The following is a 122420-nucleotide window of genomic DNA, read 5'->3' on the forward strand; positions in this document are numbered from 1 at the left end:
GTTATTCATTGATAAATTTATTAATAAAATCTCATATGTACTCTATTTTAAGCAAGTAATATATGAAATGGGAAAGTCTTGGGAAAAAAAAAGTTGGTCCATTAATAAGATTATCATTATTGCCAATGTGGATATTCCGGGTACAAGCTATCATTGGATCGCAAAGAGCTGGCTTTAACCTAACGGTAAAAAAAATTATATTAGAATGCCAGCGATATAATTTCTATAGCTATATAGAGACAGTCCCAACACACCCTCTTTGCCCCGTCTCTGAACTCATACGCCGTCGCGCGGCTAATCTTGATCGCTCAACTAGTCTGACTGGTGGATCAGAGTTTCTATCGGGAATGAGACACTGGAGAATTGAGCGTCGTCAATTATGCAGCAACACGAGTAGAAAGCGAGATTCATATGGAAACATGTGATCATGATTTTCCTTTTCTTATCGAAATCTCTCTTTGTTGGTCCTTTTCTATCCTAGTATCGATTCAAACAAAATATTTTAATTTCGAATATGTGCTTTTAAAGCACAATTTCGTTGTTTGAGATTGAGATTGCCTAATCTTAAATTTCCTATTTAAATACCTTTTCCTCTCTAAATTTACTTTACTTTCCCATGTGGAACTTATTTTGTACAACCATTACCAAACCAACCAACTCATATGTCACGTATTTTGTTTTGTATTTTTCGTTATTTACATATTCATTATATAACTAAGTCATCTTATATAATGTTGCAGTATGGAAATGTGAGATGGATGGCCATGCCGCAAGTTGTACTATAATTATTGGAATTAATTATATTTTGGTCCCGTAAACTACATCATTTTTAACGAACCTCTGTCATAAATATTTTTTCTATTTTTTTGTTCTTCAAACCTATAGTTTTGGTATTTTCGCTCTTTCGGTCAATTTATTTGTAAGAAAAAAAAAAGTTAGTTAGATAGGCACTCGTCGCGTGAGTCTTAAAATGAGGGAAATTATCAAAATTTCTTTGTGTATCCTATATCCAATTTTATTTATTTGATTAAAATAAAAATAAAAATAAAAGAAGTAAACGTTGTTTTTCTTCTTTCATTTGTCTTGAACTCCGATCACCAAACCCTGCCACCGCCAAACTTCCACTTGTTTTAGTACAGAAACCAGATAGGAAACCACCAAATCCAGGATGATACAAAGTTACAAACAATGTTGTTAACAATTAATTGCATAAAAACATTATGCTAAACACATTTTCCCTAAATATAAATCCCCTGATCGCATGTCATCTGGGCCAGGTCTCACGCGAGAGAATCCTCTTATCCTAGTTCTCCTCTCTTGATCCAAAATGAGCCTAATGGGCAGTCTTCGAGCTATCTGGGCCGAACTTCTTTACAGAGGCCCAATATTACATTTTATTTGAGGAACAACATCCATATTAGTTTTATGGGATAATTCCAGAGGCATAATATTACATATTGTTGGAGGAACAAATCCATATTAGTTCTACGTGATAATTCTATTCGAGGGAAAAAAAAAATCCAAATTAGTTTTAGAACAAAATCCAATATTACATTTTATTTGAGGAACAAAATCCATATTAGTTTTATGGCATAATTCCAGAGGCATAATATTACATATTGTTGGAGGAACAAATCCATATTAGTTCTACGTGATAATTCTATTTGAGGGGAAAAAAAATCCAAATTAGTTTTAGAACAAAATCCAATATTACATTTTATTTGAGGAACAAAATCCATATTAGTTTTATGGCATAATTCCAGAGGCATAATATTACATATTATTGAAGGAACAAAATCCATATTAGTTCTATGGTATAATTCTAAAACTATGACGATTTATAAAAAAAAAAATCGATCAAAAATTTATTAATTGTTTATATTTTTAAACAATGAATATATATTGACAACTTGTCAATTAATAATTGTGTTTATTGATAAATTTAGTTATAATTTTTTACTAAATGCACTTAATAGATTTTGGTAAAAAAAATTAGAAATAGTTAATAGTTTTATAAATGATCCCTAACTCTATCCATATTTTTAATGATTTTGACATTTTTTTTTAATTATTTTTCCCTTTCTTCCATTTATAAGATTTGAAATATTTTCGTATTTCTTTATAATATAATTTTAAAATAAAAACATGAAAATAGATATTAATATTTTTACATCTGAACCCGAGAAAATGTAAAGGTTTGAGGAAACCTAATGAGTAGATGATTGGCTTATGCCAAGAAAATAGTGTCCTTCCCACTTGGAATTTTAGATGAATCCCAAGTCCCAAAGTGCCAGTCTTTCTCAATCCTCAAGTTCTTCAACTACGCAATCTCCCCTATCTGGCTATCTCTACACCTCCAACGATTCAAGAGCCTACTTCATTGCAAATTTGACCCTAAAAAGCCACCTGTCATTATTTTATTTTACATAAGCTTTGCGACTTTATCGTCACATTTATGATTCAAGTTCTATTCATTCAAACTTTGATATAGAAAGATATGAAAGGTATAAAGAAAGTAAATAATTATGTTCTTAACTTTTACCATATGGTTGGGAAAAAAATCAACTAGAATGGATTTTTTTTTTTTTTTTTTTTTTTTTTTTGTGGTTTGTCACAAGTTGCTTAAATGTCCGTTGTCAAAACGATTTTTTTTTTTTTAATGATGAGAGACTTATTTTTTTCTTTTTGAAGAAAATATTTAATAAACTCTTTATATCTCAAGAGAAATGGGTGGGGAAGAGACTCAAGCTATGCCTTTGCAACTTTAAGCATCGATTGTCTATGACTATGAGTTGAGTTTAAAACTTTTAAACTCATATCTAATATCTATTGCAATTTGAATGCCCTAGCTAGTTTCAATTTGCATGCCCTAGCTTGGGCCAAAGCGAAAAAGAGATAAATAAATAGTGGAAATTATATGTGGTAGTGAGATTTTGAAACTTACCACAAGATTAGCGTCTAAAGTTTGATCGCGAGAATAATAATTTAAGTTATAAACAATCAAATTTGTTTATGCTTATCGATTTATTTGAAAAAAATTATTTAATATTGTGGGCTCCAATTAACTTTGTTTATTGTTTACAATATCTAGAAAATAGTTCCAAATCACTTGACCGCGTCGAGATTGTCTCGAGCTCTAAGAAGGTTCAGGTCAAGGATTATTTTGATTGCACGAGAGAAGAGATTGCCCTACCAGCTAACTCTCCTTAATGTATGGGCGGCTACCGGGGATCCATTGTAGTTGGTTCGTGACTAGGTTGGTACGGGTGAATTTCCATCAAGCCTAAGTTATCTGGTTCTGGCCTAAGGGATCGGCCTTGGGTTAGTAATGTTCTATTTGGGAAAAAAAAACTATTTTGAAAGGATTTAAAACAACTATTATTTTTATTAATATTGCTCTTTGAGATATTGGCTATGTTTGGCTTAGTTTATTAAGCTTGGTTTTAGCTTTTTCTAAAAGCCCAAACGTTTTAAAGTGTTTGATAAAAATAGTTTTTAGTAAAAGTTGAAAAAGTGTTTTTTGCAAAATATATAGAAGAAAATTGAAAAAATAGATTTTCGTAAATTTTGAGAAAAGTAGTTTTTTCAAAAGCTGAATCTAAAAACACTTTTTTTTTAAAGCAAAACTATGACAAACAGTGCCATTAATTGTTGTGGCAAATAAATAAGAGATAAGAGAAGGGTCATGTCGAGACACATTGTTTTGATGTAATGCATCATACATAAGTACTTGTTTTAGGTTCTCTTAAAAATATATAGTGCTTCTATTACGAATTAATGCCTAGACAAGTTCCATTTGCCAGCTTTTGCCCTTGGCGAGTTAGGTCCACGCCTAAAGCCCCAAAATTTTTTAAAAAAATAATAAAGACTAAAAAAGCCCCATTTCATAATATCGGAGGTCCATAATTTGATTGGACACGTAAATATTGGCCGATTTTTTCATAAATGTAATTTTTTTAAGAGATCTAATTCTTAAATTTTTCCAAAGACCTCCAATTGTGTTGGGCCGGCTCTGATCTTCCCTTGCATGAATAATCGAGAAAGTACTACATTCACTCCATACCGTCAAGCACTATTTGAATGCCATACCATCAAGGTAGCTTAGATTAAAAAGAAAATAAATATATACAATGAAAAATCATATATGTGTATAGTCTGCAACAAGAAGGCGAACCTGTTTAAATTGTATACTAGTATCCAGGCACGAAGCCAGCTCTAATTGAGGGGGGGCTTTAGCCCCCCCTCAAATTTTTTTTTTTTTGTATTTTTTACCCACTTTTCATTTTTTTTACAATTTTTTACCCTTAAAATTTACAAATTAGCTCCCCCTGATTTTTTTTTTACAAATTAGCCCCCTTAAATGGAAATCCTGGCTTCGTCCCTGCTAGTATCCCTTCTTTAGGAAAATCGCAATATTTTGGGAGTTTATAAAATGCTATCAAATATCATATATTGCTTGTCTTCAACATATTAACTCAATGTGCTACCTAGCTTTCCATTTTCAATTAAAATGCTTGGCCGAATATCCTAGATCGTCATTCGACAGCTTCTTTATGACATTTATATTAACAACGAAAAAAAATATGACTTTTACAGGATTTTATTATAATGGCTTCTAAATTCAAGATATTCTAAGAACTCGTACATATTTAGGTTGCCAAAAATGCTTTAAAAGCCTCAACTTTGGGTCCATTACCTAAAATATGGAAATTCTCAACCTCGTTTCAGTTGATAAGGATATCTATAACTTAACTCATAGACTAGATAATTTTTTTAGAAGCAGGGTATACCTATTGTCAAAATTAGGGTTTCTATAATAAATCACTAAAGCAGTTTACCTTTAAATCTACAAACGCGTTTTTATTTTTTAATTTGTCAACGGAACAAAGCTTTTATGTGAATAAATTTATTGTCGACGAATGTAGCTTTCATAATTTACTCAAGTTTATGAATTTAAACGTGTCTTTTCATTGATCTGTGAGATTCTGAAAGTTACAGTCATAATAATAAAACAGTGGTAATTGTTATCCTAAACATAAAATAAGATAAAAAAAAATGAAATTAATGCTACATCAGCTCAGCGTGTATCCATAAATCACATGTAAACCTGACATATATTTTTCTAAATTCGTAATCTACTGATCCCTTCATAAATATTTTAAGCTGAAGTAGCTACATCATTCGAGAGATTATATAACATACTCAAGATTTAAGTATCTGGTTAGTACAAGACCTAGATATATAATATGCAATATGATATGTGTCATTAATTTATTTATTTCTAGTCCGTTCGACACAAGTGTTCCATTAATTTATATTGATCAGTGAGCCATCTTCTTCAGTTTTGTTCTCATTTTAGCGTTGGTATGACGTTTATGTAAACTCTATTTTACATCTAAAAAGTTCCTAATAAATTTATATTTATTCATATTCACTAATTTAATCAAACGACAAAGGATAAGGATAATGTATCCGACTATCTATCTTCATAGGCAAACGAAATGGTTTAAGAATTTCATTAGCTAACTCAACTCAATAATGTATCATAATATCATAATTAGATTCGCTATTGTTCTAATTATAAAAATAGAGCATATCTTTTCAATTTAGACCAGAATTTTAGTTCACTGCAATCCATCATCTTTTTTATTTTCAACTCTACTGTTAACTCATTTTATCTATCTCATTTTGTCTCCCTTTCTCTTCTAAATGTCCAATAATAACATTGAAAAAAATTAACTACAAAGTGATATATTTCGTTTCAGGTTTTCAAATATGTCGCATGTTAAAAATTAAAATATATTAAAGTCATCAGAATGCATGGTAAAAAATCGCAAATAAATTAATAATTACGATGGGATTAGATCATTTGAGTCCATAGCCTATAATATGCAAATTCTCAGCCTCCTTTATGTTATAATTTGTAATTGTAGTAGATGTAAGGATATATAATTTAAAGCACATAATATATATGATTTTAGAAGCAATGCATTTCTATTTGTCAAAATTATGATTTCTGAATAACTAAAGAAGTTCAAATTTACAAACGCATTTTCATTTTTCTCAATTCCGTCAAAAGCGTCTTTGGACGAGTATATTGAAGTGGGAAAGTCCCACATTGGTTGTGTGTGTGAATGAGCGTGTGCTTATATATTGGTTGGGACCCTCCACTTAATACCAATTGGTTTTGAGTTGGATTTCCACAAGAGTAAATTTTCAATTATCTATGACGACCATTACAATTTATGAAAATATGTTTTACTTTTTAATGTTGCTTGATTCTATGTTTAATATAAATAAAGAAATAATTAACGGCAAAGACCTTGAACCAACACTCCCAAATATTTTTTAGGCTGAAAATGAATCGGATGGCAATGGTTGATGAGTGGTGAAATAAAAGTAAAAACTAAAATTTTAATTTAACTCGTACCGCAACAAGAGGTGTGTGTGTGCGCGCGCGTGAGAGAGAGAGGTTATTTGTACAATGGAGAAGAAGAAGTAAAAACCTCGCGCAAATGAATAAGAATTTACAATATGCTGGATCATATTTACAATGTTTAAGTTTTCAACCTTTCAACAAAAAAAAAAAAAAAAAAAGTTTGTTCATTGTTACACTCGACCATCATAGTTTGCGTGACATATTTTCTGTCACCTCGCCTGGACATATCTTGCAGTGTGATAAGTTGAAAGAAAAAAAGGTTTGTAAAGAAATCGAGTTAGAATCCAACTTTATATCATTGAAAGTTTGAAACAAAAGAAAGTAAAAACGATTAAAAGTTCCAGGTGCAGAACTGTAAAAGTATTATTAATAAAAAAAAATGTTCTTCTCTCTTTTTCTGTCGGTAAAAGTTATTACTATTCTAGATAGTAAAAAAAAGTTAATTGAAAATATGTGACCGTTAAATGGCAAAATACTTTTACAAAGTAAGGACTAAGGAGAACCTGTGATCATTTAACTTATAGGTATATACAAGACATTGTCGGACAAAAAAATATAACTTGTAGAGGAAGCACTATAATTCATTATAATTATAAAAATAGATAAATACTCCATTATATTTATAAATAAATAAAACATATAAGCGCTTAAGCATAATAGTCCCTAGCTAATAGCTCAAAAATTTGAATAACAAGCTTAATTATCTTGTCACTTAGCACGCAAATCAAGCTTTCAATATAAAAAAACAAAAACAAACAAACAAAAAACCAATAACATTAATTATAATAGACAAACTCATACGAGAAATGGAGATACAACACCCTCAAATCAATATTAGTTTCTCTCTTTATAATTAATTTGTCTGTAAATAGAGACAACTTCGACAATTTTTTTCATTGTGTTTTATATATATTTTGCTCGACCCTCAGTGTTACAATTGTCGTTACATTTCATTTTTATAGAAAATTACAATTAGTTTTCTCACGCCATTCACAAGAATGAAATTGTTGGCCACTCTAAACACATTCTGGCGTTCACACGAATGAAATTATTGGCCACTCTTAGAATATGATAAACCATTGATAGGAGAAGTGTGAAAAGATGACAAAAGGACTAAAACAACATGATTAAGATGATAATAAAATGTGTGGTCTAATAATAAAAATAAAGCAGCAATGGATTGTTTTGATTTATCGTCTAAACAAATCATTCATTCATTGACGGCGGCATTTTTAGGGAAGAAAATTGAGACTGCCCACTTTGTTTTCTTTATAGCTTTCTTTATTATTGTTTTAAAATCGATAATATTTTTAACTTCTTAGCGTTTCTTTGGTTGGCTTTTTAGTTTCTTATTAGACATACGAGTTTCAGATAACATTTAGACACGTGGTGGCAAAACAAGGACTTGTCACGGCGTTATGACGAGATCCGTAAAGATCCAAGGAAGTTTTTTACGACCGATGTCTCCGATGATGCAATATACTAAGCTCATATTCATTCTTACAGCTTGAAATTTGGGTATTAGTTGCAAAAAAAAAAAAAAAAAAAAAAAAAGCAAGAATATCCAAAATTTTACGTTTGGCTACCCATTTTCTTTTCAGCGGGTGGAATACTTACTGTTTAATTTCAGTTCTAAGGTTATTAATAACGTGTTAAAGTTAACGGAATGCCACTTGTCATGTTGTGAGTGGGGTTTTTTTTTTTAACAAAATACCATTTATATTTGTTTTTAAAACAAAGAAAACTTGGTTTCGATTTTAAAAAAATTATAAACATTTCAAGTAAAAAAGCTATAAAAATAAATAAATAATCGGGCTAGAAATTGAATTTTGAAAATTTATAATTAGTTTTCTAATTTATTATAAGCTATATAGAAGTAAATAAGAGTAGAAATTTTGTTATTTTAAAATCAGAACCATGTTTTTTATTTAAAAACAATTATAAATGGTATTTTTTTTATCATAATATAAATGGTATTTTGTAAATAAATAAATAATAACCCTCAGATACAAGTTTTTTTTTATCATAATATAAATGGTATTTTGTGACCTTATTAAGTCCCCGATTGATTCGCTTTTCATTAACATAAATGCGGGTTGTTATCTGTTTCTTGTTCTTTCCTTGGCAGCTATTCCAGAAAAAAAAAAAAAAACCTCTCATTTCGTGACACGTAGCATTTCGTTAACTTTAATGGAACTAAAAGTAAACCATATCTATTTTACCCATCGAAAAAAAAAAAAGAATAGGTAGCTAAGTGTATTTAGTGTAAAACTTTAGGTATTTTTGTCGTCATTTCCTAAAAAAAATATATCATTTGTCGTAAACATAGCACAACCAAGAACGAAAAAAAATCGTATGTTGTAATTCATTATTGTGGTTTCTTGTTTTTCTTTTGCTATAAATAGTGATAAAGTAAAAAAGAGTTTTGGGTTCCCATTCATTATGCAAAACCAATGAGCATTAAAATTGTTTTGTTACTTGATTTTGACGTCGCCAAGTCACTTCTCGATGGTATTCAGTTATATCGAGGGCTATGAGTCACTTCCGTCAGAACCGCTTGGACTAAAAAAACAAGAAAACGGGGGTTATTGGGGTGCAGAGGTTTTCCACCGATGCGTGATCCGTTGCTCAACATCAGTTTAAGTGTCAATGTGAGGGAGAGAGTCCTCGTTCTTGTCTTTGAACTTTAAGTGGTGTTGATTTAGAGATAATGAATTGATAATTGTGCAAAGTTTTTCCTTAATTAAGAACGACTCATCTCCAAATAGTGAAATGAGAGGTATTTATAGAGGGTTGTGTGTGTTGGATCATTGGTACGAAGACGATGGGTCAACCTGATTGGAAAAGTGGGTTCGGGCGGATAAGCCTCTTCGTTTGGGGAACATGGCGAGATAATTCATCCGTCGAGGGGTCATTGGTAGGAAGATCCTCTGATTTTGACTTTTGGCAGAGTAATCCTCTGGTTTTGAGGTATTGGTAGAGCAATCTTTTGGTTTTGAGATTTTGGCAGAGCAATCCATAAAACTTGATGTTTTGGCGGAGTAATCCTCTGATTTCAAAATTTTGGCAGGGAAATCTTCTGGTTTTAAAATTTTGACCGAGCAATCCTTTGGTTTTGGAATTTTGGCGAAATAATCATCTGATTTTGAAATTTTGGCGAAGCAAGCCACTCGTCGGGAGGCCTTTGTAATATGACCCTCTGGTTTGGAGACCTTGGTGAGACAATCAGCTCATCAAGAAGCTTCTGGCAGGACGACCTTCTAGTTTGAAGACCTTGGCAAAGCAATCTGCTTGTCGAGAGGCGCCTTTGGCAAGACGATCCTCTGGTTTGGAGACTTTGACGAGGCAATCCACTTGTCAGGAAGCTTTTGAAGAGACGACCCTCTAGTTTGGAGACTTTGGCGTCGCGATCTGCTTGCTAAAAGCGTCTCGTGTTGTCTTTTTGTTTTTAAATTGTCATTTTAACTTTGTGAAAATGATGTATAATAATACTGTGGGAGCTTTTATAGTCAATTATTTTCATTTACACTGTTCATGTTGTTGTATATTGGTTCCCTAGAGAGAAACCAAAATAATATTGTTGTTTTAGCTAGAACTATATCGAAGTTAAAAAGTTTTGTTTTTCTATCTTACGGATCGGATAAATATCATGGACAATAACCTAATTACTTGCACGTTATTTTTGTTTCCACTTGCAACAATTCTTATAGCTGCTATTTTTATTTTCCTGTGACTTTTCAATAAACAAAAGAGATGAACGTACTATAAATTCTTTGATCAAATCAAAGAGACCAAGATGTAAATTGAAGGATAGCAATGGTCCAGCTGGTAAACAAATCAAATCAAATAGACAAGAATAGAGGGAGGGAAAACATAGTATTGTATAAAGTTTCTTCCTAGGCCACCAACTCTTGGTCTGTGCTACTTAATCACTTGAGAGGACTGACAGAAAGATTCATACACGCATATATATATAGTTATATACTATTACTATGATGTGTCAATAGATTTTGTAAGTGCCAATAGATTTTATAATGACACTACAGTATTTGTGCCAAGTTGACCTTGTAATAATGAGTACTTGAAGTGGTCGACAATAACCACCACCACCAGTGACCACATTTCCAAATCTTTAGCCCATCTTGCAATTATTATATTTTTCATCGATTAATTTTGAGAAAATATCATATATATTTCATGTGTTTAATCGGTTGAGATTATTTTCGCAATTTTTAAACATATTACATGTACATCTATTCAGATTACTATTTATAGCATGTTTATGCCATAAATTCATTTATATATCAAATACATTTCTTTAACTAAAATTTTATTGACTTTTCACTTATTTAAAATGTAAAATGTCCATAATACTTTAAAGGAGATCACTTATTTATTTTTCATTTTATTAAGAAAATAAAAAAATATAAATGAATACCTGCCACTTTATTATTAACAAGGATTATTACTAAATAATGACATCTTCAATAGTTTTGGAGCATCCAATATGTTCAAATTAATCTAAAACTATGACTTATCATTTGGTGTAACAACTCTTTTACCATTTTTCTTTCCCGTCACCATATCTCTCTCTTCTTCTCTAAAACTATTCATCTTCTTCTTTAATTCTTTGCTCAACAAAAAATGACAGACGAAATTCTAATACAAAATTCAAACCTAAAAGTAAATCCACAACGAGTTGCAGTTAACGCCGATGCCGACTCTGTGAGCGGAACGACTCTGTGAGTAGCATGTTATGTTCATGAACCCCAGTGACAATTGCTCCTCCGACGTCTCCGCAATCAGCTGCTCCATTGAAAGTTTGGAAGAAGCAAGTTTTAGGTGCAAGAACTTGTTCGACGTTGGAGATCAAGTTTGGAAGAAGCAATAAATGATTATGTGAAGATAAAAAATGATAAGAAATGTGCTTGTTCGTTCCCCACCACAGCCACAATGAAGATTGGGTACACCAGCCCTCACGAGTCCCAGATTCCGTGAAGATTTATTGATATTAATGTCAATAAAGTGCATAATTTATTGACATAAATATCAATAAATTTGAATACGCGAATTATTGAAACACTCAAATTCTAAATTATTTTTTAAAGATTATGGGAATTTATTTGAAGATTTATTGACATCGATAAAGTTTATTGACAACAATGTCAATAAAATCTTCAAATGTCAATAAATCTTCAAAGAATTTCCCAATATCATTTGAAAATTTATTGACATTCTTATCAATAAAAAAACAAAATATCAAAAAATCTTCAAATGAATTTCCAGATTTTGTAAATAATTTTTTTTAATCAAAAGTTCGAAAAAACAAGCAGTTTAAACTTCACACACCAAACGAAAATGATCTTTATTTGTACTTTTGTGACCATTAAGCAAAAAAAACAAAAGTAAATACAAAAGAAAAATAAAAAGATATAGCATTAAGGGTATTTTTGTACAAACACATATAAAAAGTCATACTTTTTTTTATTAATTTTGATTTATTGAATTTTGATCATAAAGTATTGAGAAAGTCATAGTTTATAAATAATCCTTTATTCTCATGGATAGTGTATATATATATATATATACATACTAGAGTAGAGGTGAAAGAAAGTCATATCAACACAAACTCATTTTAGATATTTCTTTCTTCTTCTTTTGACAAAGCCCACAAAACTCCAAGCTCATCATAAAATGAATGAGATTTATTTTTCATTTTTATAAAATGAAAATTATTTTTCATTTTTATAAAATGAAAATTATATGGAGATTTTTTTTTTTATAAAATGAAAATAAGTAAAAGACCTGAATAATGGTAATATGGGCTTTTTTATATTTTTGTAATGATAAAGTAAACTAAAAATCATGATAAAAGTTATATTTGATTCAATAAAACTTTTTAGAGTATAAACATACTATAAATAGTAACATGAACGGATACATGTGATCTTTCTAAAAGTTGTGGGAATAATCACAACATGGGATACATTTGTTATTTATTCATTTTTTATTTTCCTAAACTAATTAATATATAGTTTATTGATTTTTTAACTAAATTTTTTGCATAAAAAACTTAATCATACTATTCAAATTGCATAATTTATTAGATCTACTTAATATGAATATTATGACTAACTAAGTCACATAAAAGATTGTAATTTCATTATAGTAAATATTTTAAGAATACTAAAATAAATATATAAAATTAAAGAAAATCAAACATAAATTTATTGTGTTGCAACGTTGATCTCGATTCGCATTCGCGATGCGAGATACTCGAGCCCTCCAGCAATGTTGGCACGAGCGGGGGTGCGAGACAATTTTTAATTGTTTTATAGTTTTTGTGTCGGCTAATGATATAATTTTTTAGTTGTTGGTTCGAGTTCTATATGATGAAATTTTAATCATTTAATTTAATTTCCAAATATACTTTTATGCTTAGATATTACCAGGCTGAAATATTTGTAGGTTTCGTAGTTCTCGATTGATCAAATTCACTCGTCAAAGAACCCATTTAATGATGGGGAAAGAATAAGAAATGGCCGATGTAACTAATATTTACATCTTACTGAGAATTAAAAACATTAGAAATTAGAATCTTATTTAGGGAATGTTGGACATATAATCACTTTAGACCCGCTACATTAATAAGTATCTAATAATAAAAAGATATAACTCGTATTAAGACAAGACGCATGCACTGACTATGTAAAATATAGGCATGACTTTGACTATTTTCAAAATATTTGAATAATTAAAGTATAATTGTAAATGAGGATAACTATTTGATACATTTTCTTTCTTTATTTATTATAATATTTATTTTGAAAGGAAGTAAAAATCGGGAAGTTTTGTTTGCCAATGAAAAGTTAAAATTGATTAATCTGTAAAATAAACTTATTTTTTTAATTAGAGTTGGCTCTTTGTCACATGGAATGGTGTTTTGTCTCCGTCAAATTCCCTCCACCATTGTTTTCTTTTTCCTTTTTTTTTATTTTTTCTTATTTTGACTACGCCCTTGTTTGTCCAAGACTACACATGTGGGCCCTTAAAGAGCAACCCTTTTATTCATAGTCGAAAGATGAAGGGCCCAAAGTGGACCCAGCGACCGCCCAAAAAGAACGGACTGTAATTGTCTAGGAAAACACTTTTTATTTACACTGCCGTTTCTTTCACCTTTTTTCCCTTGCACATTTTCATCTCCATTTCCATGGTCTTGCTTTAGTAATCGTTCCCCTCGCACATACACAATTATAATTAGTACTTCCTCGAGAGATATATATGTATTTATAAGATAAGCAGAAAATATCAAGTATTTTTTTTTGGAAATAAGTTAATTGAAAATATAAAGTATACTGTTAATGCCATAAATTAATAGTCGTTACACTTAAAAATTCTACAATATAATATGGGCGGTGTAGCAAAATAGGCAAAATTAAATTATGAAATTTATTTTTACTTTTAGGGAAATAGCCAACAAGTTTATGTGGCAATAATTAAGATCTGATTTGCCATTATTCATTAACAAATTCGTCATTTTTTTTTTACTTTTTTTCCTACATTTTTTTACATAAAAACTTCAAAAAACCACATCTATCTCATATGAACTCGAAATTGAGTGATTCTAAATCTTACGGATTCGTGACACCGAGATTTTCAAAAATATATCCATTGTGTTTGATGAAAAATCATGTTTAATAACATAGATGTAGAAAAATCACGTTACTACCTTAAATATGGAAATAGCTTGAATTTTTTGAAATTATCGACATGAATATAAATTTTCATCAAACACAATGGGTCTATTTTTGAAGATCTCGACGTCACAAATTCATAGGATCTGAAATCAATTAATTTCGAGTTCGTATGAGAAAGATGCGAATTTTTGAAATTTTGATGCAAAAAAATTATTTGAAAAAAATAAGAGAGAGAAAGTGACGAATTTATTAATAAATAAAGGTAAATCAAATCTTAATTACTGTCACATAAGCCATTTGTCTATATCCCTAAAATTTGTCAAACATAAACTAAATCTAAAATCACATATTTAAAGTGGTCTATTTAATTACAAATCTCGTATAATATACTATTAATGCCATTCAATAACGTTGCAACTTGCAATTATCCAAATCACTTAAGACTTCCAGTCACGGATACCGAATATCTACAATTTAATAGTTTGATATGATGATAAACATGTGACGTGAGTGGACTATCATATTTTAAAGGAAAAATTTTCGGTATAGTAAAGATATATTCGGATAGTTAATATCGATGTAAATATTTATATAACTACTATGACATATGGTATGTAACTGATGATATAATGAAATCTCATGGTATTTTAAATATTGTAGTCCACAAAAACATCGGCCGAACCGAACGGCGAGGATTTGATTTCGGCGTTCCCAATGAGAATGATATATTGAGGACTGATGACGTCACGAAGACGTCGACGCGCCGTAATTCGACGTGTAATGACAACAGAGCCGGTCCCACGAGTCTCAAAGTTCATGTCCCCGAACTCGGCGGGAGGGGAAAGTGGGACACGTGGACGTTCACGACATGATGCTGTCACGTTAGCCCAATTTGGACGCAGCAGCCGAATTGATGCCACGTCATTCGGTCGCAGCTGCAAGGAAAAAATACAGAAACGGACGAGAGAGGAGCCAGAAATTGGAAAGATGGGGAAGAAAAACTAGTATACTATAAATCTAAGTCTAGTGGGCAATCACTCGACTACTAGTGTCCTATCATCATTCACATTTTATTTTTATTTTTGGGGTTTGTTGGCTCAGAAATCATTTTCCTCTTCCTAAACTTTTGACCGATTTGGATATTATTTCAAAAATAATAATTTCACATTTTACAATTTTTTTTTACTGAATAAACTTTGCTTTCGCTGCTTAGCAACTTGCATAATTCCAGTCAAAAGTTTATTTGATCAATATGCATATAATAACATGACAAAATAGCTCATATTTCATATAGGATGATAGTTTTTAAATATAACCAAGTAATGACCATAAAAGGACGATTTTTAAAATAAATCAAATTGTTTATAGTACTTGATTGCGTATTAAACTATTTTGAGTTTGTGGTTATATGTTGTTTTTTCATTAATGATAATAGATCATAATGATAATTGTTGTGAAATTAAAAAAAAAACTTGAATAAATGTAATTGAACTGAATCAAAGTTTGGTTATTACATTCTTACTTAGAACTATAATTTTTAAATATATATATATATATATATATATATATATATATATATATGTGTGTGTGTGTGTGTGATACGAAAATGTATTAAAAAATAAAAATTATAAGAATTGAGATTTTGACACAAATATAATTAAATCCATGTAACTTTATCAAAATTGACAAAAACTCAAAATTCGATACTTTATTACTAAAAAATTTGTGAAATAACTGTAATTTTATTTATAATTTTGTAACATATCGATCACGAAAATACACAATTTTATAGTAGTTCTATCACGAAAGCAAGTGTTTCGTAAACATTTTAAAATGTTGTGACAAATGTGTCACAAAATAATATTGTTGTACGAAAAATAAATATATTTTCCGATTGTCGTAATAGAATTATCAAATTTTAAGTTTTATTCGATTTTGATAGAGTGGCATGAATTTAGTAATCTTGTTGACGTAACCGCCGAACACGTGTTTTCGGGCGGTTACTATTTGAAATTTGATGTGGACATATTTTAGCAAAAGTTTAGAGGAAGGTGACTTCTAAGCAGCTTCTCTTTTTTTCGAAGTTTCGCTCGATATGGTTTATTCTTATTTTATGAACGGGTGACTCATAATTTCATTTGTCCCTCGGGCCTATTTGACTCGGGCTAAATGCTGAATTTATGTTGTTCTCAGTACTTTATTAGCTCGATACTTCAGTAACTCGGTACCTCAATAGTTCGGTATTTCCGACATAATTAAGCACGTACTTCTGCAAATTTTGGGAGTAACACATGTTAAAGCTTAAATGGTATTTGTTTTCATTTGTGCTCTCGAACTCATATACTTTCTCACACCATTTGAGAGGGTAAATGAACTTACAAATGAGATAGTCGCTTCTGCTATTGTAATTTATACTTTAAATGTCTAATATAAATTATAAGGTAAAATTAAATATTTGAAAACAAATAGATTTATTATCAATTGAATACCTGATAGAACCAAATTAAATACACAATCCCCTTTCAAACAAAAAAAAATCCATAAATACACAATCCCCAAATTTTCGGTACATGAATGATATATCAAGAACAATTTATTTCTCATGTATCACTGCTCCACTTCAAAATGAATTTTACTTTGTGTAATCAGAAAGACCACTTGAAAAAACTAAAATAATTACATTTGGTGTTTCTGTTTCCATTTAATAGTTGATAACGCAATCCCAATTGATAATTACATTAAAGTTCAGGGCCGTGACAAATATATTTAGTTCCCCTTTCTTCAAATACATTCGCATTCACTCCCAAATCACTCTCTCCCTCTTCTCTCTCTGTCTTCTTCCTTCTCACTCAAACACTCTCTCTCTCTATAGCAAACTAAATACCGAATTCGCGTTTCTCTCTGTAACAGAAACCTTGGCCTCAGTCCATGTACGTGTTCTCTTCCTCCAAAACTCTCACTCCGACTCTTCCGATTTGATTCAGAGGAAGAAATAGGAGTAAAGATTTCTGATTTGGATTTGGCTTTGTTTGCAGATATCGCCGGCGAGTGTTGGCCGGAGAATGGCGTACACGTGTGCAGACAGTGGAAACCTAATGGCCATAGCTCAGCAAGTGATAAAGCAGAAGCAACAACAAGAGCAACAGCAAGAACACCATATTCACAATCACCACCAGCAACACCCACAGCCGAGCCACCAGCTCATCAACCAAACCCTCACCGGCCTCGGCCCATTCTCCGTCGCTCCCTGGGCCGGCGTTGGACCCGCCATGGGCTTCGGCCTTGCTGGCCCGGCCTTCCAAGACCCGCTCTTCTCCGGCGGCTCCGAGCCGGCTTTCCATTTCCCCCACCACAACCTCGACCCTAACTCCACCGGCTTCAGGTTCGGCGATTTCGGCGCCGCGCCGGGCGGCGAGTTCGACTCGGACGAGTGGATGGATAGCATCATGGGAGGCACAGCTGGCGACTCAACGGATAGTTCCAACATCCCCTCCGGTTGCGACACGTGGCAGTCCCAGCCGCACCAGGCCAATGCCGACTTCTCTGCTCTATACGGCGCCGATCTGTTTCCCTCCTCCCGAGTCCTCTTCGCCGATTCTCAGAAAATCCCTAACCCTAACCCTAGCCCCAACCCGGTGGAGGTCTCCGCGCCGTGGGTCTCGCCGCCGCTATCTCCGGCGAAAATCACGACCAGCTCGCCGGCGGAGATCGAGTCCTCGCCGCCGATTCTGAGGGCGCTGGTAGACTGCGCGAGGCTGGCCGAGTCGGACCCGGACCGGGCGGTGAAATCGCTGATCCGAATCAGAGAGTCGTCGGCGTCGGAGAGAGGCGATCCGATCGAGAGAGTGGCGTTCCACTTCTCCGAGGCTCTCTACACCAGACTCTCTCCGCCGCCTCCGCCGCTGCCGGAGAAACAACGCGACGAAGTTCCGGTGACGGAGGACCTAACGCTTCCATACAAGGCCCTGAACGACGCGTGTCCGTACTCGAAATTCGCTCACCTGACCGCGAACCAGGCGATCCTGGAAGCCACGGCGACGGCGAAAAAGATCCACATAGTCGACTTCGGAATCGTCCATGGAGTCCAATGGGCGGCTCTGCTTCAAGCCCTGGCGACCAGGCCCACCGGAAAGCCCGAAAAGATCCGAATCACCGGAATCCCCGCCCAAACCCTCGGAAAATCACCGGCCAAATTCCTAACCGCAACAGCGAACCGCCTCGCGGACTTCGCGAAGCTCCTCGACCTCGACTTCGAGTTCGACCCCATCCTCGACCCCATCGCCGAGCTGGCCGAGTCGAGCTTTCGCACAAATGACGACGAGGTCCTCGCCGTGAACTTCATGCTCCAGCTCTACAACCTCCTCGACGACACGGCGGGCCCGGCCCAGAAAGCCCTGCGCTTGGCCCGATCGCTCGGCCCGACCATAGTGACGCTCGGAGAATACGAGGCGGGCCTCAACGGGCTGGGCTTCGTCGAGCGGTTCGCCGCCGCGGTGAGGTACTACACGGCGGTGTTCGAGTCGCTGGAGCCGAACTTGGGCCGCGATTCGGAGGATCGGGTTCGGGTCGAGAGGCTTCTGTTTGGGCCGCGGATCGCGGCGGCAGTGAGGCCCGACGGGACGAGGATGGAAGGGAGAGAGAAGTGGAAGGAGATGATGGAGAGCTCGGGTTTTGAGCCGGTTAAGCTCAGCCATTACTCGGTCAGCCAGGCAAAGATCTTGCTGTGGAACTACAATTACAGCTCGCTGTTTTCGCTGCTCGAGTCGAACCCGGGGTTTTTGTCTCTGGCTTGGAAAGAGACTCCTCTCTTGACCGTCTCTTCGTGGCGGTGATTATCGGTACCAGTGGATTGGATTCTCTCCAGGTCTATTTTTTTTATTTTTAATCTCTGGTTTAGGAAGGAATTATGATGATGGTGTCTGTTTACAGTGTTTTCATGTGGTGATAGGAGGTTTGTTTTGGTTGGGATGTTCGTAGTTCTTAGTCTTTTTTTTCAATTTTTTTAAGTTATATTATAGTGTCCATTTTTTTGAAGTTTTTTTCTCCCTTCTTGTTGGGGCTTCTTTACAGGTTTGAGTTCTTTGAATTTGAAGTATCACTAATTGTAGAGGTATAAGAATATCAAAGGGAAAAAGCAAGAAAAAAATAATTAAGAAGTGCAAAAAATTTCATCCCTTTTGGTGTGTCATAGTGTGTAGTGTGTGATTTTTTGTATGTAAATTTGAGTCTGAGCTTTGGGTTTAGTTTTTATGATTGTACGACCTTTTATATGTAATTAACTGCTATGATTTAGTTTTTACAATGTGGATTTCGGTAATTCCATCTGAGATATTTTTACTGAAATGACTTTGTGACATGAGTTATACGTTATTGTGTAGAAATCTTCAAAGGTTCCATTCTTAGTAATCAATAGAGACCAGTTACGCACCGCCCAGGTGGTGTGACTTGTGAGTTTATTGATCACCCGTACAATCCTTTTCATTTTTTCTGTTTAAGTTTTGTAAGCTATAAATATGTGTAATGGCAACTATGGAAGGTGGAATTGCATTTCACTAAAAAAAGAAAAAGTGGAGTTGCAGTTCTTGCCTACTTTAACTACTCATACAGGAAATTAAGATGGTAGAATATATATATACACGTACATATATGTATACATATAATAATATTTATACACACCAAGGAAAAAAATGCCGTTTTCGCTGCCGTTTCGAGCCCTCCTGATTTACGGAAAATCGTCATGTCGATGGAAAATCGAACGGAAAAATTATGGAAAAAGGTAAGTGAAATGCCGTTTTTGATGAAAAACCGACGTGCCGACGAAAAACCGAAAGTAAATGATGTGGCGAAATAAATACATATATATATATATATATATATATATTTTAAATGTAGTTCAAATTTAAAACACTTCAAACTAAATGTCTAATTTTAAACTCAAACTAAAATAATCAAACAAACGTAACTAATATATATATATATGAAAAAAAAAATCAAGACATTATTTTTCTTATATATATATACATACATATAAAGATGTTTTAAAAAATAATATATATATATATATATATATATATATATATATATATATTGTTTAATATTGGGCTCTCACGTATTATAATGGAGCATTTTTTTTTTTTTGAAAATGGACCTCATAAAACCTCTCCGTCAAACCCCGGAGGGAGAGACGGGCGAGGAAAGAGAACCCCTTGCATCAATAGATACTCGACACTCGTCGAGAAAAGCTCTCCGCACAGGACGCGGAGACTCCCCAAGATTACAAAAACCGGACTCCATAGAAAAATTGGCCCATTGACCTAACTCATGAGCCAAACGATTGTTCTTTCCACTAGTCCACCCAAAACGAACATCAACAAACCATTTAGACAACTCAAGAATATCTAAGAATAATGGCAACAGATTCCAAACCGGTTGAATAATGGAGCATTTTCAAATAATATATATTATATAAAGAAACTGAAAAGAAAAAAAAAAGTACATGTCAGACTCTCGGTTGCTCTTTTTCTTATTAAACAAAAAGCTATTTGTTTTTCCTCTCTCGTCTGCGTTCTCCATTCTCCATTCTCTCTTCTTTGTTTTTTCCCAGTTCAGAGTTCACGCCCACAAAAACTCACACCCAAAATCTCTGACATTTTTTTTCCCTTTTCTCCGAACTTTCGTCGACTTCCACGGAAAAATGGAGGGTTTTATACTCCAAGTGCAGCGAAAATGACCGGTCGTTTGTCATCGAAACGACATGTCGTTTCGCCGAATTTCCACCGAAAAAAACGGCGAAACGAGCTTCAGGCGTGTCGTCGGCCGCTGACTCTCCGGCAACGAATTTTGGGCCGACTTTCTAGGAATTTCGGTGACACTTTATTCCTTGATACATACACACTAGCATGATAACCGCGCTTTGCTGCTCTGGTTTACAAAGAATTATATTAAAATAATATTCGTATGATATTAAAACTGTTGTAGTTTATTATACATACATATTTGTTATTATATTGATATGGAAAAGATTTGTGAAGATGATAGGCTATTGGAAGGAAACGGAAATATTATTTCCGTTAGTGTCTTTCGGAACTCTACGGAAGTGGTATTTTCGTTAGGTAACTTTTTACCTTCTCAATATTGACGTGAATGTTAACGAAAATGGTATTTTCGTTAGTCATAATGGAAATAGAAATTTTCGATAATGATAAAGCAATATATTTTTGGGCCTTTGATTCAGTACGGTTGCTTGATCTAATGGTTCATATTAAAAAAAAAAATTAAAAATATTAAAGAATCGGAAGGTGTCGGAGTCACCTGACCCACTTTCACTTCCGTCAGTTATCGGAAATCGCCTTGCCAATTTTTGTGGCTCACAGAAGACTGTACTTTCCGTTAGGCACACCAAGCCATTCGACACGCTTCCTTTCGTTGACTTCCGTGCCGAATGCCAGGATGAGTTGGGATAGTATGTGTTTTATAATGGACATAAAGGCGAAACTACTTTAGGTCTAGGGGGTCCAATGCCCCCTTTAACTCTTGAAAATCACAATTTTGACCCTAAATTTTATTATAAATTTTATAATTTTAGTTTAAATTTACATAATTCTTTTATAAATTTTCCCTTCTTGAATTTTATTTTTCAAATTTTTCCACCATCATTGGAATTTCTAGTTCTGCCACGGGACACACACACATAGATAGATGTATGGTATCTTAATATTTGAGAGAGAAAGAAAAATTGTGCAGTAAATTAAAGGCTTTAGAAGAGGATAGCTATCAGTGAGTTTCATTTTTTTTTACCAACGCATTTGCTTCACATATGGTGCACCACACAAGCATGAAAATCTAATTTGATTAGATATTCTTGTGAACATTAAATCTTGATCCTTATTTATAATACATAGGTAGATAAATAGAGAACTATTTTAGGCTTTTTTAGGTAAATGATCCATGATCTATACTATTTGTTTGTAGCATTTGTCTTTTAAATAAAGTAATTATATAAGACATCTCATATGAAACTTTTAAAATTAGTTGTATAAACATAAGTAAGTAATTGGATTTTTGATAGAACAAAAATCATATTTGAAATTTTCAGTACTCAATTGTCTCTTATTATCTAATCGATATACGGTAAATCAATGATTAATGATAAGATGACCATTCGTATTACTTCATCTACCTTCCGTTACGAAGTATTTTTATGAAACAAACGATTCATCTCTTTCGATTGCGAGCTTCCAATTTATCGATTTGTAATCGCACACGAACAAACCTGCTTTCGATAACCTTGTATGGTTTTCGGTTCTTTCCTCTCCTCTTTGTTTATTTGACACCTCTCAATTGAGGCTTGTTAGGTCTTTCTCTTGCTTAGACACCGTGTGTTCTCTTTTTTCAACCCCTTTTATCTAGCATCTTTAGTATCGCTCGTTCAAGCCCTCTAGTCGAAGATCATTTGGCTAATCCAGCTATAAACTTTGCAACCAAAACGATCAATGTTATCGTATTTGAGGATGTGGCAAATAGTGAATCTTAGACTCCATGCATAATTTTATAATTAGAAAAATTAATCAAATGTCATTTGCCCTCTAGTAACATCTTCCTTATCGGGTCTATAAATTTTTTTAACTATAAATAAACCGAACAAAATTTGAAAAAAATATACATCTAGCATAAGATCGAATTTTCTTGGTTTTGCTTGTAATTGTAAACAAGTTATTAAGTTTGTTAATTACATTTGATAATTGTCCAATACTTAATTTATTTTAAAAAAATTAATACTTTATAAATCGACTAAAATGGAACAACATCAATAGTTTGAGAGCTACATTGCCATAAAAAATAATCATAGTAATCAGAATGTCACTCGTAAAATAGTCCACGGCCTATCCCACAAAAGTCCTAATTTTGTTTATCCATGAATCATGATGTTAACCATCTCTCTTACTACCAAATTCTCTCTGGTCCTTTCCTTCACTTTCCATGACTGTTGCTTGAAAAGAAAAGAAAAGAAAAAGGGAAAGAGAACCAGGCTGGTGCTTATTTATTTATGTATAATTTCCCAACTATCTGTAGATGAAAGAAGAGCCAAAGGGACATGGTAGAGAAAGTAGTACTAGACAACGAAGGAGTGGTCACTCTGAACAATGCTCAACTGTGCTTTGAGGTCCGAGTGATTGTGACTATTCAGTTGTCGTTTGTTCAGAGATAACGTTTCAAGCGTTTTGGAAATTTGATAGTGTTGCCAAAGCCTCTTCTCAGTCGGTCCCATAATGCCCACTTTTGTGGGTTCTTTCCCAACGTCACTCTTCTTCGCTAATCTTATTAAGAAACCAAATTGACCACTTATTGGACCTTACGTTTATGGGCGATCAATGTACGTAACATACGTTTCTTTAATGGCTGATATTCATAAATAAAATTACAGGCCCGGAGAGTAAAAGTCAGGTTTCAGGTCCAATTAAGTTTGAGGTCCTCCTCCTGCCCAATATCTGCTCCATCATAAAAGTTTATATTTGGAATTTGTTTTTTGCAGTTTTATATTTTTTATATTTTCTTTTTGTTTTCTATTATTATTAGTTGGGAGAGTTTTTTTTTTTTAAGTAATATTATTGGTCAAGATTACATGATATATTAGCATAGCAGTGCAATCGCATGTGGTACTATTAACAAAGATTACATGCTTTAGGATAAATCCAACCTCTCAAACAAAGTATGTGTGAGATTATCACTAGACCAAACTAATTTCCACTATTATTTGAGAGAGTTACACAAATACTTCATCGGAAGACAGTGATTCCAATAATATTTCATATTTTCAAAGATTACATAATATATTAGCATAGCAGTGCAATCTCACGTGGCACTATTAACAAAGATTACATGCTTTAGGATAAATCCGACATTTCAAACGAGGTATGTGTGAGATTACCACTAGACCAAGCTAACTTCCACTATTATTTGAGAGAGTTACACAAATACTTCATCGGAAGACAGTGATTCCAATAATATTTCATATTTTCAAACTTTTGATAAACACCTTAATTTTAATTTTCAAACTATTAATACCTAAATTTAAATGAATATATAAACATTTACAATAATAAAAAAAAAAACGAAATGAAACTTTAAAAAATTAGTCAAATAAATCTTTAAACAACAAAGAAAATAATGTAAAAATACTGAATTTTTGAGTGATAACGCCATTTTTAAACAGAATTTTGATCCTTTCACATTTCACTCTCTTTAAGTTAAATATGTGACACATTATCGTATGTGATAATACTAACAAACAAAAATAAACTAAAATATATGACAAGTAATCCATGAGGTCTTAAGGTGATGTTTGGTACGTAACTCAAAAAGAGTTTTCCACTTTTTGAGTGAAAAAAATAGGGAAAAAAAGTGGAAAGCAGTGTTTGGTTACAATATTCGGGAAAACTTTTTAAAATTTTTTTGAATTGTTTTGAAAACCGGGTGAAGGAAATTGAAAACAGGTTGGAGGTGTTTTCCGAAATTTTTTTCACTTTTTTGTCGCGTGTAGTACCTATCCTCTGTCATTATTGTCGAGCAACAGAAAAAAAAAAAAAAAAAAAAAACGCAGAAGAGAGAGAGAAGAGAGAGCGAGCGAGAGCGAGAGCTAGAGGAAACGAAAAACGCAGAAGAGAGAGGGAAGAGAGAGCGAGCGAGAGCGAGAGAGCAGATCAGCGAGCGAGAGCGAGAGAGCAGATCAGCGAGCGAGAGCGAGAGAAAAAGAAAAACGCAGAAGAGAGAGAGAAGAGAGAGCGAGCGAGAGCGAGAGCTAGAGCGAGAGAGTAGATCTGAGGAATTTGAGAGCAGATCTGAGAGAGCGAGAGCGAGAGCGAGAGCGAGAGCGAGCGAGAGAGAGAGAGAGAGAGAGAGAGAGAGAGAGAGAGAGAGAGAGAGAGTCGCCGGAGAGTCGTCGGTGTGTCTTCTCGGTCTTCTTCTCCGGTCGTTCTTTGGTCTCTGCAATTTGGTGAGTCTTTTGTCTTCGTTCTCGGTATTGTTATTTAGTCAATTTTCTTCGTTTTCGGCTGCATGTTTTGTAGAAACCAACAGAAGGATTTATGTTTTATTCTCGTTTCTTTTTTTTTTCGGGTTTGTTGTAGATCAATTTAGGGTTGCACGGTTGCTGTGGATTCGCCGAGGCTTTCGTGGATCTGCTGAATCGGTGAGTGGATTTCAAATTTTTTTTGTTCATGTTGTCGTAGCTGTGATGTATTGTTTGAGTAAACTGTGTTTAGGTAATAGAGCTGATTGGGTTGGGCTGTTGTTTTGTTCTGTTGTTAGTTCGGCTGTGGCTATGATTTGCTTTGTGATATGTAAGCGTGCTAGAATAAAGACTAATCGAAAGTGAAACCCAAAATTGGGGATTTGTGTTCTTGAATCTGAGAGCTAGGGCCTTGGGTGTTTGTATGAGCTTGACTTTGTGTTTGGTTACTGAGAAACTGGAGACAAGTTTGGTCGGGGTGTGTTTGAGAATTAAAAATAATTTGCAGACTTCCTTATTTGTCGTGAAACATAGCCTGAATTATTCTTTGTAGATTTTTGTTGCAAGTAATCACATGCTTACTTTAAATGTAATTTATTTATCATGTACGATCCGAATGAAATCCCAAAAACGCATGTTTTGAAATTGGTTGTCTATGTTCTGATTTCATGTTTGGTTTGATATGCACATGAATTGTTGGTCTGAAGTATTTTCAGTGTGACGTTGTGTATTTTTCTGATAGGTAGGTAGTGAATTTTTTTTTCGTCTTTTGTTATACTATGTTTATATGGTTCAGTTCTGTGAGAAATGGGTGACGGCGCTCATTGGCCGGACGCGGCTTTGGCTAAGTTCATTGACCTTTGTCATGAAGAAGTCCAACGCCGCATGGGACCAGCTCAATTTGACAAACGTTCTTGGATGAAAATTGAGCTGGAAATGGTCGGTACGTTTGGTAACGCCTATAAGGTTGATAAATTGAAGCAAAAGTGGCATCGACTTAAAACTACTACTAAGATCTTCCAAGGACTTACGGAAGCCACTGGTTTTGGATGGGATACGGACACGAATACAGTGACTGCCGATGACGAAGTTTGGGATACGTATATACAGGTATGTTTCTTTTTTTTTGTGTATTTAGTTTATATTTGTATTTATTTGTTTTATATCTGTGTCTTTAAGAATCAGTCGGTGTGTAATATTGTTTGAAATTGTGTGAATTAGATATAGGTATGATTTTTGGATTTGTTGCTCGAATTAGGAGAGGCTATGATGAATTTGGGAATTGGTGAGGTTTGGTTTGGAAATACATTTGGCTGTGTGACTTGTTTTGGCCGTGTGACCTGTTTTGGCCGTGTGACCTGTTTTGGCCGTGTGTTATTTGGCCGTGTGACCTGTTTTGGCCGTGTGACCTGTTTTGGCTGTGTGATTCATTTTGACTGTTTTGTGATAATAATTCTGAGCCTCAACAACTGAGATGGTTGATTTGATAAAAATTCTGAGCCTCAAAAACTGAGATGGTTGATTTGATAATAATTCATGTTGTCTTGTTAGCCCCGTGTGACCTGTTTTGGCCGTGTGTTATTTGGCCGTGTGACCTGTTTTGGCCGTGTGTTATTTGGCCGTGTGTTATTTGGCCGTGTGACCTGTTTTGGCCGTGTGACCTGTTTTGGCCGTGTGACCTGTTTTGGCCGAGTGACCTGTTTTGGCCGTGTGACCTGTTTTGGCCGTGTGTTATTTGGCCGTGTGTTATTTGGCCGTGTGACCTGTTTTGGCCGTGTGACCTGTTTTGGCCGTGTGACCTGTTTTGGCCGTGTGTTATTTGGCCGTGTGACCTGTTTTGGCCGTGTGACCTGTTTTGGCTGTGTGATTCATTTTGATTGTTTTGTGATAATAATTCTGATTGCTTGCTTTTAATTATTTGCAGAAATATCCAGATTCAAAACGGTTCAAGAAAAAGGGATTGCCGCACTACGACAAACTGAAGGAAATATTCGCTGGTAAGTCCGCAACCGGTGCGTTAGCGATGGGACCAAGCCAGGTAGCCGCCATCAGCCAGGCTGCAATAAGCGCTCGGGAAAAGAATCCGTGCGTATCGGCTGCGGGAAGTGCGCGTGATGGGGAAGAGGGAGGGGGCTCATCTGATGAAGCCCGGGAGGTCGAGAAACAAACGGAGAAAAAATCTACGGCACGCAAGAGGAAATCCTCGAGTAGCAGTAAAACCAGGTGGGAAGAGGCAGTTGAATCCCAAAATGAAACTGAGCGCTTCACAAGTCAGCAGTTGATTTCTTTTATGGCAGAGAAAGAAGCACGGAGAGCGTCTAGTCAGGCGGACTCGATTACTTCAGACAACGAGCTTCTGAAACTGTGTGGAGCTAAGGTTACAAGTTTTCGAGATTCGCTTACGCTGAGACAATACAGCGGATTCATGATGGATCTCGTGAATAAGAAGGACTTGCGCGTACTTTTCATGTCACTCCCGGACGACGCGGTGTTACCGTTTGTGCAAGGCATGATCTATGATTAAGTTTTATTTGCGTTTACTTCTACTTCGGATAGAGTTCTATTTACGTTGAGTTTTATTTACGATTGAGTTTTATTTACGTTGAGTTTTATTTACGTTGAGTTTTATTTCGGATTGAGTTTTATTTACGTTGAGTGTGTTTTATGTGAAATGAGTTATGTGGATTGTGTTTTACGTGGATTGTGTTTTATGTGGAATGTGTTATTTCGGATTGAGTTTTATTTACGTTGCGTGTGTTTTTAGAAGTCTCTCTTTAAAAAGTGGTCAATAATTCTTTCATATTGCTTTGCAAAATGCCAAGGGGAGGAGCAAATTTTGATTAGCCCTAGTTAGCTAGTTTCATAATGCGTAGTGTCGTTTACTTTTCTATTTTTAAGTATTGGAGAACTAGTGCTCGCCACAATAATGCGTAGTGTCGTTTACTTTTCTATTTTTAAGACGTATTTTCTAGGTTTATGAACGGGAAAAATAAATAAAAAATGTGGAAATTGAGTAACTCACTAATGAAAGCTATTTTGTTGCGTAACTTCAGTTTATTTTGTAGGGTCATTATTTCTAAAACCATGGATTCAGATAGTGACCAACAGCTTGGGGTAGACGCCATGTTTCGTCGTCACAGACGGCGGCGTGAACAAATAAGGCGGGAACGAGATGCCGAAGAAGCACGGAGAATTGAACGCCAACCCCGGCGAACGACCACGGAAAGTGGAAGTGAGTACGTGTATGCTATGTTAAGTAATCCCAACGGAGCGCCCTTGTTTGAGATGTGTCGCATGTCCAAGGACCCATTCATAGCAATCGTTGGATTGATTCGGCAATTCCTCCCGCCCGGTCACATATCAGCAGAAGAGTCTTTCATGATGTTCATGAATGTTCTCGCACATTCGGACCGGAATAGAGTCGTTCAAGACCGATTCAATCACTCTGGTGAGACCGTCAGCAGACATTTTGGATATGTCCTTGATGCCATAACTCATTTGACACCCAACGTCATAAAGCATCCCGGTTATACAACCACACCCCCGGAGATTGTCAACAACCCAAAATACTGGCCATGGTTTAAAGTAAGTTTAATGAATTTATTTTATCTCTAACGTAAGTTATATTAATTATCAAACTAAGTTTTGTTCTAATATTTTATAAAGGATTGCATCGGCGCTATTGACGGTACTCATATTGCTGTCATCGTCCCCGCTGCGCAACAACAGAATTATCGAGGACGGAAAAGAATATGTACGACGAATGTCATGGCTGCTTGTACATTTGACATGCGATTTACGTACGTAAATGCCGGATGGGAAGGTTCAGCGTCCGATTCACGAATACTACGTGAGGTATTACTGTCTAACGATCCATCTTTTTTAATACCACAAGGACGACAGTACTACGTAGTGGATAGTGGATATCCTAATGAGCCAGGTTTTTTGGGACCGTATCGCACCGTACGATACCACCTATCCGAGTTCAGACAGGACAGGCAAATGCGTAGACCCCAAGAACTTTTTAATTACAGGCACTCGTCTTTACGGAACGTGATAGAGAGATGTTTTGGCGTCGTAAAAGCTCGGTTCCCTATTTTAAAGAATATGTCACGTTATCCGTTAGAAAAACAAATTAAGATAATTATGGCATGCTTTGTATTGCATAATTTAATAAAAATGCACACAAACGACGACCCTTTGTTTACAACATGGAATCAAGATGATCCTCCGGAGGACATTGAAGGCCAAAGTTCTGAAGGAGTCGGAGGTGAAGGTGCGTCAGAATATGGTGGACCGTCGTACATAAGCGCAACTACACAAGCTCGACGTGCACATTCGGTGTCTAGAGATGTTATTGCTGATGCTATGTGGGATGAATATGTACAATGATTTCATATTTATGATGACCAAAAAAATTTTGTATTCAATCTAAACAATAATGTCATCTTTATATTTTGTATAGTTAAATTTATGTTTAAAAAAAAAAATTTAGTTAAGAAATTGTTTCCATGTACCAAACAGTTTCCACTTTTCATTTTTTCAAAAAAAAAGAGAAAAGTGTACCAAACAGTTTTTCCAGTTTTTTCAATTTCTCAAAAACAAAAATGAAAACTGTACCAAACAGCTTTTTGAAAACAACTACAAAACAGTTTTTCAATACAACTACAAAAATTAGAAAACAGAAAACAAAAAACTTTTTGAGTTAACTACCAAACACTACCTAAGTCATTGCCTAACTATTGAGTTAGCTCTTTTGCTAAGACTACGGCCTAAACTATTTACATATTTCTAAACAGATCATAATTGTTAGTTTTTTTGTGCTTGGTCACGGAGCACCTAGGGACACCAAATTCGAGATCAATTATGAGCAATCAAAATAGAACAAAATAAAAAATTTGTTATGTTTTTTAAGGCATTGAAATTATATACGGATACTATTCACAAAATTGGAATTAATTAAAACATAATATTCCATTCCAGTTTCACAATTCAAACTAAAAAAAATCAATCCATTAAGGATCGGAATTTCAATTCACTCAGAACAGAATTCCCGTTCTAACCGAATACATAAAATTATATGTGAACTACCTGAATGGGATTTTGGTTATTATAGTCAATTAAATGGAAACAAAATTTTTTGTTTCAATGGAAACTCTGCGTTATGTATATCATTTTTAATTTTTTAATATCAGGCGTTTCCATTTTCGGGTTATAGATTAAAAAAGAAAATACAAATTACTCTATTCAGAAACCAGACTTCGGAATTGGATTCAATTAAAAAAAAAAAAATTGAAATCGAAAAGACTTGGATATTAAAAAGTTTTAAGTTAAGCTATATAATATCCAATATAAATAAGAAAGATTTCGATAATATATATATATATATATATATATATATATAAATAAGAAAGATAAGAGTTGTGTATATCAGTTTAGTGTGTCAGGTCAACCTGGCTTAACGAAATTATCGGCCTTCCAATAAGCCGATAAGGACGGCTTAATGGCATAACGGAAATTTTCCTTCCGTTAAGCCATTAAGCCGTTTCCGTTTCTTATTGGAAGCCATTATTCCGTTAAGCCAATAAGCCGTTCTGATTTCAATTAAAATGTAAAATCAAGATGACTAAAATGTTACGTTTTTAATAAAAAGGGTTAATATGCAAACTAAATTTTATCTTTACATACGAACTATATAATGAAAATATTTTCGAGACGTTTTTGTTTTAAGTAAGAAACGTGGACGGAACCACGAGAACCTCGACGAGATCTTCGGTGAGATGATGACTCGCCAGACATTTTGGTACATAAATTATATTTTAGAAATTATATTATATTAAACTATATAGAAAATTTAATTTAGAAACTATATTATATAAATTACATAGAGCTTGATGAGATTGTAGAGAGAATTTGTTGGATGATGTTGTGAGAAATTGGATTGAAATGAGTTATATTTATCGAGAAAAGGATGAAAGTGTAACAAAATTAAGAAATCCGTGTATAAACAGTAAAATAACGGCCATTTTTTTGTGACTATTGATGAAAAAACGGTAATAAAATCAATGGTCGAGATTAAAACGCCACCAACGGTCAAATACCACCAACGGCTCTCACGGAATCCGCGGAAGCCGACTTTCCGTGTAAACGGCTCCGCGGAAGCCGAATTTCCGTATAAGCGGAAGCCGCATTGCCGCTAAGCCGTCTCACGTGCGGAAGGAAGGACGGAAGCCGCTAAGCCGTCTCCAACAAACCAGGTTGAGTGTCAGGTTCTAACCGGCTCGATAAGGTCAAAATGGGAACTAGGCTTTTAATTTTCTCTTTTTTTCGTCGATGGGTTTAACGGTTCGATTTGGTCGACGTCACCAAAAAATTTCAGATGGGCGGTTGTTTTTTTATAGACTTTAGGAATAAGAGAGTTAATAGAAATAATGTTGTGTGCTGAAACTGCAATAATAATAATAATAATAATAATAATAGAAGCTAAATTGTCAGGCCGACAATGATATTTCAGAGCTCTGGCTCTCATTTGGCTTTGCTTGTTGAACTGTAAATGAAATCTAGTGTCCAAAAATTAACAAGACGTGTGACTGAGTACATTAAACTGTACGTCAATTTTAATGCGAAACCAAAAAGAAAAGGAAATGAGATCGCCAGTTCACCATACATATTACATACTTGTGTTCTTTATTTTAATTTTAAAATCGCAACGTCATGCTGAGATTCCGTGCAGATTTAGCATCTTGTCGTTTTTTCTTTCATATTTCAATATAATTTTGACGTTCATTCTGTCGGCATTATATTTAAAATTTGGACAAAGCTCATAAATAGTTCACGCGGTACCAATCTGAATTTTTATAAATAATTAAATAAATAAAGAAAACAGATCAACTTTTAGACCATCTTCAATGGTGATGCATTTTGCATCAACATTTAGAGATTTCACTCCAATCATGATTTATAATTTGATGCATTCTCTATATTTGCATCTTATTTCAATAGTGGTGATCCAAATATAGATCACCACTATTCATAGATGTATAAACTTTTTTTAATACCAAAATTTTTAATAATTCTATTATTGACCCTATTTGAATTTGTAGTTACAATTTTGTCCCTTATGTATGTATTTTAATAAAAATATTTAAATTATTAAATATATAGTCTAAAATACTTCAATTTAAATACAACTTACACAATAACAAAAAAGTACTACAATTAACCCACAATACTACATAGACAATTGAAATAAATATAACAAAGACATTAGAAAAAATAAATAACTAAAAAAAAACCTACTACATTCAATTAATAAATGTAATGATTTGGTTTATGTACTTTCTTATCAATTAATAAATTGACATGTTTGATATAATAGATCCAAATTTTATTTCATGTGTTTTTATACATAAAATTAAATCACATATATAAAATTGGTGATATGAAAAGAAAAATTATTTTGGACAAATTTGTTAAATATAAAAGTATTATAGGTTTAAAACTGTAATTTTAATAAAATTCAAGTGGGAAAGAATATACCCAGAATATTCTTTAAAGAGAAGTAAAATAGAGATGGGTTGGAGTGAAAAACACTGTTCACTGATGCAAAGATGCATTTTAGATCAAAATTTTATATCATGGTTTGAGATGCTCTTAGCTGATCAAGTTAGAGGTAACCGGAGCCAATCTACGCATCGGACGGTATCAGCACGACCGTATCCGGCAACGTAGATTTCCGATTGAAGATGGAAGGAAAATTTCTGAGGCTATTGGGACGGCATTCCGTGCTATTGGAACTCGGATTTCCGTTATCCGAATTAGAGCTTAACGAAAATAAAAGCTTCCGTCAGCTTAACCAGTCGTAAATGGCAGATGATATATTGGTCGTTGGATTTTACATCCAACGGCCCATATTTAAAAAAAAAAAAATCAAACCTCTGCAGGAAATTCCAGCGTTCCGTTGTCTGCCGTGGATCCCCAACTTCGCTTCCGCCGATCCATGGAAATCAAGTCGCCTCTTCCGTGCCACACGGAACTCGGATTTCCGTCAGGTCCTCTAGCAGTCTCGGAAGCCCGTCCTTCCGGGTTTGTGCCGTCCGAATGCGCATGATGAAACCGGAGTATTTTTTTTGTTTTGAAAAATTGTACAAAATAGCCATTTGAATTAGCAAAATAGTAAAGGTTTCAATTTTTCATCAAAGTAGTCAAATTTATGTTTTAAAAAAAAAATTTGACAGCGAAGATTAATTTTTTTTTTAAGATTATTATAAGTAATTTATTACTTTCAAAAAAATTAATTTTGGGTTCAAAATCTTTTTTGAAACCAATTTGCTGTATATTTTGTCTATTTCACTAAATTAAGACAAACATTGACTATTTTGCAAATTCATAATTTAAATTGGCTATTTAGTTACATTATTATTTTTTTAATCATTAGATTAATGCATCCAACTAAAAATTGCTTATTAGGCTTTGGTGAATTAGGAAACAAATAATTTTTTTTCGTAAACTCGCAGCTAAACAACCTGGTTAACATTTCACTAATTGGCTTTATAGTATACAAATGTTTCTAATTCAGTCCTTAATATTTATACCTTGAGTTTTAAAAGACATATAGCCCTCCGGTCTAGTCCAGTCTCAAATCGGACGTTAAATGGAATTAGACTATTAAAATGCTCTGAAAATTTTTATGGTGGATGAAAAAAAAAAACTAGAATAAACTGCCAGTGACCGATCCAATCCTATCCATAGCTCATTACAAAATAACCAGATATAAAAGCTAAAAAAAACAATATTATCTGAAGTCTTAAATATAAAGATCCTAAGTCCTGACAACTAACATATACAACTCAAACTTTATTAAATTCAATATATGGTATTTAATCTAAGTGCGTTGAGTTTATTAATCTTTAGCATGTTGATATTAATAGTACGGGTAATTGAACTTTTGATGTCTTATATAGATCACCTTGTTAAATTTAAAAATCTTATAAAAATGGTCTAGAGCCGCACTAATTTGAGTGGTCCAAAACAATTTCATGAAATCACTATAGATTTAAACTCTTGCGGATAACTGATTAGATTTTCGCTCAATCTTATCCTCTAAGAACTTTAAGAAACATTGCGGAGAAATGATCTCAACTAATAACAATTTTGATATTTTTTACCAAAATAATAACAATTATATTTTTAAACACTTTGACTAATAACTATACATATGAAAATATACAGTTATTATAAACGGTAAACTTATAAGTCTACAATTAATAACAATTATAGATATATAAATCTACAATCACTAATAATATTGTCCAAAAACATAATTGTTATTATTTTTGTCAAAATTATCAAAATTGCTATCATTGAGACTATTTACCAACACTACGACAAAGTAAGAGAGTTTATCTATGTTTAAAATAAATTAAAAATAAAAAGTCATTGCCATCAATTGGGCGTGAGCAAATCGCTCTTGTCACGCATGGGCTTGAGGCCCAATATGAAGGAAAACTTGATATTTGCATTCGCCTCGGTGTCGTGCGACGATAAAGAAGAAACTAATTACTTAGTGGGATACAAATTTATTTTTTTTAATAAAATCAATAAATAACGATAGAAAGTTTTCATTCGTAAATAGCTACATTTTTTCACTGTAAAAATCTATTTTCTTAATATTTATGTTTTTTTTGCTTTATTACTGTTTACGATATCATTTAGCTGTTTTATAATGTTTATCATTTCATTTAAAAATAAAGGTGGTTTCCAATTTTGATTTGAAAACATTGATAGTTGTAGAAGTCGCCAGTTTTAAACTAGATATTAAAAAAAATAGATAGGGAAAGCCTAGTTTTTTATTTATTCAAGTGGAGGCATAATATGATGAGCATTAGTCATCGTCACCAAAACTTTTTTTCTAAGTCACCACCCACTTAGTTAGTCATTTATTGGATAAAAAAAAGTTAGGCTATAAGTCGTTTATACAGGAGGGGTTGATAACATCAGTTTTGTAGTCAGAATTGCGTTTTGAGTTTTTTTGCCTACTAAATTTGGGCGCGCGAAATGGAAGGCACCGAAAATTTTAGCCATGTTTGGTATATAAGTGTATGAGAAAAGTTGTAATTGTTTTATTAATCAACCTTCCTTATATATACAGAGTACATGGTAACTAACCAGTAGAGAGATATATGAAAATACATCAGTAATTATCTCAAGCACTACGTTAGTGGTGAGAAATACAAGGAAGACCAATTCAAAATAAAGGACTAAGTAATACTAGACGTTATTCTTATCATTCCCCCGCAACTTGATCGGCCGTCGGGAAAGATCAAGCTTGGAGACTAGTGTGTTAAAGCGAGGTCGAAGTAGCGGTTTTGTCAAAACATCAGCAAGCTGATCGCCGGTGGAGACGAAGGAAACCCGTAGTGTGCCACGTTGTACTTGTTCACGGACAAAGTGGTATGCCAAAGCGATGTGTTTCATCCGAGAGTGAAATACAGGATTGGAACTTAAGCTCGTTGCCCCCAAATTATCACAGTACACCACTGGGACCGAGTTTGGCTTATGGCCAAGCTCATCAAACAGATTTAGAACCCACATGAGCTCTGCTGCCGTATCCGCCAATGCTTTATATTCAGCCTCGGTAGAAGACCGAGCAACCGACCGTTGTTTTCTTGAACTCCATGAAATTGGCGCACCACCAAGGTATAACAGATAACCAGTTGTTGAAACATAGTCGTCTTTGTCGCCTGCCCAGTCGGCGTCGGAGTAGGCATGAAGCCCAAGGGGCGTTGAGGCAGAGATGTTGATACCATGATGAATTGTACCAGCTAGGTAGCGTAGGAGTCGCTTCAACGCATGCCAATGAGATGTTGCTGGCTGCTGCATAAACTGCGACAGCTTATTGACGGAAAATGCAATATCGGGTCGCGTGAGGCCGAGGTACTGCAGGCTGCCGACAAGGGTACGATAGTCTGCGGGTGAAGGAAGTGCCTCACCACCATCACGGACCAATGGAGAAGTGGAAGACATGGGCGTGGATACAGGTTTGGCATCCTCCATGCCGGCCTTGAGTAAGATATCTTGAATGTATTTACGCTGACTGAGAAAGATACCATTAGCTGTTGCGTGCACCTCGACGCCAAGAAAATAACTTAGATTACCAAGGTCTTTGAGCGAGAACTTGGTAGCAAGGAGTTTAATTAACCGCTCGACCGCAAGTGGCTCGTTTCCTGTGATAATAATATCATCGACATAGACTAACAAGTAGAGAGTTAGTTGTCCACGGCGAAAAATAAATAAAGAAGTGTCTGCCACCGAGTTGGAAAAGCCAAGAGTTATGAGAAACCCCCGAAGTTCGTTGTACCAAGCGCGCGGAGCCTGCTTGAGGCCATAGATTGCTTTCTTGAGTTTGCACACGTGAGACGGGAAGTCCGAGTGTACAAAGCCAGGGGGCTGAGACATGTAAACTTCTTCGTGGAGAGTACCTTGGAGGAAAGCGTTGTTGATGTCGAGTTGCTTCAAGGACCAGCCGTGATGAACCGCCAAAGTTAAGACAATTCGAACCGTCACGGGCTTGACGACGGGACTGAATGTTTCAGTGTAATCCCAGCCCGGTCGCTGATGAAAGCCCTTGGCGACAAGTCTCGCCTTGTAGCGATCAATCGAGCCATCGGGAAGGTGCTTGACCCGAAAAACCCATTTGCAGCCGATGAGGTTGTGATGTGGAGAAGAAGGAACAAGATCCCATGTGTGATTAGATTGCAAGGCATCGTACTCTTGTTGCATGGCAGCGCGCCATTCCGGAGCCTTGAGAGCTTGGGGTATGGTGCGGGGTTCCAAAGAAGGGGTGGCGATCGCTGCAAGGTTGAATTTGGTGATGGGTTTGACGATGTTGTTTTTCGACCGGGTGATGATACCGCGGTCAGTGGGTGGGGCGGGCAGTGGTGGTGGTTTATGTGTTGGGAGATAATTATGGGAAGGACGGGATGTGGTGGTTGGGACGGGCAGCCGTGGTATTGATGTGGCAGAGGGAGTGGGCGCAGTCAGGGCTAAAGGAGTCGTGTTTGTGGGTTGTGTTCTGTTTGGTGAGGAAGTGGGAATGGGAGATGACGTAGTCGAGGTGGCGAGAGTAGGAGTTGAGGATAAATTGGAGGAGGGTGCAGGGATGGTGGGCCTATGTAGAGGCTGAAGAATAGGTACACGAAGATCAGCCACGCCCGGATCAGCAGGTAGTTGTGACGCTTGCGTGGCCAAGGAGCGAAATGGATACTCATTCTCCATAAATCGAACATGGCGAGAAACGTAAATTCGATTCGTCTTCGGGTCCAAGCATTGGTAGGCGTGTTGATCAGCCGCGTATCCTACAAAAACACACATGATAGACTTCGGAGCAAGTTTATGATTAGTATACGGTTTTAGCCAAGGAAAGCATAAACACCCAAAACTCTTAAGCTTTTGAAAATTCGGGTTGATGTTCAATAATTTAGAAAAAGGAGACTCAAATTGGAGGATGGGCGTAGGGAGACGATTTATGAGGTAAACCGCAGTAGTCATGGCATGAGGCCAATAGCTTAGCGGGATACCAGAGTAGGTGAGTAAGGAGAGGCCGGTTTCAACAATGTGTCGATTACGGCGTTCGGAGATGCCGTTGTGTTCGGGTGTATGAGGAGGGGTTGTGTAGTGACTAATACCATGAGAGCTGAGAAAGGGACGAAGCGCTACATATTCACCGCCATTGTCAGTGTAAAAAATTTTGATTTTGCGGTTGAAGAATGTTTCAACAAGATTTTTGTATTTAATAAAAACAGACTGTGTATCAGACTTGCGTTTCAGCGGATAAAGCCAAGTATATCTAGTATAATGATCAACAAAAATGCAATAATAACGAAGACCATCATGAGATAAAACAGGAGAAGTCCACACATCAGAGAAAATAATTTCTAAAGGATAATGAGATTGAAGACTTGAGTCATGAAACGGAAGCTTGTGACTTTTGTTTATTTGACAAGAAGTACAATCTGATTGCAGATAATTGGAATTTCCTAAAGAAAAACGTTGTTGGATAAATTTAAAGGTGGAAGAGGATGGATGGCCGAGTTTATTATGCCAAGTTGCTGAGGGTGATAAATGAAGAGTGTGAGCAGATGGATGAGAAGATGGCCAGATGTAAACCCCATTGACACAAGGACCCTTAAGGATTGTTTGCCCCGTTTTGATTTCCTTCACAAGAAAAGAGTCATGTAAGAACACAATTGCATATTTTTGGTGTTTTGTAAACTGAGAAACAGAGATAATATTTTTGCTCATAGATGGCACACGTAGAACATCAGAGAATGAAAAATCATCAAGCTTAAGAGTTCCAGAGTGAGAAATGCTTAAACCTGAACCGTTACCCATAAACAGCTCGTCAGGACCAGTGTACGGAGAATGGAGGGCCAGATTGTTGAGGTCGTGTGTGACATGGTGGGTCGCACCGCTGTCAACTAGCCAGCTATGATCAGATGGGTTGGTGGCCAAGGCGTGGGCTTGCGGAGGAGACGGCTGAACAGGAAAACGGGCAGAGTTCGGGACTGAGATTGATGGATGTTGGTGCCGAAATGTAGGACACTGAGTCAAAACATGACCTACATTTTTGCACCACTGACACCGACCTTTGAAGGGCATCATTGATGCGGATGGCGGACCCGGACGGGGCTGAGACGACCAGGACTGAGGCGGCGAGAAGGGACGAGCTTTCGATTTCGAGGAGCGAGTCTGCGCTGTCAAGGCAGAAGCGGGGCCCGATAAGGGCTGATGAGAAGAAGTGACAGAGAGTTCGTGATTGATGAGCTTTTCGTGGAGTTCTTCAAAGGAGATGGGGGTGTCCCGAGCATTGACGCCATCAATCACCGGTTTGTAGGCTTCGTCGAGACCACGAAGAATGTAGTCTGTGAGATCTTCCGAGTCGACGGGGCTGCCGATGGAGGCTAGCATATCGGCTGTGACCTTGAAAGAGCGCATATAGTCGGTGATGGATTGAGACCCTTTCAGTGAGGACCTCAATTTTTCTTTAAGCTGCTTGATATGCCCTCGAGAGGCTGTTGCAAAAGTGCGTGCAAGAAGATCCCAAATGTCGACGGTGTATTTGGTTTGAGTCACGAGGGAAGCAACCGGCGCCGTAAGGGTACCTAGGAGAGCGCCGTAGATGAGGCGATCCTGGCGTTTCCAGGACAAAAACGCTGGATTGGGAGCTGGTTGAGAAGAGTCCCCTGTTGTGGATATTGTTTCGGGAGGAAGAGGATGAGATTTATCCAGATATTTGAACAAGTCAAAACCTTCCAGTGTGGCCTGGATTTGAAGTTTCCAGGTTAAGTAGTTTGTTGGAGTAAGTTTGGTGATGTGAGAGAGTGAGACAAAGGTAAAAGGTTTCATGGTTTCGTAAGGATTGGGTAGGAGAGAAGAGGAATCGGAAGACATGGTTGGGGATTGACAGTGTTTTGTTTTTTTTTTTTTGTTTTTTTTTTTTTTGTTATTGTGGAAAAGGGCCAGGAATTAGGCTGATACCATATAAGTGTATGAGAAAAGTTGTAATTGTTTTATTAATCAACCTTCCTTATATATACAGAGTACATGGTAACTAACCAGTAGAGAGATATATGAAAATACATCAGTAATTATCTCAAGCACTACGTTAGTGGTGAGAAATACAAGGAAGACCAATTCAAAATAAAGGCTATAAGTCGTTTATACAGGAGGGGTTGATAACATCAGTTTTGTAGTCAGAATTGCGTTTTGAGTTTTTTTGCCTACTAAATTTGGGCGCGCGAAATGGAAGGCACCGAAAATTTTAGCCATGTTTGGTATTCATCTCAAAAACAGTTTTTGAGTTTTTAAGTGGAAAAAATTGAAAACATTTTGTGAAAGTTATGTTTGGTTTAAGTTTTTGGAAAAAAAATTCAAAAATTTTTGAAGTTGTTTTGTAAAAGAGTAACGAAAACTGAAAACAAATAAAATGTGTTTTTGGAAATTTTTTCTTCTCTTCTCTCCTCCTTCTCCTCATCTTCTCTTTTCATTTGTTCAAAAACAAAAATGAAAACTACCAAACACTTTTTTCAGTTTTTTCAATTTCTCAAAAAAAAAAATGAAAACTGTACCAAACAGCTTTTTGAAAACAACTGCAAAATAATTTTTCAGTACAACTACAAAAATTAGAAAATAGAAAACAAAAACTTTTTGAGTTAACTACCAAACACGTTTCGACCGTCGACATAATTCCATGGAAATTTCGATTCCTTAGGGATTAACCAAAACTTTTGGTCCCGTTATAGGGCCAAAATACCTAGAAAAACCAATTTTTTTTGCTTATATAATAATTTTTCATTTGCTTTTTTATTCTTCATAAATTAAGACGTTGAATTAATAATTAATGGCCAGATTAACCAAATTATCATGTTCGTCGCAGTGAACTGCTAATTTATTTATTTATTTGTATTTTTTGTATTTATTGTTATGTGTTTTAATCTTTTAGATGGAACCGAATTGTTTTGGTTTTGGAACAAAAAATTCAATTCCGAATAACCGCCATTTTGTGTTCTTGTGTATTTATAATAAATGTTGTACATTACTCACAAAAATAAAATAAAATAAATGTTGTCCGTATCGCTTGAGTTTTCTTAAATATCATGTTTATATTTCAGTTATTGTTTATTATCTAATTATACCAAAATTAGCATCTAAGAAGTAAAACAAAAAATGTTTATTACCTAATCACCCAAGTTTAATTGGTTTAGACTACATATTATAGACTATTATCTTTTGTTTTCTGTTTTCATCGTTTTCATATGAAGAGTTATAAAATTATCCTTATAATATTTTAATTTTGTTCCAATTAGAGCGGACAAAGAGTTAGGTGTGTGTGGGGCTTAGTCCAGTTTCAAATAAGAGATTATTTATAAACTAAGACATTAGTTTAAGACCAAAATCCAATACGTCTAATTTAAAAAAAAAAAAAAAAAAAAAAACTATGACTACCTTGTATTCTCTCTCTCTCTCTCTCTCTCTCTCTCTCTCTCTCTCTCTCTCTCTCTCTATCTCTCTCTCTCATGCTTAGCTAAGAATGATTTACGCTTTTTAGTGGCTTCATGCTTAAAAACTATTATTAGAATTCTGGAAAGTATGTAAAAAAAAAAATTGAAATGTAAACAAATTTGAAAAATCTGGAAAATTGTTGAAAATTTATTGACATCGTTGTCAATAAATCTTCAAACAATTATGGGAAAATCTTTAGCAGATTTATTGACATCGATGTCAAAAAAAAAATATATGTCAATGAATCTTCAAACGAATTCCGTGATTTGTAAAACAGTTTTTTTCCATGTTTAAAAAAAAAACGTAATGACGATGTTAATAAAACATATAGATTATTGACGACTATGTAAATAAACTAAACAATTTATTGATAATAATGTCAATAAACGAGACAAATTAATGTCAACAATGTCAATAATATTGCTATTTATTGACAATAATATCAATAAAGATATTACATTAGCAAACATTTTTACACTCATGGTGATTTCATACTCAAATAATAAATTACAATACAAAAATTGATAAGCTTCCAAGCCTTGAACTCTTATTCTTTTTTTGATAGACTTCAACTTTGATTCAAGAATCATGACCTCTCTCCAGATTCATTCATCACTAATCTTGTGCTACCAAAGTTTCCCATCAATCTTGTGATCACGAACATATTTATTCACCAACTTGTTCCCATTCTCATCCTGAACATTTTCAATACATCAAACAAAATGAATTTCTTAGTCTTAAACCTCGTTCTCCAAGCACCAACCCTCGGAAGAAAAATAAAACGTCAACAAAGCGTACCACAATCAAGATAGCAAATTTGACTTGTAGAGAACAGAACAATGGTTTTATCTCTGTTTCTAACAAGTTCACGGGTTTATATCTATTCACAATGTAATAGAAAAAAATAAAAAAACCTAACAGGATATTCATAGAGTCGATCTTGGTCCACCACGAAGTTTCAATCAGGTGTTTCGTCAAACACATGGTGCGATGAAAAATATGTGTTTTGTTCCAAAACTTGGTGGTAAACCCGTCGGAGGATTCAAAAGCAAAATCAATAGAGGATCTTAAAGGTGTGGGGTTCCATCTAAAACCAAGTTTGGTAATTAGATGAGTAACTCACAAGTCTTATAAAGAGCACAGGATTGTAATACCCAGTCGATGTGAGACTATCCTTGATACACCCCTTCACGCGCACATGCATAGACACACATTGGCACAACACTGGAAGCATGAAGTATAGGCCCGATCAGGTAGCCCACAACCGAGAATGGCCCCGCTCTGATACCATGTTAAAGTATCATAGGTTCCATATTAAAACCAATTGACAATATGAGGAGTAACCCATGACCTTTATAAAGAGCCCATGACCTTTATAAAGAGCAGAAAATGATACATCCCCAGTAACATCGAGAATGAGTTTGGCTCTGATACCATCTTAAAGGTATGGAGTTCCATCTAAAACTAAGCTTGGTAATTAGATGAGTAATACCCAGTCGATGTGAGACTATCATTGATAGAGGACGTGCGAGGCCTGAACTTGGACGTGAGGAAGGCAGCGAAGGTCGCAGCAGAGAGAGTAAGGATGCTAGCGACCAGCGAATCGTGATACTCACCTCAGATCTGAAAACGAAAGTGCATGAATTTGCTTTTGGTTCATCTGTTCATGCTCTTGGCCTTCTTTCATGGCGGCCGAACCGGTTCCACTAAGTGACGAGACTTCATAGCGAATTTGATTTTTTTTTACCAACAACAAAAATCGTGGTAGAGACGAGTTTTGATTATGATTTTGAGACAGGCTTCGACGAAGAGCAATCATCCAGACGGTGTTCTTCCTCTGTTGATTTGGATAAAGAGAAGAAAAAGGTTAAAAACGTAAATGTAGAAATTAGATAGTTATAATTTTTATTTATTAAATTAAATATATAGGATTTTGATCATAAACTAGGAAGGAGGTCCTAATCCCGTCCGACAACGTCGACAAAGCTACTTAAAATTTAAGATAAAAACTCGTTACCCTCAATTATTGATCGGCCACGTCGACAGACAAACAACCCCTTCTTTCTACGGACTAAAATGAACGATAAAATTTAAATAGTATAGTACCATAGTTTGCCGTGCAACAAGATAAGAACTAATCTTTCAAACAATGATAATATTAAATTGCAAAAATAGACAAAAAAATATATATACCATCTTGTTTCTTTAAAAACATGACACGCACAGCAACGTAAAATGTGGTGCGCCTAAAACAAGCCTCGTCATCGCCTCCAACCAAGATACGTGTCACCAAACTTAAACTTTTGTCCCAAATGTCGCGTCACATGATGATATTTATACATAGTGGGAAACGATCTATAAGAATAAGAATGTCAGTACAAATGAAACATATGTTTATAGAGTTCTTAATGGTATGCGATCACTCAGAATAAACGCGCGAAGTTTGATAATTTCACAGCCTCGCTTGCCATCGAAGAGCTTATTACTACAAAGCACTTCGTCGATCAGATTCAAGCAAGTCACCAACACCGCTTCGTCAGCCGAGTCAAGTGACCATCAAGAAAGGAAGAACAACGACATGGACAACAAGAACAAGGGAAACAAGGAAGACAAACCAAACCAGAAAACTGATCAGTGAGTATTTCATTACTAGTATTTTATTATCAGAAAGTCTTTAGGTTCATATTTTGATTAAAAAAAAAATTACTATCTTTGGCGGGTGATCTTAAAAGCGGAAAGAAAAAAAATGTATCTTCTAACTTTTTTTTAAACTAATTATTACTGTTATTATTAATTCATGCAAATTACCCGAACCACAGTATTATAATAAAATATTTCTGTTATTTTACGAATGTCTTGTTTACATTATTACTTTTTATAGTTTTATCTAACTTTTTTTCGACAAAATCATCTAGAAATAAAAAATCAGGTGTTTATGAAATGTTTTAAAATTCGAAATATTCAGAAAATATAACATATAATACAACTATAATATAACTGTGAGTTGTTGTGCATATATTATAGGGATGTGATGTCACAATCTTATGGGGAAGGTTATGCAACGAGATGTGGTGATGATGGATTCGGAGGAACCTGTGGTCGGAACGAACCCGACCCGAAAAGCCACGAGGACCACTCTACTTATATCCACGAGAACCACCCTGGTAAATTATATTTGTGCATATGTATTTATTTTTTCTATATATATTCTCAATTTTGCAAAGCATATATTAGCTTGAATCGATTTAATTCGTTATTATCTGTGGTAATTTTGTGCTCCTTATGATCGTGCTCGTGGATATATCTGTGTTATTGAATTTGGCTTGTGTTTGTGTGAAGAGTATGACAAGACTCAGGGGAGTGAAGCGAAGGAGAAAGAGAAGGCCCGTCATCAGACCGGTGATAATTGATTAGTATTTTCGATCGACTTTTGTATTTGGGTTTTTCTTTGTAATTTATCTTTCATCTCCGAATGATGTCTAGTAGTTTACTTTTATATATGTGTCCCAGGCAATATGAGCTCTTGATATGTGTAATATGATATACTTGGTTCGAAACTGTGACTTCCGTGGTAATTTGCTTCCCCAAACAGCGAATCAAACCGTGGTTTATGTGATTATTTGCGGACCTTCGGATTTATACGGCAAGTCGTGACTTAATAGAGTGAAAACGACATGTAGAGTATTATATTTTAAATCATTAGTTTTTCAATTATTTTTATTGGGATTGTTACTTTTTTTATCCAAAGTAATCGAAACCATGTCGAAGTTCAAAGTTCAAACAAACTTACTTTTTTGTATTTTCTTTTTTTAATATTTGGCTATATGTCTTCAAACGTAATCACAGTATAGGAATAACTTCTTTTTATCGTATATTTTTGTTTCTACGGTTTGATTTATGAGGAAATTCTAAGAACTACCATCCCCTTTTAAAGAGAAATTAGGGAAATTTTGGAAATTACGTGATCTCTCTCTCTAACTACCAAGAAGAAAGGATAAATCCCATCTCGAACCGCGAATCTCTTGTATCGACGAGGGCTTTATTTGTAAGTTCATAAACATGAACACATTAAAGTGGAAGCGTTTAATGTAAGCGAAAATGATCGGGTTATCTTTAGTTATTGTTGTGTTTCTCCGGCGAGCTCCAATATGTTAGATGTTTACTATATTATACTAGCAAAATTATCGACGGACCTTGCGGGTTGTTTGATTTATGTTGATGATAATTAATTATTTATACAAAAAATTAGGAAAACAAATTATTTAAATGCTTAACATTGTTAAATAGTCAACGTTTAGTAAATCTTAGATAAATAATCGTAAATAATACCGTGATCTAATATATAAAGATGATTATTTATCTAAGATTTACGTCTGTAAATATATAAAAATGACTATTTACATAAAATTTATTAAACGTTGTTTATTTAACAATGTCAAACGTGTGACGTTTAATTTGATTATTTACCTGAGAGATCCTTATTTAGATAATTCATTATATTTTTATAGTGATAAACAACACACTGAAAGTTTTAAGGGTTTTAAGATTTATAATTCAGTATTTTTGTAACTTTCCAAAGTTGTAAATGATATTTATGTGATTTCAAAAAAATTAAATGAATTACTGTAGTTATATATAATAATTATATCAATCGAGTATTCTAGAACCGCAGTTATATTTCCGACTAGGAACATGCTAAATCGATATAAGAACAATGAAAAGCGTGTTTCCAAACACAAGGTTGCGTGCCCCAACCACCCAAGTATAATTACAGTTGTCATTGCTTGACAAAGTCGGCATATCTTACGTGGACCACGTTTTACACCGCCTCAAAGACCTAATATTTAAATCAATCTCAGCCGTTTATCTTTCGTACGATCTGAAATCCTGCCCGTTCGCTAAACCTAAACCATTATAAAATAAGATCAGGCTTAGATTTATTATCATTCATTCATTCAACGAGTATTTCTTTTCTCTCTCCTCTCATCCGCCTCATATTAGGTTTTGATTCTTTTTAGATCTCCGAACCATGGTTTGTCTTTCGAGTTTTTCGACCTCAAATCCTCGTAGATCGGCTCATGATCTACGTGTTGGTTGTCGTTTTGAGAGAGTTGAGTGATTTTTCCGATCTTCCGAGGCCGTTGTGTGGCTGAAGCGTCAGAGCTTAGATCCATAGACACAGTAAGGTTTGTTTCTGATTTGATGTGGTTTATATTTGTTTTAATCGATTAAGCGATGTATGCTGTAGATCTATCACGATTTTTCTTCAATTTCCTCGTTTTGTTATCTAGTATTTTTTTTTATCTGCCTTCACGTTTTATATAGGTTTGTTATAATACCTTTTTTTACAGCGAACTTAGATATACACTTGAATAGATATCAACTTAGTTCTATCAATTTAATGTTTTTTTCCAGTAAGTATAGGTATAGTGGTAGATCTATTTTCAATTTGTCCATGAACATGAATCACGGCAGATCTGTTTTTGTTGTATTTTCTCATGGTTTTAATTTTTTTTAAGTAGATCTGAAATTTTTCGTTATAAGTTTTGCGCTAGTTTGTCTAATTCTTGAAATTTATGTGCTTTCAGAGTGCTTTGTCGACGCTCACGCGGACTGATCAATATCAAAGTTCAAGACCGATATCCTGCGCGATCTTCTCGAGTAGCAAGTGAAAAAGATTGCTGTTGTGAAAATCTTGTACAAACTTGAAAGCGTATACGGTATTTCAATTATGTTGTTAGGTTTGTGATTGTTAATTATAATATATAGATATGTGGGTGTAAAAGATTACGGAAGGTCTAGAGGTTAGGCCGAAGTTTCCGATGAATCTTTGTCATCCGACCTTTGCCATGACAGGTGAGCTTGCTTGGCAGGTCAACAAAAAAATAATAAAAAAAAGAATTATTTGTTTTGGAGGGAAAGATCGCACGGGGATTTGCCCGGGATCTTTATTATCCCCCTCCACGGTGTGTTTCTCTGTTTTGTTGCCTTTTCGCACTCTTTATTTCAATTACGTTCAGTAGCTCCGCAAATATCAACGCATCAAGACCCACCGACAGCAAAGTCTAAGAGGAGCTCAAGGAATTATCAAGGTATATATGTTATATTTAAATAACTTGCACATCAAGTAATATAGGTAAACATTAACAGTACATAATCATAAATTTCATCAAGCATTTTGTTTCATAATGATAAAGTAAGCAGTACGTCAATAACGAAGACTAAATTATATTAAATATAATTATCTTAAATCAGTGACACTTCTAAAGTGTATAAGAAATATGATTAATATTCAGGTATTAAGTACGGCACTATAAAGTTAATGGTACGAGTATATCTAATAACGTGTTCAAGTATTTTTAGATATTAACAGGTAACATATTGAAGCATGATTTGAATGTAACCAATTGTAACATATTTCAAACAAGTATATTAGTCCGAACGATTTCGTTAATAACTCTGTTGTAGTGCATATAACTTTTTAAAGTAGAAGTGTAAGTTATGTTTATTATATTGTGCATTGTATATCATCCAGCACTAGTTATGATTTCCGTATTAAGTAATAGTAATTATTTCGTTGTGGTTGAATTCTGGATACATTGTTAGTTTTGTGTAATGATGTCTATACACAGAATACACTGTACTAGCATAAATATAGTTGTATTTTCTGAACTGCTTAGTTATGTGGATGAGGGCTGTAACTTGTATTGGTCTTTCGGAATGATCCTGCAATGTTCTCTTTCAACGTTACGAGTGCTGCATCGACATTAGAACGAAGACAAGTCGCTGATACGCTTTGCTTCCAATTGAGGTGATAACAGTTGATTAATGTGATGATTTAAGAGCGTTTACCATGCATCTCCCATAATGAGTTCCCACCATCAAAACGCATATTAGCATCCATTCTACGAGTACGTTTAGAATTCTGATCTGGAGTATATATTATGAAGATTGCTTTTTCATGTTTATTTAATGTTAGCATCTGCTCAGATTTAATGATATCTCAACGGTTGAAGGTATGTCGCTGTGCACCTCTTATTATATCGCTGTCACATTTGTCATCTTGTATCTAGCTTTTTTAATGGTCACGGCTATCGTAGTTCATATAGTCTAAAATGCGAATCGTGCTACGGTATAATGAAATATCATCCCTTAATTTAATGAAATTCATGCAGTGAATATCTGTATTCCAAATTAATTCTAAATTATATATTCACGTGTTTTTTGTCAAGTGGACGTTTGTCGTATTGTTTTATTTTTGCAATCTCGCAGGTAATGAGCAGGATATGGTTATCTTGTAAGATGCCGATGTATGTTATTTCCAATCTCACAAGTTGAAAATGTTTGCGGATAAACTATATGCAGCAGACAATTGGCTCTCTAAGATGCAGAATGCAAAATATGCAAATCGTACCCCTTTTATAATTCACCGATGCGCGCTGAGTTGCGCCGCTCTTTGTTGGTGCATCTTTGCTTACATAAGATATTAAAATACCCTAAAGAAATAAATTTCGCTTTGGTTTCGATGAAAATTTGATTATTGTCTGCTTTAAAAGTACAGTGTCGATTTAACAGTTTAATTTAGTTGTCGAACAAAAGTTTTACTAATTATTCACGGCGTAACGATCGTGACTGCATAAATTTAACTTTGTATGAAGTTTGCAGACGTTGTCAAAAGTTAAATAAATTTTTTTTTATAACTTTGATCGAATTAATCGCTGCTTCTTTGAAATTGGATTGCTTCAACTGTCGAAATCTTGAATGTCGAAAAGAAGTGTTAAATGTACAATAATTTTGTCCGTGGAAATTGTGATTTTTTTTCAGCGTTTTATCAAATGTCATCTTTTCGAGATAAGTCCGTAAGCTCAAATTGGTAGAGCGCTCGAGGCATTGTGTTTCTGAGAGGATGGTGGTTCGAATCCACCCGGGCTTGAATTTTAAACGTAACATGTGCGACGTACCTTTTTATATACATATTCACATTCTTTTTGTTATTAGTTAAAATGGTTGATTGTTCAGTTTATTGTTTTTATTTCTTTTAGTTATCACTGTTTTCATTATGTGAGTTTATTTTAAATAAAAGATTTGATCCATTTTTTTTTTTAAATCAGAAAAGTAAAACCGTCTACAAAAAATTTGAACACTTTCTTTGTTTTTTTTTCGAAAGTACGTATATATAGGGAATGTTTTTTATATTTTTTTCGAGGTATACTGCTTGGTATGCATATAAAGTAAAATATTGATTTTTATAAATAGTTAACTTTACAATTTATAATGATTTAAAAAAAAGGAAAGAGATTTGACTTTAGTTTTAAATTTTATGATATATATTATATAAAAACATGGTAAAAAAATTGTAAATTTATTTTTTCAAAATTATATATTTTTGTCTTCATACATTTTTTCTTCAAAATTAAAATATATTTATATATTTATTTCTTGATGTGAATGGATTAAATTAAAATATATTAGTTGTTCTTCCGCTGCAATGTGTGGATTGTTTGTATTATATTATAAATTAACGAAAATTGTTATTTTATTTAGTGATTTGAATGGACTACATTTGAATGAAATTTTCTTGAGATGTTTTCGAATTGAAAATAAACTTATATTTTGAATTTTAGTATATGTGATAAAAGAATTGTCTGTTTATTTGAAATCTTTTACAGGAAAGTAAATAAATATTCCAAGATTTTTAATCTTAAATTGGTTTCAGAGAAGTGCGAATTGTGCTTGTTGAAAATCTCAGGATCAGTCATAGAATTTAGCTATTTAGATATTTATTATTTATATCTTTATGTATTTTCTCTGATTTTGAACCCATCTCTTCATAAGATGTAGTTAGTGTGACGTAGTTTTTTTGAAGGGCAGATTTGTTTTTGAAAATTGACCCCATGACCTTTATTTTGGAGAAGTTGTAAAATTACCGATAAAACTATTGGAAATTTTTTTGTGAGATTAATTTTTTTTTGTTTTAAAACAATCGGGAATTTTTTTAAATGGTAAATAAAGTCAAATATTGTTTACAATATTATAAGCAATTTAGATTTTTAATGATTCCAAAATCAACTGAAAGTATAAATAGGAGTACATTTGTCTCATAACTTTTAACATGTACATAAATAAAAACTATTACACTAAAATAGGGGTACATTTGTTTGGGCAAAGTGGTAACAGAATCTCACGGGCGCAATACCCCCATTTATAACTGAGATCAAGTTAAGAGTTTTAAAGTACGTATTAGTCAGTGGTTGTATACTATCCTAAATAACTTCTTTGGGTTTTTTTTTTCTATTTTTAAATCAAAGGTATTTAACTTCATTTTTAACATTTAACTACGGTTCTATCCTATCGTCTATAAAATATGATATTCAATGTAGATGACACATAAAAAAAAATAGAGATTGAACAATGTAACAACAAGAGTTGTGTAAAATCGGAGGAATCATGTCACAAAAATAGACAAATGCAACCAATTACAAAATCAAAGGTCGGAGCTATAAAAATGGTTAGAATTAGAATCCTCATTTAATTTATTTTACTATTTAAAATATGATATTTTGAAAAAGAATTTGATATTGCAAAATTAAATTGACGATTACGACTCTCTGATGATAATGACACGGTAATTTAGAAAGATTACAAATGTATTGTTTCTTTAAACTGTTGTAAATTAAAATTTTAAATTGATTTAAACTAACGAGCATATATAAGAAAACCATCATATACCTATTACATCATTTATTTTTATTTTTTTGAAGGCAAGTTTGCTACGAGTGAGGATTAAACCCATGACATTCACTTTTTGGAGGTGGTATCATACCAAACTAGAACAATTCCTACTACATCATTTTTGTATGTAAAGTATTTATCTATATTAATTAGTTACATACGAGATTGTCACTAAAGAATGACCTTGTTACATCCATTTATATCTTTTCAGCAAAAAACAATAGAGATTACCCATAAACTATAACCTCCTCAATATTTTTAGGACCAAAATTCAATAAGTCAAAATTAATCCAACAGTATGAACCCCTTAATAAAATATCTATTTTTTTGTATTTAATTTTGTTATTTAGTAGATGGCCACAAGAGTAAATTTAGAGATCAATTTTCATTTAGTATGTGAAGTTTAAATTTAAAAAAAAATCTTGGAAAATTTGAAAATCTGAAGAAAAAAAAAGTTTGAAAAATATGAAAATTCGATTGAAAATTTATTGACATTTTATCTTTTTATTTACATGAATGTCAATAAATCTTCAAACGATTCTGAAAAATGGTTAGAAGATTTAATAACTTTATTGTCAATAAATTTTAGAGAAATTGCCTCATCTACTACCATTTCAAGAACATTTTCCAATAAACCACTAAAAACTAATTTTGGCCAAAAATACTACTTGGTTTTGTGTGGAAAACCCAAACTATCATTCACTTTAATACTCCTTGTATTTTGATCAAAAACCAAAACTCAATTAATATTTATCTTTATTAATTATTTTTCATTTAATTGATTTTATTTCTCTTTCTCTCTCCCTAACTGAATATAATCAAAATAAAGATAAATATTAATTGTTTTAGATTTTGGTCAAAATGTAAGGATTATTAAAGTGAATGGTATTTTGGGTTTTTCACACAAAGCCAAGTAGTATTTTTGGCTAAAATTATGTTTTAGTGGATTATTGGAAAATGTTATTGAAATGGTGGTAGATATGACAATTTCTCTAAATTTTATGCATGTCAATAAATTTTCAACAAACCAAATTCTTTGAAGATTTATTAACATCCATAAAATTTGTTGATATCAATGTCAATAAATCTTTAATGAATTTCCCATAATCGTTTGAAGATTTATCGACATTGATGTCAATAAAAAGACAAAAATGTCAATAAATCATCAAACGAGTTTCCAGATTCTTAAAACAATTTTTTTTCCCTGATTTTCCAAATCATTTGGTATATACGAGGCTTTGAGGGAGTGAAATAGTGAAACATATTGATATGGACATCAATCTCTCTCTCTCTCTCTCTCTACGCCTCCACGTCAATTCCTTTCATTCTCCGTCATGATTTCTTCTTCTTCTTCTTCTTCTTCTTCTTCTTCTTCTCCACCACCCAAAATGACAAAAAAAAAAAAAAAAAAACTCAAAACCCAAACCTTAAAGTTAAAGTCATGACAAATAAACCTAAATCATCGTAGGTAAATGGAGAGAGGCTCAAAACGAGATTCATTTCGGATGTGTAGTTGTTGATTTTCGTTTGGTTTGCTTGAATATATTTTTTTTTCAAGATTTTTCAGGTTAAAAAAAATCGTTAGTTCGACAATTTCAATAAATAAAGTAGATTATTGACAATCGTGTAAATAAACTAAGCAGGCGAATGAAACAAAATGATATTTCATTGAGGGTAGGTTTGTAACAACAAATATAAAGAAGTCATACTTTTGGATTAATTTTGACATATTGGATTTTTGTCCAAAAGTATTGAAGATGTCATAGTTTAGGAATCATCCCTTATAAATATACTTGCCGATTTCTTTTTTTTTTTTTTTCTTATTAAATCTCTCTCTCTCTCTCTCTCTCTGTGTCTGTTTCATACTTTTGAAACAGGTATGAAAATATTTTGAAACTACTCGTTTTTGAGTTTTGCGGGGTTGATAATCGAGCTGTATAAATGTTATATATGATCTTTAGCTTTTGACTAATCAGTTGTGAAACAGGAAATTAAGATCGTTCCAGCTCAAAAATTCATGTGAAATAATGGAAGGTACGTTCTTTTTCACTGAATATAATTTTCTTGTGCACCATAATACTGTTCAAAGGTTTTTTGTAATATAATTTTTGTTTGCGGTAAAATGTTTATAAAGAGCTAGATATAATGTATTACTTAATAAAACGTTAAACTTGTTGAAATAATAATTAATTTTATGTCCGTGCAGATTGTAGGAAGTTACCGGGTCATTTACTTGACTCAATTCTGGAAAATTTGAGCTCGTCTATTGACTATTTGCAATTTAAAGCCGTTTGTAGTTCATGGAACAACGTGGTGATGCATCACAAAGTGAAGCGAGTTAAATATTACAACCAGCAAATCCCGATGTTGTTAGCTACTTATGAAAAGGAAGAAGACAGTTTGCAAGTATATGACGTTTCTGTGGCTCGTCTCAAGGGTGGTTGGCATATGTAAATCACGACTACACTGTGACGCTCGACATGCCTTATTTTGGTGTCAATAAAGATGGTAACGACGTTGCTTCAGCTATTTCTCTTTCGCCGATATATCCTCCTCAAATCGATTACATATTGGAAGGAGGAGATCCATAACTTCTCAAGGAAGAAAAAGTGTTTGTATTTCCTCCGTGTGAATATCACATTCCCAAAGTATGCATCACAGCGGAGCCACAACTACATTCCAAGAATTGCATTATCTTTGCAATATACAAATATCATAATCAGTTGGCTTTTATCAGGTACACTAAAGATACAACGTGGACTAAGGTAGAAGATGGTGTCGGATATTATGACATGATGTGGCATAATAATCGACTTTATGCGGTACACAAAAACTTTGGATGGAAAGATTCTTCTAGTGGATAGGAATTTTAAATTTTTTTTGGGAGAAAGCACCAATTACTCGTGTGACACGCGCCTTCAAGGTTTTCAGGCTAGACCTGAAAACAACAAATGGAAGAAGATAATATCGTTAACGTTATCGAAAATTGTGTGTTAACCGATGATCAAAATACCGTTACCGTTATCGTATCAGTAGTAAGATGTTGGTGGGTTATCGGGAGATACCCTTGGTTTATCGGGGTATCCAGTGAGGGTAATGGTAAAATGTACCGATGAACTTACCGTTATCGATGAGATTTACTGATAAATACCAAACTTACCGAAGGAGTATACAGTGAACATGTATATAACTTATGTATATGTATATCTGAATAATAATATTAAAATAAGTTAAATATTATTAATATCTAATATAATTTATTTACATATTAAAATTAAATAATTACAAATGATATAGATAATATATTTGATGAATAATTATCATATTATAAATTAATTGGGTAAAAAAATTAAGAGTTTACAAAAATAAAAAATAAAAAAAAGAATAATAACTAAAAAGTTATTTTTAATAATAATGGTACAAGACTACTAAACAAGCCATATACTATGAAGCTGATGCGCATAAATCAAATACATATACATGAAACAAAACAAATCGTATATATTATAAAGTCACACACACACAAATCTTATATATATATATGAAACCTCACACTTATTCAATGTTTGCAAAGTGTATACGTTTGTTATGTATGAAATACAACAAACGTATACACTTTGCAAACATTGAATAAGTGTGAGGCTTGTGACCCTGACATCTGCACACACTCAAAGTATCAACTATAAAAAATACTATAAATTCATTATAAATAATAATAATAATAATAATAATAATAATAATGTGTATGAAACAAATACTAACGTATATGGATTGAAACAAATAATATATAAAATAAAAACAACTACAAGAGTCAAGAACGTGTAAAGCAATTTTGCCTCTTTCAAAAAGTCCCACATAGAAAAAACAAGGTAAACTTACAAAAGAAAAGAGGATATAAAATCAATAAGAGGTAGATGTTAAGCAATCTGAAACATTGAAATTGAACTTTATTAACTTCAAATCCTATTAAAATGCACAAATTAACTTAAATCCAGTAACTCAACATGCATAAATGATACGAAAATAAATCTTCCAAAAACTAAACAAAAATCCCACAAAGCTTTAATACCAAATTTATGCATATAAGTGTTTTTTTATATCATATGAAAGCATCTACATTAATACCACATATATAAAAATATCTATTATCAGGTTAGTGATTTTTTTCCCCTCATCAGGTACACAAAATGTTTGTTAAAGTGTATTACTCTATCATAGCTTAACGTGTATTATCTTGTTTTATGTCTAGCTCACCTCCTCCGGTGGTGACACTGATGATCAAAATAAATATCTTTCTTAAGAGGCTCATTGCACGCAAGGCCCGATCCAGCCCTGGTGGCGAGCCTTCAAATGATTTTGGTTCCCGTGATGAGAGGATTTATGTCATCTCCGCTAATCTCTTTGTTGTCATCTTCGTCATTGGAATCATCTCCTCTGTCGCATTCGCTTCTCCGACATCTTCTTCAGCAGGTGCAGGAGGCTCATTCTCAGCCCCGTGATCCTGTTGATCCATGTCCATTGGCTCCTACATTATTGTTTATTTAGGGAGATTTCAAAATGAGCTTATATATATACCATAAAATAAAAGTACTAATTGCAAACAAATTAAGGTAAGATGAGTCTAAAACTCACTGAGGATGAGAGTGTGTCTACCTTGCCGTATTTGAGATGGAATATTTATATTGCTAGGGAGGCTGAAGGGTATTTTAAGTCATGCGCAGTGTGATTTTCGAGAAATCCTTTGCGGCCGTGCGCGTGGGTGAGTTTGAGCTTGAACTTGGGCCCGTTTTGGATGAGTTTTTAGCTCTCTTCGAGTCTTGATGATTTTTTAGTGGCTCGGCCCGTTGGGCCTTAGGATTCAGAATTCGAGGCTAGTCGCGATGAATTTAATGTTTCGGATTTTTTGAGAATGACTGACAACACTTGTCAATATTTGAAAGAGGATTTGGTGAAACAGAGAGGGAGTCTCCAATCTAAGAGGAGCTCAGATTTATATCCATTAGAGAAGTCAAAGACGAAGGTGTTTGGGATTTAGTCATTAAACTTAATATTCATGTTCATTTAGCGATTGATATAGCGGATTGTTTTACACTCGGACGTATCAGATATTACGTAAACTTACACTTCTTTTTTGCGAATATTATACTTATCAGTCGTTGTCGCCGAATCTAACACGAAACTTGCTTCTTTAGGTGACAAAGTCGGAGAATAATTTAAATTGCATACCGAGAATGATTTTTTTTTAACACATTGTCCATCAGCTAGCAAACTAAAATGGGTATGTATGTATGCATACTCATTTATATTGTAATTTTTTAAATTCTCGTGATAAGAGTGAGAAAAATTACATTATAATAAAACGAGAAAACTCATGTAATTTACACTATTTTATTTAGGGATTATTCTTTAACTATGACCTCCACACTAGTTTAGGATCAAAATCCAATATGTCTAATTTAATTCAAAACTATTACTATGACTACCTTGCATTTTTTAGTACAAAAATACTCTCAATAAAATATTCTTTTATTTTTATTTTCATTTTATTTATTTCTCTCTCTCTCTCTCTCTCTCAAACTCTCTCTCTCTCTCTCTCTCTCTCTCCTACTCTCTCATTCTGCGTAGCTAAGAAGGATTTCACACTTTTCACTGGCTTCATGTTCAAGAACGATTCTTAGAATTTTTAAAATTCTGTAAAAAATTTCTGAAAAATCTAAGAAATCGTTGATGATTTATTTACATCATTGTCTTTTTGTTAATATCGATGTCAATAAGTCTTCAAACAATTTTGAAAAAATCCGTTAAAGATTTATTGACATCGATGTCAATAAAAGAAAAAAATGTCAATAAATTTTCAAGAAAAATCTGTAAAATCGTTGAAGATTTATTGACATCGTTGTCTTTTTATTGACATCAATGTCAATAAAATGTAAAAATGTCAATTAATCTTTAAACAAATTCGTAGATGTTTGTTTTTTTCCAGTTTTTTCAGATTTAAAAAAAAAAAAAAAATCTTCTTGGTGAGCTTTCTTTTCGTCGCATAGGGTTAGGTAATCTTAGAGTTTCGGATAACGTGGGTTAGTTTTTTGAAGAGAAATAACAGAAAAAATAAAGAAAAATGATAAACGGTAAAAACATAATTGTACAAAAAATATGGCCAGAGTTTTGAATTAAATTAGATATATTGGATTTTGGTATTAAATTAATATGTACTAAACTAGTGTGCAAGTAGTAGTTTATGAATAATCCCAAATGAAGAAACTTCGTTATACAAACCTAGATGATTCCAAAGAAAAAAATATCCCTGTTTTGCGCATAAAGAAATATATTATGTGATCCAAATTAAAGACGTTTCGTCTAAAAAAAAAAAAGTGAAAAAAGGTTCCTTGCATGAGCTGGCAGAAAGCTTTATTCGATATCTTCTTTTTATTCTCCTAATATATTATGTTTTCTGATAAAGTTTTTTTTTAATGATGATTTTTTTTTAAGTCCAGATAATATTCATTTTATGCATGCTACGAAACACAATATGCTTCTATTGGAATACAACAAGCTTAGTTGAGAAAAATAAAACAAAGAAAAGGAGATGCGGTAAAGGAACAATAATTAAAGTACCCTAAATGATACCATTAGCTTCTCCATTGTTATTGCTCTATGTAATAATGTGTACTCAAACGAAAGCAAAAATAATATAAAAAAGTAAAATACATTTAGCACAGGAGTATAAGGATAATTAGACTAATAGCTCAATAACCCAATTTTTCATAAAATAACTCAGTTCATTTTATTAAGAAAATAACATACTAAACGAAAGTTAATTAAATTAATTGTTCAACTAATTAAAAGAAGATAGATGATTGACTAATCGCGACAAATACTTGTATAATAGTTAAGCTTCGTGATTATGTCAAGTGCTTAATAAATGATGGTTGAAAATATTTGAAAGATAAACATTGAGTTGGATACTATGATATATGTTTAGCTTCAGTCATTTAGCAATATTTTTATTTTACAGTATTAATTATTGCAAATACATAGTAGCATGAGATAACAGACCTTTTTTAAGATTACAACTTAATCACGTTTTAACCATGAGAGAATAAACATGTGTAGTGTAGAAATAGGTGTATTAAACGACTTAATTGAATGAAGAAAATGACACTAAAATCAAGAGTTTTTGAGACATCAATATTTGTCTTCACTTTGTTGCGTACAAACAACCGCATTCGCAACTGAATTCTATATTGCGGCGACAACACTTCAAATACTAACATTAATATAATTCTCGCATGATTAATATTTGTCATATGTAAAATATTTGAGTGAAACTTTGTGCGAAAGTGTATTTTTTTTTGTAAAATTGTGCGCGACTAACTTTGAAATGTTTACTTAACGCCAAAGATTTATTTTTGGGATCAAGCGGCTAAATGGCCAAATAGAACTTAATGATTGACAAAATAGCCAACGTTTATCAAATATAAGCAAAATAGCCAAGCTGCGATTAATTCAGGCAGGATTAAATTTAATCCAGACAGGATTTATGGATTAAATTTAATCCAGGGATTTTATTCAGTCTTAAAATTTAATCATCGACCTTCTCCGATCTCCTTCTTCTCAGACCTCCTTCCAGTCACCGCAATCGCGCAGATCTTACCTCCCGTCGTACTCTCCGTCACGGCGGCGAAGGCGAGGAGATCGACGGAGATTCGGGACTCTCCGTCACGCTACGGCGACGAGGAGGGCTTCCTCGCTGGAAAGGTTCGTCGCCGGAATTTTCCCGGCGCCGGAGCTCCTGCCCTCCCTCGCCGGCGAGGTAGTCGCCGCCGCCCGCCACATGGCCGACCACCGCCCGTGGCCGGGCCCCGCAGTGCTGCGCATGGAAGTCGAGTTGGTCCTCCCGGTCGACAGAATCCCCGGCGGCGAGACGACAGATGAGAGACTGATCGGTTTCGTTCCGGCGAGAGTCGATCGAGGGTCTGGAGAGAGTGGTGGCTATTTTGCCTAACCTAATGAAACTATGACTATTTTGCAAAAGTCATAGTTTGAATTAGCTAGTTCATGTCATTTTTTCTTATTTTTGTCATAGTTGTAAAAACAATTTACAAGCAATTTTTGTTGTTATTTTATTGGGAATAATATATCTAAAATACTATTAAGTGCGATAATCAAGGCTTAAGATAAATGTTACTATAAATTGATAGAAATCAATACGGGCTCATCTTGTTTGTATTAAAAGTAGCATGCCATTAAATTGCTTTGGACATAAATTTCAATCGAATCTTTGAATTTCAGGATCGAAGAAGTTAAGACGTTATTTTAAGATTAACAAGATTGGCACTCTATTTTCCTGGCTATTAAATCATTGAAAAACCAAAATATATTATAATGTAGCCGAAGACAATTGGGTCACAAATTCACGTTTTTCCGACATAGGCTGTTCCTACATTTATGCTATAATAATGAGCATCCCTTAAAATAATTTACACGTCTCACGAGGAAAATGATATCAAACAATCTTAAAATGTAAAAATAAAAATAAAAAATAAAGCTCACAACGAGACAAACAACAAGTCCACGTTACAGGCTTTTATAAAAAAAATTAAAAACAAACCACAAAATAAGACCATTTACTTTATTTTTTTTAATGAAAATTTAAATATAATATTTTTTTAATTAGGTGACATGTTCTAAACGATTATTATTATTATTAATTTTTTTTTTTAGAAAATGTGATGAATAACACACTAAATTAGATTTTGATTATAAAAAAGTTAAAATTTAAAATATAATTTGTTAGACCAAAATGCTCCTAACCGAAAAAAAATATTGTGGGAGGCTCTGCAGATGGGGTCTTTTACTCAGCCTTCGTCTCTGGTCCATCGGAGATGAAAATGACTTCGTACAGTGGTTGTGGTGCTCGAAAGTGGTGGCGGGATCGGCTCTGGAAGCGGAACTTTTGGCGATTCTTTAAGCGGTTCTATTGGCTAAGGACTTGGGCATTCCTAGAGTTCTCTTTGAAGGGAATAATCAGAGTATCACTGAGGCTCTTAGTCAGAATTTCCTTAGTCCAAATTGGTTACTTTTGCTTTTCTTAAAGAAAATTCAAGATGCTCAGGATGTTTTTGAGTTTTGTTCTTTTGTTTGGACTCCTAGGTTGTCGAATGGTTTAGCCCACGAGTTGTGTCGATGGGAAAATCAAAGTGATTTTTCAAGTTTTTGTATTTTGAGGGATTTTTCGCCTCTTTGCGGGTGAATATTACGGTTGATTTTGAATTTGAATGAGTGGTAGGGAGTGCTCTTTTCTCTCCGTGATATCGTTTTCGGGGACAAAGAATTTTAGTGAGGTCTCGTTGAGTTTTAAAAAAAATAAATTATATTTTTCCAATTTTGATTCCTATCTTCTAAAATTACTCTTAAAAAATTGGATAAAACAAAAAGAAACGAAACATTGGCCGCAAAAATCCAAAAAAACAAAAGCTAATAGCACTCTCAAGTCTCGTCACCGCCACTCCACCCCAACCTAGTGGGCCCCAGAAACCGTAGCCTTGGGCCCATCCACCGAAGGCCCAATCATGATACTGCTGACGTCATCAGAAGCGGCTTGCGGGACCCAGAGTGCTATCCGGCTCTCCGGGATTCGTGATGGAGAAGAAAAAAGGACTCTTGTCTTGTGGGGGACCATAATGCCACGTCATTACCACGTGGTTTCACCGGCCGTCTGATCAAAATATATGCGATCCGATCGAAAGGCGAGACCGAAAGCGACGCCACGTCACTCGAACTTTCACACTCTTTCACTTACAGACAAGAGTTCGTCTCTCTCTATGTTGTCACTGATTTCCGGTTCAACTTCGAACTTCGAAGTAGTAAGATAACTCGCGCTTGAGCCGAGAGAAGATTTGCTAAGTTTCTTTCAAGCTTTCTAACTGCTCCAGAAAAATAATTAAAAATAAATAAACTTCACAGCTATCATCTCTTGGACAAACACAAATCAGCTTATTAGACGTTTTTTTTGGCTCGGAATTATCCTAAGTGGACCACTTTTTTTCTACCGCCTCAAAGACATAATCTAATACTCAATCGAAGCCGTCCATTTGAAACTCATCTTAAATCATGCCCGTTCACCTAACAAAAAAACTTTATTATATGCGAAGATCTGGTTCTGCTCCATATAATCAGTTCCCCTTTTTCTTTGGCTCCTGATTTTCTCTCAGATCTTCAAACCGTGGTTAATATTACGTGTTCCTTAAAAAAAAATTAGTTCCATTCTTTGCTTTTAAACTACGTTGCTCTCTCTCTCTCTCTCTCTCTCTCTCTCTCTCTCTTAATGATTCTTGGCTGTATCGCGAGGCGTTACGCTTCGGATCTATCACTCGATAGGTAATGGCGGTACATTCGAGGTATTTCCTTTGGTTCTTGACACAATTCTCTCTCAATTCGTTTTGCTTACTTTGATTAACTTCTTTGTGTTGCCGATAATAATGAGGAAGACAAGAAAATGAGCGGTAGTGTTGTGAAGGAAAATGGCGGGGATTTTTTTGGCTTAGGTACTCTTTTTACGCGGGAAATGTGTGTCTGTGTGTTCATCTCTCACTATTGATTGTTTGGATAATGTTTATAGGTTCTGCTAGATCTGTGGTTCGTTGATTAGCTATTAATGAAATTCCTAGGAGTGTAGTGTTATAGCTCTTACTGAAAGTGTGAGATCAAGAATTAATAGCTGGTGAAATTTAATTAGATTCTTGGCGTAATGTTTTCAAGCTCGGTCACAAGTATGGAATTAATCCTTTATTTCGGTTTTGATTATTTCTCAGCGCTCTAGTACGAATTTTTTCGTCCTTTTTTTTTATCCTTTGGCTTTCTTGATTAATTCGATTTAGTTTTCTTTTAGGTCTGCTTTCATTCTTTTAGTGTGGAAATTATAATAATTTCTTGCGATGTGTTTAGAAAGCAGTATTGTAGGGCTTAAACTGAATCTTTCGGATGTTTGATCGCAATGTACATATTTCTGTCATTGGATTTCGTACAGATATATGAATTGTAGAGATTCAACTGAATTGCTATATTCTTTGAAATAACTTCAGGGTTTCGGTAGATTGATTGAGAGACTTGGCTTAGTTGGATCTTATTAGTTGAGGTTTGATGTAAAACCTGCTTCTGAAATGGGAATCAGCTTAGAGCCGAAGAGGATATCACATCAGCCGAATAATTCGAGGTCGGTTCAGGAGAGGGTTTTCGTGCCTCCAACGACCAACCGACCCACAAAACATCACTTTGATCCGCTCTACAAGAGTAGCAATAATATCCGTTGCGAATTCCCAAAGGAGGCGGCGAGACCTTTGGGGACCCTTTATCGGCGGAGCATCAAGAGCGACGAAGCTGTCGTCGAAGACGGCGAGCTCATCAAGCACATGACTCGCTTGCCTGGCTACCTCAAGGGCATCGAGAAAGCAGAAAGCTTCCAGGACAAGGTTTTGAACGTCGGAGTTCTCGATTGGTCGCGGCTCGAACAGTGGAAGCACAACCAGAAGAACATCCTCGAAAAAGGGAGCTCAAGTGCGTCGACCAGCAGCGGAAACTCCTTTCCGAGAAGGTCGTCGAGGTCTTCTAGTTCCGTTCACACTAGTTATAGTGGTGGTAGTAGTCTCTCTGAGCAACGCCCTTCGCCTCGTCCTTGTGTTATTCCTCCATCGAGAAGCACCGTTCCCGAGAAGAAAGGCGTGTCGCATAGTTTTGGTACCTCTTTCAGACCAAAGGAAAGTTCAAGCTCTCCGCATGGAGTGGCTAAGAGGGCTGCTGAGGAGGTGTGGCAAGAAGTGGATACCAAACGGAATAATTTTGATCGGACCATCTTTTCGGGGTCGGAAACGACGTCGTCAAAGTATAGTGCTACGAGTGTTAGATCTCACAGTAGGGTTCAGGATTCTAAGCAGTCAAATACGGATGTTGCCGATCCGAGTTTCCCTGGGCATGGAAATAGAATCGTTCTTCTGCTACCGAAAGAATCGCCCACGAAAGGATTGTCCGAAGGATCGCGGCATAGACTGTCGGTTGATAAGAAAATGGTGGCATCGAGGAAGTGCAGCTTCTCAGAGGATATTTCTGCTCCCGAAATTCTACGCTCACGCAGATCGTCTGCTTCGGTTGATACTGACGACATTTCACATGCTCGTGACAGAATGGACCTCCCATCTACTTCATATCACAAATTGCCATGCTCCGAAAGGAAACGTGATCTTCCTTTCGAGACTGAACATGTGGCTAAAAATTCAGGTACTAGGGAACCAGTTGAAATCCCGAGTCAAGATCATGCTGAGCTGAGCGGTAGCAACAGCCGAAACCCATCTCCGATCCGCCGATTCAGCTTCAGCTTAGGTCGGATGGGAAGAAGTTTGAGTTTCAAGGAAGATAACGGGGTTCCACAGCTGAGCTCTACACATGTGACCGCCAAGTCTGGTCCGGTGAGCGCTGCTGATGCATCGAAGAGCGCGGATAGACAGAGCTTCGAGAAGGCCAAAGGTCACAACAGAGCTCGTTCCAGTCCTTTGCGGAGATTACTTGACCCGATACTGAAGCACAAGGAAGCAAATCAAGCCCCAACCCGGCAACCGGAATATCGTCTTCCACCGAAAGCGAGCTTTGACAGCTCTTTTAGCTCCGGGCCCGTTTACTCATTCCCAAACGAGAAGACTCAGGAATCTCGGGTCCAAGCCCTCCTTCAGGTGAAAGTCAACAACGGGATTCCATTGTTCAAGTTTGTGGTCAACAGCAGCGGCAACATTCTCGCTGCAACAATGAAGAGTCTGGGATCGCCCAATAAGGACGATTCGGGCCGGAGCTACACGTTTTATCTGGTGAACGAGATCAAGAAAAAGAGTGGTGGCTGGATAAGCCACGGAAGCAAAGTGAAGAACTGTGGGTACGCTTACAACGTCGTCGGTCAGATGAAGGTTTCCACGTCCGAGTTCTCGGGGCGAGAACCCGACCGTTACGCCTCCCGGGAATCCGTTCTTTTCGGGGTCGAAAGGAAACAGGTCGATCAAGGATCTCCAAAATTCATCATGAACAGAGAGCTCGCGGCTTCTGTGGTCAAGATCCCTATAAAAGATGAGTCTGGAGACGAGTCGTGTTTTTCTTCCCGAAGTCGATGCTCGGGTGATTGTGTGTCGGTGATCCTCCCCGGTGGCGTTCACGGGATCCCGAACAAGGGAGAGCCTTCGCCGTTGATTTCCAGATGGAGAAACGGAGGGTCGTGCGATTGTGGGGGTTGGGATATCGGTTGCAAGCTCCAAGTTCTTTCCGACCAAAGTAAATGCGTTAACAAGGCTTCAAAATCGTTCAAAGATGGCCGGATCTTGGATAGCTTTGAGCTCTTTGTTCAGGTACACGGTCATGCTTTTCTTGTTTTTGACTCTGACCCGATTTGGAATTATTTATTTATTTGTGTACTATAATTTCAGGGAGTTGAGAAGAACGTGCCGATTTTCAGCTTGATTCCTTCAAAGGACGGAACGTTCTCTGTTGAATACGACACATCAGTCTCTCGGTTACAAGCTTTCTTCATCTGCGTGGCAGTGTTGAGCGGCCAAAAAGAGCCTAGTGATGATTCTGAATTGAAGACTTTCGAGACAAGTCCCGATCATGGCGTGAAATTTCCTGCGAAATATGCTACAAACCCGCCGCTCTCCCCAGCTGGGAGGGTCTAGTTTTATCGACGAGAACAGAAAAAAAGGAAAATCATTGGTATGTTCTCATCTGGATAGTAACAAATTCTTAAATTTTTATCGGATATGTCAATTCTCGTTAGGTAGTTTGGGAACCTGTTTTTAACATGTTTTGATCTTTTGCTTCTGTGCTTATATATATTTTGTATGACATTTCAGGAAAAGTGGTTGGAAGTTTTGGGATGTGGGGTTACAAAACAAGAAATATAAAAAAGAAGTGCCAAAGAAAGTAACCTAAAGTAACCTTGCTTAGGATTTCTATATACCTGATACATTATTCTGGTGAAATGATGAGAGATTCACTTCTCAGGTACTTGGGTTCTAATAATTTTTTTTTTTGGGGGTATTAATCAATCTCTCCATTCAGATGGTTCATATTTTATGTTCATATATGTCTATATTTCGTATGTGGACTACAAAATGTAGGAATTAATCTAAATCGCTGCTTTTTTAGTACAGTTTTCCTTCGGCGAATGGGGTTTCAAATTCAAGGCGTCTCCGAGGTATTATTTTCATCTTCTAATATAGCTACAAATACATGCATCGGTTATTTCGTTTTCCTAACATAGATTACAAGGACAACAGACTAAACAAATATATAAAAAAAAAAAACTAAATTAAAAGCACTGTATTTCAATACTAAATTATTCCTCTTTGATTTATTGCAGTACCCTCCTTGCTACAACGATATGAATTTTTGGATCAACGAGTCATTCACGGAGAATAATTTCTGTGAACTGTTTAAAAGCACCGGTGGAGATCTTGCCGAGGAGGTACGATTATGCAGGTGAAGTTGATAAGACAATTTCACGAACAAGAAATGAGTGACACGTCAATGTTACAGCATCACGTATCAATCCATGAATCGAAGCCTTTCGAGACGAGTCCTGATCATGGTGCAAAATTTCCAGTGAAAAAAACCATTGGTGTATGCACACAGAACATTTGAAGTAAATGTTGTTCATTTTGTGTAGTAAACAAGTAAAAAAAGAAAAGAAAATCATCGGCGTATATGCACAGAGAACTTTTGATGTAAATGTTGTTCATTCAGTGTAGTAAACAAGTAAAAAAGAAAATCATTGGTATGGTATAGGCACACAGAACTTTTGATGTAAATCTTTTTCTTTCTGTGTAGTAAAGTAATAAAACTATGAAAACGATCTAGTATCATGTCATGGACTCCAAGACCATACTCTCTTTCATTTTGTCTGTTCTTCAATGATTCGTAGATAGATAAGTTTTCAAGTAATGGCTTATGGGTTTGCTTGGTACGTCATGAACTAATGGAAATGAAGCCGTGGTAATTAACAAATGAACATATATCTAAAATTTTCAAATTAGGTACTAATGACCAACAATTTGGCAAGCCAAGTGGGAATGGCTACAACTACAAGTCAATGGGCGAAGCGTGGTGGAGAGAGATGAGCCAGCGATCTCCGAACCTCTCGAAGACATTGGTGACGAACTGACCACCCCAGGAAGACCCTTTAGTCCTAACAAGCTCAACGCAGGTGACGTAAGCAAAGTCGCCTCTGACCCGAGCCTTGACGTCCCTGAGCTCGATCTCCAGAGGAAAGTCGTAGTTGGCCCAAACGTATTCCCAGCTGGTCACAACATCCTCGTGCCCCGATACCCCGCGCGCACCCGGGTGGACACAGCAAGCCTCCTCCGTCTGGGCCCACTGGGCCCGCATCGCCGCCAAATCCCCCGCCCTGAACGCCGCGTAGAACCGCGAGTTCGCCGCCATGACCAACCCCTTATCGTCCTCTCCGAGGGCTTTTAGCGCGTCCCTTATCTTCGCCGCTTCCGCGTAGTTCTCCTCCGCGATCGCCACGCTCAGCTCTCGCTCCAGCGCCGCCGGGTCCGGCTCCGAGTCCGACCGGGCCTTCGCCGACCGCGATGACTCTGCATCGGAAAAAAACGACGACGACAGTTAAAATATGAAGAAAGTGGCGATGGGATAAGGAAGCGGGGAGGGGGGGGTCTCAACTGGGTCTTCGTTTTGTGAGGCCACCGCGGTGTGCTCTCGAAAAGGGTGTCCTATCTTCTTCTCTCCCGAATGCTTGAGCTGTGACGCGGCGGGGATTTTTCGGACGAAATGGGGTGAAATTCTTTATGGCTCGGCTTGATTTGATATCTGCGAGCGAGCGTTTTCCCTGGAAATGTCGGAAGGAGCTGATTTCAAGAAAGTCGAGGGTCGCCATGGGGAATGGAATGAGAGTCACCAACCATTGAGGTGCAGAAACCCCTTTCTTATTTTTATTTTATTTTATATTTATTTATTTTTCAATAAACATCTGTCATCTGTGTATTACTAATAAGTATCCACTGTCTGTTTGTACTTTGTAGTGTAGCTGGTTTGGTTCACTGTTGATTCTAAACAACTTCTAAAGTGTATATTGTGGGTTCAATTTAAATATGTCAATTGGATAGGGCCTAAAAAATATAAGATTTTAGACCGAACTCGTAACCAAACTCTCGACTTTAGGGGTGAGGGACAAACCAAACTTGAAAATGGCCTAAATTAGATATTGATACAACGATACTCCTAAAAATAAAAAATAGACGTGTCGATGTTAATCTTCAATGTTTGTGATGGGAACCGACATCCAATCTACCACTTCACCACTCACATGCAAAGTTGATATTGTCACAAAAGTAAAGTTATGAGCCGTTTTCGAATTTCGCTATACTAGAAGCATTGGTCGGCGGCTTTTCTTTTACTATACCACATTCTCTATTTCTCATCTCATCATAAAGACGATTCCTACTGTATGAGGCTCTACACGGATTTGTTTGAAGACATTTTTAGAGCGACTTAAAATTAAATATTTTACATAAAATTTGAAGTCATTTTTGTGCGCGACTCGAAAAAATTAATGAGGATTCTTCTTGATTAATTATTTTAACGACTTCAACCGTTTACTCAAGTCATTTCCTAATTAGCTTGAAAGTTAGTGTAAGAACTCAAACTTTTGAAGTTGTGTGATTTTGGAAACGTCTAAAAATGTATGTCCATGTGTTCTTCGTAGACGTTGGTTTATAAATACGAATTTATAAAAAGAACTAAATTATTTTTGAAAATTGTGTTATGTAGTTTTGTATTACCAAAACCTTATGATACACTTGTTTAATAAGTAAGCGGCAAGTATCCATTAATCATAATTATAAATATAATTTTTCAGTCAATATATACAAAAATCTAACAAGATTATCGTAACTAAATAGTGGACCATGACTATTCTTTCTCCAATTCAAGCTAAAACAAAAGTTCAACGAATATAACTATACAAGTACTAACCAAAACATAAAGATTGAAAAAAGCTAAGAGAATAAAATTGGAAGACGACCATCACCATCGACTTTGAGTGGCATAAGTTATCCAAAAAGTGAGAGAGAGAGAGAGAGAGAGAGAGAGAGAGAGAGAGAGAGAGAGAGAGAGAGCAACTAGCATCGTGACAAGGATTAAGGGACCACGACAGGTCCAGGTTCATACATACTATATGGTCATTGCCATCACACCACTCTAAAATGCTAGAGAACTTCCGTCAAAAAAAAAAAATGCTAGAGAACAAATATTGGTCTTTGAGAACTGACCGAGTTGCTTTGACTGGCTAGCCATATATATAAATATATAATCTTATATATATAAGATCTATGTTTCCCTAGAATTCGTTCTTATATCTAGAAGATTGAGAATTGCTGGTTCCGTAGCAAAGTTCAAATCAATACAAACTACACCGCATTTTATTATTTGACCCATCAATAATCACGACTTGATCAAAATACAAGAAATTATTTTTCTGCCGTGGTCAATGTTTTTCCTTTTTACTCGTTATTGATTAGAAAATTGTATTTCCAGTCCACGCTTCTATTTGGAAAAAGAAAAGAAAAAAAAAACAGAAACATATTATTATATATATATATACATATATATATATATATATATATTTATATGTTGCCCCTTTTGGTTGAAAGTTGAATCTCGATAGATGTATTTTTTTTTTTTTTTGAGAAAAGGGGCTCGGGGCCTTCTATTAGAATATGGGTAAACCCATAGATACATCATTAGATTTTCTTGATCCAAGGAACAAGAAGAACCTCGATCGGAAGAGATCAACCGTTAACGCTAACGTCAACGCCAAATACAAGTAAAAACTCATTTTGTGCACATAAAGCACAATGCGAATAGAGCAAATATTAAGCTCTTTCAAATATCACTGACTGGATGGTGGATTGATCCAACCAAACGTGGTACATTGACCAGGAAGAAGATAAATCTTCAGACTGCATAGACAAAAGTCTAATAGAGTTCCCCGAGTGGGAAGTTGGACGATGGCTAACCCAACTCCAAACCAAAATGTAATACAACCTAACACAAGGTACGAACAAAAACTAAAAACCAAAGACAAGTACAAACAGCGACAAGGCCTAAAAACCAAAGCTGGAACAATCTGCAAACCAAAACCAACACCCAGAGCCGTAGAGCGCACCTCCGAAAGACTAGCCTCAACACCACGATGAGACAACCCCAACCGGAGACCCGAAACAAGCGGCGGGACGGAGCTTCCGACGCCGGAGAACAACCACCGGCCACCCAAAACCCACATCCCGGGAAGAGCTGCGGAGGGGGGCTGCGAAACAGCGAGGATCAGGCCCAAACGATGAAGAACGGCGGAGATGCGCACCACGGAGAGGTTGCCGGACGTCATTGGTTAGATCTGAAGGATTGACCGGATCTGGGAAAAAAAAAAGAGAAAAGAAACAAAAGCTTGCAGGAAAAGAGATCTCGAAGGGCTCCCCCCAGGTCGGATCTTGCCGCAGCAGCGGCGTCCGGGCCCCGGAGGGGACGGCGGCGGCTCAACCTAGCCCGAGAGTTTTCTGTTTGGGTCTCTGAGAGAGAGGGTTTCAATATTATGTTAGTACTGCAACATTAATCTCGATAGATGTATGTTTAGAAATGTCAACAGAAAGAGGGTTATACTAACATGGGATTCTGATTTTATATTTCATCGACAATCTTAAAAAATATCTCAAATATTCATTCCAATAAAAACAATTAATATTTTCGATTCGATAAAGATTTAGGTCACATATATTTAACGTAATAAAAACTATAAGCGCGAAACTCATTTGTTTTAAAATAATAACAATTACAACAACAACAAAATCCAATGTAATTTCCTCTTTATCTGGAAATTGTTCAAAACTACTCTTTTTTAGGCAAACTACTTTATTTAACGAGTCTCATAAGGAATTTCAAATATATTTTTTTATGGAAGTAAATTTTTTACTAGAAAATGTATTTATATAATCAATTACTCTTTAGTTAGTGGTAGTGGACCCCACAGCACATCTCACGTTTACACCCCCTACAAATTCTCCTTGGCGTTCTCATAAAGTCACCCAATACATCCACTCACAATTTATTCTCAAAGTATGCCCATCGACATTTCATTTTCCACTATAAATTCTCATAATATTTTTTCATCCAAACCTCCAAAATCTGAAGGAATTATTCTCTTTCATCCCCAATTTCTCTCTCTCTCTCTCTCTGGCTCTCTGCGTTCTTCCAACTCTACGAGAAGAACTGAATTGAGTGAAAGAGATACAGTATTTGCATAAAATTTTACATTTAGTATTTATCTCTAAAGAGACGATAAAGCTAAAAGCAAGTGATAGCTCTTTTCTTTCGTCTCAATTCGCCGGGCCAGGTAATGAAAAAAAATGATTTTTTTTATTCTGCTTATTTATTTCTTCTCGATACATAACTATCATCTTTTAAGTTTTGTTATAAGATTTTCTTCTGATCCTTATTGGTATAACCGTAATTAGATCTTTTTTTTAGAAAGCTGCACCGCTTGATGTCGACTAATTAACCACTGAGTGATCGATAAAATTTATATATATTTAACATGAGTAAATTATATAGAAAACGACGTATATATATTAATCATATTCATAATATGTGATGGGATGAGAACCATTATCCCATCTTAATCGCATTTATGATCAAATCTTGGATGATATGAAAAAAAAAAAAAATACCTTGCTCAATTCTATTTTCTGTTTGCCTTACAAGAGGACCGTGAGTTGGTAATAAAAAACGACATATCAAGATGTGTCGTAAAAACAAACCTCATAAAAACGACAAGAGAAACAAAAGTGTTGGATTTTTTTTTGGGGGGGGGGGGGGGGGGGGGGTGAAGTCAGGAGAGCCGGCTTTTGATTTTGACCCTTTACCTTGAAAATCTAAATTCCTTTCTCCACGATTTGAATAATTTGATAAAACTAAAAAAAACAAAAATAAAAAAACAGAAGAGGATTGATATTTATTTCCAATTCCAAATGTTGTGTAAAACAATTGGTTGTGAGGATTTCAACAAAACTATTTCAAGTGTCCTTTTTGGACTTTTGCACTTGGAAATTGAATAACTCAGTAACGTAAAAAATACATTTTCCCATATACATACACCATTGACTTGAATACACGTTTTGTAAGGATGTTGTAAATGACCCCAAAACAAAGAAGAGGGAAAAAAAAATGGAGATATATATACTTAACATCTCACATGTATTTTAGTGTGTAGGTTCAAATCAAGTGCTGTTTTCTCAAGATGCAGTTTCTAAGAAGAAAACACTCTCAGAGTCAGGGTCACCCCATTGATAATTCAGAAGAAAAAGAGGCAAAGGTATAATTTATTATTGATACATTTCTAAGTGTGTGAGTGTCTTTTTTTTTTTTTTGGTTGGTTGTCTTCAGACACCATGGTGAACATATTAAATTTAAACGTGACATCATTTACAAAAAGGTCAAAGAGTTCAGAGAAAGTCTTGGACCACTATCCGGGCGAAGTTTGAAGTATTGTTCAGAGCCATGCCTGAGAAGGTATCTTGAAGCTCGGAACTGGGACGTCGAAAAATCGAAGAAAATGTTGCAAGAGTCTCTCAAATGGAGGGAGAGTTTCAAGCCTGAAGAAATTCGATGGGTAAGAAAAAGCATTTTTATGACATAATTTTTATGACACTTGAGTTTTTCAGCTTGTTCCATGAGTTTAATTATTCGAGGTGCATAAAGTTATATTTTTCTCAATTTTTGGTTAATCTTTTAACAAAAAGTAGTTAAGTCGATTTATCACCGAGCAGTTAGTTTTTTTATTGTGGTGTAGTAATTCTATCATCAAATAATAACCAGCACACTTTGCTACTTGGGTTCATCAGATGCCAATATTCTAGGGAAATTTCAAAAATTATTTTGGTTCCACTTAAAAATTAAGAAAAACGAGAAAAATTAATTGTTTGAATATACGATAAAAATATTACACTTCCCTGAAATATCTCACCCATTAATATTTTCCGGTGAAAAATTGTGTAAAGGAAAATGAAAAATATTATGATTTCTATTTAATAATTTGATTGTTTTTACAATTTATTTATTTAGAGTGAAGTAGCTCATGAAGGCGAGACAGGTAAAGTTTCGAGGGCAAATTTCCATGATCGACAAGGGAGACCAGTGCTTATAATGAGGCCAGGAATGCAGGTTTGCAACCATAGAATATGATTTTTAGGAGCATAATAGCTAATAGCTAAGCAAAAAAAGAAAAAAAGAAAAAAGAAAAAAGAAAAAGGAAATTAAACTCTTAAGTTGAATGATTGAAACTTTTCATTTTCAGAATACAAATTCACCTGAAGGCAACGTGAAACATTTAGTCTATCTCTTGGAAAATAGCATCCTTAACCTTCCAGAGGGCCAGGAAAAAATGTCATGGTTGATCGACTTCACTGGATATTCATTGAGCACTAACATCTCAATCAAGGCAACTCGTGACATCATCAACATTTTGCAAGGCCACTATCCAGAGCGCCTCGCTATCGTGTTTCTCTACAATCCACCTAGGGTTTTTCAGCCACTTTACAAGGTTTGACAATTTGTTTAATGTAACCCGATCTAGTACACGGCTTATGATTTTTCCATGTGGGACTAAAATTACTTTGCTAATTTAATACATGTTTGATATATTCTTAGGCTTCACAGTACTTCATGGATCCAAAAACGATTCAAAAGATTAAATTTGTTACCCCTAAAAACAAAGATAGTGTTGATCTCATGAAGACCTTCTTTGACTTCGATAACCTTCCCAAAGAGCTTGGCGGCATTGCCAATATGGAATACGATCATGAAGAGTTCTCACGACAAATGGCTCAAGACGACATAAAGACAGCCGAGTTTTGGGACGTCGATGAAAAGATTTCCCACAAACCAAGCCTTTTTGGGGCAATCACTACCCCCGAGCCTCTCGCACTTTCTGCTAGCTGATCCATAACTTTATCTTGTCGAAAATTGTATGTGAAACCAATTCACAATATAATTTTTCTTACCAATTACTAATTAGGATGGCATGGAAGAGTATAAGAGACGAGAGATCATGATGTAAGGGCAAATTGTACCACGTCCATGTAATGCTAAATGCGTGTGTTTTACTTTATGTTTCTATTTTACTTTCTTAACAAAGAAAATGTGTAAAGCGATTTACTAGAGTAAACTTTACTACCATGGCAAGTATTGATCGCTATTGGGTAAGTGTGGATTGAGAGTCTAGCAAGTAACCATTATCATTATCACTCTTAAGAATTTATAATGACAAAAACGAGTCAAACGGGTTAGGTAGATTGAAGTTCCGCACACATTTCATCCATTTCTTATAAATGTTTTAATTTTAAAAATATATCTATTTTTAGGAGTATCTTATGCAAATGTTGTTTTTATCGGCATAAACATCATATTTTATAATATATACTACTATGGAATAACTTCCAAAATTATCCATTTGATACTACGTGCAATTCCATTAGGTTGACTTTGCAAAACGCATTGATTTTGGAGTTGTATGAAGTGAACTACTCTTATGACTTATTTTTATTTATGAGAGACTAAGACAGTTTTTTTTATTATTTTGTTTTAAATTGAAGTCTATACCCCAGATGGGCCTTAATATAAATGTGTTTCTTCAATGTTAATAAATGACACCCTGTCCTCTTTGTGGACGTTGTTTGTTGTGCATTTTATTTATTTATTAACTAGTGTCTAGCTGATGAGACATTTTGGTTAATCCGGTTGTCATTCCTCCTCATTCGTTTTTTTTTTTTTTTTTTTGTATGAAACATTTCTCATTAGTTGTGAATTATCATTATCAATGTGACAAATGCATTTAGCTAAATATTCATTCTGATGAGAAATTTATATATACAAAATATCAAAAATCTTAAGGACGCAAGAGGAATACAACGTTTAATAGTCCTTTGACAAATAAAATGGAAATAGTGCCAGGACCAAACATAAACTAGACTCATAGAAGCCATTACGAGACTCCAAAATATAATTGAAAATATAACCAACAGAAGAAACTTCGATTAAATTATAAACGGTCAAATTTCCATTAAATAGGTTGGTTAAAATTGACATTCGATTAAATTATAAAGGTCAAATTTCCATAATAAACGTAGGTTAAAATTGACTTTGGTTTATATTAGTTTTTGGTTAATTTTAAGAAACCCCACCCAATTTAAGACACTTGAAACTATTCCAATTAAGAAATAGTTGAAGTTTAGCCACACATAAGTACATGTATTTGTGGACAACTAATTTGAGACCCAAAAGTATGTTTGTGTAGGACATAATATAAAGATTATTGTCCCATCATCCAGCTCTTATACATTAATTTTCAGCAAGATCATAATGTAATCACGTATATGACCACACTTTTATGGACAATTCCGGAATTTTTTTTTACCAATGGACCATTCTCTTCAAGACGAGGGAATGAAGAGACGATGGAGGGGGAAATAACTGAAATATAGTGATAATTACTCATACGCACGTCCAGTGACGGAGCCAGAAATGCCCACCAGGGGGGGCTAATTTGAAAAAAAAAGTTTCAGGGGGGGCTTGATTGTAAAATTTTTATAAAAATTGGGCCAAAAGTATAAATTTTCAAGTAATTTTTTTAAAAAATGGGCAAAAAGTGCAAAAAAAAAAAATTTGAGGGGGGGCTTAAGCCCCCCCTGGGCCTATACTGGCTCCGTCACTGCGCACGTCCAATTCAACCACCGCGTCTGACAAATATGATTTGTTTATTTTCAATGAGTTTTAAAATTTGTGTGGGAAAATTAGGGGTTTATAAGAAAAAAAATAAACAATAAAACCATCTGCTTAAATTTAGATTAAAAGCAAACAATTGTATTTAAAATACTGAATATTAAGAAGTTCACGGTTATATATTGATCAAACTCGAGGTTTGATCTTTATAGTGTATCGGTACAACTTTTTGTTTACTGAGTAATGGATATTTGAAGATAACAAGAAATACACCGATGTGAATTGAACTACACTAATAATGAGACACCGATCCTTCACCAATATGTTCACAATTTCACCAACACATGAATTTTAAGTTCATTATTTTGGGGACCTCAATGACATGTTGCTTGCCTGATTGGCTAGTGAAGAAATAATAACAATGATAAGTCGTACTCGAACACCACAGCTGTGAGAATCTTGCCAAATTGAATTAATTCATCAATACTGTTCTTGATGATAGTTTTGGAAACGATAAAAACATGGTTGTGACAAATAGTTCATATATCCTCCATAACGATTTACCTTATAGTACTTTCTCTTACTCAAATAATTTGTGAGAAAAAAAATTAATGCACAATAAGATATAGATGTGCATAAAACTAATTATATTTATAAAAAAAATTCATGTTTTTGGTTCTTTAAATGTCAACTGCAATACTTCAAATCAAGCACAAAAAGTCATGATATCCATAAAGAAATATAGCATCACCGTATTTATGGTTTCAGTTTTAGTCAAATATTGCGTTTATACTTTGAGTTTTCAATAATATAATATGCTACCAATGAATTAGACCATCTAGGACCCAAAAACCAAATTTGGTATAATTTTATACCAAATTTTGTACAACTACAGTGTTTACACTCCAACTCACAACACTAAATCCTACCCCAAAAAGAATATTATCTTTTTATATTTTTCAATATTACTTTATATTAATTTCATATTAACCCCTCTATTAATATGTTATGCCAATATTAATCTTATAAACATTAATTTATTTTCTATGTCAACAATGTTAAATTAATTTATATTTATATTAAATATTATGTTAATATTACAATATTAAAATATAAAAATTAACTATTAGAACAAATATTATTTTGGATAACATTAATAGAACAAAGATATTACATAAACATTGCATTTCGTAGGTAAAATTAAATATTTATAATAAAATAAAATAAAAACATACATGAAAAAAAAACACACACAGTAAAAACATTGATACTCGTTACTCGTTCCCATTAGTATACTCATTCCATAAATGATCAATTAACGCATTACGAAAGGCTATGTGAGCATCTTTATCTTTGATTTTGAATTATGCATGCTTTTGTATTTTTTTTTCTATTATATGGCGTACGTTGTAAGTTTAATTTTTATTTAAGATTGTATTTGTATAATTATTAGTATAATTGGTATGTATTTTATTTGGTTGTATTGTGCTTAATTAATGTTGTGTATTATTATCAATGTCATATTATTTACTCTCTTTTTTAATTGATAATATGTATTTTTTGTATAAATTATTTAAATTATGGTCTAAATTATTACAAATTAATTTTTTGTGGGTGGATTTGTAATTACAAATAGTTTCACCCCAAATTTGGGGTGGATTAATAGTTTCACCACAAATTTGGTGATATACTATTTATCAACTCCAAATTTAGGGTAAAATTTGGGATGAGTTAGAGTAATCCCACTCCAAATATGTCAAATTCCACTCCAAATTAAGGGTGGGTTGATGATCTTAGTAAAATTAGTGTTTTATACGAAAAAGATCATACCACAGTTTTAAGCGATTTCTCTATTTTATGAGAAAAAAAAAGATCATACATGTGAGACCCACCTCATTTCTCAATTTCTGATATGATATTTATCCATATAAAAACATTAGGCAATCTTTGAGAGATGCGTAAGTTAGATCACAAGTAATATGAATTAAAAACATCAACCGAATGTTCGGGATATTTAGATATCTCACTCTCCAACGACCGCACGTTCTGTGCTCAAAAGAGAGTTGAATGAATGGCTTATATTATAATTGTTGCTCTGATGAAAAGTACCATATATAAAAAATAATTTGTTGGAATTAAGTAGATAAATAGTTTTATTTATTTACATGTGTATGGCTGATTTGTGGCAACAATTTGAGTGAGTTCTACTCATCGGATTTGAATAATTCTAAGTGATACAGATTCCTCGTAACGAGGGGTATAAAATTGAATATTGGTTTGCCAAAATCGGACCTAGGATGAATGAGAAATTGATGGTCAAAGTAGGCTAAAGAAACACATTTATGTTGTGTTGTGGAAGTGGAATACCAAGAGTTCCACATTGGATGGGGATGTGTGTTGTGGTAGTGTTTAATTACTATCATCTTTAATTAGTAGATATCCAAGTGCAAGAGAGGAGAGTGTGTGTGGGTTAACCCTTAACCCCTCACGCACGCGCACACACATACACGCGCGTCGCCGCCGCCGAGCCGAGCCGGGCCGGGCTCGGTTTCGGGTTTCGGGAATTATCTCGGCCTCGGGCTTTCTTTTTATTGCAAAGTTCACTTCCAAAAATGTTTTAATTCCATAAATGACTCTTTTGTTACGTTGAGAATTAAACCTTGGGTTAATGTCACCTTTACTCATGAGGTTTAATGCCATGAAGGCTGAACGTTGAACGGTTGAGAAGTGCGTTAATAGACGGTGGTAACAGCTTCATCATGAGCGTTAAATGCCTTTAGGCTGGACGGTTTTGATGTTTCAAAACTGGATCCTTTGCTGAGCCTTGGCCTATATAAAGAGGCTTCAGCTCTCATTCAGAACACACGGAAAATCCTTCTCCCCACTGTTCCGAAACTCTCTCCACTCTATAAAATTATTTTCTTTTGTTTTGTCGTGGTGATAGTTTCGCACAGGTTCTAGTTCGCCGAGAGTCAAGCCTGTTGGTGCTAAGCTTGCCTCTGTAGTCGTTGTATCCTTGGAGGCTTTCGCTCACGTTTTCCAGCATCCGTGGGAGGGCGATAAAAAGCTTCAAAGAAACCGTCCAACGGGCCTCGACTGTTTCTTTCAATCTTCTCCGATTTGTTTTTCCGATTCTAAGGTTTAGCCGATTTTATTTGTAATTTGTTTTTCGTTCCATGCAACTTGTCTTGTATTTTCTTCAATATTAATATAATATTGCTAACATAATTAAATCAAGATAAGATAAATAAATAAAACTAATATACCTAAAATATATATTCTGGGTCAATTCTACAACAAGGAGATATCCAATAAATAGATGGGTCTAATCACCGTAAAAACTATGAGATTTAGTCAAGGGACCTTTAGTAGTGACGTCTTTTTCGAGATTAAAGTAAGGTCACATGTCAAATTTCAATGCTGTAAGTTCTTACCCAAATCTTATGCCCCAAAAAAACAAATTGTAATTATATTCTGTAATAAATTATGTATTTTCTCTGAATATATGCAAGTGTAGAATATAGTTTTCTGGGTCGACTACTTAAAAATATTCATTGAAGATTTTGTTTTATATCTAAACTTAAATATATATATATATATATATATATATATATATATATATATATATATATATATATATATATATATACACACACATTTGAAGGGCTCTGTCCCTAGGCAAGAGTACGGATTTTCAGGAAAAGAAACTGAGTTACTCTTTTTCTTGTGCTTCATATTGTTGGGTCAATTTGTGCTTTCACAGTGTTTTCCTTTGTAACAGAGTTCTGTATGATTGTGCTTCAATTTTGTTGGCTCAATTCCGGCGAGCAAGTCGGCATTGGATGGCCGTCATGGCTCTCCGCCATCGCCGGAGAAACCATCAATGGCTGGAATTTCCGCTAGCCCGGCGACTAAGTTCACCGAGTCTCAGGTTTTGTCAAAGTTACGGTTCTTAATTCAACGGGGATTTGCTCTCGGAGTTGTTTTCGGTCTTTCCGAGAGGGTTGGGAAAGAGCGGGAAAACAAAATGCAAAGGCAAACAAAATAGGGTGGATTCTGAAAAGGATTAGGCGGTGGTCTAGGACCTTTGAGAGATCAAAATAAAGAGAGTTGAGGGCAAAGTAGAGGCTTATGATCAGCCCACATTCTTTTAACAAGTAAAAAGTACATTTGTTTTTAGAGTTTTTTAATGGTAAAGTTACTTATAAATTCAAATAACCTTGAATTGTTTAGGTAATATAACAATTACCTGTTGAATTTTGGGTAATTTATTAACAATTACATCATCAACTTCATTTGTTGACATGTACGTCAACAAATCCACAAGCTTTTCAAAGTTGTAATTTATTATTGATATATACAAATTGTGTCATTTATTAACATATATATGTCAACAAACCGTTAAACAAATCAATATTTATTGACATATACGAGACTCGGAAGAAAAAAAAAAGAATAAAAATAGATAGAAAATACTCTTTCTCATCTTTTTACTAATATAATTATTTAAATCAATTTATTGGTTGAGAATGAGAAATGGGTTATCAAACACTCATGAATTCGTCCATTTCCCTTTTCCCTACCATTTACAAGGCTAGTGATACAACACCAACCAGTTGGACCTGGCAGACTAAAACCCAGGCCCAGCGCATCAGACCCACGCAAAAAATTAGTATCAAGTTGTTTTTTTGGATATCTTTAATTAATTATATAAAGCTAACAATTTAGGACGAGATTTCCGTCAAGAAGAGTACGTTAACAAAAAAAAAATCCAAAGTTAAGATTAACCAAAGTTCCTTTCGTATCGTTTCTTATATAATCTGATAAGTGTGAATTGCAGGAAAGCTTTGATTAATTACTTCGCCTAGTAAATGTCCGAGCATGTGATATATATATATATATATATATGAAGACAATTATACAGGCTTTAATTGATCCTTTTGTCTTGACTTGAGGCAAATGAAACCAAAATTTAGGTGATTTTATAAATGAATAATCTACAAAATTCTAACTTAAACACAACTGTCTACATTAAAAAAAAAAATTATCACGAGCTGAAATAAAGCTTAAGAGTAATCCGTGACTCGAACAAACGCCCATCAAAACATCGAATCATTAATATAAGGGTTATTAAGTTATATAGCCACACGGATAGTGGATTGATATATAGCCCACATTTGGTTAATTTCTTGTAAATAACCAAGTAAACTTATTAACTGATCAATAAAAGCCTTATTTAACACAACCAAACATATATTTTAGGTAGTTAATAGGCTGTCACGTATGCAAGTTGACTATTTATAAATTATTTATCAAAGATTGGTTAATTTACAATTAGTTTAGGTGGCTTACGTAGCCAATTTTTTGTTAATATAATAAATTTGAACAAAGAAAAAGCTTCGCAAGAGGAATCTTACGTATGCATAGAGGCTATATGATATGCATTAATTTAAAATTGAAAGCAAATATATTAAGTTATACTGTACATTACATGGTTATTGTTCAGAGGCAAAAGAGGTTGCTTGGTCAGTCAGAGTTCATTGGAATAGAGACACTCATCAACGAGTTGGCGAAGATTCGGATTTTCTAAAGCCGCCGCGACTCTTTCTTTGTCATTCAGCTGCTTATTTACTGCCAAAAACAAGTTAAAAAAATAAAAATTTATTCCAACCTTACAGTGATAAACAATATATATATATATATATATTTACCGCAAATAGCCCGTGCTTTATTATGCGACTGGCAATATGGTTTGTAGCAATTTAGTCATTTTTCTAGAATTTTTTAAAATAAATTTCAATACTTAAACCAATTAAAAGTTAATCTTATAAAAGTAACTTATTGAATTTTCTTGTAACCCGAAAAATAGTAACAATAGTTTTAGATGAACATTGACTAATGACTAAGGTACTACAAACTAATAGTTTTAGATCATTTTGCAAAAATTAGGTTAAAGACGAAATTGTCACTCGTTTAATATATCATGGACTATTTGAGCTCAAATTGAAAATGAAAAAAAAAACCCCACAAAATAAAGAACAAGTAGTATTAGTGAGACTCGTTGTAAATATACCTGCTTCTTCATTAGCATGAGATCCAGGAGAGACTTTGATGTCAACCTGAAAATATGTATCACCAACAAATACAGGGGTTATATGAAGTATGAACTACGTCTATTGTATTTGATGAATTATCTCCCAAAGTTCTTCAAACTTCATTGAACCTTAAATCAAAAAATAAATAAATAAAATTTGACCTTGTAATGCGGAGGAAAATGGTGCTTTAGCTTAACTCTGAGGCATAGACCAATCACAGTTGCCATACTACAGTGCTGAATTGTTGGCGTGAAAGTTATCCTTTATTTTATTTTTAGTTAGCAAAAATAAAATAATTAATATAGTTGTTGATTAATTTGAGCACACAAAAAAAAGAAAAGACAGAGAGAAATGACTCACAGAATTCGACCGAGTTTGTCATCAACGGTTATTGATTCCTCTGAAAGAACGCTTAGTTGCTCTAAGGAATATGGATGCTCTGGATCTCTGATGTCCCTCACAAAATTTGTCAACTCTTCGGTCAAAGAAAACAACGTTTACTTCTTTAAAAGTTTGGTTAATTGGTAGCTCGGAAATTCAAAGGAAAGTAAAAGAAAATTTAGCTTGAGCTGTACTGTAATTTAGTCTATAATATATCAAGTTAGTATAAAAAAAACACATTGGAATTGCTAAGGAAGCACAATTATAGAATCTGAATGAACAAAACACAAGTTAAATTGATTATACACATGATTATAAACTGGAAAATCCAAATAGTTCATTACGTTCACGAGCCAAGACCCACAACTGAATTGACGCGAGAAAAAAATGAGTGACTGAAGAGAATTAAAAGCTAAAAAGAACAAAAGGAAAAAAAGAAAAGGATATCATAGATTTCGAGAGGATCAACAGCGTCGTCAGAGTGAGCTTCTTCGGTGCGGGCGACTCTTTCCTTCTTAGTGTGGACCACCGGATTCGCATTGATCAGACCCAGAGTCATATCTTCTTCCCTCTTTCTTCTCTCTCTCTCTCTCTCTCTCTCAAACAAAAATGGGTTTCATGGTCGCAGTGAATACTTTTCTTTTCCTTATATTATTTGTCGCAAGTGATTATTTATGTATTAATATAATTTCAGCAAGTGAAAAAAGCAAAGGGTATTGTTCATTTTTTTACCCGCCAACTATATCAAGGCAGGTAGACACGTACTTTAAATTAAGGGTCTAGCGTCCATATAGACCAGTAGAATTTAAGTTTTTGCAAAATAACCATAGTTTGTCAATTATAAGCAAAATAGTCATAGTAAGATTAATTCAGACATGATTAAAATTAGTGAAGACACGATTAAATTTAATCTCAACGAACTATAAAGACAGAATATAAACTTTATGAAGGCATGATTAAATTTAATGAAAACCTGGAAACCCAATTCATGAACGCAAAATACAAAACACCGTAAAATGCACAAATTCGGATAATCGAAAACCTCAATTTAGTCCATCCATGGCTTTTCGCTCTCCTCCTCTCCGCTCCTATCATCATCATCTCATCTCCCCACCGCCGCCTCAGTCGCCGGAGGCCTCGTTGCTCTTAATCTCTCTCCGTCGTTTCGGACTGAACCCTCAGTCTCCGGAACTCCGTTTCTCTCGGCTCCGAGCCGCGCAGATTCCTTCATCGTCTCCGCTCTCCTTCGTTCGAGCTGCGCACCGGGAGCTCCGTCGAAAGCTACGACAGCTCGCCGCCGCCGACGTCGTCGGCGGGAACTCGACACCGTTTGAATTTTGAATCGGAAGAGTGAAGAAGGAAAGGGACGAAATTTTAGAACTGAAGCTTATATTTTGTACTCTCAATTGGTTATTTTGCTTTCCCTAATGAAACTATGACTATTTTGCAAAAGTCATAATTTGAATTGGCTACTTCATATCATTTTTCCTTAAATTAATTACTGTCGTGAATGTTATTAAAAACATAAATGCTTATCATAATTGCGCAAAAATCAGTTGGCTAAAGTTTGAGTCTGTGAGCCTTTCAGGGGCTGTGCTAGCAGTTTTAGTCAAATTACATTTTGATTTTGCCACGTGGAGTTACTGGAAATTTAATTTTATAAGGTAGTACAACAAGCAATAATTAAAACACTTTCTTTTATTGGGCCCGATTTTGAATAGATATCGGATACTGATGTACCGGTTAAAAATTGACGTACATAGAGTACATATTTTGAATTAGAAGAAGAGTGTAATAACCGTGAGGAAGAATATACGCCTTATGTTACACTATGCTAGAAATATGAGAAAACGCTAGTCCTTATTGACTCTTCAATAGACGCTAAAATATTTATCCAAACTATCGATTAGTTAAGAAATAAAAGTTGTTTTAAGGATATAATTTGAAGTCTTATATTATGCGATAGTGTATATTCACTCTCTAAAAATGTTGAAAATATATTCATTATTGAAATTTAAAAGTTTATTTCTAAGTGTTTCTTTTATATAATTAGTTTTTGATGTTCAATATAATAAATTATTGAATGTTAGAATGTAAATACTAGTAATAGGAAAAATAAATATCCATAAGCCAAAAACGAGGAGAAGCAAAAATGAAGTAAATGTATAAATAATCATGATGTATTTAGAGCAGTCAAGTGCTCATGTTCGGTCCTGTAGCTCAGTTGGTTAGAGCGTTGGTCTTATGAGCCGAAGGTCGCGGGTTCGAGCCCCGCCAGGACCATTTATTTTCTTTTTGGCAAGTCTCTCTCGTCTCCGAGTTCTCTTTTCCGCGATATGATAATTTAGAGAACTGAACTTCATCGACCAAGGTCTCATGAGCTTTTGTTGTTTTTGCGATTAAGCTCGACCCAAAATGGTTCACAGCGCTTACGATTCCTTCGAGCTTCTCAGCGATTGTCCTTCGAAGATCGAGACCATCGAAGCCTACGGTACAAAGCTCATTCTCGGCTGTTCCGACGGATCGCTCCGAATTTACGCTCCGACCACCGCGTCGGATCGTTCTCCACCGTCGGATTACCATGTTCCGTCGTCGGAGGATCTCAGGAAGGACCGGTACGAGCTGGAGAAGCACGTCCCCGGGTTCTCGAGGAAGCCATTGGCGTCCATGGAGGTCCTTGAGTCGCGAGAGCTCCTCTTGTCCCTCTCCGAGTCGATCGCGTTTCACAGGCTTCCAGGACTCGAAACCCTAGCCGTCCTGACCAAGGCCAAGGGCGCGAACGCCTTCTCGTGGGACGATCGCCGAGGCTTCCTCTGCTTCGCCAGGCAAAAGCGGGTCTGTATTTTCAGACACGACGGTAATTCCGTAAACAATCCTTTTTTTTATTATTATTCTTTCAATCATTGTTTCTCGTGCATCTTCAATTTTGAACGAGTTCGGATGGTTTGTTCAGGTGGACGAGGGTTTGTGGAGGTGAAGGAGTTTGGAGTGCCTGATGTGGTGAAGTCGATGTCATGGTGCGGCGAGAATATCTGCATAGGGGTTAAGAGAGAGTATATGATTTTGAATTCCGCGAACGGTGCTTTGTCGGAGATATTCCCGTCTGGTAGGCTTGCTCCGCCATTGGTCGTCTCGTTGCCTTCCGGCCAAATGCTTCTTGGAAAGGTACATTTCAGTTCTGCTTCCATGGCTTTGATTAGTGTAATGATAATGGTTAGCAAGCTCAGGTAGTTATTAATGGTGTGGATGAGGAAAACCTAAAACTTGCAAAGATTAAATGATCTATCAGGACAATATTGGGGTTCTTGTTGATCAAAACGGGAAGCTTATACAAGAAGGAAGGATTTGTTGGTCGGAGGCTCCTTTGATCGTCATTATCCAAAAGCCTTATGCAATCGCTTTGCTACCAAGATTCGTGGAGGTATCTTAATTACCAGCTTACCAATTATTATCATAATGGTTTGTGGAAGGACTGGAATATATGATCCTCACATGCCATTTACGTTTTCCAGGTTCGGTCTCTTCGACCTCCGTATCCGTTGATACAGACTGTTGTCCTTAGGAATGTCCGTCGTCTTGTACAAAGCAATAATGCTGCGGTAGTTGCACTGGACAACTCTGTTTATGGTCTGTTCCCCGTTCCTCTCGGTGCACAGGTAGTTTTGGAGATGCTTTACCTTCTGTTTTAGTGGGCGTAATTTTGAAAACTCGTGGACTTTATCTTGCAGATTGTACAATTAACAGCCTCAGGTAATTTTGAGGAGGCTTTGGCGTTGTGTAAGCTTCTTCCCGCAGAAGATGCAAACCTTAGAGCGGCAAAGGAGGGGGCAATTCACATTCGGTGAGTGCTTTGTCTATTAATTTTTTTTTTCTTTTTTGGAGTTCATTTCGTTGGGTGAAGCCAAGTTCCTTGATGATGTTAATTAATCTTTGGGAATAGATTCAGTAGTGCTTCCATCATTTATTTGAGGAGTTCATTTCCGATGTTGCAGATATGCCCATTATCTTTTTGAGAATGGCAACTATGAGGAAGCTATGGAAAATTTTATAGCTTCTCAAGTAGATATAACTTATGTGCTTTCAATGTATCCGTCAATCATTCTCCCGAAGACTACATCTCTTCCTGAGCCAGATAAGTTCATGGATGTTTCTTGGGACTCGTCTCAGCTCACAAGAGCTTCATCAGACGTATCAGATGACATGGAACACTTTGCCCCTCCTCACCTGGTAGATTCTGATGAGAGCTCATCACTTGAGTCGAAGAAAATGAGCCACAATACCCTTATGGCTCTTGTTAAGTTTCTACAGAAGAAACGGTTCAGTATAATTGAGAAAGCAACTGCTGAGGGAACAGAAGAGGTTGTTTTAGGTGCTGTTGGAGATAATTTTGCATCTTATGATTCCAATAGGTTTAAAAAACTGAACAAGGTTAGTCAATACTTCAATTGTATGTTTCCCTTTGTTCACATTTATTCAGTAGAGGATAGCTTGTGCTGTTCTTGTACTCTTTCCTTTACTTTATAAAGCTATTTTTTTTCCTTTAGTGAAGAAGAATGTGTTCCCTTGCAATGAGGATATTGTGTACTACAATTTTTTTTTTATCTTATTGGGATGTTATTTTGCAATAAACGTGAGGTTTTCATAAGATTATTCATTTTTAAAAAGAAATGAATAATCTACCACTGAGCTATCCTCTCTTGTTGATTTCATAATTTGAGTGCCACAATTTTGAAGTACACTGATACTCGGTGTTGTTTGTAGCAATTGAATCCTATATCTAATCATCCTATTTTTATTTGTGTTCCTTAGGCTCGTGGCAATGTTTCTATAAGCTCTGGTGCTAGGGAAATGGCTGCAATACTAGATACTGCATTGCTTCAAGCTTTGCTTCTCACCAGACAATCTTCTGCAGGTTTAGAATTGGAATTACTAAAAGGTCTTAACTACTGTGATGTAAATATATGTGAAGAGATTCTCCAAAAGGGTAACCACTACGCGGCTCTATTGGAACTGTACAAAGGAAATTCTAAGCACCATGAAGCTCTAAAACTTCTTCAGCGACTAGTAGAAGACTCAAAATCTACTGAAATGCCAGCTGAGCTAACTCAAACGTTTAAGCCCGAGTCCATCATTGAATATCTCAAGGTAAGCTTGTGCCTTGGGAGTGAGTGTAGTTTATATCTATGCGTCCTAATCTTTCTTTTAGCTGCGCAATATTCTAATCTTGTCAATGGACTTTTTTTTTTATCCATGAAATGGAAGCAGGTCATAACACATTCTTGTTTAGTGTCTCAAATAATTGATAAATATTTTTATTGTTTAAAATGTGTCAGAGGGTTTCTCCTTTTATTTTCCAGAAGTCTAATCAGGTTGTTTCTTCTGCAGCCTCTTTGTGGGACAGACCCCATGCTTGTCCTGGAATTTTCGATGCTTGTTCTTGAGAGTTGTCCGAAACAGACGATTGAGCTCTTCTTATCAGGAAATATTCCTTCAGACTTGGTCAACTCGTATTTGAAGCAGCACGCTCCAAACATGCAGGCCACATATTTAGAACTCATGCTTGCAATGAATGAAAATGGAATTTCTGGGAATTTGCAGAATGAAATGGTATAAACTTTTTGCTAATAATAGTGGCTGAGTTCAACTTCTTTTTCTTGATGGGTATTGGTCTTGCAACTGTATGCTGATATACCGTCTGACAGGTAAATATTTATCTCTCAGAGGTACTTGAATGGTATTCAGACTTGAGATCTCAACAAACCTGGGATGAGAAAACTTACTGCCCAACTAGAAAGAAGTTGCTTACTGCCTTAGAGAGTATCTCGGGCTATAGCCCAGAGGCTTTGCTGAGACGTCTCCCACACGATGCATTGTATGAAGAGCGAGCCATTTTGCTCGGAAAAATGAACCAACATGAGCTTGCCTTATCTCTCTATGTGCATAAGGTAGTTTTTCCTGTTCAGATCATGTTAATGCTGTGAATATCAAGTCAATCTATGGTTTAATTTTGGGGTTACATTTTGAGCGCAATATGTTGAAAGGATTTTATGGTCCCGGAAGTGTCTACTGTTTATTGCTTTACACCAAGGAAATGCAAACCTCATTGTACGAGGTTGCCTTCATTGAGAAATTGAAGAAATGCTACCTATTTGTTTTAACTTTTAACTTTTTTGTCACCATTTTTTTCCATTAGAGTTTCACCATCTCCCTTTATTTGTTAAGAAATTTTGTTCATTGAAGTAGCATGGTTAAGACAAACGAGTCCTATCAAAAGGCGGTGTTTTGTCCATTTTCTGTGTACTTGAGGGTACCTGTGTTTTGACTGAATCGTTTTTTGTTTTTTTATCTTAAAGAAAGAAAAAATAAATTGAGCAATCCAGGAAAACAAGCTTAATAGTCGGTGAATCTTATTTCGATCACCATATGATCTTTTTCTTGAATTGTCTTACTGCATGAGCTCACTTCAACTATAGTTTTTTCCTATTATTAACTTTTGCTCCATCTATGGTGTTCCGTAAAATTATCTTAAATATTAACTTGTGTCCCATCTTTGTATTTATCACCGTTAGTTTAGTATAAAATTTACTTCACAGGGCTGAAATTTGAAACATGTCTGTTTAATTTGATATCCTAGATTTTTCTTTAGATCTCCTCTCAGTGATTTCTAGTGTCTCCTTTTTGCAGCTTCACGTTCCTGATCTGGCGCTTGCTTATTGCGACCGTGTGTACGAGTCAGTGCTTCTCCTACAATCTGCAAGACCGTCTGGCAATATCTACCTCACGCTTCTGCAAATCTATCTCAACCCTCAAAGAACCACCAAGAACTTTGAGAGACGAATAACCAACTTGGTATCGCCTCAGACTCCAACGGTTCCAAAGCCTGGCTCTGCAACTGCTGTTAAAGGGAAAGGTCGCTCGGCTAGGAAAATCGTTGCAATAGAGGGGGCCGAGGAGATTCGGGTCAGTCCAAGTGGCACGGATAGTGGTAGAAGTGACGGAGATACAGATGATTTTGGCGAGGAAGGAGATTCTGATATAATGCTCGACGAGGTTCTTGATCTGTTGAGTAAAAGGTGGGACAGAACTAATGGAGCTCAGGCCCTCAAGCTCTTACCGAGAGAGACTAAACTACAGGTTTCAATCAGATGATTGTTCTATAAACTAAACTGTAGGATGTATTTGAATGTCTTTCCTGATAAAATGCATATCTTATAATATATATCCAGAATTTGCTTCCATTCCTTGAACCCCTTCTCAAGAAATCCAGCGAAGCCTCTAGAAACTTGTCAGTGATCAAGAACCTTAGGCTAAGTGAAAACCTTCAGGTACGTGTGATCGCATTTTTTTGAATACCCGACCGATTGCAGTCTATTGCCAACACTTACAACTGAGCCATATTCGATTCCAAATTCCAATATAGTTGATGCGTTGACTGAATATGTATATTGCTCTGCCACAACAGGTAAAAGAGGAGCTATATAAGCAAAGAAAGCCGGACATAAAAATCACCGGCGAAAGCATGTGCTCGCTTTGCCACAAGAAAATGGGCACGAGCGTTTTTGCTATCTACCCCAACGCAAAAACACTCGTGCACTTTGTTTGCTTCAGAGACTCGCAGACTATGAAAGCCGTGGGTAAAGGCCTCCCACTAAGGAAGCGATGAACCACCTAAACAATCATTTAAAAAAAAAAAAAAAAAAAAAAAACCCGCTTTCTGGTTTGGCAACTCAATTTTTGAAAACCGTGTGCATATATATATATATATATTTATTAGCCGTGGAAGATTGTTTCCCGAACGATATTCTTGCCGTGTTGTATTGTATTGTATTGATTGCTCCATTTTGTAAAGTTGGCAAAATTCGAGAGAGCTCAAGATTGGTTTGATTAATTGTTATTTCATCGACCATTTCTTTCTGGCGGATGAGGCTTTGCTTACATTGAATTAAAACAAAAAATAAGTAGATCAAGCAACGTCAGATGATGACGTGGCAACATCACAACTATTGTTCTTGTTTTCCCTCTTGTCAGAAAAGCAGTAAACGATAACTCCAACCCTGGAGCCCCCTAACGGAGCGTCCCGGAACAAGACCTGGACGTGGAAATCCTTGTTGGCCTTCCTGAAGAAAGCGGACTCTTTCTTCCACCTCTTGAGGTGAGCCATCACGAAGCTCGTCCCTTTCCCCAACACCAACGCCCTCAGCGTCCGAAGGAGCGGCTCGTAGAGGTGGTCGTGGTACACTACATCCGACCCCACGATAAGATCGTACTCCTCCTCGCCGTCCACGTCGCCGTCCTCCCCCCACCTCAGCCCCTTGGCCGCCACGCTCCCTCCGCCGCCGGCCGCCACCGCTGCGGCGTTGGCCTCGGCGTTGAAGCGGAGGTTGGGCAGCACGTGCGGGAGGTCCGTGGCCGTGACGGCGGCGCCGAGGGCGGCGGCGGCGGCGATGGAGACGAGGCCGGTGCCGGAGCCGAGCTCGAGGATTCTGAGGGGGCGGCGGAGGGAGGAGAGGAGGGGGGCGAGCGGGGAGGCGGCGGGGGAGAGGCGGTGGGCGTCGAGGAGGGCGACGAGTGAGGTGGCGGCGGGCCAGAGCTGGAAGGAGAGCCCCTGAGAGCTTATTTGTCTGATTGCCAGCGTGGCGTTGATGGAGCGGAGGTGGTGCTGGACCACTTCAGCCTGCGACTTTACTTCTTCGCTCATCCCACTTTGCTCTCCAACAGGGGACCGAGGATGAGCTTTATTAGGGCTCCCTGCTTTGATCATTTACCGCTTTACCCCCCAACGTTTTACGTGGGTTTTTTTTCTTAATTTATTTATGGTCCAATAGAATTTGATTAGGTCATTTTTTTCTATATTGGAAATTGCAAATCAAACACATCTTTCTTTCTATTCGGACAAAAACATATCTCACATTAATTTTTTTTTCACCTTCTCGGTTTTCTCTCATTCTATATTTTCTTTCTATCCACCACTGAAATTCGTCATACACCGTACCAAACTCACTCGTATTCTCTCTATTCCTTCAAAATCCACCGGAAAAAAATTAATTTTTCTTGTGTGTAGTGTACTGATAGATATAATTTTGTTTCATGTGTTTTTTTTAAGACATCTTTAATTTTGAAAAAAAAAAACCATACAAGAGGAATTCTGGAAATCGTAAAAAATGTAACTAAAATTATTGGTGCCTTCAAAAAGAAAATTGGAACTCTCAGATTCGTTTAGAGAATTAGTTGTATTTATGGCTTAGTTAGGGTGGAAAGACCTCTATATATGAGCATTCATCTCCACGAAACAAAGTTTAACAAGTTGTTACTTGAAGAATATTTTTTTATATTGTGCTTAAACGTCAATATAATTGGCATAAAAGTTGAAAAAAAAAATAAACAAACTAACCTATGGCTTTGATAAACAGTGGCGGAGCCATTTTTTATTTATATGATTTGTTATTTTTACTTTCATGCACATTTCGTTGGTAATTAATCGTCTTATGACTCTTATCGAGGCAAGCTATTAACCGCTTAACCGCGGAAAGGATAAATAAAATGAGGCGGGAAAATCAAAGGTAGACAAGCGTGTAATAAACAATTTATGGAAGGGCAAAATGGGAAGGGTTGATTGCTTTAAAAGACAATCGGGAAGGAGAGGAAAGAAAGAGAGCGTGGAAGGAGATGATACGAGCGGTGTTGGTGATCAACACTCAGGGGAAGCCCAGGCTTGCCAAGTTCTACGATGTCATGGTTAGTCCTCTCTCTCTCTCTCTCCATTGACTTGTTCTCTAAAATTCCTTTCATCTTGTAACAGCCTGTCGACAAACAGCAAGACCTCATTCGCAACGTCTATGCAGGTTCTCTATCCCCTATCTAGTTATTGTTACATTTGAACATACATTATGTGATTATATTCGATTTTGTATGCGGATCGGTCCAAATCTCTCAACCGCCATTTTTGCGTTTGTGTGAATTTTAATTTTATTTGCGAATTGCCTATGATAAATCGTGTAAGTGTCGAATTTTTTGTTGCGATCAAGAAAACGATTTTTTTTCAGATTTAATTTCTCGTTCACAGATCGGCTTTGTTTAGGCTCTCTCTAATCCGCCTTGACGAGTTTCGACTCTTTTAACGATCTCCGTCCTACTGTGAACTATTTTTCTTTTTCTAAACAACGCGACTGTGCGTATTTGCCAGTAGTTACTTGGTCATGAATTCCAGGTTTTTTTTTTTTTTTTTTTTGTGTGAAATGAACTGGTTTCTGTTAATATGTCTGAATCACGAACCCAAGACACGATATGTTCTTGTCTGGAGTAATTTAATAAAGCCTCTATGTGTTGTAATTGACTTTAAGGCTACAAATTGCTTGTGCTCGTGTTGTACTTATTTTTTAAGTAGATCAAATTTAGTTTTATTGTCTGAATCGCCTAAATTCTGTGGTCTCATTCATGTGCTTGTCAAGATCACAGAAACGTCTCTCCATACCTTGATAAAAGCTATAAAAAAAATCCAGACAGATTGTGGATCTCCATGTCAGATTTGTATAGTGTTTTTTCAGACACCTAGGTCACAGATCTTAATTCACATGGCAGTTGCTAGAAAAGTTTGTTTGTATTTGTATCTTTTGTTATTATTTATTCATCTGAATCACATATCTTGGTACCTAGTCACCATTGTGTTGTGTGTGTTCGCAAAATCTCTATTCTTGATGTCTGATTCTGCTACAGCTTTATGCAGTAGAGCTGATAATGTAAGCAATTTTATGGAAGCGGAGTCTCTTTACGGTCCTGTAAGTTCTGATTCAAAACTTATATTTGTTACATATAACTTTATCTTTCTTCAGTAGCTTTGGTTAGGTCTTCGTTGTTGTTGGATGTTTGGTCCTTTAATATAGCTTTGAGCTTGATAGTAAACAAATCTTTGTAAAACTTTTAGCGCACACAGAGTTCTTATTTGCTAGAATAATAGAAGCTAAGAAGTGTGCCCTGTATGCACTGAATTCGTTTTGTGAATTTATAGATTTTCGTGTAGTCTTATGAAGAGTATCTTATCGTATCTGTTTTTCTCATTCTAGGACACACGTCTTGTATACAAGCACTTTGCAACTTTGTACTTCGTCTTTTTATTTGATAGTTCTGAAAACGAGCTGGCCATGCTTGATCTGATACAAGGTACGTACCTTACCGCTTATTGTTATTTGTAGTACATTTAGCTATTATGCCGTTAGAGGACAGTGATTCCTTAGTTGAAGTTCATTGATATTGCATAGAGTTTTCGCTCAGTATTTTTAGGAATATAGCTGCCAGTTTAAAATTCGACAAATATGGTAACTGAAACTAAGGTTTGATTGCATAAAGAGACCACATAGTTTTTTATTTTATTTTATTTTATTAATTACATAAAGAAGCGACGTTATAAAGGTAAATTTGGCACTTCTGAGAAATTGACGAGCGCTGAGCAAAGCATTGTATTCAATAGAAAAAGACAAGTGTGCTAAAACAGAAGAAAAAAAAAACTGCATATGGGACCATGATGTGCTCTAGAACAGGTTTCAAGGATTGGAAACACGGGTTAAACCCCGGACCTAGTTGCAATACATTACTTTTACAGGACATTCAAATTTACTAATTGGAATATTATTTGTTAATTGCTAGCATTAGCATAGGACTTAGGGGTCTTAGAAATTTTGATAATGGATCTAAATTGGATCAAAGCAGACCACACAAATCCAAAGTGATTTGGTCAGGTCGACAAATATGGTAACTGAAACTAAGGTTTGATTGCATAAAGAGACCACATAGTTTTTTATTTTATTTTATTTTATTAATGACATAAAGAAGCGACGTTATAAAGGTAAATTTGGCACTTCTGAGAAATTGACGAGCGCTGAGCAAAGCATTGTATTCAATACAGAAAGACAAGTGTGCTAAAACAGAAGAAAAAAAAAACTGCATATGGGACCATGATGTGCTCTAGAACAGGTTTCAAGGATTGGAAACACGGGTTAAACCCCGGACCTAGTTGCAATACATTACTTTTACAGGACATTCAAATTTACTAATTGGAATATTATTTGTTAATTGCTAGCATTATCATAGGACTTAGGGGTCTTAGAAATTTTGATAATGGATCTAAATTGGATCAAAGCAGACCACACAAATCCAAAGTGATTTGGTCAGGTCGAGTTTTCTATCTTACATAGTTTTGTCCAGTTTATTTAGTTGGGAAACTTCAAATTTTTTCCTCCCAAATAATGTTTGAGGAGATTAAAACGATGCCATTTCACTCATCTTAGATGAACACTACGGTGACATCTTTTTTTATTCTTCCCATTATTACGTGCTTGGCTTGTATCTACTCCTTACGTTTCACTGGTCAATACAGTATTTGTGGAAACAATGGATAAGTGCTTCAAAAACGTATGCGAGCTCGACATAGTGTTCAATTACAGCAAGGTATCAGTTAAACTCATACACATGCCACATTTCCTGACCTTGTATGTGTACTTAACTCAATTGTTCTAAGCTTAATGCTCTGCCAATTTATGATCCAGATGCATACTATACTAGATGAGATCATATTTGGAGGTCAAGTTTTGGAAACAAATTCTTCAGAAGTTATGAAGGCCGTTGAAGAGATATCCAAGTAAGTACATACTGTCTCATTTCTCTGTGCATTATGCAATTCAGATGTTGCTTATATTATATATCTTGTGTTTACAGGCTAGAAGCAGCTTCAAATTCCAGCTGGCGAAGTCGGTAGTTCAAGCCCAAGGGTAAGGGGTGTCTTCTGAACAGTTTATGCTTTCACTTTGGTCAACAACAATACCGTTCGTATATCTTCTGGTGTATATATAACTTGAGCACCTACTCTGGTTTTTACAAGGGAGTTTTGCTTTTCTTTGCTTAGTCAGCTCTGAGTCTTACATGATGTGTGTTCGCAGGTTATGATTAGCCGTTTTAGAAGTGAAAAGAATTCCTTGTTTGCAAAGTACTAAATTAGGTGTAAAATAAGAAAAAAGTGCTGGGTGAAAATAGGAAAAGAACACAGCAAGGAAGAATAAGATTTTTTGTGAATTAGACTTTTTTGATGTCTTGAAGAACAGCAAGTGCAGCATTGCGGCCCGGGGCACCCATGACACCACCTCCCGGGTGGGCCCCGCTGCCGCACATATATAATCCGCCTACTGGGGTCCGATAATTTGACCTGAAATGTGCAAATTATTAATAATAAAGGTGAAATAAATTCATAATCGAAAAATTTGACCTGCGTTAGTATTATGTTCAAATGTGATCCGGATACATGTGAAGAACACATTTGTAATAAAAGAAAATGTTTCAATGACCTCTTAAGATTTTACTAATATTATAGAAAAAGTTTGAGCAGTTAATTTTTTCTTTTCTTGGTCAAATATTTGTTTATGCTCTACAACTAATACTAATATAGTGACTAAGAAAAAATTATTTGTTAAATATTGAATACAGTACACTGTCTTGGAGATAAAAAGATTATATACACCTTCACCTACCAAGACAAAAACAAACCTTTCATTAATACGCTCTTTTTCTCTTTCCGTGTTGTTCTCTTATCCAAACCCCAAATGCAATTAGCGTAATAATTTAGGGACGCTAACTATAAATTTAAGAAAGGGATATTTTTAGATTGAAATCCATTACTCTCCTAAAAGATTGGTCTTGTTTCTTTTTAATAGGAAAATGTAAAAAAAATGCTGATTAAAGCATTTTCACCAAACAGTTTAATGTGTACTTTAACGAGCCTGTTTTCAAGTATTACCGTACCGAGCATATATTTAACATTGAACACTGCAAAAGCAGACACAGCGAGAATTAGTAATTACCATCCTTTTACGGGGCGCATGAGGAATAGAGAGTCCAATTGCATAGCTCCGTGGAAGATATTCCCTCCTGTGTCCGTGTTTTACAAATTTATATTCTATACATTGTTGTTTTAACACTTCTACTCTGGCTAAGTCTCATAATACATACCTGTTAGACCGATTTCTCTTTCAAGATCCGGCGGGGTCAACATGTCATAATCAATGACTGATGAGCTGAAACCGGGTGCGTATTCATCAATCAAGCTAAAACATCTTTTTGCAAATGACTCCTGAAAATGTGGTTGTAACCAAAACATAAATTATAAAAGAGAGTTGCAAGCTTTTCGAAAGTCTGGTTCTGTTATCTCACTTCCCCAAAGGGAATCCCCCAATTTTCACTCAAAATTTTCTTATTTTTTTCCCTTTTGATATGGTTGAGTACCTAGCTGATAATCTCTAATTACTGGTACTGTGCCTTGGTTCCTTGCAGCTAACAAATAAATATAAGACCGTGAAATCGAGTAAGAAGATTTACGAAACTCTGTAAGTAGCGTCTTCCCAGTTCCCATCCGAGGGTTTGTACGGTGTGTACTGAACGAACAAGTTGATCACGTGCTTACCTATGATTAAAATGAAAAAGGATCATTCTATAATCTGGTGATCTTTTGAGAGGATCATGAATGGATCGTCCTAAGAATAACCTTAACAGATTTTTTATAGGTCTAGAGAGATACGTGTAATGTTTATATTGTTGTTATAATAGAAATACCGGGTGGAGATATCGTCTTGTCCAATACAGAAGGAATTGTCATCTCAATGACTGGCCTCCGTGACGGCAGTCCATTTGTGGAATCTTGACAGGCCTCATGAATCTCCTCCATACTGGAAAGAGCAACATTTGAGTATCAATACAAGTAAACCGGGATCATATTTCACATATGGGAATCAAACAATCGAGGTTTTAAGGTAAATTATTAATAGTCAGGTGAACAAATAGTTACGAACCAATTTGTTTCCGAAGTAAAAGGGTTTTTGCTTTTTGTTGACTGGAGAGTGGCGAATTATGTGACTGACCAAACATTGAAAAAAAAAGCAGAATCTAAAGGTTTCGCTAAAGAAATGGCTGGGGTTATACAATTTAAGCTAAGCTTGAATTGTGATATTTGGTGCGTAGAATCTTTTAATCAGACTTTTAACTTCCATGATTTCCTGCTCCATTAACCTGAATTTGGACCTCAAATTTTTAGTAGAGAATAAAAGAACTTGGCGAAAAAATGAAAGACATAACAAAACTTGAGCAACAATTGTGTTCAAAAGTATGAACAAGTGGGCAGTAATCCCCCAAGAAAATTGAGTAGAGATCAAGAAAAAATTACTAGCATGTGAAATATTTAAGGAAAAACATTTTTCTCGTATTCTTTTAGTGAAAAAATACATCTTTAAGAAATTATTCACTTGTACTTATTAATATATATTTTTTTCTATTATTATTCTGAAGGTAACAAGTATGTTTCGGAAGGCCTGCCTTGCAATTCAGACGAGGAGTGAGGTACATGATTGATAATGAATTTTTCCAATGGCATTTTACTCTCTTGATTTCTCATTACTTAAATATCACACCACAACGACACACTATGAAAGAAACACATCTCAAGGAACTGAAAACCAAAACTAATCTTGAGCTGAAAGTATTATACCTCTCAGAACCGATATGAATAGTACCCACATGCTGAGGACCTGATGAGGCATGGCCTAACTTGCAGCACTTAAACTCGGGAATTTTATCAACTGCCAAGTTTATTTTCGTAGTTGCCTGTTTTAACCAAAAGTAAAGATAAAAAGAGTGATGTGCATTATTAAGATTGAATCTCAAAAACCGAAAATGTTTATCAAACTAAACCTTTTGAGATATTAAGAATCAAATGGACATAAACAGCTAAATTATTTTTAGAGTTATACTGCTTTCCTCCTCTTCCTCCTATTTGCTTTGAATTCAACCCAAATAAAACTTAAATTGCGTTGAGAGTAATAAAAGAGATTATCCAGAAAAATCCTAATGAAGAGAATGTGTTATGCAATTGGAGTCTATTCATAGATAAAGAAAGTTTTGCCAGAGAGAGAGAGAGAGAGTTTACGGAGCTGTAGTCGCAGTGCTTGATAGCACGAGCAAAATCATCTGGAAGTACATTGTCAGGCATCAACTCCTATTTCAGATATTATAGAATCAGTGACAAGTTGAGCAAGTGTACAAACATCTAAATGGTAAAGTTTCACCTTGAAAGTTCGGTAAGGGGTTGCATTTGATAAAACAATTGGAGAGCGCAACCGTGTACCATCAGCCAATAACACCTAGAAGAATTAGACGCTACAGGGTCCAATCAGTTTCTCAACTTCAAGTTGTGATTCTAAGGGAAAGGTGATTGTCTAACACTAACCCCGTTAACTCTTCCAGAGTCTTCAATTAAGAACTGTTTTACCTGAAGCACGGAATAATAAAACAAAGGCAGAAAGATAAGAGGCGACTAAAAAAATTAATAAAATAATGAGCTACATTGCCCGAAGAGAATAGATAGTAATATACTTCAGAATGACTTCCAAATTATCACAATTAGACCTTTTACTTAATTCTATACCAGCTTTTCCCTAAGTATGCAAAATGGTGAAACGTATTTCAGAAAATAGACCTCTGCCCTTGTTACGATATAAGCCCCTGCTTCCTTGGCAGCTTTACTTATAGCCGCGGATACCGAGCCCATCCCACCTTCAACATACCTGTCATGCACACACAAAAAAATAAAGAAAAATATACAACTCATCGACATCATTCTAATGGTGTTTAATTTTTATTACCAAATGACTTGTATACAATTAGTCCTCTTCGTGTACTTCACTCAAGCATGTTAACAAAGATACCTTGGTAGGCTGAATTTTGGGGTACCGACACTACTCAACCCTAATACGATTATATGATAATCCTTTTCGTTCACTGCTTATTTAATTTCCCTTTACATGCAAACAACTGGCTGCTTGTGAATTGTGATTGACTCAAAAGTTCTCCATCGGAATATAGCATTTTTTAGATTTTAGTAACGTGGCATCTCTGACACTAGATTGTATTCTATCAAGCGGAAAAGGTACATACGACCAAACTCCACGTTCACCATCGGTTTCTCCCATGACATGGTGTAATAAAACATATCCACTCCCTGGTGTGTGCACGCTTGCCTTGAATAAAGAATAGAGACCAATTTAGTTTACTTGTATCAGTGGTTGAATATTCAGAAAAATAAACTAATTTTACTGCTCTTGTAGTACAAAGAAATAAACATTTCTTTCACTTTAAATAATAATACTACATATCATTACTGCTCTTATACTATAACTCCATCTGATTTAAAGATATTCAGTTCAGATCTATGCAGAAGTCTTTGTAAACAATAGAACTACATATCATAGATAGGATAGCCCGAGTGATTCAAGTTGGATAATTTATATCGACCGTAATCAAGGGAAAAATAGTTCAATAAAGCCTTACCGTTGAACCAATCACCGCATCTGTTGCAAGGGTTGCTTTCAAAACATCTGTCTGCAAGCACAAAAAAAAAATGACCAAAAAACATCAACATTAAATAAGTTGAGCTAGATTAAAGGTATTACTAGATTTCAATCCTTCCAGGCACTATTCCGTATTCTACTCTCATTTGTTATCTTATTTGTTCCTTTCACGGGGTGCCTAGCGAATTGCTTGCGGGGCTTGACATAGTTCAGTAGCCTATAAGAACAAATTATCTCCCCCTACTTCAAACGGGTGATGATGAGCCAAAATATCACAAAAAATAGAGAGGAAACTAAAAGATTGTATGACAACCTCAAACCAATTATTCAAAACCTTTGAGGCTGGGGATACTAATAGGTCCACAAAATCCCTGCCAAAATAAACAAGTGTATGTTCATAAATCACCCGCATCATAAATCACCCGCACCAAACGCATAATGATCGAGCTACCAAAGTTATGAATTATCATCTTGATTAAAGAATACTGAAATATGTTTCTGTGGTCCAGTTAGTTTCACACACACAAAAACACAGAAGACTATTGCTGGTATATCAACTGTACAGGGAAAATGTGGTTTTAGAAAACTCAAAATTCTTACGTCAAATCTTTCTGCCCTAGGGAGAGTGATTGTCGGAGAAAACAAGTCCAGAAAGCTGATTTCTGGATCCTATCTTTAACTCGGTCACCAATAGACTGGCTGCACTGCAAAGATTCCGGAGGAGTTGAATCTATCAATGGATCCATGAATTTGCAGAACCTCTCCAACTGCTCTTCATATCTGCCATAGAGAGCCAAAGAAAAAACTCTTCCAAGTAAGAAAATAAAGAACCTCTAATTCTGAACTCGATTTTTATTCAATAACAAGAAATCTCAACTATCGAATGAAATAATTTTCTTAAAATGCGGAAAGATCGTACTAAACAGTACCTGAGATACGCATCAGCATCTTGTTTGGAGAACTTTGATATCTCTGCGTTGTTGAAATCCTTGTCAGGCCCAAGGAGAAGATAACGCCCATCCAAACAAGGCGTAAACGATGAAGGATTTCTCTTCAGCATCTTCAGCCCATGGCGACCTAGCTCTAGCTCTCTGTATATTATCACATTACCATCTCCAATCAAAACAAAAGCAACGCGATCAAAAATTGAACTCGGAACTATATATTCCAGGTTTATGTAGCTCTGAATCGTTTTGAAATCTTTCTGTATAGCCCTCTGTTATCATGCATAACCATCGCCAATTAAAACAGAAACCAAGCGATCAAAAATTGAACTCGGCACTGCAAATTCTAGGTCTATATAGGTCTCAACTATTCCGAAATCTTTATGTACAGCACCTTTTTGTTATTCGCTCACGCTTTGCTGAGAAAATCGAGTTCATCGGAATCGGAGAGGTGATCTAGGGTTTAATGAAGTCCTTACTTGATGACGGAAGGTCTGAGGAGGCTCTGAAGGTAACTGCAGCGGGAGAACTTGAAGCCGGGAACGAGCTCCTCCGTCACGGCGGCGCCGCCGATGATGTGGCGGCGCTCGAGTACGGCGACAGAGAGACCGGCGCGTGCGAGGTACGCAGCGGATGTGAGGCCGTTGTGGCCTCCGCCGACGATAATCGCGTCCCATTCCCGGTCCTTCAACGCCGCGGAGCTGCTACTATAACCTCTTCGCCACATTTTTCCTCCGATCACTTGTCTATTGAGAGGTTTTTTCTAATTTGCTTTCAGAATAGTAGTGACAGTTTGATCGCTACCTATGTGGGTATTCATGCACTGCATCGTCTAATTATTTTTCCAAAAAAAAAAAAAATGCACTGCATCGTCGAATTTTTTATTATTATTATTATAATTCTATTAGTTATAAACTGTAGTGGAAAATACTTAATATTGTGGTGGTTTTTTTTTTCTTGGCCTGAGCATAAATTTATAAAATGTTAATTATAAACCATTTTGTTATGCATATTTGTCATTTAATATGAATAAAAATATATTAAATAAGTGGGTGAGATTAACAATCAATTAAATTAAGTTAGTGAGAAGATGTTACCTTTAACTTAATTTATTTTTGTTTTCAAAAAAAAAAAAAACTTAATTTATTTTTTGCATTATTTAAGATGTTTAAGTTTTGATGCTTTGTCCACTATATTAAGGTGGTTTTTGTGTTCCAAAAATGACTTAATCATTTATTGAGTATTTAGTTCGAATTTTTTGTTAGTCTTTTGGCGGTGCAAAGTGAAAACACTCAAACGTCTTTTATCATGGCTGGTGGTCCACGAGCATTTTAGTTCATTTAATAACTTTTGAGATTTTTTGAAAGAGTCAAGGAGCTGCTCGAATTTTAGTGTGTTCTATATTTCGTTCATCAGAAGTTCTCACACAATACGTTTTCATCCAATTTTAGAATTGAATCATTGTTATCTTCAGATCTCATTTGATCTTTGTTAAGAGATGTAAAATGTTTGTATATAGTATATAATGTACCTTTGATTTATATTTTTTGTTTTTTGTCCTAAGATATCTTCATGAGCCTCGAAATTTTAAGCAATATTTTTATTTTATGAAATACCCGGAGAATCCCCTGTAAGATTCTTGCTATTATAAATTAGGACACACCTCTAAACATGACTTTGGAGGGTTTCAGATTTTAAGTTTATTGGTTTTCATGGCTTATTAGAGCAACATTAATGGTTCCTAGCTTAACAATTTAAGGACTTGCTTGCAATTAGGAAAAATGTTAAGCTATTTGCTTAACCATTATTTGGCATTTTAGCTATGTGTTTGGCTAGTGAAATTAGCTCTATAGAGCTAATTGCTTAAGCAAACTACATGGGACCCAATACACTATTTTAGTAATTATTTTATTGTTTTTACAAGTGGAAATTGAATAAAAAAATAAACAAAAATAGAAAATGACAAGTGGGATAAACTTAAGCAAGATGATAAATTAGCTTACCATTGTGGATGATTTAGCTTAAATAAATTATATTTTGCTATAGCTTATGTGGCATGGTAAGCTAATTTGACATTAGCTTACCATTGTGGATGCTCTAAGTTGCCATTCATCCACTGTATCATACGTTCCCTTATTTATACTATAGTACGTACGCTAATGTCTTTTTTATTATTACTCTCTTATGTATGTCTGTTTATAAAAAAAAAATGTTGAGATTTCAAAAAGATATTTAAAAAAAATCTATTTAAAAGTGATATGGAGTCCCATCTTTATATAATAAATTCGATATTCATGTGATAGTTTAGCGACAAGATTAGTTTTCCAACTTGTTATCCGCGTTAAATTTGATCAGTTCATAATTGAAAACGTTTAGCGCGACGATAACATTCGTTAGCACAAATGATATCACTAAATTAAAACCCTCAATCGGAGTTAGTAATCTCCAAATTTCAAAACAAGTTATGACTGAACTTGTAAGATTTCTTATAAATATATAATATTTATCTGGATTCTCACCAACGGTCCCATGGTCTAGTGGTTAGGACATTAGACTCTGAATCTAGTAACCCGAGTTCAAGTCTCGGTGGGACCTTTCTTTTTTCCAATTTTTCTTTGACGTACTCTTGTAATCCTATTGGACTACATTCGTATAAACTATCAAGCACGACAATAAATTTTCCTAGTTTCACATCCCAAAAAAAAAAAAAAAATACAATTTCCCTAGTTCAGTTTAAATCCCATTATCCATAAGCTTTTGTAATAGTAACTTTAATATTGTTATTTATTTATTTTACTCTTCTGCCTTCTAAATCTTCTTCACTCCATCTATAGAAGCCAAGACTAATCATATCACAAATTGATCGAATTTTGATTTTCTTTAAATTTCACAGCCTAATATTTGGTAACAGGCATGCCAAACAGCCGTGCCAAAGTTATTATCGTTCAAATTGAATATTTAGTAATAAGATAAGCAAGCCTCAATGTTGTTTTTCAACTTGAGATATGATCCATTTTTTTTTTACAAACCATTTTGTAATAGAAATACTATATTTTAATTTTAACTTTTATTCCTTCATTTGTTTCAGATCATTCTTTTAATGGATATCAGAATTCTTATAAATAAAAAATCCACTGAAGATGAGGTGGAGCATCGCTACGAAATTTTACAAGAAGACCTTGTTAATGCGATTTCTCGAATAACATTCACAGGACACGCGGCGAGGTGTCGAGCTTGTGACGTGTCTCGTGTTTAGGTTACGAGCGCCGAATCTCCTACGGCTCCGAGAGCATCGTAACGTGTTAGAATATCTTGAGCGTCACGACTGCGAAGATGCCTTCGGGAATTCGAGGAGGGCGGTGTGGTTTGCCTTGGAATTCGTCTCTTCGTCTCCGTTCTTAGTGTTATCACAATTCGATTCTTTTTGTTTTGCCTGAAAAAATGAGGAAACGAGCTAGAGGGGGCGCGGAGAATTTATGTCCGTCGCTCCAACCTCATATATCCGTCGCTCCGACCTCACTTTTACCTCTATTAATCGAGCTAGAGGGGGCGCGGAAAATTTATATCCGTCGCTCCGACCTCACTTTTTTACCTCTAATTTCTTATAAAGGTGAATCTTGAATTTGCATTAAGTTTATAATTCTCTTTTTTTTTCTTTCAAATTTGTACCTTTTTTCTTTTTTTTTCTTCCTTTTTTTTCCTTTCTCTTCCGTCGTGCCCCTTTCCTTTGTTCTGATGGTGTAGTATTTATAGGCTACAAGATTTCATTCTCATTTGCTTTGAGACATCTTTATTATTTTTTTTATATATTTTTTCTAAACAATCATCACGAAGAAGCTTGTGATATTGAGTTTACTTTGGTGTTAACGTCGTTCAAATTTCTGTAGGGCAGGTATGGTGTGATATGTGATGTATGAGCAGGTATGGTGTGATATGTGATGTATGAGTATATAAGAATTTTGTGCATAAATGAATTGATTTTATGGGGCCCAAATCAATTAAGCACATGAGATGTAAGAGATTTGGTGAGGCTTACGTATCCTATTTGAAACATTTTTTTTTATCAACTTAGACCATATAACAACACCCCCCAAGTCTTAAGTACCGATATTATCCGTTCGTGAGACTTTCCACAATGCAATATTATCTTTGTTGAGTGAGACTTTTTTTTTGTTTTATCTATTTTTATCCATCGTCGCATCACTTCTTCTCTCTTCTTTTCTGTTTGCTTTTTATCACTTTCTTCTCTGCTTGGTTTTGTGGAAGCAAAAACCATAGAGAAAGTAAGAGAATAAAATTCTCATCTCCATCAATGGCTTTCAACCATCCAAAGGCCAGCGGTTCCGTTCCTCCTGATGACGTTGGTCCACATAATTCACTTGAAGTTTTACCATCGTCACCTCAAAAATTCTTCACCCATGAAATCTTTACTTCGCTTGAAGAGAACATTGACGATTTCTCCCTCTCTCTGAGTGGAGACATCGACATTCGCGAGTTCCTGTTGGAAAGCTTCGAAATGAGCAAGCAAGAGTCGACGGTCTCTCCTTTGATCGGGGACTCAACCTTCGGTGCTATTCCTGGCGTGGCTCGAGACGAGGTCGTCGTCGCCGAAGCCGTATCACGCGGGTCAGAATTTGTTGATCCGAGCATTCCTAGTCTGAGCGAGGGGAGTTACCAAGTGGCCGGAATCGGTAGAGAATGGTTCTCCGGCGATTTGCAAGGTGGAGGCATTGGAAAATTTTCGAGCGGGATGGGTTGTTCTTCTGCTCATTGCGATATCTTCTGGCTGTTAAAAACTCGTCGGATGGTATGTCGTTGAGCGGGATGACGACTTTGGCGATCGATGTTCCCGTACGTTTCGGGCTCGGACGCGAGCCGCTTGGAGGCGTAGGAGGTTTAACGGCGTCCGGAGATATGCCGTCATTCGTTCACAATGATACTGGATCGACGGGTCCTCGAAATGCGGTGGTTACGACGTCTGTTGGTGGGGCGACCGACTAGTCGGGATCTTGGAGCGGGTCGAATGTGGCGTTCACCGGGGCAAGGGGTCGGTGATACCATCCTCATTCCCATTTGCTTTGAGACATCTTTATTATTTTTTTATATATTTTTTCTAAACAATCATCATGAAGAAGTTTGTGATATTGAGTTTACTTTGGTGTAACGTGGTTCAAAGTTCTGTAGTGCAGGTTTGGTGTGATATGTGATGTATGAGTATATACGAATTTTGTGCATAAATGAATTGATTTTATGGGGCCCAAGTCAATTAAGCACATGAGATGTAAGGAATTTGGTAGACTTACGTATCCTATTTGAAACATTTTTTTTAGGGTTATTAAGTTATATAACCACACGGATATAGTGGATTGAGATATAGCACATCTTTGGTTAATTTCTTGTAAATAGCCAAGTAAACTTATTAACAAATTAATAAAAGCCTTATTTAACACAACCAAACATATATTTTAGGTAGTTAATTGGCTGCCACGTATGCAAGTTGGCTATTTACAAATTATTTACCAAATGTTGGCTAATTTACAATCTCTATAGTTTAGGTGGCTTACGTAGCCAATTTTTTGTTTTTTTATCAACTTGGACCATATAACAACAGACCTCTTTATCAAAGATGAGCAATGGCTTCAGACAAATTCCCCTTCCAAATTGAAAGAATTTCACCACGGCCTTCTTTATCAAAGAGAACATGTAAGTGAACAATTCAGTATTTCATAATAATCAATGGAAATTAATTTGGTTCTTAAACTCACTTAATTCAGACAGTTGATTATCCTCAGCAGCCTAAAATCGGTGCTTCTGAAATATGTCATAGCCTGATATGACATTTAGGGATTAGAAAACCATGAATTTGCGAAGTCAAGTTCATAATCCAACAAGAAATTTTTTTTAAGAATACTTCTTATTCTGCCTTATCAACTCCTCACTAGTGAGCAGTGAGACTACTCACTACTCACTGAGTAGTGACAAAATTATCTAGCGCATATATTTCCTGACAACATTTTTTTTTTTTTTTTTTTTTTTTTTTTTTGCATATAGGAAAATATATTTAGGGCATTGTAGCTAAATAGTGAAAATGAAACTATAAGATTTGTTTTTAGTCTATGTTTCACAACTTTTAGTAAAATAGCCAACATGATTATGTGGCAATAATTAAGGTGTAATTTACTCTTATTTATTAATAAATTCGTCATTTTCTCTCTCCTATTTTTTTCCTACACTTTTTTTACATAAAAACTTCAAAAAACCATATCTATCTCATATGAACTCGAAATTGAGTGATTCCAAATCCTACGGATTCGTGACGTCGAGATCTTCAAAAATAGATCCATTGTGTTTGATGAAAAATAATGTTTAATACCATAGATGTAGAAAAATCTACCTTAAATATGGAAATAACTGAAATTTTTTGAAATTATCAAAAAAAAAATAAATGGAAATGTAAATATGATGCATTAAAAATAATTTGTATCAAACACAATGGGCCTATTTTGAAAATCTCGACGCTACGAATTTGTAGGATTTGAAATCACTCAATTTCGAGTTCGTATGAGAAAGATACAAATTTTTTGAAATTTTGATGCAAAAAAAAATTATTTGAAAAAAATAGGAGAGAGAAAGTGACGAGTTTATTAATAAATAAGGGCAAATAAGACCTTAATTATTGCCACATAAGCCATTTGGCTATATCTCTAAAAATTATCAAACATAGGCTAGATCCAAAATCACATGTTTAAAGTGGCCTAATTAGTTACAAATCTCATATATTTATTTGCCAACTTCTTAATCTGAAAATTTGAATTTTTTTATCATACTCTTTACATAAGCGGAAGCTTTTATCCTCAAAATTAACAGCCACTTTGCCTTCTTTATTTCTCCCTTATATATTCATCATTCTCAAATTTTGAAGACAACTGATTATGCAGCCAAAAATAAATCAATAATTTTACGCTCCGTTCAGTTCCAAGATATTATTTCCCTGACCATATGGTACATGTTTCCTCTGTTGATTCAAAACTATTCCATTGAAGATTTCTCAATTATTTTTATTTTTTTTTTTACATTAGCTTTTAGGACAGAAACAGTACAAACACCAATCTATTGATTCTGACTTTCATTAATAGAGAAATTGTTCAATAAAATTAAAACCAGAGTTCCTAATCCGAAACTGATGTTTGAGGAGAAGCTGAACTTTCAGCCCCAATTTTGTCGCCATCCTTTCTTTCCTTGCCATCCTTTCTTTCCTTGGACGTTTTGAAAATCTATTTCGCACCAAAAGACGATAAAGGGATTTCAATCACAGCAATTACAAAAACCATGCGTTTCAATGTAATAAAGCGTAAAACCTAACCTTGCGAAACGTTTCTCTTAAGCAAGTCCTGTGCTCGTCCGAAGAAGCTTGAAGAAACTCGTACATGTAATCTCTCAAATCGGAAACGAAACTTCCTGACCCGAAATTCTTCTTTCTCCGGCAAGAACTGACCGTCGGATGAGGCGCGTTGAACGACGGCGTTTCGGAATCGGTTCGGTCGTTCTGGAAAGTCATTTTGTTTTTGTTTTTTTTACTGGAAGTGAGCTATGCAAACGGAGAAAAATTTGGGAAACTAAATTACAAATGCCGTCGTGTTTTTTAATTTATAATTTACATACAATATAACTTTATTTTTAAAAGGAAAAATGATATGAACTAGCCAATCTCAAACTATTGCTTTTGTAAAATAGCAATAGTTTCATTTGTTTGGTAAAATAGTCATCTCTCAAATAGCCACATCTTTCTGGACCACGCCGCATCGCGCGTTGCTCGCCAGAGCCCCCACGCCACCACTCTCATCGGAAAGCGGACTCTCGCCGAGTTCCAGTCTCACCAGGCCCACGGCGGATGACTCGGAATCCCTAACCAGGCGAACTACCTCCGCTCCGTGAAGCCCAGGCTGTACCAGCACTCCTCTCCGCGATCTCGCCGCCCTCGCCGTCTTCGTCATCGCCGCCTCCGGTGACGACGTTGCTCGGAGAATCGTCTTCGAAGAAGGCGCCCTAAGACCGTCGAGTCTTCTCCCGCAGCGATCCGGTTTCGTCGCCGCCGTCGGAAGAATCACGTCGCCGAAGAAGGAGATGTTTCGGTTCTGCTTCAGATCCTCGATTTCCAGATTGTCATTAAATTTAATCCTGCCTCGATTAATTTTAATCCAGCCGTCATAAACTTTACATTATGTCTTTATAGTTCGTTGAGATTAAATTTAATTCAACCTAGATTAATCTTACTTTGGCTAGTTTGCTTATAGTTAACAAACTATGGTTATTTTACAAAAGCTTAAGTTCTATTTGGCTATATAGCCGCTTGACCCTTTTTAAAATATCTACTCATGTTTTATTTATAATAAATTTCTAAAAATTAATATACCCCGAATCTTCGCATACATTCATTCGAGGAGATTCAGACCGCCCAAAAACACCCACCGAATGTTATGTTTGGTGGGTGCTTCAAACTGAAAATTTTAAATTCGTTTGGTAAGCGTATAATCCAAACGAAATATTTTCGAGACAGTTCCAATAATAAAAAAACAAAAAAATTAGCCAAATAAGCCGAATTGTTAGATAGTCACTTTTTGATAAATTTTTTGTAAATAATCACCTCAATTTATTTACGGCACTCAAAAAGTAATTCCCGCATGACGATGTATGCGAATAGTTATTTTCAGAAAATTTACAAAAAATTAGTTGTAAATAATTCCCGCATGTTTTGTGTTTTTTTGTCTTTTTTAGTGTCGTAAATAAGTTGAATAGTTATTTTCAGAAAATTTACAAAAAATTAGTTTTTATACAAAATGCTATAAATCAGAAATAGCTATATAGCTAAAACACATAAAAAAATAGCTTTAAAAAAAGAGAAATTGCTTCATTTGTCACCAATTTCATAACATTTTCCCACTTTCCACCAAAATACTAATTTGTCACAAAATGCCACCGAGATGTCAACATTGTTGACATCTCATAATGAAGAGAAAAAATAGATGTCAACATTGTTGACATAGATGGTGGTGTTTTGAGACAAATTAGTGTTTTGGTGGAAAGTGGAAAAATATTATTAAATTGGTGACAAATGAGGCAATTTCTCTTAAAAAAAATTAGTACAATTCTTGTCCTTATTGGTCACAAGTTATATACCGATCAGGACCGTAAGGAAGGCGAATATCAATGAGGATGAGATTTGAACTTTGGATAAGGATTACAGCTTGTAAAAACTAGTATATAAATTTATATACCAGACAATTTTTTTAAAAAAATCTTATCAATTTTCTTGTAATTGTTCATCAATGTGTGATGTAGATGATGATGGTCAAGGTATTGGAGTCCGTACTTTTTCGGAGATTATGCATAATGCTGAAATTTACCAAAACGTCATCCACGCAGGTGGAAATTTATCTCGGCACGTCGAACTTGGAAGTCCAAGCTCACACCCATCATAATGATTGTATTTTTTTTTTTTTTGGCTTCTGATATTTTTAGCGTAATTCTGTCTCATATAGTTACAAACAACTTTAAATAATACTAATTCTTTAGTAGTATTATTCAATATAACCTAATTTATTAAAATATAATACGTATGTTATAAATTTCAATTAATGTCACATATATAATTTTTTTTAATCTACTTAAATCTTGCACACATCATTATTCTAAGAGATTCTCACCTTGTTCAAATTCCACGACCAACTTATGAGGACTCGAACCTAAGATAAGGAGAACAATTTCGAAAAAAAATGTAATATATAATTTTTTTTTTTTTATTTTCAGTTATTGAAGTCGCGGGGAGTTGAAAATAAATTCTCACTTTGCTTATATTTTTTTTTCTTAAATGTGTGTTGGAGTTGAAATTCATCTCGGGACGTCCAAATCCAAGACATGCATGTCTTAGGGCATCCATCGTGGATCTCCCAACTCATCGTCGATTTCGAATCTTTCAATCCTTTGATATTGCGTCCGACCTTATTTTCCGTCACCAATTTTCTGATTTCACCACTTCCGAAGCCGATGAAGCGTCTCCGTTCTCAAACTTGGAAAAAATGGTAAGTAAATATGATTTCCAATTTGATTAACCCATAGAATACCATAATCGAAACCCTACCCCGCATCTCCGATCAATTCTCTGTTAGATTAACTATAAAATATGGTAAATAATATTTCCAATTCGATTGACCCATAGAACACCATAACCGAAACTCTAGAACTTTAATGGTAAATAATATTTACAGTCGGGCCATTCGATAGTAAATATTATTTACCATTCGAAAAAGCAAAATACTAGTCTCCGATTTGGCGAACGATTCCATGATTCAAATCTGATGATGAATAACTAGAAAAAATTTGGAATTGACAAACAAATAAGAACGAAGTTTTAAGGAACCAAAATACCTACACTAGTCAAACATAAACTAAGAAGGATTAAATGACTAATCTAGACGAACAGATAATATAAGAACAATAGAAGAACATCTATGAAATCGACGATCCTAAACATCTATTCCAAATGAGTCGTCGAATATCCTGGTTGCAAATCTATGATAATTTTAATGGTAAATAATATTTACTGTCGGACCATTCGATAGTAAATATTACCATTCGAAAAAACAAAATACATGTCTCCGATTTGGTGAACGATTGCATGATTCAAATCCAATGATGAATAACTGGAAAAAATATGGAATTAACAAACACATAAGAACGAAATTTTATGAAACCAATGGTAATTTTGGAAGTATGAAAAATATGAGCTATTTTCCTAAATAAATAAATAGTTAGGCTATAATTTTAAAGTAATTATAGTCTAGTTGTTTATAATCACACACAATATAAACCATATCAAAGTACGGAATGGCATAGTATTATTTTGGTTTTTAAATGATCATAGTTTTAGTATAATGAATAATGATATAATCTCATACCTGTACACTTTTTATTCCTGAAGACGTGACGTCACCGCTCGCGCATGTGTGGTTGCTGCTTGAGAGCATAACGTTTAACACTTTTAACTTTAAATTTTGCGTTGGCATTTTCATTGACGAAAGAAATCTTCAACGATATAGATAGAAATCAAGAAACGTCAAGTCCAAATCCAATAAAAACGTCGGATTTTTTTATTTTTTTTATCTTATTTTCTAATTTATTGTTTTCCTGTTTCGTCGGACAACTTAGCGTAGGCTTTCATTCACTGTCAAAGCGGTTTTTGGTACGAGCTTAAACCTCCGTTTCTTTCCCCAGCGTTTCGTAGAAAACCCGAAACGCCAAAGATGTCATTTCAGGTTCTTTCTATGCACTCAATTTCTCTGGTTGCTTGCTTCTGAGTTGCTCACTTCGAAATGTTGTTGAATTCCCTATGGATTTTTAATAACTGTTATTTATCAATAATTCGCATAACATTCACAGATTTTTTTTTGTAACAGATAATTTTGGGTTCGGCATCAAAGGCTCGCCGAAGAATTCTTACCGAAATGGGATACGAGTTTAGCTTGATGGTACAATATTTTTTATTATTATTTCTCGAGTATTATTAGAGAGTGATTATTCGAGTATATATTCAGTTCTTATTTTCTTTAGACTGCAGATATAGATGAGAAAAGTATAAGGAAGGAAAAACCAGAAGAGTTGGTCATGACTCTTGCTGAGGCTAAAGTATGAATCTTTTTTCTTTTTTCTTTTTCACTCCTTGCCTTGTCTTATGATTCATAAGTGCAGGCCTGCATAAGTGGTTTTTCACTTCTTTTTCTACTCTTTTTACATGTCCTTGTTCTCAGGCAGATGCCATAATTTCAAGGCTGAAAATTACGGGTCAATTGAAAGAGTTCACCAAGGAAGTGTTACTAATCACCGCAGACACAGTATGTAACTTTCAACACATTTTGTTCCAACAAAAAAGAAAAAAAAAACACAGAAATTTTTGTTGGTTCAATTGAGATTCAAGTCTTCGTTTTTTGTGAAACTATAGGCTTGCAAATTTAACAAATTCAAGATTATATATTATCTTCCATAAAATGTTCGTTTTATTTAGGTGGTGGTGTCGAAAGGGGTGGTGAGAGAGAAACCGTCGAGCAAGGACGAAGCGCGGGATTTCATCAAAGGTATTTTATTAACGCTCTTCTTTTCGAAAAAGGACTTAGAACTTGGTGGGGGAGTGATCAGGTGTGTATGAGTTGCAGGATATTCCGGTGCTCAAGCAGACGTCGTCGGATCTGTGCTTGTGACCAACCTCAAAACTGGCAAAAGGAGAGGCGACTGGGAAAGAGCAGAGGTAACACATTATTTAGAAGAAAAAAAGAATAGAGGTCAAAGATTCACTCCTGAACTGTATTTAGTCAACTTTTTTTTTTTTTTTTTCAATTCAGGATTTTATAGTGTAATGTGTGCAGGTTTATTTCCATGACATACCCGACGAAGTTATCAATAGCCTGGTGAGTTGCGGAATTGAGTTCTCTTTGAGACAGCTCTTAATTTATGTATATATATAAATATATGTTAATGTTGTGTATGAGTGAATTTTAAGGTTGAAGAGGCGATCACGCTGAATGTCGCCGGAGGTTTAATGCTCGAACATCCATTGACATTGCGGTTCGTAGAAGCAGTGGTTAGCTCTTCTTTCAGCACAGTTCTTTATTACGAGAATTCGGAGTAATTTGATTTATTCATAAGAGATAAATTGATTTTAATTTTAATTTTTATGTGTCAGGTCGGAACAAGCGACGCGGTAATGGGACTTCCAAAAGCGCTCACAGAAAAGCTCATTCAAGAAGCGCTTTAGTTTCGAAGATGACAATGGCCTAACCCTTAGACTTGTTTTCAACCCTTAATTTATAATCATTAGTTTGTTTCATTTATAATTATACCCCACCCTGAGAGAATTTCTTGGGTGGAGAAGATTTATTCATGTATTTGAGATGTATTGATCGAATGAAAAATGTTTTGAACACTTTTGTATATTTGGTTTCAACATTGCTCTCTTCAAAATCATCTGGGAAAGTAAAATGCTCAGTTTCAAACACAATGAAATTAGTTTCTTCATCATTGGATTTATCAATAATCAACCTCTTGGACAACGGCTCAGAAACATAATTTACACATTGAAACTAGGGTCATTACACCCCCAAAAAAAATGACGATGAACCACTAATTAATCGAGCACATAGATTCGAGAAGCAACGTCCTGAACCAGCCAATCGAACCCCTCGAGAAGCCCGTCTCCGGTGTAGGCGCTACACCCGACGATTCTCCAGTGCCGAGTCTTGTCCATCGAATCCAAATTCAGAACCTTCATAACAAACAATCACAAACCCAACAATTCCATCAGTCAGTTATTTTGTTCATCAAATTTCATCGTTGTTCATTCCTTTTTTTTTTTTTTACCTTAGCGATCTCTCCCGGGGCGAGAGCGCCTTTTATGTCCTGCTTGTTAGCCAGAATCAGCAGCGACGCTCCCGATAGCCTCTACGATTAACATTCCAAGGCACACAAACTCAAAACACCGAAAATTTATGGATGATAAATGCTCTGTATATATATACCTCTTCCTTCAAAAGATTGTCTAGCTCGAATTTGCAGTCGTCTAATCGTCGAAGATCCGAGCTATCGACGACCCAAACTAGACCGTCGGTTTGCTCGAAATAGTTTCTCCAGTACGATCTAATCGTCTTTTGGCCTCCAACGTCCCATATGTTTAGAGTATACCTGTTTCAAGTTTCAGCAGTTCAACATTTCTTCATTCACTATTGGCATTTGGGATTAGTTATCTGATTGGTTCAAAAATGTCTTAATCTAGGTTCAGGTTCAAGGAAAAACAATATGCAACAGTGAGCGAAGGAAAACTAAAAATTATAACTTACTTTTGGTAAGTGATGGTCTTGATGTTGAAGCCAAGTGTGGGACTAATGACGCTCGTATCTTCGCCATTGATCTTCAACACGATCGTCGTCTTTCCCGAATTGTCAAGACCTCTTTGATCAAAGAAGGAACAAAACAAACAAAAAGTTATAAAACAGAGATCGGTAATGGAAAATGGAGCAGGGGAATTAAGCTCTTACACCATGAGAATTCGCATTTCTTTCTCTTTCTTCTTGATCTTTCGGATTATACTGAGCAAACCCATTTTCGCGTATGAACAAACAAATCGCAGAGCAGTGGTGACTTGGAATTCTATTTCCCTCTCTTTCCGGCGACGGACAAAGACGAAAAAGCTGTTGGGCTAAGGCTGATAGCTTGTCACGCTCAGCCCAAGAAGAGAAGCCTAGCCCACCATAATATTGGTTTGTGGAAATTGCCTATGTTACCTCAATTTTCAAAAAAATCCTCACAATATTTGGTTCCGTTTGCGATGTTGTGCTTTTAAAAAAAGTGTTTTTAGATTCTAATGTAAGAAATAAAATGTTGTTTTCAAAAGCAGATAATTGTTTGGTAATTTTTGTAAAACTACTGTGCCTGTTAACAAAAGTATATTTAGTGTTTGGTAAAATATGTATTAATATTTGTAATTAATAATTATTTATATAAAAATGTAATTAATGTATATCAAAAATATATTAAAGTGAGTGTCTATAGATGGTAAAAAATAAATTATAATTTTAGTAACATCAAAAAGATAATTAGAATTAAAAGTTAAAGTAAAAGACTAAAAGAGTTATAAAATAGAAAGAATAAACCAAAAACAAAACTTAACTATAAAAAGCTTCAAAATTTAGTTTTTTAGTTGAAACAATAAAAAAAACACTTTTCAACTTAAAAAAATAATTTTACCAAACATTTAAATACAGTTTAGCTTTTCGAAAAATGTAAAAGCGGATTGAATAAAAAATGTCAAACAGTGTCAGTATCTCATTTTTTATTCTGAAAATATTTTATTTGTGTTGTGCGTTTACACCACGCTTTTGTATTTGTATAGAAAACGAGTTCTTTTTAAAACACGTCAACGACGATTATATTTGCAAAAACGAAACAGAGTTTAATTTTTTATGTGGCAGGTAGCCCGTGAAATATTTCAATAGTGCTTTTAAATGTGAGATATGTACTTTGTGTCAATTGTAAGACATTTACATCATTTCTCCATATAATCATGTGTTATGGCATTAAAAAAAAAAAAACAAAAACAAAAAACAAAAAAACTTCGTGTTGAATATTCAGAGCACCTCCAACACAATTTTATATACAATTTGATTATCTCAAATTTGGCGACTAAAGAATAACAACATCCATCAAAGCTTAGGTGCCTAAATATGATCATATGCGATCATTTTAAACCATCCATCTACAATCATTTTAGTCGTCTTCACTCTGAAACTCGGTTTTCACAACTGAATAGGCATTTCAAATATCTAACTAAAGATATTGACACTTATAATACCATCTTGTTGGGCATTTCTTAAATATTAACCAAAACTCAAAAATTAACCCATCTATTACTAAAGGTATTCATATGAACCGCTAAACCAAATAACTCAATCATTTAAACCAAACCGTACTTATTTTAAACCGCCCCCATTAAAACTCGAAAAATTTTAGGTCGTAACCAACCCAAACCGAAAGTGTTTCGGATTAGTTTGGGTTTTTATTGGAAATAGTGGAAAGTAACTGTTTTTCGTAACTTTTTTTAATATTAATCGATGAACTTTCTAATTTTCATAAATAACCATTTTCAATAACTTAACCAGATTTCTATAACAATTAATCAGATTTCAATAGTTGTTGACCAAATTTCTAACTTCTATTATAGTTAATTATAGTTTAATATTTCAATAACTATTAACAAAATTTCTAACAAAATTTCAATAACAGTTAACCACATTTTTAATGACAGTTAATTAGATTTCAATCGTTGACCAAATTTCAATAATTGTTGACTAAATTTTTGAAACATAAGAGTATTTTTGTCCGAAAAATTGAAACAGTTGCTAGTGCAATGTTTGGAAAATATAATTGAAATATGAAAATTGACGCATATTTTAGGTTAGTTATGAAATGTTCTCAGTTTTTTATAGTCGTGAGATTGAGTTGAACCAAACCAACCCTAACCCGATGACATTGATATTGATAAAAAAAAAAAATTATGATTATAAATAGATAATATGAACTATTGTTAAAAAAAATAGTGAAATTTGTTGTAACTAGCCAAGTTTGTCATTCTTATTGGGGGAATAGCCCAAGTTTCATTTTATTAAGCAAATAGCCCATATTTTCGGTTCAGACCATAACGCCCTTGGTAAATTCGCGAATAAGTTAATTTAATTAACCTACTGGAGTGAGTTAGGTTAATTAATTAACTTATTGGTTGAATATTAGTTTACGTTCTGATTTTTTTGTGAGTAAAGTTAATTTACTAAATGATTGAATTCGGAATTAGGTTAATTAATTGAATGCTTTGAATATCAATTGACTTAAGTTATGATTTTTGTAAATTTTTTGTGAATTTCAAATCTTTCACGAATCAGTAAATTAATTAACCTAACTCACTCCAGTAGGTTAATTCAATTAACTTACCGCGAATTTGGGGGTTCTAGGGTTCGTTCCTGGAAATTTCAACGCAGACCAAGTCAACCATGGCCAGAAAATCCCTAACGACGACGCTACCGTCCCGGAGGAGATCCAGGCAGCAATCGACGACCACCGAGACCTCCGGCGAACTCAGCGGATTTCTGTGCCGGGACACGAGCATTTGGCGGAGCCTCTCGATGCCGACCATCCGCTCCTTCGCGTCCCTCGCACGCGCGAGCTCCACCGCCACCTCCTCCATCGCCGATCCGGCGGAGATTTGCAGATCCGGCGGCGGAATCAAGAGCCGGACTCGATGCGGCCGAGGCCTCTCGGGATTTCTCCAGATAGCTCGTTGTCAGACAAGTCCAGCTGGCCGAGAACTGGCATCTCCGCGAGGCTCTCGGGGATTTCTTCGGTGAATCTGTTGTGGCTGAGGTCGAGACCCACGAGCCTCTCGCATGCGGACACTTCGTCTGGGATTCGGCCGGAGAGTTCGTTGCGGCTAGAGAGATCCCGAGCGTGTCTGTGTGTACAGCTAGAGAGAGAGAGAGAGAGAGAGAGAGAGAGTTGTGTGAAAGGGTAATTTAGGTAGTTTAGATTAGTTGAGCTATTCCCTTAATTAAATGAAACTTTGGCTATTTTCTTAATATTAATAGGTTGATTTGGCTAGTTAGCAAAATAGCCCAAAAAAATATATATCTTTTTTTTAATAATATTACATTTAAAATTTAACAATGCTCATTATACTTTATTAATTGTTAATACATGAAGATAATTATTAAAAGTATGGCTAATTTTCTTTTAATATGCAAACTTTCTTAAGATAAGACAAAGCATAATCCAAAAAAACAAACCCGATTATTTTTTGTTTGGTTTGGTTTTATCTTTCAATCGGGTTGATTTGAGTTTTAAAATATAAAAACTTGTTGTTTTGGGTCGGTTTGATAAAACATAAAAAACTGATTAATCCAACTCAATCACACCACTATCTATTATCTAGCCAGTGTGTAAAGACAATTATACCCTCAAATATCATTAAACAAATACAATTTTTTTTCTCAATTGACACGATTTCTTTCTTCTTTTTCCTTCCATCATACGACTCTTCATTTCAAACTCTCATTCTCTCTCTCATTTATGCTCTTCTTCTCCATATCCAAACACAAAAAACCAGAAACCTAAGTTTCTCACAAGCAGCGCAAAGACGAGCCTGAAAAAGAGAAATCGAGCAAAATTGAAGCTTCAGCGCCGAAAGAAGTCCGTCGAAGTCTTTGGTCGACGGCGAAAGTAAAGAAAAGTAGTGACCGTCTCTCAAGCAAAAGCCTCCAGACTCGCCACCGCATAACATGGATTTTGATTTTAATTCTTAACATAATACACGTTAATATGATTTTGATTTTCTACAATCACCTTTATATTACCAAACACTGGTTATCTATCCATATGAAACGTTAGAAATTTTGAAATAGACAACGTTTCGTTAATTTTTTGTAAATAGTCACGTAAATCTATATACGCTATCAAAATAACTAAAAATATAGAGCAAATTTCTAGTAAAATATAGCTATTCACAAAACATTTACCAAAGTTTTTGACTATTTACGAAAAATTTACAAAACGTTGACTAAAACACAAACGTTTATGTTTATGTGACTTATATTGCTAAATTTCCCTGATATATAATATGAGTTCACTCTTCACAAGAATTATTTATGGTTCAAAAGCTTTAACCAATCAAATTTTTGCTAAGTGCTTGTGTGGCCAAATTAGAGAGAGAGAGAGAGAGAGAGAGAGAGAGAGAGAGAGAGAGAGAGAGAGAGAGAGAGAGAGAGAGAGAGTGTCACACTTGGGCCCATGCACCATTATGTGTGGGCTCTACTATGGCCCAACCACACCAACATCTCTATCTGATCAACCGCAAAATAAAAATAATATTAAACTGTTTCTTGATTTAATTTTGATGCCAACAATCAAATAGGAAAAAACAACACAGGAGAAAGGTGATAAGAGAATAAAAAATGTATAGGATTGGAATATTCATGGAGTACATGATATGATATATATTCCTACAGGCTTTGGGAATCAAGACTATAAAGCATGAGCCATCAGGTTAAGGCCATAGGCTTTGCCATTTTGTTCAGTGAGGTTATGATTGCAAGATTCCATTTCAACAAGACTTGACATAATTGATGATGATACGTTCTTTTGAAACTTACAGGAAACCTAACAAAAGCAACCATTAGTCTTTGGCGATCAAAAGAGATTCAAAGTAGACGTAGAAGACAAAGATAAATCATAAGAAGGAAGAAAAGAAGAAGGAAAAAAAAAGTAGGTGTAGATTGGTAGGTAAAGGACGTTATTACAAGAAGACTAGATCTGAGCCAATTATAACACTCCCTTGTTTCTGGCACTTTCTGTGTCGGTGGATTTTCTTTACCAGATTCCGTTTCCTTATTTTGTTTCAACAGCCCAATTTTTTACAAACATATTTCCTTAGCAAATATATCATGGAAATATTGTTTTTTAGGGTAAAACCAAATTTAAACCACATCGTCAAGCAAATTTAAGCCTATTAGAGCAATATAATAAATAAGTTGTGCTGGATAATTTTTTTCTAACATAAATAAGGTTTCACATTTTTTGATGAGCTAGGGCCACTTATAATATTTTATCTTGACAAATCACTTATTAAAAAAAATTAGAACAATTAATAAAAATTGTAAGTTGTAACGCGTTAATTAACGCTTCAACCGATTAGATTGCTCGAATTAATACTCTTAAATTTATATAGCATTTAATGCAAAATACAGCCAATTATCTATGGTACAATTTTTACTGGTAATAATTGAATGTTAAAAGATTATGTGTACATAGCCCTAAGAATTAACTCCAATATATCTAATCTTGATGCAAACAACAACAAAAACTGCATTACCTAATCTAGCAGATTATTTACTCTTAGGAGCTGATAAGTGTAGGTGACGCTACCTCGTTGTTTTTTTCATATATGGGAGTACGAGTTCAATCTCTAACTTTGTAGGAAAAAAATGTATACAATAGTACTGAAGAAATAAAAATAAAATCGTATAATTCATATTTAATGTCCAATGTATAATTTGTACACACAATATATATATATATATATATATATATATATATATATATGTATAATGAAATAGTATAAAAAAGATAAAAAAAAAAGTCTTGCAGATTATTTAGTTGGAAATGATCTTAACTTAGCAGATAGTAAGTTGATATATCCGTGTAGAAATTTATGCAGGAACATAACTTTTTAAATTAAAACAGAGGAATATATAACTATTTGTGATGATGTTTGATAAGCTTCATTAGAGGAGTTTCAATAATAGTCACAATAACAATTATAGGAAAGAAAAAAGAACAGAAAGAACAATACGGTATAATAGAATTACTTTAGTGGGTGAAGAGCTTTGTATGGTGGTTAGACATAGACTTCCTTAGAGGAGACAATAAGAGGTTACAGTATTTTTGTTACATGTCTTGACACTGACAATAGATCGAATTCATTTTTTTTTTTAATAAAAAAGACGATAGGATCGTATTACTTTCATGTATAGGACGGCTTCGTTAGTGATATTTCCCTTACAAACCTCATTTTTCCAAATACTGGTCCACTATTTCCTTCATCGTATATTTTGCTTTTTCTTTATTAATTTCTTGAGTACGTAAATAGATTTAAACGAGGACGATCCGAGTTTTAATAATATTATTACTTTAGCCATACCTGGCAAAGAAGATCCAGTCAAAACTTATAACAAAATCCCTAGACCAATCCCAAACCCTCTCCCAGGCAAAGAGAAAAAGAAGAACCAAAAAGAACAAAATCAAGGGAATTAACCAAAAATAAAAGAAATTGAAATGAAAAGAAGGGAAAGGAGATCTACACATATGTGTATAAAATAAATGAAAACTATATATCATATATAGGGACAGACATTCCAGTTGTATCTTGTTGCTTTTGAGGAATGTGTATGTATGGTTGTGGTGTATTTTTAACATGATTTTGTTTTAATTCCAAAGCTGGTCCATATGTTTTTTGAATAATTAATTCGTATTGCCTCGGCCTCTTTTTAAAGTAGCGAGTTTAGTTTATCAAAACATTTGCATGCATGCATGCAAGTAAATCTCTCCACGATGCCCACGTGGCAACTTGATTAGCAATGGTAGTGATGAGTTATATTTAAGAGATGAGAGAGAGATAGAGAATCAGAGATACGATCCTGCTTTGTGCCTTGGAAAAGAGGAACCGAGGAGGTGGGTCCCACCAAATCCAACGAGCCACATAACATCATGATTAAGGAGAGCATGTTTTAAACTTTAGATAGACCGTGAATCAACGTTGCTGTTCTGCCGTTTTGCCAATAATACCCTCAACTATTTATGTAATTGACGACTTGCCCTCTCAAACTTAAGTTTTGGCATAAAAATCCTTATCGTGTACCAAAGATACGTAGTTTGCGTTAGGGTTATCTTTTTTGCCCACTTGGAGGATTCCCATGAATAATTATGATAAATATTGGGTCAGATCGCAATAAAAAAATATTGGGTTCGATTAGCATTAAACGAAAATGTTATTGGGTTTGATTTCAACTAAAATATTATTAATTTTATTAGATTAACATTAAAACAAATTATATTAATTAGTCGAATGATTAATTGATGTTAAAAGAAGTTTTACTACTGCTGTCCAATAGCTCATCTTCTTTCTAATTTTTCTAAAATACTTGCAACTCTCTTATTATATTTTTATGCATCAAAATCTGTTAGTTGAATTTATATGCAGATCAATATTAAGAAATTAATTTGGTGTAACTTTTTTCCGAATTGAAGGCACTAGTGGTTGTTAAAAAATGGAGCATTAATAATGGAGCATCTATGTGTTAAAAAATGGAGCCAAGATCCAATACAAATGCATAATGAATGTTAAAAATCACTGAAGATTACTATTAAATAACAATAGTGACTATGTAACTGCCTCTAATAGTTGTATCATATTCATTAGAATATTTTTCTCTTTCATTTGAGTCCCCTCTCACTCTCTCCGTTTTTTTTTTTCATTTAACTTTACCACCATTGTTCGTCCACGATAAGTTGTTGCCTCTCTCTCGCTTTAATTTTTGTCTCTATTTCTTTTTCACGCTTTATTTCTATATCTAGGTCACTGTAAGCTGCCGCCATTATCCTTATATGCCTCGTGTCACGGACTAACGCCGATCCGCACATTTACTATGTCAATTTTTGTTGCTCTTCTCTCAAGTACGTTTTTTTATATGTCCATCTCTCTTTCTCTTATAATTTGGTTGAACTCTCCACCCATGCTCGCTCATGCACCGTTCATCCCTTCAACCATCACTTCCTCCACCTCCATCCTCTGCTGCCTTACTCTCCCCCTCCATTGTATAAAAGTTTGCTTTTTAGTTTAGGACAATTCTATTTTATGTAGATATATCTCTAGATGAAGAAATACTATTAAATTGGCTAACTCAATGATACACACTACATCAAATTGAGCTTGGAAAAGTCATGTTTAACACTTCAAAAATCCAAAAAGTCAATTATAAAAGTCATTTAGAAGTGACTATAAAAGTCATTTAGAAGCGATAAAAGTTGCTTCTAAAAGTTTGTTTGTAAGTGCGCTATAAGTGATAAGTCGATTCTAAGCATTAAAAACGACACTTTTACAAGTTAGATACATATGACTTACAAGCGACTTGTTACTTCTAAATAATCTAATGTCACCGCATCAATTACGAGTATTTTTAGGAGTTGTTATTGCTCTTTAAAAAGAGTTATGATGTGTTATTTACAATATTACAGACCATAAGAAGAAAATATAACATACGAACAATAAATATCACTAACTTGAACTACAAGACAATAATCATTTGCTCCGAACAGACAAACAATCTCTTTAACGAGTAAAAAAAAATTCATGAAAATGAATACTTGGTAAATATACCTATAGTGAAAAGATCTGAATACAACTAACTTCACTTCTGGCAACATTTCAAACCAAACCCGACATTCAAGAAAACATGGTGTCAGACCGTGACAACCATGTTCAATGGAGGTGTAGCATTTTGGCTATGCCATGAAGTGATTCAAATTTTCGATGGAAATTGACGTAATCACAGAGATGAATGAGGATATGGTAGTGCTGAGGTATTGGTGGAGTCGGGCGTGGGTTGGGGTGATTAGATGGGCGAGGTCGTGATTGGTGTAGTAGTAGTCATGTTCTTGTGGTGGTTAGGTGGGAGGGGAGACGTGGGAAGGGGTGAGATGGGCCAGACCAATGAAGTTGAAT

The 122420-nt window shown here is 35.2% G+C and overlaps 12 protein-coding genes, 2 long non-coding RNA genes and 2 other non-coding genes across 26 annotated transcripts; 11 read left to right on the top strand and 5 right to left on the bottom strand.

Moving 5' to 3' along the window:
• The first annotated feature begins 16874 nt into the window (after positions 1-16874).
• Positions 16875-19453, top strand: LOC149399536 (GRAS family transcription factor). The gene is made up of 2 exons (XM_089612228.1): positions 16875-17066; positions 17172-19453. Exon 2 carries the CDS (start codon positions 17199-17201, stop codon positions 18966-18968), a length of 1770 nt encoding a protein of 589 aa, XP_089468354.1. The 5' UTR covers positions 16875-17066; positions 17172-17198; the 3' UTR covers positions 18969-19453.
• A 24103-nt stretch (positions 19454-43556) lies between these two features.
• LOC149399537 (late embryogenesis abundant protein) lies at positions 43557-44825 on the top strand. 2 transcript variants are annotated; one of them, XR_016296398.1, is made up of 4 exons: positions 43557-43840; positions 44231-44370; positions 44546-44701; positions 44733-44825. XR_016296398.1 is itself a non-coding variant. In XM_089611136.1 (3 exons), exons 1-3 carry the CDS (start codon positions 43620-43622, stop codon positions 44614-44616), a joined length of 432 nt encoding a protein of 143 aa, XP_089467262.1. In that variant the 5' UTR covers positions 43558-43619; the 3' UTR covers positions 44617-44825. The 2 variants fall into 2 exon arrangements, 1 of the variants encoding a protein (XP_089467262.1); XM_089611136.1 differs by having other exon boundaries at positions 43558-43840; positions 44546-44825.
• Positions 44826-45853: 1028 nt separating this feature from the next.
• On the top strand, positions 45854-48741 carry LOC149399538 (uncharacterized). The gene is made up of 2 exons (XR_016296438.1): positions 45854-46392; positions 46795-48741. It is a non-coding gene; the product is annotated as an uncharacterized LOC149399538 (long non-coding RNA).
• Positions 48742-60797: 12056 nt separating this feature from the next.
• On the top strand, positions 60798-65832 carry LOC149399539 (uncharacterized). 6 transcript variants are annotated; one of them, XR_016296460.1, is made up of 6 exons: positions 60798-61338; positions 62023-64320; positions 64399-64681; positions 64822-64972; positions 65117-65165; positions 65331-65832. XR_016296460.1 is itself a non-coding variant. In XM_089611462.1 (3 exons), exons 2-3 carry the CDS (start codon positions 62101-62103, stop codon positions 64642-64644), a joined length of 2466 nt encoding a protein of 821 aa, XP_089467588.1. In that variant the 5' UTR covers positions 60798-61338; positions 62023-62100; the 3' UTR covers positions 64645-64682. The 6 variants fall into 6 exon arrangements, 1 of the variants encoding a protein (XP_089467588.1); XR_016296458.1 differs by having other exon boundaries at positions 65122-65165; XR_016296459.1 differs by lacking the exon at positions 60798-61338 and adding an exon at positions 61359-61485 and having other exon boundaries at positions 65122-65165.
• A 134-nt stretch (positions 65833-65966) lies between these two features.
• LOC149399540 (Nuclear transport factor 2 (NTF2) family protein) lies at positions 65967-66942 on the bottom strand. The gene is made up of 2 exons (XM_089611463.1): positions 66653-66942; positions 65967-66567 (listed from the first exon to the last, which is right to left on the bottom strand). The coding sequence occupies exons 1-2, from the start codon at positions 66864-66866 to the stop codon at positions 66050-66052; spliced, it is 732 nt and encodes a 243-aa protein (XP_089467589.1). The 5' UTR covers positions 66867-66942; the 3' UTR covers positions 65967-66049.
• A 3163-nt stretch (positions 66943-70105) lies between these two features.
• Positions 70106-73222, top strand: LOC149399541 (Sec14p-like phosphatidylinositol transfer family protein). Of its 2 annotated transcripts, none has more exons than XM_089613557.1 (6): positions 70106-70376; positions 71246-71354; positions 71475-71651; positions 72104-72202; positions 72336-72581; positions 72689-73222. In XM_089613557.1, exons 2-6 carry the CDS (start codon positions 71280-71282, stop codon positions 72977-72979), a joined length of 888 nt encoding a protein of 295 aa, XP_089469683.1. In that variant the 5' UTR covers positions 70106-70376; positions 71246-71279; the 3' UTR covers positions 72980-73222. The 2 variants fall into 2 exon arrangements, with proteins under 2 accessions (XP_089469683.1, XP_089469684.1); XM_089613558.1 differs by having other exon boundaries at positions 71253-71354.
• A 6875-nt stretch (positions 73223-80097) lies between these two features.
• On the bottom strand, positions 80098-81979 carry LOC149399542 (MIP18 family protein (DUF59)). Its single transcript, XM_089612297.1, has 5 exons — positions 81680-81979; positions 81214-81317; positions 81015-81114; positions 80832-80877; positions 80098-80389 (listed from the first exon to the last, which is right to left on the bottom strand). Exons 1-5 carry the CDS (start codon positions 81791-81793, stop codon positions 80289-80291), a joined length of 465 nt encoding a protein of 154 aa, XP_089468423.1. The 5' UTR covers positions 81794-81979; the 3' UTR covers positions 80098-80288.
• A 1464-nt stretch (positions 81980-83443) lies between these two features.
• TRNAI-UAU (transfer RNA isoleucine (anticodon UAU)) lies at positions 83444-83517 on the top strand. The gene has a single exon. It is a non-coding gene; the product is annotated as a tRNA-Ile (tRNA).
• EMB2754 (Vacuolar sorting protein 39) lies at positions 83489-89137 on the top strand. Its single transcript, XM_089612391.1, has 12 exons — positions 83489-84091; positions 84188-84399; positions 84524-84655; positions 84747-84890; positions 84963-85075; positions 85227-85662; positions 86044-86379; positions 86620-86841; positions 86937-87179; positions 87919-88368; positions 88461-88559; positions 88697-89137. The coding sequence occupies exons 1-12, from the start codon at positions 83650-83652 to the stop codon at positions 88895-88897; spliced, it is 3030 nt and encodes a 1009-aa protein (XP_089468517.1). The 5' UTR covers positions 83489-83649; the 3' UTR covers positions 88898-89137.
• A 60-nt stretch (positions 89138-89197) lies between these two features.
• Positions 89198-90161, bottom strand: LOC149399545 (uncharacterized). Its single transcript, XM_089612394.1, has one exon. The coding sequence runs from the start codon at positions 89993-89995 to the stop codon at positions 89198-89200; it is 798 nt and encodes a 265-aa protein (XP_089468520.1). The 5' UTR covers positions 89996-90161.
• Positions 90162-90814: 653 nt separating this feature from the next.
• On the top strand, positions 90815-94128 carry LOC149399546 (Clathrin adaptor complex small chain family protein). 2 transcript variants are annotated; one of them, XM_089612395.1, is made up of 7 exons: positions 90816-90969; positions 91034-91076; positions 91948-92009; positions 92295-92391; positions 93605-93675; positions 93774-93865; positions 93943-94128. In XM_089612395.1, the coding sequence occupies exons 1-7, from the start codon at positions 90901-90903 to the stop codon at positions 93980-93982; spliced, it is 474 nt and encodes a 157-aa protein (XP_089468521.1). In that variant the 5' UTR covers positions 90816-90900; the 3' UTR covers positions 93983-94128. The 2 variants fall into 2 exon arrangements, with proteins under 2 accessions (XP_089468522.1, XP_089468521.1); XM_089612396.1 differs by lacking the exon at positions 93943-94128 and having other exon boundaries at positions 90815-90969; positions 93774-93869.
• Positions 94129-94220: 92 nt separating this feature from the next.
• Positions 94221-100448, bottom strand: LOC149399547 (FAD/NAD(P)-binding oxidoreductase family protein). Of its 3 annotated transcripts, none has more exons than XM_089612393.1 (16): positions 100036-100435; positions 99542-99703; positions 99213-99392; positions 98947-98983; positions 98593-98643; positions 98200-98282; positions 97742-97829; positions 97493-97534; positions 97332-97406; positions 97193-97261; positions 96755-96870; positions 95827-95939; positions 95598-95677; positions 95227-95347; positions 95079-95145; positions 94221-94426 (listed from the first exon to the last, which is right to left on the bottom strand). In XM_089612393.1, the coding sequence occupies exons 1-16, from the start codon at positions 100281-100283 to the stop codon at positions 94297-94299; spliced, it is 1662 nt and encodes a 553-aa protein (XP_089468519.1). In that variant the 5' UTR covers positions 100284-100435; the 3' UTR covers positions 94221-94296. The 3 variants fall into 3 exon arrangements, 2 of the variants coding, with proteins under 2 accessions (XP_089468519.1, XP_089468518.1); XM_089612392.1 differs by having other exon boundaries at positions 98926-98983; positions 100036-100429; XR_016296552.1 differs by lacking the exon at positions 94221-94426 and having other exon boundaries at positions 95593-95677; positions 98926-98983; positions 100036-100448.
• Positions 95646-100076, top strand: LOC149399548 (uncharacterized). The gene is made up of 3 exons (XR_016296553.1): positions 95646-96023; positions 96556-96606; positions 99948-100076. It is a non-coding gene; the product is annotated as an uncharacterized LOC149399548 (long non-coding RNA).
• Positions 100449-102079: 1631 nt separating the features above from the next.
• On the top strand, positions 102080-102151 carry TRNAQ-CUG (transfer RNA glutamine (anticodon CUG)). Its single transcript has one exon. It is a non-coding gene; the product is annotated as a tRNA-Gln (tRNA).
• Positions 102152-110534: 8383 nt separating this feature from the next.
• Positions 110535-112430, top strand: LOC149399550 (uncharacterized). Its single transcript, XM_089613047.1, has 9 exons — positions 110535-110868; positions 111010-111081; positions 111164-111238; positions 111361-111444; positions 111615-111684; positions 111763-111854; positions 111973-112014; positions 112107-112187; positions 112290-112430. The coding sequence occupies exons 1-9, from the start codon at positions 110857-110859 to the stop codon at positions 112359-112361; spliced, it is 600 nt and encodes a 199-aa protein (XP_089469173.1). The 5' UTR covers positions 110535-110856; the 3' UTR covers positions 112362-112430.
• Positions 112431-112700: 270 nt separating this feature from the next.
• Positions 112701-113808, bottom strand: TTN5 (ADP-ribosylation factor family protein). Its single transcript, XM_089613048.1, has 5 exons — positions 113638-113808; positions 113440-113550; positions 113122-113284; positions 112964-113044; positions 112701-112868 (listed from the first exon to the last, which is right to left on the bottom strand). Exons 1-5 carry the CDS (start codon positions 113700-113702, stop codon positions 112731-112733), a joined length of 558 nt encoding a protein of 185 aa, XP_089469174.1. The 5' UTR covers positions 113703-113808; the 3' UTR covers positions 112701-112730.
• Positions 113809-122420: the final 8612 nt, after the last annotated feature.

The sequence above is a fragment of the Urtica dioica genome, chromosome 4 (genome assembly GCF_054948205.1).
Source record: "Urtica dioica subsp. dioica isolate 48M chromosome 4, U.dioica_male_clone48M_v1_H2, whole genome shotgun sequence".
NCBI classification, from domain to species: Eukaryota; Viridiplantae; Streptophyta; class Magnoliopsida; order Rosales; family Urticaceae; genus Urtica; species Urtica dioica.

Bases quoted from the DNA above. Each gene is read 5' to 3' on its own strand.
- LOC149399541 (XM_089613557.1), top strand. From the start codon at position 71,280: ATGCAGTTTCTAAGAAGAAAACACTCTCAGAGTCAGGGTCACCCCATT. The intron at 71,652-72,103 runs GTAAGAAAAAGC...TTATTTATTTAG, and splicing joins AGCCTGAAGAAATTCGATGG to AGTGAAGTAGCTCATGAAGG. The intron at 72,203-72,335 runs GTTTGCAACCAT...TTTCATTTTCAG, and splicing joins TAATGAGGCCAGGAATGCAG to AATACAAATTCACCTGAAGG.
- EMB2754 (XM_089612391.1), top strand. From the start codon at position 83,650: ATGGTTCACAGCGCTTACGATTCCTTCGAGCTTCTCAGCGATTGTCCT. The intron at 86,842-86,936 runs GTATAAACTTTT...ACCGTCTGACAG, and splicing joins GGAATTTGCAGAATGAAATG to GTAAATATTTATCTCTCAGA. The intron at 88,560-88,696 runs GTACGTGTGATC...CTGCCACAACAG, and splicing joins GGCTAAGTGAAAACCTTCAG to GTAAAAGAGGAGCTATATAA.
- LOC149399540 (XM_089611463.1), bottom strand. From the start codon at position 66,866: ATGGCGACCCTCGACTTTCTTGAAATCAGCTCCTTCCGACATTTCCAG. The intron at 66,568-66,652 runs GTTGAGACCCCC...TTTCCGATGCAG, and splicing joins CCTCACAAAACGAAGACCCA to AGTCATCGCGGTCGGCGAAG.
- LOC149399536 (XM_089612228.1), top strand. From the start codon at position 17,199: ATGGCGTACACGTGTGCAGACAGTGGAAACCTAATGGCCATAGCTCAG.
- LOC149399546 (XM_089612395.1), top strand. From the start codon at position 90,901: ATGATACGAGCGGTGTTGGTGATCAACACTCAGGGGAAGCCCAGGCTT. The intron at 92,010-92,294 runs GTAAGTTCTGAT...TTCTCATTCTAG, and splicing joins CGGAGTCTCTTTACGGTCCT to GACACACGTCTTGTATACAA. The intron at 93,866-93,942 runs GTAAGTACATAC...TTGTGTTTACAG, and splicing joins GCCGTTGAAGAGATATCCAA to GCTAGAAGCAGCTTCAAATT.
- LOC149399547 (XM_089612392.1), bottom strand. From the start codon at position 100,283: ATGTGGCGAAGAGGTTATAGTAGCAGCTCCGCGGCGTTGAAGGACCGG. The intron at 99,704-100,035 runs GTAAGGACTTCA...GATAATATACAG, and splicing joins CTCAGACCTTCCGTCATCAA to AGAGCTAGAGCTAGGTCGCC. The intron at 96,871-97,192 runs GTAAACTCTCTC...TGGTTAAAACAG, and splicing joins AGCACTGCGACTACAGCTCC to GCAACTACGAAAATAAACTT.
- LOC149399542 (XM_089612297.1), bottom strand. From the start codon at position 81,793: ATGACTCTGGGTCTGATCAATGCGAATCCGGTGGTCCACACTAAGAAG. The intron at 81,318-81,679 runs ATCCTTTTCTTT...GAGTTGACAAAT, and splicing joins ATCCTCTCGAAATCTATGAT to TTTGTGAGGGACATCAGAGA. The intron at 80,878-81,014 runs GTCAAATTTTAT...ACATATTTTCAG, and splicing joins ATTTTCCTCCGCATTACAAG to GTTGACATCAAAGTCTCTCC.
- LOC149399550 (XM_089613047.1), top strand. The intron at 111,082-111,163 runs GTACAATATTTT...TATTTTCTTTAG, and splicing joins GATACGAGTTTAGCTTGATG to ACTGCAGATATAGATGAGAA. The intron at 112,015-112,106 runs GTGAGTTGCGGA...GTGAATTTTAAG, and splicing joins ACGAAGTTATCAATAGCCTG to GTTGAAGAGGCGATCACGCT.
- LOC149399539 (XM_089611462.1), top strand. From the start codon at position 62,101: ATGGGAATCAGCTTAGAGCCGAAGAGGATATCACATCAGCCGAATAAT. The intron at 64,321-64,398 runs GTACACGGTCAT...CTATAATTTCAG, and splicing joins GCTTTGAGCTCTTTGTTCAG to GGAGTTGAGAAGAACGTGCC.
- LOC149399537 (XM_089611136.1), top strand. From the start codon at position 43,620: ATGCGATCACTCAGAATAAACGCGCGAAGTTTGATAATTTCACAGCCT. The intron at 43,841-44,230 runs GTGAGTATTTCA...CATATATTATAG, and splicing joins CCAAACCAGAAAACTGATCA to GGATGTGATGTCACAATCTT. The intron at 44,371-44,545 runs GTAAATTATATT...GTTTGTGTGAAG, and splicing joins TATCCACGAGAACCACCCTG to AGTATGACAAGACTCAGGGG.
- TTN5 (XM_089613048.1), bottom strand. From the start codon at position 113,702: ATGGGTTTGCTCAGTATAATCCGAAAGATCAAGAAGAAAGAGAAAGAA. The intron at 113,551-113,637 runs GTAAGAGCTTAA...CTTTGATCAAAG, and splicing joins GAAATGCGAATTCTCATGGT to AGGTCTTGACAATTCGGGAA. The intron at 112,869-112,963 runs GTAAAAAAAAAA...TTTGTTATGAAG, and splicing joins CCCCGGGAGAGATCGCTAAG to GTTCTGAATTTGGATTCGAT.
- LOC149399545 (XM_089612394.1), bottom strand. From the start codon at position 89,995: ATGATCAAAGCAGGGAGCCCTAATAAAGCTCATCCTCGGTCCCCTGTT.